This window comes from Telopea speciosissima, chromosome 10 (genome assembly GCF_018873765.1).
Source record: "Telopea speciosissima isolate NSW1024214 ecotype Mountain lineage chromosome 10, Tspe_v1, whole genome shotgun sequence".
In the NCBI taxonomy this organism is placed as follows: domain Eukaryota; kingdom Viridiplantae; phylum Streptophyta; class Magnoliopsida; order Proteales; family Proteaceae; genus Telopea; species Telopea speciosissima.
In genome coordinates this window covers 21122379-21266557 of record NC_057925.1, presented here as the reverse complement: position 1 = coordinate 21266557, position 144179 = coordinate 21122379, and the positions used below count along the sequence as shown (strand labels likewise).

General features: G+C 39.3%; 5 protein-coding genes and 2 long non-coding RNA genes across 9 annotated transcripts; 5 read left to right on the top strand and 2 right to left on the bottom strand.

The window, feature by feature from the left end:
- The first annotated feature begins 6332 nt into the window (after positions 1–6332).
- Positions 6333–22563, top strand: LOC122642805 (phytochromobilin:ferredoxin oxidoreductase, chloroplastic-like). The gene is made up of 5 exons (XM_043836407.1): positions 6333–6390; positions 16930–17052; positions 20121–20212; positions 21738–21828; positions 22281–22563. Exons 2-5 carry the CDS (start codon positions 16957–16959, stop codon positions 22404–22406), a joined length of 405 nt encoding a protein of 134 aa, XP_043692342.1. The 5' UTR covers positions 6333–6390; positions 16930–16956; the 3' UTR covers positions 22407–22563.
- An 11796-nt stretch (positions 22564–34359) lies between these two features.
- LOC122642804 (triacylglycerol lipase SDP1-like) lies at positions 34360–52940 on the bottom strand. 2 transcript variants are annotated; one of them, XM_043836406.1, is made up of 4 exons: positions 51354–52940; positions 50555–50698; positions 49397–50421; positions 34360–34370 (listed from the first exon to the last, which is right to left on the bottom strand). In XM_043836406.1, the coding sequence occupies exons 1-3, from the start codon at positions 52770–52772 to the stop codon at positions 49429–49431; spliced, it is 2556 nt and encodes an 851-aa protein (XP_043692341.1). In that variant the 5' UTR covers positions 52773–52940; the 3' UTR covers positions 34360–34370; positions 49397–49428. The 2 variants fall into 2 exon arrangements, with proteins under 2 accessions (XP_043692341.1, XP_043692340.1); XM_043836405.1 differs by lacking the exon at positions 34360–34370 and having other exon boundaries at positions 49129–50421.
- LOC122642806 lies at positions 35209–35657 on the top strand. Its single transcript, XR_006330103.1, has 2 exons — positions 35209–35458; positions 35552–35657. It is a non-coding gene; the product is annotated as an uncharacterized LOC122642806 (long non-coding RNA).
- A 48225-nt stretch (positions 52941–101165) lies between the features above and the next one.
- On the top strand, positions 101166–105594 carry LOC122643421 (muscle M-line assembly protein unc-89-like). Its single transcript, XM_043837042.1, has 5 exons — positions 101166–103492; positions 103575–103627; positions 103743–104047; positions 104294–105144; positions 105261–105594. The coding sequence occupies exons 1-4, from the start codon at positions 101376–101378 to the stop codon at positions 105128–105130; spliced, it is 3312 nt and encodes a 1103-aa protein (XP_043692977.1). The 5' UTR covers positions 101166–101375; the 3' UTR covers positions 105131–105144; positions 105261–105594.
- A 1455-nt stretch (positions 105595–107049) lies between these two features.
- On the bottom strand, positions 107050–138181 carry LOC122641885. 2 transcript variants are annotated; one of them, XM_043835206.1, is made up of 6 exons: positions 138013–138181; positions 137814–137896; positions 107940–108061; positions 107715–107836; positions 107229–107577; positions 107050–107197 (listed from the first exon to the last, which is right to left on the bottom strand). In XM_043835206.1, the coding sequence occupies exons 2-5, from the start codon at positions 137857–137859 to the stop codon at positions 107256–107258; spliced, it is 612 nt and encodes a 203-aa protein (XP_043691141.1). In that variant the 5' UTR covers positions 137860–137896; positions 138013–138181; the 3' UTR covers positions 107050–107197; positions 107229–107255. The 2 variants fall into 2 exon arrangements, with proteins under 2 accessions (XP_043691141.1, XP_043691140.1); XM_043835205.1 differs by lacking the exon at positions 138013–138181 and having other exon boundaries at positions 137814–137961.
- Positions 137613–137859, top strand: LOC122641886. The gene is made up of 2 exons (XR_006329982.1): positions 137613–137746; positions 137784–137859. It is a non-coding gene; the product is annotated as an uncharacterized LOC122641886 (long non-coding RNA).
- Positions 138182–138528: 347 nt separating the features above from the next.
- On the top strand, positions 138529–141227 carry LOC122641559. The gene is made up of 3 exons (XM_043834833.1): positions 138529–138704; positions 140637–140715; positions 140983–141227. Exons 1-3 carry the CDS (start codon positions 138553–138555, stop codon positions 141049–141051), a joined length of 300 nt encoding a protein of 99 aa, XP_043690768.1. The 5' UTR covers positions 138529–138552; the 3' UTR covers positions 141052–141227.
- Positions 141228–144179: the final 2952 nt, after the last annotated feature.

Sequence of the window (144179 nt, the reverse complement as noted above, 5' to 3'; positions counted from 1 at the left end):
GCGTACGCCGAACCCCCCCAATCGTAGCCCGCGGCCACGTCAAAGTGCTCAAAGAAATGAACATATGCGGCATCGGCTGTCACCGTACCCGTCATATCACTGAAGATCACCTCCGACAGCAAGAAGAGGAGCAAGCATCGAGCCTACTGATCCTGAAGGACGGACGACGACTGGTCTGTAATGACCCTCTCATCCCCGGTACCCCTCAGGACCGATGCGGGGATCTCTCTCCCTGTAATGGCAATCCCCAACTGCTGCCTGTAATACTCCAGAAGCTTTGATGGCTCCGTCGAGGCTATAACCCTCTCCTCCGGAGTCAGTGTCACGGGTACCCCACCAAAAGGTAATCCCGTGATCATGTAGAAATCTAGGGGGGTGACCGTCGCCTCACCAAAGGGAAGGTGAAACGTATGGGTGCTCGGCCACCACCTCTCTATCAGAGCCCTCTCAGTCGGGCTGTCCAACTCGTGAGCTAGGGATGAGGCGATGTGTCCCAGCCCGGTCCGAACTACCAGTGACTGTACCACCGGGCAGAGTGTGCGGTACCACTCTGAAACAGCCTCCAGCCCACAATACTTCTTGGGTGAAGGAAGGGGGCTGCCCTGCAAAGAAAAATAAGGCAAATGGTTAGCCAGAATAATTGGGACAACAATTAAATAAATAGTAAAAAAAAAAGAGAGAGGGAGAGACTGTAAAAAGGGGGCATTACCTCGGTTTGTGCCAAAAGACACTTAGGGTAGTGTCTGATGGCCTCGCTTTGATTTGCATGCCACTAGGTACCTAGGATGGTATCTAGAGACGTTACCTCGATTTGTGTGCTAAAAGATACTTAGGGTAGTATCTGATGGCCTTGCTTTGATTTACATGCCACTAGGTGCCTAGGGTCGTATCTAGAGGTGTTACCTAGGTCTACGTGCCAAAAGATACTTAGGGTAGTGTCTGATGGCCTTGCTTTGATTTATGTGCCACTAGGTGCCTAGGGTGGTATCTAGAGGTGTTACCTAGGTCTACGTGCCAAAAGATACTTAGGGTAGTGTCTGATGGCCTTGCTTTGATTTACGTGCCACTAGGTGCCTAGGAGGGTATCTAGAAGTGTTACCTAGATTTACGTGTCAAAAGATACTTAGGGTAGTGTCTGATGGCCTCGCTTTGATTTGCATGCCACTAGGTGCTTAGGAGGGTATCTAGAGGCGTTACCTAGATTTACGTGTCAAAAGATACTTAGGGTAGTGTCTGATGGCCTCTCTTTGATTTACGTGCTATTAGGTGCCTAGGAGGGTATTTAGAGGCATTACCTAGATTTACATGCTAAAAGACTCTTAGGGTGGTGTCTGATGGCCTTGCTTTGATTTACGTGCCACTAGGTGCTTAGGATGGTATCTAGAGGCATTGCCTTGATTTATGTGCTAAAAGATACTTAGGGTAGTATCTGATGGCCTCGCATTGATTTACGTGCCACTAGGTGCCTAGGAGGGTATCTAGAGACGTTACCTAGATTTGCATGCCAAAAGACACTTAGGGTAGTGTCTGATGGCCTCGCTTTTATTTACGTGCCACTAGGTGCCTAGGATGGTATCTAGAGGCGTTACCTAGATTTGCATGCCATTAGGTGCTTGGGGCAGAATCTAGGGACGTTACCTCGAATCTATGCGATGAGGTATGAAGCTAATATAAATAAAATGCATAAATTGAAAGGGAAAGAGTAAGAGTATTGACCTGGCCCCATATGGAGCGGCAACCACGGCGGGCAGTGTCGGCTAAGGTAACCCCTGAAGGATACCATGCAGCTCGTGCATCGCGAGCGGTAGTACCGAGTAGTAGCTCCTGGTGAGACTGGCGTCCTCGTCGGCGAAAAGACATGATGTGAGTGAATAAAAAGGGAGTGAAGTCTAAAATCAAAAACAGCAGAGCTTCACAGCAGAAATGAGAGTGAAGAAATGAGGGAGGGAGCCCTCTATTTATAAACTGTCCATCGCGCCCACGGCGTCGTCGTGGAGGTTTGCCCACGGAGCCGTGAAGTCTGGCACGGAGCCGTGCACGCAGGGCCATGCAAGCACTGTGCCGCCCATACACAGGGCCGTGCAGACACCCACACGACGCCGTGGACCAAAGAGAAAAAAAAAAATTCCCCAGTGAAATCCCTCAATACTGAATGCTTCGGTTGAGTGGGGCCTTATCACCCTCCAAACTTGATGGTTTCGGTCGAGTGGCACCTTATAACCATCCAAGTTTGACTTTCGGTCGAGTGGCACCTTATAACCATCCAAGTTTGACTTTCGGTCGAGTGGTGCCTTATCACCCTCCAAACTTGATGGTTTTGGTCGAGTGGCACCTTATAACCATCCAAGTTTGACTTTCGGTCGAGTGGTGTCTTATCACCCTCAAATTTGATCTTCGAGCCGAGTGGTGCCTTATCTAGATCTTCGATTGAGTGGTGCCTTAACACCCTCCAAACTTGATGGTTTCGGTCTAGTGGCACCTTATAACCATCCAAGTTTGACTTTCGGTTGAGTGGTGCCTTATCACCCTCAAATTTGATCTTCGGGCCAAGTGGTGCCTTATTTAGATCTTCGGTTGAGTGGTGCCTTATCACCCTCAAAATTCTATCCCAGTGGAGTCCCTCATATTCGATCTTGTGGGCCGAGTAGTGCCTTATCTAGATCTTTGGTCGAGCGGTGCCTTATCACCCTCAAAAATTAAGATAAATATTTGGTTCTTCCGAGTTTTTCTTTTGAGGATTATCGAAAGATTTCATCACGATTAACCGCCTATTTTTAGCAACTCTACCGCCTTTGAGCAAAGCGTCAGCAGTACATGCTCTTGGTGACAAAATTAGTTGGTCTTTTGTCTTTACCCTTTGGCTGTTGGCACAGGCCTCGGCCAAAGAGGGGCAAATTGTAGACATTGATTTTTTGTCACCCCCTAATTGGCGATGATGACAACGGGACATGGACGATGGACGACGCACTCTTCCTCTTTTTAGACCCAAGATACCTGACCCATAAGACCAAGAACCATGCTGAACACAAAATGGTCCATTTTAAGCCCAAAAATAAGGAAAAATGGCACTGCGCTCCTACGGCGCCGTGGACTCTTCCCACGGCACCGTGGGGATGTGTACTAGATTTCCACGGTGCCATGAGGGGGTGTGACATTAGCCTGTTGACGTCACCCACGGCGCCGTGGAGGACTTATCCGGCCAGGAGAGAGAAGGGGTCACTCCCTATAAATAGGAGGGTCCCCTCCCACATTTCCCAAGGGAATTGTGGGTGGAGAGACCCTCCCCAAGTGATTCCTAGCCTCTTTTCCTCCCTTTTCACCCTCATTTCTCCTCCTTCTCTCATGAGAGTGTGAGTGCTTGAAGTTTTCTTGTGGCGGACAGATCCTTCGATTGTCCCTCTGAGTATAGAGCGCTTTTGCTCCTTAGCGTTGTTATCCCGTCTGTGCACGGATAACCATAAAAACTCCTTAATTACAGATGTTATTCTGTCTATTTACCCCCCTCCAAATCACTTGAAAGAGCCGTTACTCTGCCGAGAAAGAATCGACGTCAGTCCATTCGTCTATCTCCCCTGAGCCAGGGGAATACAACCATACAGGTATAATTACTGCATTTTTGTTGATTCAATGTAGTCCTTTCATATTTCATCGTTTTAGCCCGCATTTTTCATATATGTAATGTAGTTTATTATGCTTTAGTTCAATTCATAGCATCTGAATGTAGTCCATAATATCCCCCATCCCCGTAATAAAAGAGAGAGAACATTCGTCCTTATGTAGCATCTAACACAGAGAGACCGGCTTTGGCCGAGCGAGGTGGGTGCCTAACACCTTCCCACACTCGTAACCTGATCCCTTACCCGAACCTTTGGTCGGACCATATGGAGTCACGTAGTCCGATTCCGCTCACAACGGGTAGGGCTACACTTAATGGGTCCCAGGCCCTAACCCTAGGTGGGGACTTGACATTATATTAGCATATTTTAATGCATGATCCCAAACCCCGATTTATCAATATTATACATTGACAATATTATCCATATCCATATACACACACACATACATCTCCCAAAACCCTATGTCGCCATATACCAAAAGGGCTGAGGAACCCTCGTCCCGAGGGACCACGGTACTTACAGGTTTGTTTAATGCCTCTCATCATGTATTATATTTTATCCATTATGTGTCGTGTTGTGTTGGTCCCCGGGTGATAGATGGTATGGGACGTTGATGTGCTTGGAGTATCTCTCGATACGATAGTTTCATATAGCATTTTGCATAATGGGTTTGTATATTGCGATAAAAGGGATACGAGTGGTGGATGGGTTTATTCCTATACCATGATCACCTAAATGTGATAAAAGGGATACGGGTGGTAGATGGGTTAATTCCTACACCGTGATCGCCTTAATTGGTAAACCAGCCCGGGTGTTCGATGGGTGAATTCCGAAAGGCTTATCAGAGGTTTATCGAGACACCGATGTGTATCCATGATCGGTAGGCTTCCACACGTAGTTAGGATCATTATCGCTGGGTGTCTGATGGGTAAATTCCAGAACCAGGGATAATGCCTACTACGTTGTAAATAATACCATGGCATGCATGCCCTGCATCATAATTCATTGCGCATCATATATCATGATTCATATTGCATTTTGAACTGTCGCATATGATGCATGGTTGTAAATTGGATCTGATGTGCGAGTCTTCATTGGTGGTATGGGACGTCAATGATGTTCGTTTATCAGGTTCGGCTTGCAGTCAAACAATTGTTGTTGTATGTGTGGTTCAACTTTCTGCTCGCTGGGCTAGTGGAGCTCACCCCTTGTGAGACCCTTCTTTTAGATTGTTGCAGGTTGTACGATACTAGTGGATGATAGAAGACACGGTGATGTGGATGCGAAAGTTGGTCTACGACCATTGATGCTTATTTTACTTCTTGTTGCTTTTGATATTATATTTTCTTGATGTATGTTTCCTTCCTTTCTCTGTACTTATCAAACGACTTCTATTGTATTAACTTTTAAATTCAAGGATAATCCACCTTATGTATTTATTATCACTGTAGTTATTCCTTAAATGAGGATCAGCAGTATTTATTACAAGTCTTCCGCTATTCTGATATTAGTTTTGATTCTCGTTTGTGTGATTGTGAGGTAAGCCACTGCATCCGTGATCCTGGGGGCGGTTTAGGATGTTGGTAAGCATCCTAGTCATACCAAAACCCTAGGGTCAGGTTTGGGGTGTGACACAAATAAGGACTCTTACCCTAACGAAGAGTCCCCTTCCGAATATGACTCCGCCTAACAGACTCCTACAAAAAATAGCACTCTTCTCCGCCGCCCTATTATCACTCTATAAATACCCAGGAATGAAGCCCAAACAAAAAAATCACTTTTCACTAAGTGGAAACGCTATTGCTTTGGAAACCTAACTTAGGCATCGGAGAGTCCTCGGCTGGAGTCACTCCGGCTCTCTTATTCTAACTCGATTTTTGCAGGCTCATCCATGGACAGACCGAGCGACAAAGGTTTTCAGACGCAACAGTATGCTAGCACTTTGAAATGACTCCCACAATAAGAACAACAACTTTGCCTTATCCCAACTAAATAGGGTCGGCTACATGGATCCTTTCCAAACAACGTAGGGAAAACTGAGGTCCTCGCAAAGGGAAAGAAAGGTAAGAGAAATGAAGAATAAAAATAAAAATAAGAAATGAGATAAGAAAAGAAATGAAGAATGAAAGATGAAAGTAAGAGGAAATAGGGTAGCCCAGGCAGTCAGGAAAATCTCAGTTACATGTTGTCGATAACGTGGATCCTTGCCCTCCAATAAGCTTTGGCTGAGGTCATACTTGGCACAAGACCCAGACTATGTATTTCATTCTTCACAACCTCACTTATGGACATTTTAACCCCTAGCTCTTTTAGCTCCTTTAATCGGAATCAGATCACTCCTCCCTAGTCCCTACTGGTCTTACACTTTGAAATGACTCCCTTACCCCTCAAAGGCAAGAAGAGAGAGATACACATAGGGTGCTAACATGCCCAGCCTTCCCCCACCCCCCCCCCCCCCCCTTTCAATTTGATTTTATGAGATGGGGTTCAGTTTTAGTTCTGAATTGACACTCATAGACTAGGCTGGCAATGTGTACGAACCCAAACTAAGAATTTTGAACCTAGCAAGCTCTAGACGTTGTAGAGGGTTCCATGGGATTCACTCATAATAAGAGTTCAAAATATTGAAAACATTGCAGAGGTTTTTAAGATTTTTTTGAGTTTAATATAAAAGCTCCATTGGGGAAGTGACAAAGATATTCAATGGTAGTCTCTCTGCCTTATTCGTTGAAAGAAACACAAACGTCGAACCCATTTGATTCCCTCACTTTTGTAGATGCAGTTAGATCTTTCTCTTCTTCCCTTTTTGTGCTTCTGCTTTGCTTTTTCTGTAGAAATTATGATGCTTTTCTTATGAATTTTTGGGTAGAGACAATCAACTTGTCTTCCAAATTTCCATTGCATTTACTTCCTCTGTTTATTTATTCCAATGGGATTCTCCTTCACTAAATTACATTATACTTTTTAAAAATGTGGAAACTTCTTCAACTTTCAGTTACTTCACTTGGGTACTTTGAATCCAAAGTTGAATACAAAATTAATGAATGGTTAGATTAATGAATAACTCAATATTGACTTGCAGAAACCAATAAGCTTAGATTCAGAATATAGATAAAATTAAGCAAATTTTGTTAGAATAATTTGATCCAAATAGGGGCAAAACCATAAAAGCCGGCCAGGATCTCCATAGGGCATTCAAGAACACAATCAAACAAATAATAGAGAATTAGAGATTGAACCACTAACCTCATTTCGAATCCATAGTGATGATAATCGCAGCGGAAAATAAAGACCAAAGACCAAGGTGCTTCCCCTCTATTCTCAAAGATAACTAGTTTGATGAGAATACCGTATGTACAGGGATGATGAACACTAAATATCTCCCTCTCTTTCCAGAATGCACTCCTCATTAGAGATTGAGAATAATTGTTGTGATGGGCTAGAGGGGGGACCTAGCTCTCTTTGTATAGTAATTCCTATAGGGTCTCTCTCATCATAGTCCTAGTAGGAATCTACCTGGCCCACACTAAAGCCAGTCCACATAGGACTCCTAATATAACTCAATGACCCCCTTTATTAGACCAAGAATACAATTAGCCCGAGTTTAGGAGACTTAATATTAGTCCATATAAAATATTAGATTTAATAAACCAAGTAATATTAAAACTCTAACATTCTCCCACTTGGACTTATATTAAATCCCTTATTTTTAAAAGATTTAAAAAATAGTTTTGACCAAAACAAATCATAGGCTAACAACCCTTTTAAGAAAACTTTATGTACATATTTTAAAAAAACTGAATTGGCCTAGAGATCCTATTAGAAAGTCAATCCTGTCCCATAGAGTTTTAGACTCCGAATCATGGTGGTAACTGCATCTATCAATCGACACAGAGCCTTCCATGGTCACGAGAGCCCTCAACTCCACTAACATGGATGCAATGTGGTAGTGTGGCAATTATATGACACTCACATAGTGATTCCTTATGTATCATCCATTTGTTAGTCCAAAATTTCTCTCCTTCATGCGGCACAGGCACAGTAGAGAAATAATCTTTATGATTCCTATGAATCTGTATGTCTCATCTTGAATAACTCAATTTATACTTTATGTATCACAAAACATACCTTTAGGCTAATAACTTAATGCCCTAGCCTTTGTTTAAGGTTAACATATTCCTTAAGTCTTTAAAACCAGATATATATACATCATGTCAATAAATAAAACACCCATGTGTTCAAAAGAAATGTGCATGCAAAGACAACTGATATATATATATATATATATATATATATATATATATAAACCAAAGTTTACCATAAGGTAAAAATTATCGATGAAAAGAAACTTTAAATTATAATGAAGCAAAATAAAAATAACTCCCACTAAACAACCGCATCCCATGATGCAACTAAGCCCATGCTCATGACATGTCTCTCAAAAACATAAGGACAGAGACTTTTGGTTAGGGGATCTGCAACCATATCATCTGTACCAATATGCTTCACTGCAATGTCACCTTTCATTACTGTCTCCTTTATGGTCAAATACTTGACCTCCATATGCTTAGACCCTCTGAGTCCTTTATTGTTGTTTATAACCAACACAACAGAGCTGTTGTCATAATATATCTGGATGGGTCTATCCACAAAATCTACAAGGATAAATTACACACCACCCCTAATTTTCAAATGAAACTCAAATCACCCCCTCTACAGTAACGGTGTTAGTCTGCTATTAGTTATTGGTGTGAAAGGACTATTTTACCCTTGTACTAAAACATTAGAATTAAATTTACAATACTACCCTTCCTTCATCTTCAACATTGGTCAAGGGTAGTTTAGGGATTTAAATTTATTTAACTGGCTAACATCATCATTTAACAGCATAAAACTAATGGTAGGGACTAATTTATCATATTGGGGTCTAAACCAGGAGTGATTTGAGTTTTTTCAAAAATCAGGGGGTGACGTGTAATTTACCCAATCTACAATAGTCAACTCTTTTATGAGATTCCTGAGAAAAATAGTCTGAGTAGCAGCCCTATAGCATGCTACAAACTCTGCTTGCATGGTCGAAGTGGTCACCAATATCTGCTTTTTACTCTTCCACAATACTACCCCTCCTACCATCAAGAAAACATAGCCTGATGTGGACCTCCTATCATCCTCACAGCCAGCAAAGTCGGAATCTATATAACCTACTATCTTGAGTTCAGGAACGTGTCTGTATGTCAATATATAATCTCTTATCCCTTTTAAGTACCTCAATACTTTCTTGGCAGCAACCCAGTGGCTAAGACCAGGATCTGACTAGTATCTGCCAAGAAGACCCGTCACAAAGGCAATATTCAGTCTGGTACAAACCTGAGCATACATGATACTACCTAGTGCATTAGCATAGGGCACCTTCTTCATTTCATCCCTCTCAGCTTCATTTTTGAGGCACTGTGTCGAGCTCAACTTGTCATCTTTGAGAACAGGAACATTCCCAGGTTTGCAATCCAGCATACTGAACCTCTCCAGAATATGATCAACATAAGCTCTCTGAGAAAGATTTAATATATGGCGAGAACGATCCCTATAAATCTCAATGCCAAGGACAAAAGAAGCCTCACCAAGGTCCTTCATGTCAAATTCCTTAGATAATAGCTGCTTTGTGTTATGCAACATTCCCTAGGTCACTGCTAGCAAGCAGGATGTCATCCACATAAAGATTAAGAAAATAGAATTTGCTCCCACCGACCTTGTGATATATACACTGACCCACTTTGTTTTCCACAAAACCGAATGAAGTCACAACATTATCGAACTTCAGATACCACTGCCTAAAAGCTTGTTTGAGACCTTAAATAGACATCTTGAGTCTATACACAAGATGATCTAAACCATCCACTACAAAACCCTCAGGCTGAACCATATAGTCCTCCTCATCAAGATTTCCGTTGAGAAATACAGTTTTAACATCCATCTGATGCAGCTCCATATCAAAATGAGCCACCAATGCCATAATCATTCTGAAAGAATCCTTCAAAGAGACTAGAGAAAAGGCTCCATTATAGTCTATTCCCTCTCTCTGAGTGAATCCCTTGGCTACCAGTCTGGCTTTTAACCTCTCAACTTTTCCTTTGGAATCTCTTTTAGTTTTATACACCCATTTGCAACCAATGGGATTACACCCTTTAGGTAATTCAACAAGCTCCCAAACATCATTATGTTTCATCGATTGCATCTCATCTTTCATCGCATCTAACCATAAATCTAACAGAGAACTAAAAACAACGTTCGAATAAGTAACTGGATCAACCACACAACCAATGTCATAGTAATGTTTTCCCAGATAGACTTCATAGATAGATTGTATAGCTGACTTTCTCTCCCTGATGGATCTCCGTAATGGTGCTACTGCCTCACCCTAATTCTAAGGAATCTCAGCTAGAACTGCATTAATGATAGGATCCTGAACCACATCCTAATTAAGAGGAATCTCATCAGGTGCCGCATGAATGTCAAGGACCATATCAATATCAAGCTCCTGAACTCCAGCTGGTGTAGCTAATGGCGTCGTATGCCCCTCATCTGTCTGAATAGGTAGAAGATAAGGTACTGATGTACTAACCATGCCATTATCTTGAACAGTCTGAGAACATTCATTCTTTTCGGCCACATCAAATTCCAAAACTTTGCTGTCTATGACTCCATAATCTTAGTGCTTTCACAGGGATTATAAAATTTATATGCCTTCGAATGATCTGGGTAGCTAACAAAGTAGCAATGAGTAGTCTTGGGATCCAACTTGTTTAAAGTTGAATTATATAACTTCACTTCTGCAGGGCACCCCTAAACTCTAAGATGGTTTAAACTGGGTTTATGGCCGATCCACAACTCAAAAGGGGTAAGAGGAATAGCTTTAGTAGATACACAGTTAAGGATATAAAGAGCAGTTTTCAAAGTCTTTCCCTATAAGAACTTAGGTAAATTTATCCTACTAACTATACTCCTTACCATGTCCATAAGGTTGTGGTTACGCCTTTCGGCGACCCCATTTTGTTCAGGACTTCCTGGCATAGTAAACTGACCAACTATCCTAGAGTCATTTAGGTATTTGGAAAACGGGCCCTTAAGCTGTCCAGCATCGCCATGTCTACCATAATATTCACCTCCACGATCGGATCAACAATTTTAATAACTTTCCCCAACTGTTTCTCAACTTCAGTCCTAAAAATCTTGAACTTGTCAAGAGATTCAGATTTTTCTTTAATTAAAAACAGATAGCCATATCGGGAATAATCATCTATAAAAGTGATGAAATAAAAAATTTTACATAGTGTAACTGAATAAGGACCACTAATGTCAGTATGAATGACCTCCAATAGGTTAGAACTACGAACTGCAGTTTTCTTCTTAATTTTGGTCATCTTTCCCTTACAACAGTCTACACAAGTTTTTAGATCACTTTCGAGAGTAGTTAGGATGTCAGACTTTATCAGCCTTTCCACTCTTGCCTTTGAAATGTGACCTAGCCTCTTATGCCACAATGTGAAAGACTGTTCCTTAGGTAATGGTCTTTTAGAGACAACATTTTCAACATTATAGAAGACGTAGATCTCATTGAGAGATAAACACAGTCTGTATAGTCCATTAGACATAATGTAGGAACCAACTTTATTTGAATTAAAAAATAAATTAACCATACTGTTCTTTATTTCAAAATGGTAACCACTCATATCCAAAACTGAAACCGAAATTAAATTCCTCCTGAAGGTCGGTACATAAAAAGTGTTTTTTAAAGTCAAATTAAAACTAAAATCTAATAATAAAATGACATCTCCCACGAACTCTACATTAGAATTTCCATCGTTTCCTACGATCAGCCTTGATTCATCTTTGTTTGGCCTCCTCCGATTTATGAATCCCTATATAGTAAAAGCAACATAGTTAGTTGTACTGCTATCTAGCCACCAAGAACTGGATGGGGTTTCTGATAGATTGGATTCACAATCAAAAGCCAAAGAATCATTACCTAATGGTTACTTAGGCTTGGACAATCAAGCCTTGTATTTATCGCAGTCCTTCTTTATGTGATTCTTCTTCTTACAAAAGAAGCCGTGATCACTCTCTTTCTTAAAAGAGTCTTTTTTGGGTCCCAAATTCTTAGTTCGATCGGACTGTTTATTGGCAGACTTATGAGTATGCTTTTTAGACTTTTTACTCTTACGGGTTTTGGAAGTAAAAAGGGTAGCATGGATTTTATCTTTCATTAGTTTCTCTTCCTCAGAAACAACCCTAGAAATTAGGTCATTAATACTCCAGACTCCATCTTAGGAAATGTAGTTAGTTTTGATAATGTCAAATTCAGAAGGTAAGGTATTAAGGGCTTGATGGACAATTAGGGGCATCAGGAAGAGGATGTTCAAGGCCTTGAGTTAGGTTTGGTAATCAACCATCCTAATAATATAATCCCTAACACCCCCAGAACCATCATATTCCATATTAAACAGCTACTACAGAAGTATCCCAATGTCAGGATTTGATGAAACTTTATATCTCTTGGAAATTGCATCTAGCAATTCCCTAGTAGTACACTGGTCAGGCAGATCACTTTTTAGGTGTTCCGAAATTGACCTCTTATGGACAGTATACTGAGATGATTACTCTTTTGCCATGCAGCATGTACGGACTTTTCATCCTCAGTACTATCATTAGTAAGGTCCATTGGCTTATCCATAATAAGGGATGTGTGCACATCTGTCATTTCCATGGTAAACATAATGTCCTCTTTCCACTTCTTAAAGTTTGACCCAGTAAGAATCTCAATAGTAACCATATTATTGTTGACAGAAAAGGTAACTGAAAATTTAAACAATGAGCAATATAATAATTAGCATGATGCAAGTATAGTTTAAAACCTTATAAACAAATATATGAGAATTTTACACACATCATTGTGAAAACACCTTTGGGCTGAATTCTCAACATGCAATTGTAAAAATCTCTACATATCAGTGGTCATGGGAATACAACTCAACTTTCAAAATCCACCACCTTGGGGTGTGCAGAATTGTAGGGTCGGCATATTCACATGTATGTTATATATGTACCCCTTCAAGTACCAACACATGATCACCACCTTTGGGTGTATGACCACACATTAGAGTTGAAGGACATCCCATAACTGTATTAGACCGGTGTTTCACAAATCCAACAAAGAAGTTCGCTTTGGCGGCTACATCCTGTTGAACCCATGAAACCCTCTCTGGGATTTACCAAAACTACTCAAATCCTTTTAATAATTAGTGCAAATTTTACAATTTATGAAAAGGGGTTGAATATCTTAAAATTTACATAAAACATGCCAATAATTCTGTTCATCAAGGTAGGTATTCCAGAAAGTCAAAAAATCAGTTCGGTTCCCAATGGATCGAACAGACATATCGCAAAGAGATTGTACATGAATAGAATACCAAAAACATTAAAAATATAAAAATTTGATCATAACAGAAGGTACCACTATGTAAGGCTCACAAAAACAGAACCAATGCAAAAAATGGGAGCCCAAACAAAGCCTCCACGTGTCGACGGAAGTTTGTAGGCAAAGATGGCGCATGGCCGTCACGTGCCCTGGCCAGGCCACATTCGTCCATGCGCAGGTCTAGGCCAGGTCCAAACGAGCTAAGACTGACTGGTTCGGTTCTGGCCTGGGTCTGGCTGGTCTAATTGGTTTGATTCGGTCCAATTCAATTATGGTCCATTTGGTCCGGCTCAACCCGATTCAGGTAAATAAAAAAAGGATTGGCGGGTCGGATTTTTGGGTTAAGAAACGGGTCGACCTGACTCGATGGTACACGTTAGCACACCACATTATAGTTAACGGCGCACGTTAGAAAAACCAAGATTTTTCTTTTTAATTTTCAAATAAAACAGCAAGTGAGATCACCCGCCACTGCCGGCGGCGCGTGAGGGCACGTCTGGTGGCGACTGGCGATGATCCACCCACCAAAATTCTCGGCTTTTCGAGCTCTACCTTCCTGTGCAGTTTATTTCAACTTTCACCGAACCAAAAAATCAGCAGAATGCACAAAGTCCGTACAGGTTTTCCCAAAATTGGAAAAAAACCCCAAATCCTTGATTCGAAACAAAAAAATTTGATTCCCTTAGCATGATTTATTATTTTTGAATCAATATAGGTTCAAGAACGGATCTATGGAGGCTCTGATACCACATGTTAGAATAATTTGATCCAAATGGAGATAACCATAAAAGCCAGGATCTCTATAGGGAGTACAAGAACACAATCAAACAAATAATAGAGAATCAGAGATAGAATCACTAACCTTGTTTCGAATCCATAGTGATGATAATCGCAGCGAAAAATAAAGACAAAAGACCACCGTGCTTCCTCTTTATTCCCAATGATAACTGGCTTGATGAGAATACCGTATGCATAGGGATGATGAACACTAAATATCTCCTTCTCTTTCTAGAATGCACTCCTCAACAGAGATTGAGAATAATTGTTGTGATGGGCTAGAGGGGGGACCTAGCTCGCTTTATATAGTAATTCTTATAGGGCCTCTCTCATCATAGTCCTAGTAGGAATCTACTTGGCCCACACTAAAGCCAGTCCACATAGGACTCCTAATATAACTCAATGACCCCCTTTATTAAACCAATAATACAATTAGCTTGAGTTTAGGAGACTATATTAGTCCATATAAAATATTAGATTTAATATTAAACTAAGTATTAAAACTCTAACAAATTTCACTAAAAAATTGACATCTGACCAGTTTGGGGACTTTGTCGGTTGGTGGGACGGGAATGGCTTCTCTATTTTCTTTTTCTGCTATCATATGTTTTGGGATTGTAGGAGTGGGTTGTTGTTGGCTTCCGTTTGATGGTTGTTGTTTGATTTGTAGGGATGTAAATGGATATTCGAAAATCAGAATTCGATTCGTATCCTTATTCATTTAGGGGTATCCGTATCTATTTAGGGATATTCGGAAAAAAAATTCAAATAATCCGGAAAAAAAATATCCGATCTAAATAGATATCCAACTAATAATAAGAAATGGGTAATTTACATATACCACCCTTAAGGTTTAACGATAATATAATTATACTCCTCAGTTTTGGATAATTCTGCGTACCCCCTGAGGTTTACAAACGTTAACAGATGCTCCCAAACCGTCAATTTATGACTAACAACGTTAAAATTAAGAGGGAAATCGACCAAACTGCCTTCATCTTCCCCAAAAAGTTTCCCTTATTTTTATTCTTGAAGAACCCTAACCTGTAACTGAAACCCTCTTCACCCCTTTCACTACCTCTTCTCCTTCTTCTAAAACCTAATCGAATTTCAAGGCAGACATCAAGAGCTTCCTTCCTCAAATTTCCCTTGGCCTCAATCATATCATAACTAAGTCCCTTCGCTCCTCTTCTAATCAATCATCATCGAATGTTGTTCCCTCCAATATCGGCATTGATAAGAGCAAGGGCACCGACGGTGGTGGCGATGGTGGTCATACCAAATGTGCTCTTCCCCATCACCCTAATCCAACCTTGGAGCTAGGTCTGTAATCTGTTTGATTGGATTTTGATTAATAGATTTGAATAATCTGTTAAAAGTTTTTTTTTAAATTGGGTTATTTACTTGTTGAGAGATCAGTTGTTGGGGAATTCTTGTGGCTAGGAAAAAGATATCAATGGGCTCAATCAAAATCTTTGAGATCACCATATACTGCCAGTCCAGGGCTTGAGGTAATGAATTTGTACTTAGTTGAGATTCTTTTAGGTTGGTTGAGAAATGGAGTTTCTGGCTGGTCATTTCTGTGACATATGTGCTGTAGGCCTTTTGCACAACCAAGGATATCCAATCTCCTCGCTTCCAGGCCGTAATGCGGGTCACAAGTAGCCGGAGGAGGAAAAAACCGGATGTGAAGAGCTTCTCTCATGAACTATGTTCCAAAGGGGGAGTCCGGCCCTTTCCATTCTAGATGCCTCGTGCATTTGAGCGAACAGAGGTAATCATTTAATTCTTCTTGATATGATTTTTGAAATTTATTCTTTTAAGATTTGTATGTTATTTTGTTCAAATATTTCCTTAAATTCGAAAATCAGAATTCGATTCGTATCCTTATTCGTTTAGGGGTATCCGTATCTTTTTAGGGATATCCGGAAAAAAATTCAAATAATCCGGAAAATAAATTATCCGATCTGAATAGATATCCAACTTATAATAAAAAATCAGCTAATGATTTTGAGGATTTTTGAAGATTCAACAACTTCTAAGGAATGAGGAAATGAGAATCATGAGACTACGACAGCTGAGAGACATGGACTCAGGGTGAAATTGTATTTGCTAGGGGAGGAAGGTCTGGGTACACAAGTTTAGGATGTAAACGGATAGTCGAAAATCTGAATTCAATTCGAATCATATCCATTTGGATATCCATATTCGATCATGAAATATCCGGATCCGATGCGTATTCGATCCGTTTGCATCTCTACTGATTTGGGTGCGTCCATTCAGCTCATTCTTGCTTTATTTTGGTGGTAGGAGAGCCAGTCAGATTGGCGTTCAAATCTAGTTTTTCATTTGTGTTGGGACAAAAATTAAGATTTTTTCAGCCTCGATTCAGATAACCTTTGTGGTTGTATATTCTCACTGATTTCTACTTCTTTTTCATCTTAGTATCTAAAGAAGTGAAATTTTTTGGTGACACTTAACTATAATTTAATTATTGTTTGTTTGTTATCTATGAGATTTCAACAAATGTTTTTTGCTCTTATACCTGAGACTTCTTTCCATTGATGAGATTTCCATTTGTAGTGGCTTAAAGAGAAGCTACCAATTTGTGGATATGGTCACTGGAAACTGCATGGAAATTTCCCTGACTATGTTCTCGTGGAAATGTACTCAGGACACTTCAAATTTTCTGCTGTAATAAATCTTTTTTCCAAAATTTTAGTTAAGAAGAGGAGATGAACTAATACTGCAAACTGCGATCTTGGTGTTCGTTTTGTTAAAATCTTTCCCCTTAAATGGAATGGGAATTTAGTCTTTTTTTATAGATTGAAAAAGTGTGAAATATTCTTCAAGGTGTGCTTCTCGCATAACTACTCAGGCGCATGTGGTATATTTAAGTGCTTAATTGTTTTTAGCCCTATTTGTATCTTTACTTTGTCATCTACCCAATGATATGAAATCACAATTTACATCAGTAAATTTGGAAATCCATTGATGTCTGTAGGAGGTTTTATGATTTTCTTTGATTCCTTATTGTATTTCGTATTTTCGTTATTGATTCATCAGGAAAAATTCAGTTCTTTGAAGGCCATGGATGGACAGACAAAGCTTCAGATGCTATCATTCCACGCTCCCAAGATTAGGCTCCTCGGTGGTTTGACCATCGAAGGGAGTGAAGGAATGCAGTTAATAATTTTGATTTTGTGTTTTGATGCTTTTATTTGAACTAAATTCAATGAGATTCAGCACTTCATAAGTTAATATTTCTAAGATTTCTCTTCTACAATTGGTTCTGCTCTGCAGAATAGTCTCTTCAACTTGATGAGATTTCTTCTCTCCCATATTTTCCTATAGTATCAAATCAAACTAAAACTAGATTAGGTGATTGTGGAATCCAGATGCTATTTACTCCTAAATTTCCTATTGGTATCCATGTGGATTTATTTATTTATTTTGAGTTCTAAGATAAATCCGAGAAAACTTCTGAATGTTGATCTAGAGCTTCACAATTGATTGTATAAGATCCTGGAAATACTAAATATAGTTAACTATGCAGAAGTTTCTGACAGACTAGTCTTCTATAATTGGGAGCTGAAAAAGCTTTGTAGTTCTTGACATGTATCATACCCTCATCATCTGGTTCTTCACATAAGCGCGGATTCAAAAGACCCTGTATTTCTGGATGTCCGTTAACTTCATCAAGCCCCAGCATTGGTAGTTGTTAAGGCTGTGCTTCATCACATCTCCTTCATCGTGAATTCCCAATGGACCATGTGGTGGACTTGGTTTGTCCTTGTATAAGACCATCTTCTCAGGTTAATGATTTCTATTAGAAGTTGCAGATGTCAGTAACTATGATACCATTTCTCATGAGTTATGTAAAAAAGTGGGGAATCAACAATGCCTTCTCAATTCTGAGAACATGTTTATTGAGTTAGCCTATACGGAGAGAGAGTTCCATACAAGATGAAGCTCAGCCAAACTGTCCCCAATACTTGTTAATCTAGTATAAAACATCAGCTTTAATTAAAATCGAATGCCCTTTATCACCTATAATCAAATAGTGACACAGTCTAGTTACATCACTTGTTATCTTATGTATGTAGGAGATAGGGATTGGATGTTGCCCCGAGTTTGGTGGCTTTAGAAGGATGGGTTATATTCTCACAACCTCAGACCAAGAATTCAACCTAAGGTGGTAAGCCTCAAATCTAACTTGTCCATAACTGATTTTTTTCTGGGTTTTTTTTTTTTTTTTTTTTTGGGGGTGGGGGTGGGGGTGGGGATGGAGGGTGGAACTCCTCTGTAATTGTCATTTTTCTGTTTTTAAACTCGAGTTGACTCTCATCCTCCCACCCCCTCCTTTTCTCCTCCATGCTCAAATATTTTTTTCAATCTCTACCTTAAAACCCACAACCTGATCTAAGCCACAAGCCCATAATCTTTCTCTATTTCTTTTTTCCCATTCTTTATGGTCTGCCTTATTTGCATCACCTGATGGGACTGAATTAACACTGGATTCCTTTCGGCTGATTGAAATCAGTATTAGTCATTCCATTAAACCTGAACTATTACTATAATCATCCTTAAAAGGGGGAAAACATGGGCCAGGCAGGGCAACCCAAATTGGTTGTTGTTAACCCCATCCCACCCAACAAAAATACAAATTTCAGATTCAGGCTGAGTGGGGTTGGATTGGCTCAATTTAGAATATGCTTCTAGGCTATGATATTTCTGCACTAGATGCTCTAGTTTTTGCATTTATGATTTTTCAGACATACTACATAAGTTACATTCATACAATCTGATATAGAAAATACTAAATCAATGATTGCTATGGTATGATATATCTAGAGTTTTAACAAGATGTATATAAATACCATGTGTTATCACATTACGTTGCATATCTAAACATGTGAGGCAAGCTTTGACCTTAGCTGGGCTGGGCTGGACTGAAGTTGAAGCCTCCATCCTGACCCTGTCTTGCCCAATCTCAGGCTGGAATTTCTTGACCATACCCCAATCCATGGGCTTGAAAGCCAGCCAACCCTGGATATAGTTTCCTTGAAGCTCAATTTATAGTCTTTCCTGTTGGTCTGGATAATAACTAATAAATCTTTTTCTAGGTTTCCCATGTTAATTTAAATATATATTAATGTCCAAAAATTATTAGCATACCTAATGTACCATACCTGCTCATGTCTGAATCTGATATAGAGAGCTTTGAGAACATAATCTAATGTTTTAAATCTCAAGAACACTTGAATCATCTTGGATCATACAATTGTTTTTTGATCACCTAAACAAGTACTATTCCAGGGACACTTGACAAGAGTCAATTCATCTGTTTTCCATGGCCTCCATGGTTTTGGGTTAAGACACTGTTTTTTGGTCAAATTTAGTATTGCTACAAACTTGTTAAATTTAATTGTTGAACTGTTCATTGAGAACACACTCTAAACCCTAAACCCTAAACCCATGGCTAACTTTCTCCTAGAAATTTCATAGTTTGAAACCACAAAACTGGACAGTTGAACCATTTGAACTACAAACTTCTAGTCCTTTTGCATTGCAGTTTTGGCCACTGCTTGAAAGAGTGCATGAGAGAGCTTAGGACCTTTTTCTATCTGCTTGAAAGTATTTCGTTAATTGGCTTATGGCAGAGCTATACAGAAGAATGTTTGTGACATGTGTCTGACACTATGGCAGGTTATTTTTAGTTTTTTATTTTTCCTGATCATTTGGCACTAATGTCTTGAATATTGAAGGTGTTGGCCCTTGGAGATCCAAAGTACCACTCATTTGACCTATTTCACTGTATAGTGTGATCAACTGGAATGGCTGTGCTTCAGTCATTCATTTACAGAGTCCTACTGACAATGCTATTGTTCATCTGCACTTTGACTTTTGAACTAATATTGGTGAGAAATAGTTCATGACTGAGACAAAGAATGGATCTGTAAAGGGGGAAAGCTTTTCCTTTGTTAGCTTTTATCAAGACTCAATTTGTTTCAATGAGAGATATTTTACAGGAATTGTCTTAGAAAACATAAGATTATTGCATAGGAATCAAAAAGAGAAATTATTTTACCAAAATAATCTCTTCTAGCTTATGGGGATTATTTTGAGCTGCATTATGTCTCATTAAGCTTTCACATTTGTATTATGATCTCTTGTGAGTTGCTTAGTCTTAATTCTTTCTCTCCCCACCCCCTTGTTCCTAAGTTCTAAATTTCATTAATTTATTTATGCAAGTTTTGGATTTTTCTGTATTGCCAGAGCCAGAATTTGTCGTGCCTATCTGTGCCAACTTTTTCACCGCTGCTAGCATGAACATAGTAGTCTTGTGAGTTACTGTTTCTCTTTCCTCCGATTTCCACAACCATTTTGAAACTGAAAAATTATTAGATGTTTACAAGAATTATATCTTGATCTATACAAATATTTTCTTATTTGACTTGATTGCATGGAACTCTTATACTGATATTTCAAACTTTACAAAAACCTATAGTTTAAATCCAAATTGAGGTATCCTGCTCACTTGATCTTCAATACCTGAAATATAGGCAAGTGTTACTTTTGCATAAGACCAATCCTTACTTTATATCAAGCTATTGACATTATCGAGTGAGTTGATGATGTCTTCATCTTGTAGCCTTCAGAACTATCCCTTGTACTTTAAAAAGAAAACAGATAATTTTTATTCGACATTGTTGTACTTTGTAATCACAATACTTTGCTGTTTGTAGGGTCAAATAATATACAGAGCACAACACTTAAAGAGGTAGCCATAGCTCCCGACACTCCCCCACACAAATCCTGATATTTTGCAACTTGACAGTTAATTGATGGCATTTCGCTCCTTCAGATATCCTTTCCATTGCCTTCTGCACCAAATGCAATTTCATGTGTTTTTCTGAGAGGTCTACATATCTCTAAAAATACAATGATTCCTCTCCCACCATTGCACCCATGTTTCACAAGTGAGAGTATGCTATTCTCCAATTCGGTTCGTCCCTCCAATGGTACTTTTATTCATGAAAGTGTGATATCCTCTTGCCAACACTAGGATCACCTCGGCTACCTTAAAATAAATAACAACATTGATGTTAAAAATTCCCATATTCTCCACACTGTGCAATGAAACAAATGACTTCCGTGAGCAGTTGTGAGCTTCATCACAATTTGCTACACTTAGCTTTTTCCATTAGCACTTCTCTTCCCACAAAACCTCCAATCCATTTTCCAAATAGTTCTTCATCAATTTTTTTTTAATGGTCTAATGGAAACACTCTACTCCGTTCAGGAGTGCATGCCACAAACCAATGCAGCAAATGGTATTTCCGTTCTCCATCTTTTCCATACTAAAGAATCTCTCTGTAATGTTTCTTTCTTGTTTAACAATGGTAAGCAAACTGGTATATTGGCAATTTCATTTTTCTTTAAAATCAAGATCGGCTCTAGTCCCCCCCCCCCTCTAATAATAGATAATGTTCTTTTCATGTGAACTAGTAAGACATGACCAGAATTCCTTTTGGTCTTGACTTCTTTTGGAAAATTTCTTCATGTTTATCTAGTTTTATAACCTTAAATTTCTTGAAAATAAAAAAAAAAAGCGGAATGACATGCTGAAAATCTAATAGTTGATGATCTATGTTTCAGACACATTCATAAACATGACACTCACAATTTGAACTAGATATTTCCAGTGTGAGTTGCTGCATATTGTCAGTGCTATGAATCTCTTTTGATATCAGATAGCCATTTGATGATTTGAATATTCATGTCATTTTCTCGGAACAGATTTTCATTCCTTGAATTGTTTGGATCTTCAAAGACTCTGGAACTTACCCTTAATTGGTCATTTTTAGGGACCTTAATCCTTTGTATGATGCCATTAACCATGGCGACTACAAGCAGAAGTATTATGAAAGGCTGCGTCTTGCAGCCAAGTACATTGAGGTGAGAAAAATGTTTGAGGAACTGCTACCATAGCCATCCCATATTGTGGATATTTATACTTAATTTTTAACCTCTCTGAAAGTAATGGTATGGAGCCTTAACACACAATTTATGCAGCATTTACATTGGGGAAGCAAGATTACAGCTGATTCTTTGAGATTTTTTTCACCAATTGTTATACGGACAAAGTTTACATCAGGTCAGTACAAGTATAATATTTATATTCTACATTTTCATGGATTATTACAAGGTATAAACTTTTGAAATGTTTCTCTGTAGTCTAATTTGACATATATTGAGGTGCAGTCAATTATTTTCTGGATGATAAATCAGGTTCATTTTTTTATTTTAATGAAACAATTGTTGATTACTATCTAATTTGCCTCAGATGTTGGACTAACAGAAAACTAAAGTCCTTTTGGTATTATGATGCATTTACTAGACATTTATAGGCCTGGCTTGGACTGATGGACCAAGCAGCAGAGGAGACAGATGACTCTCGGATTCTTTGTAATCATAAAGCACAGCATAAATATCTGAATGGAGAGCTGAGAAGGTGTTTCATTTTTTCCTTGTAATCAACTACCCATCTTCATTCCATTGCACTCAGCTAAGATTTTGAAATCCTGAAATTTCTTGCATAATGTTAACAAATCCTCAGTGGTCTTGGTTCTAATGGCCTTACCTAAAACAGTAGAAAAGAAACCATACCTGTAAGCAAGTCCAAATTCCTGTAAGGCTCTGTTTGTTTCGGCATAAAATTTTACTTGAAATTTTTCACTTCAAAAATTTATATGTAAAATTTTAAATGTTAAAAAGTGTTCCAATGTTTGTTTTCTTATGGAAACAAATATTAGAAAATTTTTCAACATGTAAAATTTTACATTTACGAAGTAAAATTTGCCGTGTAAAATTTTCAAGGTAAAACTTTATGCAGAAACAAACAAAGCCAGTAGGAAAAATTGATGCAATGATGTTCAATCACCTGAAATATATTTTGCAAAGACAAATTCGAATGCCATTTCATATTTCTGGTTGACAAACCAAAGGCTTCTGGGGAAACACCATGTTAAATGTAGATGTTATCTTACATGGTCTGCACACAGGCTATGTTTGGTATGCATTCCCATTCTCAAAATGCAGAATGTATTCTTAATTGAGAATGCGAACACTATTTAGATATAGGTTTGGTTAAAATGCGGTCTCTATTTCAAAATGCTTAGACACTTGATCTAACACCTCATGTGAGCCAGACTAAGGAAGATGATAAAAGGAACTAGCGTCGTAAGGGTTTCCATTCCTCATCAAGGTATAGCTCATGAAAGCAGATCTAACTCCGAATTGAAACCAGCAGACGAGAGGAACTACGAAGAACAATTGAGGAAGAGAAAATCCAATTGTTCATATAACATAATACGAACCAGATAGAGAACTACATCTATTTGTTAGAGATATAAGGAATAAAAAAAAGGAGAGAAATAAAGGAAAATAGGAAGACAACAAGTTGAGATGAAGATCGAAAACAAGATAAATCGTCAGGTCACATTTGTGAAGCAAAGGAATGGACTTCTCAAGAAGGCGTGCAAGCTTTCAGTTCTTTGTGATGCTGAGAATGTTCTCATCATATTCTCTAATCGAGGAAAGCTTTATAAGTTTTGTAGCAGCTCTAGGTATGCTATCAGATCGGTCTCTCTCATAATCTCAAATGCTTTGATGCTTAGCAATTAGTTTGTCTTGTGTAAATAAATCACCAGCCATTAGAGTGTTACCTAGACGGAGATGGGAATGCAGTAGAAGGATCTCATACAAATTTTGTTACAAGCTGTACAAACTCGAATGATCTTCTTCAACCTCAAGATATCTTGAAAGGCTTCTCCACAGAGAACTCCACACGACAAATCCTTGGGAACAAATGGAATCCCATAGAGAACACACTAATAACTGGGTGAACAAGATTGAGAGTGAGAGAGAGATCTCAATGGTGCAAGAATGCAATTCAGGTTTTGGGGTGACTTGATTATATTTATATATAATCATTCCCACCTGCTGATAGTGTCCCACTCTAAATAGGAATCACAGAGAGGGAAGAGACCTAATGTCACACCCCAATCCACCCCCTGGGAGGATTTAGGCAAGTGATCGGATATCCTATGACATCCGCCAATCCCCAAGGATCTAGAAGCAGTATTTACACGTCACAAACCACACATTGAGGTTAAAAGATAATAAAAGAATATCAGAGTGCAACGGAAGATCGAATTACCTGCAGATGATTTATATCATCAATAATAAAATCCCAAGTACCTATGTTATACCGTATACATATCCATTTATGTTCAATAAGTACATTGTCTTGGTAATTACACTTCTTGAAAGAAAGAAACTTAAATAATAACAAAATCGTAGCTAAGCAACGAGATGAGGGAGATCTGCAATTCCATCGATAGCTTCCCCGCCCATTAGCAAACCCATACCTACAAAATCAGCTAAAAGAGAATATACAAGAGTGTGAGCTCCACCGAGCCCGTGAATGAAATATAAACCATGCATGTACATGCAAACACAACCAAATGAGTCCTACATGAGGTGCAATTCATTTTATTTATTAGCCACCTAACGTCACAACTAAGGTAGGTTAGTGCTACTATAATCCCCAATACATGTATCCCTGGTACGGGCTTGATTATCCCTTCCAGCGATATACCCATTGAGTTGTCGGAGAAGACCAGTCGGCTCCCGCATTCATTCCTAGGTCAGTCCGACCAGCCCTCTGTGATTAACATGTGGGGTAACCGTTAGTATTTAGCTCAATTCTTTTTCCTTTTTAATTGTGGCATAAAGCCCGGCATATAGCTCCTGACATTAATTGTGGCGTAAAGCCCGGCATATAGCTCCTGACATTAATTGTGGCTCCCACAGGCATCCAATACCTTAACCCCTGTTGGCAAGGGTGCGTAGCACAAGTGATGAAACTCTAGCCCCAAGTCTATATGGCATCGTATGAATCAGGCGGTGTCAACCGTATCCCATAATACGGGCTACCACAAGCCTCATTTTCAAGTCGGCTACGGCATCTAATCTAGCAATTTCACATACAAGCATTATCATACATTTTCAATGTTCATCAGATAAGATTCAAAATTCAAATGAGAATATAAAACAATTTAAAATAATTAAAGACAGTAAATATTGTTGTTGTCATGACCCATCAATCATGTTACACGGTCCCCGTCGGTATCTAACACTGCGCCACGTGTTCAAGGTTATAACCTATGTTAACCGGGCCATTAAAGTATGTCAATCATGGTTTAGAAAAGGTTAATGTCCTAGGGTTGGTCTAGGTTTGATTGGATTCAGATTTGAGAACTTAAACATTAAGTTATAATTCTCTGGGACTTGCACTGGGCCTTTGGGTCAAACTCCCAGTGCATCACCCAGAGATACAGAACCCATGTTCTAATGAATTTTAAGGAAATATTAACTTAATCACAACCCCACCAAGCATGCAAAACAGGGCCAAAGGTTTCAGCTCATGTTTGGCTCAGTCTAGGTGCGTGTACCTAGCTCTGTGGGGCCCACTTGTACACCCAAAGTGTGGATGATAGCAAGGGCAGTTGGGGTAGGATATTTAGGTCATTTATGGGTTATACACACTGTTCTAGGCTTAAGAGTGATGGTCCCAAAAGGCTGATTTCAATTCTGGCCCAAACAGCATCACTGGGCTTTAGGCCCATGTCCCGGTGTATCATCCGAAGAATGTGGCTTAGGGTCAATATGGTATTTTATCACTGTGGTACATGGTTCTAGGTCACAATATCCTTACAACACAGTCCCTAGGTCAGCAGTGCTGTAGGACCAACACAGACTGGGTTTTCAAGCCCTGCGGAGCCCACTTGGGTACCCAAGGTATACATAATTATGGTCAGATGTGAGGAGGGGTATTTTGGTCATTCCACCTCCTTACACTATTTATAGTCCATATGTGGAGGTCCCTAAACTCATATTTACAAAATAATCCACTTTAATTCTCTGGGTGATGTCTCTGGCTGATGTATCGCCCAGTGGCATCGCCCAGTGCCTGTAGAACACGGGTTTTCAGGCTCTAAATCTGGTTTTTGCTGCTGGGTTGGCCCCAAATCGATCATGGATGATCTCAGGGGGTTGTAACACTGAATAAAGCTGAATGGGATGGAATTAAAGGATTTAAGGTTTGGTTAACCATTTAGGTGTTGGATTGAGTTTAGATATCACAAAGATCAATCAAGCATGGCTGAAATTAAGCATGCAACTACCTGGATTGCTGTAATTCATATGGGAACAGATCATAATACCTATTACAACAGCTACCCTAAGCTATAACATCCTAAATTTAGCATGCATGTAGGGATCCAAGTCTCTAGCTCACCATTTATATGGTAAACATACATATTGAGTATGAAACATCTATCTATCATGACTGAAAGCTAAAATAATAGTCTAACAGATTTATATCTAGCCTAGATAATGAACAAAACATGGATTACAGAACATGCATGGATGATCCAAGGCTATACAAAGCTTCTACATGCTAAATCCTAAGCAAACACACAGAGACAAGGCCACAGAGATCAAGTTTCAGAGGTAAAACACAAAATACAGAAGTGAAATAGGTTGAGAGGACTGTTCTAAGTTCAAACCCAGATACCTAAGCTATGGAGAATTCGATCCCAAGCTCCAAGCTCACAATCCCTTCCTCTTACCTCTTCCTTCTCTTCCTTCTCCTTCTTCTTCTCCTTCCTTCTCCCTCTCTTTCTTTCTTTCTCTTTTTCCTCTCTAATGCTAGGAACAGTAGGGAAAAAGAAATTAGGGCTGGGCCCTCCTATTTATAGGCCAGGCTTCACTAAGGCCTGTTTGGTGCTGCTGTCCCAAGCTCAAAATACATTTTTAAGCTAATTCTCCTTCATTCTAGCTACCTAGGTGGGGTCCACATGATTCCAAAGGTATGAGGTGGTCCCTCAGATTTCCCTCAACCTATGGAGGGTGTTCGTGGCCAATAAGGGTGGTCCCCACACATGTGCTGATGAAAAATCGCATTTTCCCACTCTGGGTGATGTGTGCATCGCCCAGTGCCATCGCATAGAGAATTCATTTGCAGAATTGTTTGGATTGAAATGAAATTTTAGTTCATTTAGAGACATAATTGAATCATGGTTCCTTCTAAGAAAATGAAGCTCTATGAATCTAGTTTCTAGAAAAATTAGAATCGAAGGAAATGAAGATTGGATGATGAAGTTATGTTATTTTTATTATGCAAGGGTCAATCTATCAAGACAGCAGAATCCGATTTTGACAGCAACTTGAACTAAACTTTTAACTAACTTAGAGATAGAACTAGGTAACGGTGTCTTCTAATAAAATGCAGCCCTATGAGTCTAGTTTCCAAAAAAATTTGAACCAACACAAATTAAGTTCGGGTGGTGGGGTTATATCACTTTAACTAAGAGAAGGTCAATCCGTAAATTAGCAGAATTTGTCATTTATGTTGGGATTTAAGATGTATGTATGGAATTGGGTTCTCATCATCAAATCAATCATATAAATTGATGTTTGGATTTAAAAATTCTTTATCTAAACATATAAGCTGATGAGGGCCATCATCAGTTTAGCCTAGAACTAGGATTCAGTCCAAGGGTCCTAGAGTCAAGGTATGGCACCTTCCTTAGCCTGTACATTTAGTGGTGAGCTGTACAGTCACAAGGAGTTGGTGTTTGCCTTCTTAATGGTATGTAGGTCCTCACCGATGGGCTACCTCATTAAGTTCAACCACAGGTGCAATGCACCACAGTATACTGGTAGCTTTGACCTCGGATTCTGGGCTTTCAACAAAAATTCCAATTAGCCAGTATTTTTGGGCAGGGGTTTTACACCTAAAGGGTAAAGGCCACCTCCTTAAGTGGTCAACCTGATTGGTCCAATCGGCTGCCCCATGGGTGGGGGTGCCAAACCTGAACCGGTTATGCACCCAGGTTCAGTTAACATCTCCCACTCGTTCACACAGGGCATACTAACTCAATTATTCATCCAATCATCTCTCAAAGGTATAACTCTTCATACAAGAAATGAGGCGTGTGATCTAACGAGATAAAATAGGGTAGGAGTGCTATATCAAGCTTCCATCTAACCAACATAGCACATCTCTCACAAACAATCTTGAAATACCCCAAACGATCCAACTACACCAGATCCAACACTCTTGATCCCTCATGATGATTTGTGCTAACCTTTTGCATGTAATGCACTCATAACTACATCGATAACAAATATGACAAGTCACTCGGGCAATGAGTCACAAAACAAAGATGTAAGGTTGAATGGTTTTTCCTGAGCCCGCACATGTCAATCCGATTATCCTCAATAGCTTTCCCAATTGTGTCCCGTTGGACTGCATCGTCCATGATCCTAAGGATTACGTCAAAGTAGCGTCATTGGGTGTCCTCTTCATGACATTGTCTCAGGTAATAAGGGTACTAAAGGATTAATATAATCCATGTGGCTCACACAATGACGAAGCAGGGATCCATTCAGTCACTCTCACTATTGGTCGGTGCTAGCACATACAATATGTTATATATGCTATAGCGTAACTCCCATTGAAGTAGGCATGTCACTCACAAAAATAAACACCATACGGATCTTAGTCTAGTAGCTGCGCCAAGCGCCTAACCTAATTTTCTAGCCCAATCATTGTTATGGTTTCTACCTGAAACCTCACATCCGGCTTTACACAGGTTACAGAGAAGTGTGGTCTCTTCCACGTTGGACTAGATAAGGTCTCATCTTAGCTCTAACTAAGGCACCATGAAGCACAAATGCTCATAGGATCATCTTGCTCGCTATCCACAAGTGCTAAGGTGAGTCACCCGTGTGAGTGGTTGACTCAATCCCTGGTGACATCTTTACAATAAACAAATGTGTACACACAATATCGCTCAAGCAAATATATCTCATAAATATATGAAAGAGAGATGCAAATAAATGTCCATCTAAAAAAGTGTCCCAAAGTAAATACATATCAAATCCTTCTCAGTCCCAAGTTCATAACATGAACAAAAAACATTTCTAACAATGGGCTTCGTCAAAGGATCAGCCAGTATACTGCTAGTGGAGATATGTTTTAGGACCACTTCACCTTACTTGCAGAACCATGTCCCGAATGTAATGATATCATAGATCAATGTGTTTGACCTTCCCATGAAACTTAGGGTCTTTCGTAAAAGTCAGCACAGTTGTGCTGTCACAATGTATAAGCACAACGTCATCTGAGTGAGCAGAAACATTGAGGCTCTGTATGGTAATGTTCTTTTTTAGTGTTTTTGGTGTTTTTCCGCTTTTTTGAAACAGAAACATGCTAAAAGCTGTATGGCAAGTCTGGTTCATTTTTTTGTTTTTTTTTTTTAAATGAACAGGGCACTTGGCACACTTTTAGTACACATTTGCAAACACCAAATTGGTGTTTCTCACCCGAGAGAAGCACTTCTTCATTTTCGAAGAAACAGCAGTCCAACTTAAGTTAACGAGGGCAATATTAGAATTTGGAAAAAAAAAAACATAACATTTGGGCATTCTAGCCCTAAAATCACAAAACTATCATTCTCACCTTTTTTGCGCAAGAACGACGACCATCTCCATCTTCTCAACTCACCCTCGCCCTCTCTCTCTCTCTCTCTCTCTCTCTCTCTCTCTCTCTCTCCATCTTCTCTCTTGCGCACGACATCTGCTGCACTACAAACTTTGACCTCTGTTGCACTTCGAGACTTTGCTCTTCTGTGAAGACTATGCTCCTCATCCCAAGGTATGAATTAGAAGGGTTAATAATAACCATATTCCTATCCAACCCAACTCAAACCAATCTACGTAACAGAACTGATCTTATCTCTATCCTAACTATCTCTTATCCGTATCATTTATTTGTATCTATCTAAATACCTACAATCATGGAGTTACGAAACCTCCATCCTCTTGTATAAATATGCGACAATACAGCAATACCAATCATCCTTCAATCTATATTTTCTCAAGTATTTTATGGTATCAGAGACTTTTTGACTCACGCCAGTTTTTTTTTTTTTTTTTTTAAGATGTTAACATCTTCCTCGGCAACTTCTTCCATGGCTGCGTCGCTCATTGCCGCATCCTCCTGTTCGCCACTTAATCCACTCTCTAATATCACCAATCTGGTTTCTATTAAGCTTGATTGCCAGAACTACCTTTTATGGCGTTCTCAATTTATTCCCATTCTTCGTGCGACTCAACTACTGGGGTACCTTGATGGGTCGATCCCTTGTCCACCGGCGACTATTCCTTCTGCCATAGAACCAACGACTATGGTTCCCAATCCGGCACGTGATGATTGGATCCTTCGTGACCAGCTTCTTCTGAGTTGGATTAATGCTACTCTAACTGAGCCTGTTATGGCTCAGGTTGTTGGCCTTCATACCGCTGCCGCCGTATGGAGTGCTCTTGAACGGATGTTCTCCTCTCACTCTAGGGCTCGCATAATGCAGCTCCATTATCAGTTGCAGAACGTGAAGAAAGGATCTCTATCTGTCTCTGATTATTACAACCGTATCAAGAATATTGCTGATTCTCTCGCTACTGCCAATCATCCTGTGGATGATAGTGATCTTATCCTTTACATCCTTGGCGGCCTGGGTGCGAGTTATGAGTCCTTCACCACTGCGATCATGACTCGACCAGAGCCTATTACATCTGAAGATCTGCACAGTCTCTTGCTTAGTCACGAGCTGTACCTTGATCAGTTTTGTACAGCACTGGAGCCTTCTTCAATGGCGTTACCTGCGACTGCCTCATCTTCCAACAATAATAAAGGGCAGACCACTACCACCACCACCAATCGTGCTTTTAAAAATAAGCCACATGACTCTCCTAGTCGGGGTCGAGGTCATGGGAGAGGACGGTATACCCAGCAGGGTCGTCGCTACACTAATCAGCATGACAACCGTCCTGTGTGCCAGATCTGCTCCAGTCCAGGACATGTCGCACTTGACTGCTATAATCGGCTGAATCTCGCCAATCAAGGGCGTCAACCATCCAAACAGCTTGCTGCTTACAATACTGATTCTTCTGTGTGGTACCTGGATTCTGGCGCAACGAATCACATTACAAATGCGATCTGATTATTTTGGCACTGATCGGGTTATGGTCAGTGATGGTACAGGTTTGGAAATTTTACATACCTGTTCTCATCAGTTACCAAATTCTTTAATGCTGCATAATGTTTTACATGTTCCTCACATGAAAAAAAAATCTCTTATCCGTTTCTCAGTTTTCTAAGGATAGCAACTGTGTTTTTGAATTTTTTCCTTCTTGTTTTCGTGTTAAGGACCTGACAACAGGGACAATTCTGCTCCAAGGGCCAACCAGTAATGGCTTGTATCCTGTTCGGCTGACTCACAGTTGCTCTCCTTTGTCATCATCTTCTCAATCGGTTCCTCATGCATTTATTGGTGAATGTGTCTCTTCTGTCGTATGGCATCACTGCCTTGGACATCCAGCATCTCCTATCCTTCGTAGTGTTCTTCGTCATCATTAGTTACCTTGCACTAGTAGTAATTCTAATCATGTTTGTTCTTCTTGTCAGTGTGGGAAGAGTAAACGATTACCATTGTTTAATTCCAAGTTTGTAAGCACTAGGCCTTTACAATTGCTTTTTATGGATGTTTGGGGTCCTGCCCCAATAGCTTCTGCTTATGGATTTCGATATTATTTACTTATTTTTGATCATTTTTCCAAGTATACTTGGCTGTTTCCTTTATTCACTAAGGATGAAGTTTTTCCCACATTCATTACCTTCACCAAATTAGTTGAAAATCAATTTGATGCATGCATTAAGAATGTGCAAACTAATGGGGGTACTGAGTTTGTAAATTCCCCACTTCGAACCTTTTTACAATCAAAAGGAATTTTACATCGGGTTGCTTGTCCTCATACTCCTCAACAAGTTGGCCAGGTTGAGCGCAAGCATCGTCATGTTGTAGAAACAGGGCTGTCACTTCTTGCCCATGCTAGTGCACCCAAGGACCTTTGGGTCGATGCTTTTCAGACGGCAGTATTTCAATTCAATCGGCTTCCGTCTCATACCACAAAAATGAAAAGTCCTTATGAGCTCCTGTTTCACCGTGCACCAGACTATGGTTTTCAGCGGGTTTTTGGGTGTGCCTGTTACCCATACTTGCGCCCTTACCAGCAACACAAGTTGGACTTTCGTAGTGCTCAGTGTATATTTATTGGTTATAGCACCCAGCACCATGGCTATCGCTGCTACAATCCGGAAAATGGCAAGGTTTATACCTCACGGCATGTGATTTTCGATGAACACCTATTTCCACTTGCTTCAAATCACAAGGCATTCCACCCACCATCCACCAACACGACTAGGGTCCAGCTTGGGTATACACCAAATCTTCTTCTAGTGCAACCCCCTCTACAGCCTACGGCTTCACCAATATCACCATCTCCTTCTATACCACCACCACCACCAGCCATGCCGTCTCCACCGATATAGCAGGACCTGCCCGTACCAGCTCCCATCGAGCCGACAACACCCGGCCACACAGTGGAATTGCCTCAGCAGATAACTGCCCCAGTGCACCATCACATGATTACACGCTCAAGGGACAGCACACGTAAGCCACAGGTTCTCTATACCACCAGGTACCCTCTCACGGCTTTACATGTGGAATTACCAATAGAACCAAGTTGTTTTACCACTGCCAATAAGTCCCCTGATTGGCATAAAGCAATGTCAGAAGAATTTTTTACTCTTCTTCATAATGGCACGTGGTCACTCATGCCCCGTAAACCCAATCACAATGTCGTCAGATGTAAATGGGTTTACCGTGTCAAGCAAAAATCTGATGGGTCCATCGACCGATTCAAAGCACGATTAGTAGCAAAAGGGTACCATCAACAGGCCGGAATTGACTATGAAGACACCTTCAGTCCAGTGGTGAAGCCCACTATAGTTTGCACAGTCTTATCCATCGCCGTCAATAATCAATGGTCGATACACCAACTCAATTTTACAAATGCATTCCTACATGGTCTTTTGGACGAGGAGGTATATATGGACCAACCCCAGGGATTTGTCAATCCCCAATATCCAGATCATGTTTGCCGGTTGCATAAAGCCATCTATCGCCTCAAACAAGCCCGAAGGGCATGGTTCCATCGGTTTACCACCCATCTTAGGGCCCTTGGTTTTGTGGCATCCACGGCTAACTCTTCCCTATTTGTCTATGCTCATAACGACACTCGGATTTATCTACTCCTTTATGTAGATGACATTATCCTTACAGGGACCTCACCGGCATCTCTTCACACTCTGCTCACGACTTTGAGCAAGGAATTTGCCATGAAGGACCTAGGCGATTTACATTTTTTCCTAGGCGTCCATGCCACTAGAGGGGCCGCAGGTGTACATTTATCTCAATCAAAGTACATTGCTGATTTGCTAAAATGGACAAACATGGATGGTGCCAAACCCTCCTCCTCTCCAGTTGCTTCTGGTGCTAAGTTGTCAGCTCACGCTGGTGATCCTTTAGAGAATGTCACTCTATATCGTAGTACGGTTGGGGCCTTGCAATACCTCTCTCTCACCAGACCTGATGTCACTTATTCAGTCAATTAGGTGTGTCAATACATGCACGCCCCTCGCACGCCTCATTGGGAGCCTGTAAAGCGCATACTCCGATATCTCAAGGGCACCATCAATTATGGCTTGTGCCTCACCAAGAGCAATCTCTCCACACTTACGGCGTACTCTGACGCCGACTGGGCTGGTGATGTTGACGATCGACGATCGATTACTGGTTACTGTATATATTTTGGCCCAAACCTCATTTCCTGGGCTGCCAAGAAGCAACCGGTTGTCTCTCGATCTAGCACCGAATCCGAGTATAGGGCACTTGCAGTCACTGTCGCTGAACTATCCTGGGTGCGCAGCCTTCTGAAGGATCATTGTATCTATATTCCAGATATTTTGACAATCTAGTGTGACAACATTGGTGCCACTAGTCTTGCCGCCAACCCCGTCTTCCATGCATGCACAAAACACATTGAGGTGGATTACCATTTTGTTCGTGATCGGGTCACTCGGAAAGACATGCGGGTTCACTACATCTCCACGGAAGACCAAATTGCCGATCTCTTTACCAAAGGCTTGACCACCCCGAGATTCCAGAAGTTACGGGCCAAACTCACTGTGACTGGCAGTCCCATTGGTTTGCGGGGGGATAATAGCCGTATTCCTATCCAACCCAACTCAAACCAATCTACGTAACATAACTGATCTTATCTCTATCCTAACTATCTCTTATCTTTATCATTTACTTGTATCTATCTAAATACCTACAATCATGGAGTTACGAAGCCTCCATCCTCTTGTATAAATAAACAACACTACAGCAATACAAATCATCCTTCAATCTATATTTTCTCAAGTATTTTAGTTAATTTGTGAAATACGACATGTATATACAGTTCTATTTTGAGATAGGCATACAAACTTCGTTTTCTTCTTCTTCTTCTACAGGTCTACATTGCTTTTGTAAAAACCCTAAATCGAAAGGGCTTTTGGGGTTCTTTAGTCTCATAAATCCACCCTACTTCTCGTTTGAAGACATATAAAGGTAAAAATTTGGTGCCTATTTGGGGGTTTTTTTTTTTAATTTCTTTTTCAATTTTTTTGTGGGTTTGGATGATCTCTATAATGCACTCAAACATACGAAGCTTCATGTTTACTCGATGGCAGATTTCTGATCTCATATATGTCAAATCAAGAGGATGAAATTTTCTGTGATAGTTTGGTTATAATAGTAAAAAATACGATGGGTTTGTTTAGAAGGTTGTGTTGTGTAATTGATGAGGGTAAAGAACAACGTTGAATGAGGTATGCATAACAAACAATTCATACTTAATGCTGGAATCAAATTTATATGTGGTTTATTTTAGATGTTTGCAATTTTCAGATTTGATGAGATATTATATTTGACCATCACCTATATATATAATCTTTGTTGGTCTATGATATTGATATGATTGTGAAATTATAGCCAAATAGGAATCCCTAATTACCAATGGCCATTTGCCTTCCCTAGTTATCTCCCCTTATCTAATAGATCTCTGTCGTTATTAGGTTTTTTTGCCTTTTGCTTCCCACCCCTATATACATGAGAAATCACAGGTCTAAGGTGCCAATATAAGCTACATGTCACTCTTTGTAATGATCAAGACATGCAACTTAGTTAGTCCCATCTTAGAGATTAAGACATGTAATGATCAAGACATGCGAAAATCTGAGGCAAGGGGTTCGTTATGCAGGGGATGAATTTAGCCCTATAGACACAAATTGAGTTGTTCTAAGAAACTGTTAACCTTTACTTACCATGGAACTTCAAAACCAAAGATGAGCTCTTGTAGTACTTATCCAACTCCATTTTTGTAGTAGGCATAGGCAGCAATGACTATATCAACAACTATCTCCTACCAGAAGAGTACAACAGTAGTCATCTATACACCCCCAGAACAATTTGCCAACATTCTCTTAAAAGAACTCAAACAATATTTGTAGGTAAGAGAAACAAGTTAATCCTTCAACTGATTAAACCTTTTAAGTTTGAAAGAGATTTATCTCATTTATGGGTTATACTTGAACAATGGCAAGACATTTATAATCTGGGAGCAAGGAAATTTTTGGTATTCAACATTGCCAAACTTGGGTGTACACCAGGCATAATAATTAGAGATAATATTACAACTGGATGTGCAGAGCATGTAAACCAGTTGGTATACCTTTACAATGAGGGCTTTCCTAGTATGGTACAAGAGCTGAGCACCAGTCTTAAGGGTTCAACCTTTGTCCAGGGAAACATTTATACTTCAAGCCTTGTCTTAGGCCAAAACCCTTTTAAATCTACTATGGCATAGCTCATAGATGGAAACCCATGTTGTAGTGCAAACAATGTAACTTTCTTATGCTTTAAAGATTTACCTCCTTACTCGGATAGTAATATGTATAGATACTGGGATGAAGTTAATCCAACATAATTGACTGCGATTGCTGGCTTCAACTGCTCAACGGTGTGTACAATAAATGTGATGCAGCTTGCACTGAAACAAGAAACTTCTCAGCAGAGTCTTTTTTCATCTTGAAGTATGTTATATATCTTGGAAGATATGAAAGTACTTAATTTTCTGTTTATGTTTTATTTTAACTTTAGATATATTTGTAATATTTGGTTCAAACTTATGGATGTACTACGTAAACAATTTAAGTAGTTTTTCATTTTAAGATTTTGTACTTTTTTTGTTTAAAAACCATAAGTATAAAAATTATGGTGTAGGTGGCATTTTATATAATTTTTGGTAAACAACAGAAACGATTCTGGTAAGTGCGATCCATACAGATTTCTATTTCTTCTTATGTATAGAAACGTTTTCTTTCCACTGTTACCATACAGCATTTCAGGACCCAGAAACACTCAAAAAACATAGAAACACTTAAAACTGTGCCAGATCCAAAAACACTAAAAAAAAAAAAAAAACAGAAGCGTTACCATACAGAGCCTAAGTCTTTGCAGGAATCTCGTAAGCGTAATATGTTACACCCGCACCCGAAATATACCTAAATACCCCGGGGCAAATTAGACCTTACCAAAGGATAATGTCATGGTGGCAATGGTCAACATCTATGACCTTAAACCTAAATTACTATTATACGTGTCCCCTCGAAGTCCTGGAAGTACGGGTCAAAGCCGCACAACTTTCCTTGAAGTTTGGGCCTTGACAGCAGCAACGCAGTCACGAATGGACTCACTTGACTGATTTTGCTCGCAGATTCGCCCATGCTGTTACTTGCCCTTTTGATTTATTTTCTTGTGGGACCCACATCCCCGTGTCCCGAACAGCATAACTAGACCCCCGGACCAAATGGACCGCCACCCTTACCATTAATTGGTTAATTGGGCCATGAAAGTGGACCCACAAGACTTAACATTAAACAATTGGTTTTACTATTCTAACTTAAACCAAACAAACCTTGAGGACTAATAGGTATTATAAGACTTAGGGCTACCCAAACATGTCCTAACTAGATGGACCTAATGGGTTGTGACTTGGGCCAAACAAGCCCTAAGGCCCAATTAAAACTAAAGACCATGTATTTTAGGGGCACCTAAACAAACAAGACCTAAGGCCCTTTTAGCCTTTAAAAGATAAAACAAGCCTCTTATTCCCTTATCTCTCCCCCTCCCAAGCAAATCGTGGAGCAGAAGTGACAAGGAAGAAGAAGAAGTGGAAGTAGGAGAGGAATGAGAGGGGAAGGGAAGAAGATGGAGGCCATGCCAAGATGGCTGGCTGCTCCACATCTCCTCCTCTTGCTGTCCGGACAAGGCTTGAAGAGAAGAAGAAAAAGAAGAGATGGAAAGGAAGGGAGAAAGAAAAAGGAGGTGGATCTTCAAGGCTAGCTAGGGCTGGAATTGGAGCTCCTCTCACCAAGGTATGACCTAAACCCTTGGTATATTCCTCTTTCCATTTCCATTTTGATGGATTCCTTGAGCTTGAGCTAACCTAGGGTTCCATGTGGGACTCAAGGTGTGGCTTGACCCTTAGTGAGAGCTAATGGTGATGACCAAATCCTAGAAGAGGTTTTTATGAGCTACATTGCAGCTATTGCTGCTGGACCCTTGGTTTTAAACCATCAAACCCTACCTTTGGAGCAAATTGGACCAAATCCTTATGAGATCTTAGATCCATGAGGTAAGCCTAGGTTCTAATGACCCTAGGGAGACCTAAGACACCCCCTCCCTGACCCTGAGTGCAAGGTGAACTCTAGGCTTCAAGCTAGAGGAAAAACCCTAAAAAATCTTGGAAAAGAATCCCGATGGATGAACGAATGGATTCACCATCGTGGTTCCATCCATCAATCCATCCAGTGTTATCCCTATGACTTGACCTGAATGGATGAAGGAACGGATTTACTCTGTTGCCTCCATCCGCGGATCCGCTCGCTCTCGGGTGTGTCTCAAAAATCGAACGGATGCAAGTGCGGATTAAGATGGCGCATCCGTCCGTGGATCTGCTCGCTCTCGGGTGTGTCTCAAAAATCAAACAGATGCAGGAACGGATCCATGCAAGGTGTTCCATCCGTGGATCCGCTCCTCGTGTTTTGACCTTTTGGCCTAAACGGAGTTAGGGACAGACTCACCCTATTGCTTCCGTTCGTGAGTCCGCTCGTGCTGTCTTGGTTGAAACTTGATTTGAACCTTGGGGGCATAACATGGAATCCCTCTATACATCTTTTGATGATTGCTTTTGTATTTTTAGGCTACCCAACTCGATGGATTGTTGGTTCACCGATGAGATTCATGTCAACCACATCGAGTGACACCCGAGTTTGGTGAGTGGGTTTTGGGTGATTTTGTTGGGCTTGAATATATATATTAAGCAACCTTGATCATGCTATTATATAAAATATAAGCATTGTACGCATTGCATTATTTATTTCAATGTGAACTACTATGAATGTGATATTGTTCTCACCATTGTACCGGGTGACGATGCGGGGTGTACCGGTACTGGAACCCCAATTTTAATTATAAAATTGATTGATTGTCATCCTGAACTACATGTGCCGTGCCGTACTGGTACTTGGGTACTAGATGGAATGGGACGTTGATGCACTCGGAATACCTCTCGGGACGATAGGACTTGCATATAGTATATCTATGGCTAGGATTCTTGCTCCCTTATGCTACGACCCTTGCCAATAAGGGTTTATGTGTTGGATAGTCTGAGCACCTATTGTCTGTGGAGGTGGGAGAGGCCAGGTCAAGGGTAGTGATGGTTATCGGGTCTACCACTGGGTCGTCTGATGGCTTCTACCAGCGTAGGCTCCCGTGTAATAATTGAGGTTCCCTGGGGTGATAAGTCAAGTGACCCTCAGTGTTATCACAGTAGCATACACCTAACTTATAGAATTGTGTGCTAGGTGAAAAATGAATCTAACATTAGCATGCATCATATTGCTTAAAATTATGTGTTTATGTATATGTACATTTCCCTTTATTCCCTCACTAGCTAGTATAGCTAACCTCGTTGCACAACTCCTTTTTAGTTGATATGCAGATATTCTCTTGATGAGTACTGTTGGATGCGAGTCAAGTGGAGCCGGTGGCTGTGATTTGGATGTCGATGTACACCCAAGAATGGTGCCCTAGTGGCATGATTTATTATTTAATTTCTGTATTCATCCACAATCATGTATAAAGTTTATGTTTAATTATAAGGAGAGAAATGAATGGTTACAAATATTGAAATTGTGTTATGTGTTATCATTAGAGAACCGATGCTCTATAATTCACATGATTTAATTAAACTTCGCTTCCGCTAACTCTGTAATTGGAATGATTTATTCCATTGGATATGTTCCTTACTGCTATCATAACTTGATGACAGGGTGGATGTGGCTCGGGACACTATATCTGTGATCTGGTAGGTATTGGGATGACATGTGTTGTCCCAGTCACCCCCTTTATTGTAAAATATCTCTCATTGGGTTGGGGCGTGATATAATAGCCTCCTAAACTATTGTCGAACATGCAACATACTCCAATTTTATCGTAGATAGGGCGATGTAGGTCTATTTCTTGCTGCTCTAAGTAACAGCCCTGGCTCCTAGGACAAGTGCATATCCTGAGGTGGATTTGCAATCATTTCTGTCACTAACATCACTATAGCCCCTCAGTCTCAAGTCTGAACCACTGTAGATGGGTATGAGATCTGTGGTCTCACTTAGGTATCGAAGTATCCTCCTTACAGTTTGCTCATGAACTAGTTCTGAGTTACTTTGATAATGGCTAATCATGCCAACTGCAAAGCATATGTCTGAATACGTGCACATCATTGCGTACATCATACTGCCTTCTACAGCTACATAGGGTACTTTCAACATTTAGTTTCTTTCTTCATCAATCTTAGGACACTGGTCTTGGCTCAAAGTACATGCCTTGTCCATTGGAGTGTCTATAGGTTTTGAGTTGTTCATATGGAATTGCTCAAGGATTTTCTTTATGTAAGTCTCTTGAGACAAACTAAGAAATCTCCTAGCGCGGTCCCTCACAATCTTCACGTCCAACACAAAGTTGCATCACCCATGTCCATCTCAAAAATAGAAGACAACTACTCTTTAGTGGCCACAATCAACTCAATGTCATTCTCAACCAATATGATGTCATCAACATACAAGGATAGGAAAAGAAAACATTCCTTAGACCATTTTACATACACGCAATGGTCCTCTTCAATCATTTCAAAACCAATAGAGGAAATGGCATGATGAAATCTAATGTACCACTGCCTGGACGATTGCTTAAGGTCATAGATGGAATGTTTGAGTTAGTATAGCTTGCTTTCTTGTCCCTTCGCCTCAAAACCCACTGGTTGAGCCATAAAGATCTCTTCGTCCAGTTCTCCATTGAGAAAATCAGCTTTAACGTTCATTTGGTAGAGTTTCAAATCCATTTTTGTGATAATGGCTAGAATGAGGCGAATAAAGGCCATTCTCACTACAGGGGAGAACGTCTCATCATAGTCTACACCCTCTCTTTAGGTATATCCAACTGATAGCTCATCCTCATCCCTTGGAACACAAATGAGAACATCCCCTTCAATCTCAAAATGACAACAATAGTGTGTCCATGTGTGCTCCTACGTGTAAAATATTTTTGACTTTTGGGTTGTGCATTTTCACTAGGTGGCGCATTCCCATTAGGATAATGATCACTCTCACCCTCTCTGGCGATCACATGATGAGTTATTAATTCCCCACCTTTGCCAAGGGTAAATGAGATGCTTTCATTAGTCTCTATCTAAAAGAGGTTAAGATCTCTACTAGCGTCTTTAATACTAAGGAAATTGGTCTCAAGAAAATCTACATCGTGTGACTCAGAATCTCTCATTCCTCCATCTTGATGTTCACAGTACATGACATGGCCTTTTGAGTTATTAGAATATCTTATAAAGATGTTTTTTTTAGCTCTAGGGCCAAGTTTTCCAAACTTATGAGAGGTTCTATGAATATAACCAACACATCCCCATGGTTGCAAATGCCCTAAAATGGACTTTGCGCCTTTCCACGATTCAAAGGGAGTGGAAGGAAGTGACTGTGATGGCACTTAGCTAAGAATGTAGGAAACAGTCATAAGAGCATCCCCCCAGAAAGATATTGGGAGGTTGGCATGCACCATCATTGACCTAACCATATCTAAGAGGGTCTCATTCCTTTGTTCCGCTACACCACTTTGTTGCAAGGTGTAAGAAAATAGTCAATTGCTTGGTGATTCCTTTTTTTCTCACACGGGTTCTTTAAAGTGATCTGATAGATATTCACATCCTTGGTCAATACGCAGAGTTTTAAACTCTTGCCTTGTTGATTATCAACCTCTGCTACAAAGAGTTTGAAGCAATGTAATGCCTCGTAGCAGTGAGTGATCAAGTAAACATAATCATATCTCGAATAATTGTCAATAAAGGTAAGTAAATAAGAAGTACCATGACATGCTTTCACATTCATTGGTCCGTAGATATCCTAATGGACAAGCTCTAGGTTCTGGGTTGCTTGGATTGCCTTTCCAAAAAGGCTCCGATGGGCCTTACCAGCTAAATAGGACTCACATGTCAGTGGGTTAACTTTAGCGAGTGGGCCAAGTAGACCTAATCTAGCTAACCTAGTCATCATGTCACGACCTATGTGTCCTAGTCTAGCATATCATGCAATTGATTTTGAATTATTATTAGTATTAATCACAAAAGATGAAGAAACAACATGATTTACTAAATCTAATTTAATAAAACCATTCTCAAACAAACACTGTCCAAATAAACTATCATCCCAAATGTATCTCCATCAAACCACCATAAAAAACAAATGAATATCCCAAAAGTAAAAGTGTTATAATTGGAAGTAAATTATGCTGGACTTCCGGTGCATATAGCACATCATAAAGAAGTAAGGTGCACCTAGTGCGCAAGGTGAACTGATAGGTACCAGTTCCTTGAACCACTTTACTTGTGTCACTTCCCATGTAGATGTTTTGGGAATCATTCGAAACCATTCTATAATCAACAAATCTCTTTCGATCATGAGCTATGTGTCTTGTTACTCCTGCATCCACAATCTAATCAGATTGGGTATGGAAAACCAAAACATGAGTACATACAAAAGTACAAGGAGAGTGGGATAGAAATGGTACCTTCTTCGGTTCAGTGCAATCACGAGCGAAGTGCCCCATCTTCTGATCGTTATAGCATTTGGCTTTGGATAGTTCTTTTTTTCTGCTATACTTGCCACATTTGCACTTGGTGGACTTGCCTCCAGTTGACGGTTGGTTCTAAGACTGTCCTTGATTTCCTGTTTTCCTTTGTCTTTTATACTTAGACCTAGATGTCTTGCATTGCCCCGCTTGGATGACAAGGGCTTGAGCATGGGCCGCCTCTTGGTGTTCCACCTCTAGCTCCACATGAGCAGCGATGTCATTAATTAGGTAGTGTCCTGATGACGATTTGAACTTGCTGCTCATTGGTAAGGTTACACCCAACATTCTCTAATTTTTTAATAATGTCATTCACAACCCTAAGGTGTTCAGTCATGGTGTGCTTGGGGTCCTTACGACACATCTCAAACTTCAAGGTCATAGACCTTAACATCGTAGTTTATGTACCGCCATGGTCTAACTTAACTTGGTCCCGTATGGACTTGGCAGTCTCACATTTCTCATATTAGCTGATTAGAACATCGTGCATGCATCTTAATATAACGAAACGTGCACTATGATCCTTTTTAAACCAAGCATCATAGGCTTCCTTGTCTTGACGGTCTCGAATAGTAATACCCTCATCAGGTTTTGCCATTTCAGAGGTCAAGTATTCAAGGCATTCTTGTTCATTCAATAAGAATTTAATCTTCCAATGCCACATGTCATAGTTGATTCCATCCAACTTATTGCTTTGGTTAAGGTGAACAACAACAGTCTTAGTAGCCATAACTACATTTCATAATACGCAAGGAAGATATTTAGTACACATTTAAAATTTTTGTTCAAGAAACCCTAACTAAAATTAATGGTTCCCTACTCCACATGGTGAGACAAAAAATTTCGCTAAGCTCATAATCAAATTTCAGAAGTATGTGGATTTGGGAACGTATAATTTTAACCGATTTTGAACAAAAGAAAATCAAGGAGGAATGAGCATCTCCATACCATAAAAAAATGAGCCATACATCGGGTGTGCAAGGTTCCCACATAAGGGACCCAATTTGGTACTTGAAGTGACACGCCGAGTCGATATAAGAAAGTGATACGCGGTGTAGTGGCTTTCCTTTACATGGTTTCTCAAAAATAAAATTTAAAATTACAACCATCTCTTTACATTTCAAATTCCTACTAAATCACTACTAGTGAGATCACACTTTGCATTACATTCAAATATCAACTCTATCACACATACGTAAAGTGTGTCCCTTACATACATAGCATGGGTTGCATGGGATGGAGTTTGACATCGTATGGTACGAGTCAAAATAAAATCAATACCGTCATGAGAAGGTGTTATTAACATCTTAATTATTTATAAATTTCGCAAAATAATTCTCCATATCATGTGGGGAATATATGAGATGATATGGGATAATTCCCTTTCTCTTATTTTCTTCCCATGGATTTCTTGCTAGTGGGCAACCACATCACAAAAGAGAATAACCTATAAATTAAAATACACCCATAACAAGAAATCTCATAAAAGAGATGCACCCAATAACAAGAAATCTCATAATCTTCTCTTCTTGAATGGGATGGTTTCAAGAATCCCCAAACAAAAAAAGAATTATAGCCCAATTTAGGGAAAGATAAGAATATGGGTGACGAGAGACCATCTTCTTGCCAAAAACCCTAAAACCAAGGTTTAATATAAAACTTCAACCTGCCCTATTTTGTATTAAAATAGTCTAGCACTGGGCATTGATCTTCCTGCCAAAGTCTTAAAATAGATGGTAAAGGCCGACAACCCTTTCCCTCTTCTCCCCTTCCATTTTTTTAGAGCTCTACTGCCAAGGTTTTAACCCAAATTTCATACCAAAGTGCTGTCCTTGGTAGTTGTTCTAACTGAACCCATTGAATAATGAGAATAAGAGATGTGCAAACCGGCTAATTTTTTTTAAGGGAAGCAGTTTTCTACCCGGGAGTGTGGCCTACACCAACACTCCTATGTGTCTATCTCTCTCCTCTTTAAAACAAAGGGGAAGAGGTGTCTTTTCACATGGAGAGGAAAGAGAGACTCATGGGAGTGCTGGCGTAGGCCACACTCCCGGACAGAGATCTTTTCCCCTTTTTTTAATAATAATAATGGGAATACGAGGTCGCGGTAGCAACAACAAAAAAATAAGGCTAGGCACATAAAGGCAGGGGGTTTACGTAGTGGCATAGGTGCAACCGCAGCAACGAGTGTACGCTGGGACCAGCAGTTGCAACAACGCCTGGTGCACACGCGTGTTGGTCTCTGTACAGCTGCATCAGCCAGTTGTGGTGCACGCATACTGCCATGGTAGCATACATCGCCGCTGGTTGCGGATCTAAAGAAACCCCCTTAATAAAAAAAAATCTCTCTACTTAAATTGAAAGTCCAAACCCTAATAGCTATAATACCAATGTAAATAAATCACCACCCGATAGAATGTTACTTGAACGGAGATGGGAACGCAATTGAAGGATCTTGGGCAGATTTGGTTACAAGCTTTACAAACTTGAATGATCTTCTTCAATCTCTAGATATCTTGTAAGGCTTCTCCATAGACAACTCCACACCACAAATCCTTTGGGATAGATGGAATCCCACAGAGAACACATTAGTAACTTGTTGAACAAGATTGAGAGTGAGAGAGAGGGATCTCAATGGTGCAAGAATGCAATTCAGGTTTTGGGGTGACTTGATTATATTTATATATAATCAGTCCCCGCCTCCTCAAAGTGTCCCACTCTAAATAGGAATCACATAGAGGGAAGAGATCTAGAGGGTAAAGCCCACCTCCTTAAGTGGCCAACCTAACTGGTCCAATCGGCTACCCCATGGGTGGGTGTCAAACCCGAACCAGGTATATACCCAGGTTCGGTTAATAATCTGATTTGCTTCCTCGAAGTTGGATTTGATTTCAACTGCAACCACAACAATGGACGAAATCTTTGTCGTTGGAGGGGTTTGCAGCGGTAATGGAGCTACCGTTGCTATGGCCAAGCTTGTTCATAAACATCAACTTCATGTGCTTTTGGTGTTTCGTCATTTCTTAAATACAAACCTTGTTTTTCGTTGTTAGTCACAGGGTGGGTTACCACGAGACCGAGATTGAACATGATGACCAAAATGAGAATGCAGAATGGATAAAAAAACCCATTCTAGAACAGGCCTCGTTCCTATATGCATTCCAGTATTTGAGAATGAGAATGTATACCAAACAATGCTTTTCTCGTTCTAGAACATGTTCTTGGTTCAGAATGTGTTCCGAGAATGCATACCAAACGCAGCCTTAGTTGTACCACAGGGAAGGATGATGTGGCAATTCCAACCTTGGCATATCTAAGGAATATTTATGGATTGGCCACATATCACCGCATGTCAAATTCAATCATTTAGCCTCTCATGTAGTGGTATATTATCTTCCCATGTATGTCCATTCACCCCCTTGCTAGTCCATGCGCCTTTTTTGTGGTCCCATAATTTTGAAGGCTTTACTTTGTGACTCGGAAAATTCCATCTAGGCTAAACTTGACATGTGAGAAAGGAACCTTAGGATCTATAGCGAAATATCATTTGTAGAGCACTTAACTTGATTATGGTGTTTGCATACCGCGAAACCCCAATCCATTATTTTTTTTTTTGTGGCAAAAGTTAGGAGTATCCTATATGAGCCCTGTATGCCAAGACCATACATTTGGTTTTCAATATGAAACTGGGAAAGGTTGAGGGCCTTAGCAAAGCATCATTGGGAAGTCTTTTCAAACTCACCCTTGGGATACAAGAGGAGAATTCATTGCTAATGGTCTTTAGTGAATTTCCTTCTTTTCTTTATTTGTCTGCTCTTTATTTTCATTTTCCTCCTTTCAATGAAGTTTATATATTTATTTTTGTAACTTTGTTGTCCTCTTAGTTTACCTTCGGTAAGCCGTTCCCTTTAAAAATCCAATGAAAGATTCTCTTAAAAATGCATACTTTGGAATGTAAGATAGAAAATGGTTCAGTAATTTGCTGTAATTGGTTTGCTTTTCAGCACTTGTTGATTGTGTACCAATAATGGTGTTTCCTTTGGATTGCTTTGATAGAACCATAGTTTTTTCAAAAGAGAGTGTAGACACTATGGAGCAGCCTTGTGCCAAGGGTAGGATCGAGCAGGGTCAAGGAGGAAGAAGAACACTCAATCACAAGATTGGAACTCACAAGCTCCTCTGAAACTCTCTTATGGAGATCAAATTCAATATTATTCAAAATCTGTCTTTCCTTATTACAGTAGATCCTTTTATAAGATTCCCAAAGCCCAATCTCAATCCCTAAACCTAAGATTGAATTTTACTAAAATAAGAACATACTAAATAAAAACATATTATATTAGGTAAAAAATAATTAAAGATAGGATTAGAAGGCAATCAACTATAAATCAGCCAACCAATCCTTGATTGCAATCAACACCAAATCAGCCAATCAAGCCTTGATTACAATCAACATCAAATCAGTCAATCAATCCTTGATTCCAATCAATACCAAATCAGCCAATCAAGCCTTGATTGTAATCAACACCAAATCAGCCGATCAAAGATCCTTGATTGCAGTCAGAATCCAATTATCCATGTTGGGCTCTTATTCTCTCAGATCTTCTAAGGATCTTTGGGTGGTTGAGCTGGACTTCCACATCCTCCACTGCTGCATCTATGCTTGCATCATTCCATCCTGATTTAGAATAATTCAATCTCAAATTTAAGTCACCATCATCAGATGTTCGCCTTCTACCAGTATCAAATGGAAACCAAACAAAGTCATTGGTGATAGTGATATCTCCAATTGGATATAATAGAATTTGTAGCTCAACTTCAGATTTGATGGCGATAGCAATTAAGATGTTCACAGCTTGAAGAAATGAGGCATTAAAATATGGTTTGTTGATGATGTGTATACCGTGAACAAATTGAAGTACAGACAGGAAGGCCAAATAAGGATCATCATACATATTGATAATGTCGATCCATTGGAACGTGTCTCCATTCGTCTTCTCCGCTACATTGTCAACTAATAAGTAAAGAAAGTTGCAAAGTTGCAACGGCTCCAAATATTGATCCTGATACAGTGCTGTGTTCATCATTTCCTTCACGAAAAAATCTCCAAAAACAGAAACTGATATGCATGATTGAACCAAATCAAAGACTTGAGAGGTGATCTCCTTGATGGGAAGATCGATGGTTGTTGGAACTGCTTCTTTGCAAGGAAAACAATCACTTACATTTAATGATGCTAACTCATCGTGTTGTGCTTCTAAAATAGAATCAGGTTCAAGGCTTTCAAAACCGTCGTGTTCGTCGACGTACTCATCCTGGAACTCGTCAAACTTGGGAGGTTCTCTCCAATCAACCTGGGTGACGAATCGATCGTTGATAGCTTGTTGGCAAAGTTGTCGATTCTCCACTCCGAGGTTGATCTTTTTAGCTAGAGTTGTGTGGTCGTCTTTCAACTTTCGAAACCATTCGACCTCTTGCTCCTCCTGAGCATGTCGTCGTAGTAGTCTCATAGCAAAAGCACGCCTTTCATCTTCCGAGGAGGGTGATTGACTACCTGTGGTGTTATCTGATCTACTGGAATGACAAGATGAGGTTCGTAAACGCTCCATCTCAAGATTCATTGCAGCAATTTGTTGACGTAGTTGAGCATTCTATTCTCTCAATGTAAAGTCCTCTATGTGACAGTGTGATCTCCCCTATGCTTGGGAGCCATACTCGCTACACCCTGCTTTGGCTCTGATACCAGAAATGGAGCACCCTTGTGCCAAGGGTAGGATCGAGCAGGGTCAAGGAGGAAGAAGAACACTCAATCACAAGATTGGAACTCGCAAGCTCCTCTGAAACTCTCCAATGGCGGTTAAATTCAATATTATTCAAAATCTGTCTTTCCTTATTATAGTAGATCCCTTTATAGGATTCCCAAAGCCCAATCTCAATCCCTAAGCCTAAAATTGAGTTTTACTAAAATAAGAACATACTAAATAAAAATATAACATATTAAGTAAAAACTAATTAAGGATAGGATTAGAAGGCAATCAACTGTAAATCAGCCAATCAATCCTTAATTGCAATCAACACCAAATCAGCCAATCAAGCCTTGATTGCAATCAACCCATCAATCCTTGATTCCAATCAATACCAAATCAGCCAATCAAGCCTTGATTGTAATCAACACCAAATTAGCCAATCAAAGATCCTTGATTGCAGTCAGAATCCAATTAGCCATGTTGGGCTCTTATTCTCTCAAGTCTTCTAAGGATATTTGGGTGGTTGAGCTGGACTTCCACATCCTCCACTGCTGCCTCTATGCCTCATCACACTAGACTAAGTATTCATGTGAACAGATCATAGTCATAAAATCCAGAATTGAAAGAGATGACAAAACAATGTTTAAGAGTAAAACAACTACTACTTATTAATGGTTAAAAAGGCTTCCAAAAATAGAATAGACAAGGAAATTTTGAATAATTATGCGTAACAAAGCTATGGCCTCTAAAGTTATTGACTAAACTTGGATTTGAGTAGCAAACCGCAGGGACTGCTGTTTATTCTTTCCCCTTCATTTTGGGGCCTTCTTACCTCTTTAATCTGGAAAAAAAAACCTGCCTCATACAGTTAGAATTCATTTCCCTTCTTAAGTGCAGATTTCAAATCAAAGCATACAAATAAAACCATCTAAAATTTGATAATGTGCGGAAGCTGTCAGTAAATTTACAACAGGATTTTCACAATGATAATACAGTGGGAAGGTAGAATATATCTACTTGAAACAGGACTCTTGGGTTAAACAAATGTCTTTCTACGTTGGTTTATCTTTGGTTCTCTGATGCTGATGTTTTTCTGCAGAATATAGCGGATATAGAGACAGAAAAGTGTGTGTGTCTGTGTGTGTGTGTGTGTGTGAGAGAGAGAGAGAGAGAGAGAGGGATTCCTGTAACATGATCTAATGTTTGGGTTACCTGTACAGGGGCTTTACTTCACAATCAAATACGAATGATAAAATTACAACAAAGCGGTAATCCATGGCAGTGTTAGTTTGCATGTATTAAGCAGCCTCATGTATACTCCATTCAGATTCAAGTAGCTTTACAGTGCCTGAAGCAATACTACAATAGTGCTACCCTACCGTTGACAACTTGAACTTGAACTTTACAGGTGCATGTAACATCATCTTTGGTACAAGTGGGTGCTGGTCTTACCCAAATTGTAGTATTTACAGAAACAGAATCCCTCATCTGTCCAAAACTTCCAATTTACCTTCTTCTGAGACTGAATGATCCTCAGAATCAGGTGGAGCCATATCAGAATGGCAGTTGTAGACAGTCTCATTGTTGTCACCATTTTCGGATGCTGAGCTTTCATACATTTCATTGCATAGACATCCAACTTCCACACACTCAACTGGGATTTGAGATGAATTGTGGAAATATTCAGAGCCATTAACCCCATGAGCTGGAGTTAGTTCTTCCCTCTTCACAACATTGAGTACAATCCCGTTGTGTACACTTTCGGGCTGCAGCAGGTCTCCTTCATTCAGCATGATGCTAGAAGTGGCTGGAAGTCTATGGTTAGTGACATCCCGTTGTTCAACTTCTGTGCTCTCCAAGCTTCTGTCTGGTGTTGTTCCCCTTGAACTGTGATCGTATGGATCGCTGCCTGCTGTCTGAATCACAACAGAGTTGGAATTGATCACCCACCCTTTGGCTTCATCTTCCCTTATCCAGGACTTGCTCAATTCAGCATCAACATCCAAATTTTGGACAAATTCAATGAACTTATTTGCTGAAGTTGTCCTCATCAAGGGTCCACCAGATCTTGTCCAAGAATTGAGGTCTAAACTCTCTGATTCACTATCGCTTCCATCAAGTATGTTATGCCGGAGGTTCCGGCCATAATTGACTCCTGTATGCCCACCAACACCATCTGAAAGGGTGTCTTCATCGAGGGAACCTGTTGAGTTCTCTCGTGCAATGCAATTCCACGAGGGAATCCTTTTAGAACCATTAAACTTAACTGTACTGGCTAACCCATGTGAAGCAGCAGCCCTCTCAGCACTCCTTTTGAGCCTACGCATGTGGTTCAGAATTACAACACATTCATCCAGTGCAAGTTCAATACCACAGTTGGCCTTTATTGCGGAAAGCTTCTCCCAAATGCACCTCATGCCCTGGTTCGCAGCCTTTTGAAGCTCCACATAAGATGGGTTCTGAATAATTTTTGAATACTGATACAGAATACAAATATAGGATCAAAAGAGCTTATTAATCACTGCAAAGATTAGCTAGAATGGATCCAAATACTGCAGTTCATAGAAATACCACTACATATTGCATCAGATAGAATGATCAGGTATCTACCTGAGCAAGGGTCGCAGGCATCACAACCGTGACATGACCCTCCCAATCTTGAGCAAACAATTTGGCAATTCCCCCAAGTGGGAAACCAAGTTCTAGCACCTGGTTGCACCTATGCTTCACCTCCATCTCTGCAAGTTGAGCAAGCTGCATGGAAAATTGAAGAATTGAATGCCCATTTGACACTAAAACAAAGATGTGGATAAAGATTCCTTGATGCCCAGAATCAAATCTAGCTCAGTTGATTCCATTCAAGATATTAGGAAGTAGGATAGAAAAGCATATATCTTATATTTTACATGCAAAGCAAAACTGACACATCCAAGACACAACATAATATGCATGATGAGAATGTCATTCACAGGAAAACTGAAATGGTCAAAATGATACAGGAGTAACAGGACAATGGTCCAAGGGACAAAGATTGTTCAGGCTGCATGATTTTGAGATTGACCTAGACAAAAGCATTGCTCAAGGTTTGGCTTCAAATTGCAACTGATGGGTATTTGTATCAAGTTGGGACATCCTCTAGAACAACCAAAGGAGTTTCTCCATGCATCACAGATTGATTACAGAACCATTCCATGTCACAGATATGGTAAACTCATGATGCACCGCTGTGCAAAGAATACTCCACATACATATGACCTCCAAATCTTTATGAGATAACAGATAAGAAGAGAAAATTTAAATATCAGGTGAACAAGACAAGAATCTCTGAGACACTTTTATATCCTAATTTGAGTAATACGGCTCAGATATATTTTCTCCAAGAAACATCAGTGTTAGTCCATGTGCATACCTTGGCAGCAAAGTTGCCTCCATAAGCTCTCACGATCTCCTTTAGCCTCAATAATGGTGAAATGTGAGGATTTGCCTGACTGACAATAAAATGATTGACATTGAACAGCTCCTTCAGCTGCATCATAGGCAAGTCACTTTCCAAGCTCCCATCCCTCCACCTGCGTGTGTGTGTACCAGAACCTTCTTCAGGGCTAAGGTGGAATGGAGGGTGATAAGGAACAATCTCACCACTTCTATCCTTTGCCATCAACTCCTGAGCTTCAAACAAGCCAGGGAAAGCACAAGAAGCAGTCACAGCACTCCATATAACAACATGAGGCGACGTCAAGTAATTCAGGCATCTAGGGGGCTCATGCTTCCTTGGGGAGCAAACTGTGATCCCCAGAATTCGACCAGTCATGTCGTAAGCCTCTTGGAAGGTTAGGTTACTTGTGAGATGTCTCAATAGCTTCTGCAACTGACTAATATCATGAACAGCCCCTTGTGTCATAACTCTCCTAACAACTGTAAAAATCCCACCCATCTGATCAAAGAACTGTAATGAATGCCAAGGATTCTCAAAGAAACTTTGGAGTTCAGGCCAAGACCTTGTGGCAACAATGGCACACATGATGGAGCCCACACTGGAACCTGCGATTATCCGAGGCAAAAGCTTGTGCTCTACCAGTGTCTTAACCACACCCACATGAAAAGAACCCAGAGATGCACCACCACTCAAGAGCAATGCTGTCCTCCCAAAGGCATGTCTTGTTTCGTGCATGAATGCTAGCTTCTCTTCTAAGAGCAGCTCCTCAGAATCTGAGTCACAGACCATTCTCAACTGAGTTGAAACTTCGTTGATGTACTCCTTTATGAGCTTGGGCACCTGAAGCCTACCCTTGTGAAGCTCCGGGTTGCACATATTACCTAGATTTCTAACCAAATCTGCACGCATACAGAAGATTATATCTCTGAGAGAGCCCTCCTGGCGACGGTGATGAAGTTCTTGGAGCTTATTCCTCACAAGTTCCTCGTCGTAAAGATCTGATTCATTCATTTTTGGGGTCTCCCTATCAAGCATCTTAGCTGCATGAGCCCATTCCTCATATGTCAAGGCAGCTCTCATCATATTCTTCCAAAATTTCCTCCGGTAAGCCAATTCAGCTCTCATTTTAACATTTGTATATCTATTCAACAGAAAAGCTATGAGTGTGACCATTGCCAATATCCCCTGTGGATTTTGGGGATAAAACCAAGAGATCACCGGCAACACAGAGTCCCTCAATCGACAGACAAAATTCAATAGAACATGGAAAATCCGCTGCCTTAGATTTGACATGGATTTGTAAAACAAAATTCTGAAAGCAATAGTCCTACCAATGATTGTGGAAGGACCAATTGAGAATCGATCAAGTCTTGCTTCATTACTGATGTCCATTTTTTCAGGAAAAAGAATAAATGTGGGCAACAGAGGATTCAGCTCAGAACCAATATCTCGCAGCCCTATAAAGAAATCTGGAGAGAAAAGAAAGAACAGTAGCCAAATGCGTTTGAAACCCAAAACTGATACCTAGTGTCCGGCAAACATTAAATTTACAGTACTCCGAATGATCTGGGAGGAGAGGAAATGAGTACTAGTACAAAAATTAAGTTTTTACTCCCCAACCCTAATTTTGCAGTATCGACAAACCAAAAGGGTTTCCTCCTCAGTACTTGATTTGCAGTCTCCCAACAACGACATAGAGAGAAACAGCTAACGGAAACAATTTTCATATTGGCGTGATAAAAGGGGATTTTCGTTTAAACACAATCCCTTTCCAGAATTTGGAGAAAAAAATAAACTGCCCTTGTTTGAACCAGGATCACAGATAATCTTTATAAATTCAGGAGCGAAATTAGTGTTCGGGAAAAAAAATCATAACATCAAAGTTGGTACTATGAATCAGTAAGAAAAAAAAACCGCAATAAATCCCATAATGCAGAAAACTGAACGATTTCGAATCCCAAACCCCAGTTTCGAAAAATCTCTTACCAATTCAAAAGCAAGGAAGCAAAATCCCACACTCAATCCAGGAAGGGTCCTCACCTAATAACGCAAAATCTGAATTCGTGCATTCGACCCAACACAGCTCCTAATTCCCAAAATCATACTCAGAAAAGAAGCTAAAACAGAGGGTTCAAGCAAACAAATAGATGATGCAATTCAAAAAAACAAAAAACCGATAAGAACGCAAAAAGTAAACCAACTGAAAGTCATTGAAGAATAACTGACAGACAGAGACAACGAGAGAGGGGGAAGATAAGAAATTCGTTTTCAAACTTGGGAAAGCTTCCAATGTACGTCCACTGGCGTAAGCTATTCCTTGTTTATTTTTTTATTAAAAAGTAATAGGGAAATTATTATTGACTCGATTGCATATTAGTTTTTCAAATCTTACAAAGCATTTTTGAATCTATTCCAACCGTTGGATAGAGAGCCATGATTTAGATTAATCACTTGTCAAATTTCAAAATTTAATTCAATCATATACTATCATATATCTTTTTGTAATGGCATACATTCCGTGTATTTTCATGTATGTGGTTTTGTACTTTAGAGATTACAGCGAACTCTCCCAACTTTGAGTGGGAATAGATAGTTTAGATTAAAGGAACAAAAAAAATGGATACCTCAATTAGACTTGTGATTTTGAAAACATCACGTTCTATTATTAAATGAATATTTTAAAAGAGGGGGAGAGGGAGAAAGTGTCTTTAAGACTAAGTTGTTTGCTACACTCTTCACATAAGACTTTTTTTTTTTTTTTTTTTTTTTAAATTTTTATTTTTATCATTTAATAAAAAATGAATAAAAATTACATTGTGATTGGGTGTAGGAAATAGTGCACCACCAGCTTGAAATCCTCCCCCTAGTAAATAATAGGAAAATATTTTATGGACGGATTCCTCTATATGAATATTTGGATGGGCACACCAACTTTGGTTATGTGAAAGACTGATCCAGTAATTCCAACTATTAGATATTTAGATGATGGTTTGAATTGCTTGTATGTCAAATTACAAAAACAAATTTAGTAATTAATATTTTAGGGAGGGTTCTTCCCCAAGTAGTAGGAGAGTGCATCAATGAAGGGTGATCGAATGCTCTTGTAAATAGGGAGGCAAAAAGGTCATTTCATGAGAGAGAGGGTGCTAGCATACCCTCCAAGGTCAGAGAATCTTTTTCGCCCAATACTTTCATGTATTGGCATTCCTTCCCATGTACCATCTTGGTAGTTCATCCATCCCTTGGTTTCAAGATTCAAGATTGGAATTGGATTCGGAATGGAATCGGTCAATTTGGATTTGAATCTGCCGAAGTTGATCCCAATTCTCATTGTTTAGGAGCGTTTGATTACCACTGTGGTTTTAGGGTTCAGGCCGATTCTTATTAATTCGGAGCTATTCATGATCGTTTCCAGTTGAATCGAAATTGGAAACAGTTGGACCCAATCTGGATCCCGATTCAAAGTTTAATAATCTTGATACAACATATTTTTAGTCCTTTAAATTTCAATGCTTTATTTTGTCACTAACTCTATTTTAAGCAAAAAAACTTGAAAATGAATAGCCTTGAGGCCTATTCCTCTACAAAATTTCAGTTCTGTCCAACTTGCCATATGACATAATACTCATTCATAAAACACCCATAAAGGTAAGAGAGGCTGGCTGGGTTGCTATAAAATTAGATAGGTCAAAGACTTATATAGGCTTGAGTGAGTTCATTTTGGGGAATTTTTAAATTTTTAGGCTTCTCTAAGAAATTGTGTGACATAATTTCTTATTTAATTTGTTCTTGTACATATTCCATCAAGTTAGAGGGAAGTTGTTTTGATTTTATTGAACCCTTCAGAGGTATTAGACATGGTTGCCATTTAAACCCTTATTTATTTATTATTTCTATGGAGGGTCTTCCAAAACTCCTTGATGTTTATTGAGAGATGAAACTTTTTTGGGTATCAAATTGACTAGATGTTGTCCCAAAATTACACATTTGTTGTTTATTGATGTTAACAATATCAAGCATAGTTCGTAATCTTTTCAAAAGACAAGGGTACAAAGGTTTAAAAAAAAAATCAGATTTTTTATAAAATAAAGAGGGGCAAAGTGTCAAGTTTGGGCGATCCCGATCCGTATTGGCCGATCTGATCCAACAGATACCAAGATTACGAGCCTTGATATCAAGACCTTGCAACCAAATTAGAGAGAAAGAAGAAGAAGAAGAAAACTATCCAAGAGAAGAGGTCAGCCTACAGCTTGGACAGAATGCCTAGTCGCAAGATTGCTCCCTCATATTTATAATAATGAACCACAAAATAAAATAAGTACAAGGGATAAATATACCTTTGAACGGCCACGACTCTACAATAAGGCTAAGAAGTAGAGCCGAAAATACTAGAAAGACAAAATACTTTTAAACTTAACACTTCCCCTCAAGCTGGAGCAAATTTATATCACCCATGCTCAGCTTGTTATAGAAATGACGAAAATTAGAAGCAAACAAGGACTTAGTGAACACATCAGCAAGCTGATCTGACGAAGGGACAAAAGGAGTCTCAATCAGTTTCTTTAATACTGCACTCTGAACAAAGTGACAATCCACTTCAACATGCTTTGTTCTCTCGTGAAAGGCAAGGTTACTAGCAATGTAGACGGCAGCTTGGTTGTCACAGTACATCTTCATAGGTGTTGGCATGGGAAAACCCATCTCAAGGAGTAAAGAGCGAATCCACATCAACTCCGCACTAGTGTGAGCCATGGCTCTGTACTCTGCCTCAACACTGGACTTGGACCTAGCAATGGTTGTCTGTTTCTTGCTACACCACATAGTAAAGTTACCTCCAACAAAGATATACCCCGTAGTAGAATGACGATCACTAGCCGAACCTACCCAATCTGCATCAGAGTATGCCCCCCACTCTATATGACTATTGGGACGATAAACAAGTCTTTTACCAGGAGCACCCTTCAAGTATCGAAGGATCCGAATAGCAGCATCCCAATGAGCCTTACAAGGGGATTGCATGAATTGACTAAGAACACCAACATCAAAGGATATGTCCGGTCTTGTGTGTCAGATATATCAACTTCCCAATCAGGCTTCTATAAGAATACACATCCTTGATAAGTTCACCATCATTAACCCCAAACTTCTGATTAGGGTCCATAGGAACATCCACTGGCTTTGATGCATGCATACCAATATCAAACAAAATATCCAAAACCTATTTCCTTTGAAGATTGATTCCCTTTTTTGCTTCTAATAACTTTAATCCCAAGAAAGTAGTGGAGTTGACCTAAATCTTTGGTCTGAAAATGCTGTTGTAAATACATTTTCACGTCAGCTATACCATCCTCATAACTGCCAGTGACAATGATAACTAACTTCTCTCCTCCACGACGAATAAACATTGAATGATTTGAAAAACACTGAGGAAAGCCAAATTTGGTCACGGTTGTACTAAACTTCTCGAACCAAGCCTGAGGAGACTATTTCAACTCATAAATTACCTTACGCAACCTACAAACACGTCCAACATTCTCCCCCTGAGCAACATATCCTGGAGGTTGTTCCATGTAGACTTCCTCAAGCAAGTCACTATATATGAAGGTTTTTTTAGTGTTCAACTGAAACAAGGGCCAATCAAAATTAACGACTAAAGATATAAGAATACGTACAAGATTCAACTGGGCAACCAAGGAAAAGGTCTCAAAGTAAACAACTCCATAAGTCTGGATATACCCTTTTGCAACCAGACGGGCTTTTAGCTGCTCAACAAAACCATCCGAATAATAGTTAATAGTGTAAACCCACCTACACTTCACCAGGTCCTTACCAGGAGGTAAATCCACTAAACTCCAAGAATTACGAGTCAAGAGTATTTGAAAAACAACGTTCAAAATGGCGATTTTGCAAAAGAAAATGAAGAGAAAGCGAAGAACAACCACACAAGACAAGATTTACGTGGTTCGCCCCCAAGAAGGAAGGCTACATCCACGGTCGAGCGATGGAACAATTCCACTATTTCTATGAATAAAAAATACAAACCTTCACTCTCTCCCATCTCTCAAAGAGATAACAACATCATATAAGAAAACCCTAACCTAGAAAGTAAAAAACTGCCCCTAGAGACCAACCCGATCTGATTCAAACCTGAACCAACATAAGTTGAAATACATATCAAATCGAAGATCTCGACGAACTCTACAGGGGTTAGCACCTATGGCGTTGAGGTATGCACTTTATGGCCATTTTGGAGCATTCCGAAGGTGAAATGGCCAGCCAAAGAATCACCACAACACTTTCTAGACTGAGATCAGGCTTCACCAATAACAAAGAGAGCATCTATTTCCACATCCATGTCATGTTTCCACCCAAGAATAGTAAGAGCCTCAGTATGAGTCCTGGAAATAGTGTAAGTGGACAAAGATAAAGCAAAACGATGATACGAAGCTGGAAGATGGGATAGAGAGACAAATTTGTCAATATGGTCCACAACTAAATGATTTTTGAGTGCATAAGTGTGTACCTTTATGAAGTACAACAGGTAAGTCATGAGTAACAACAGTTAAATAAAAAAGAACATCAAGTAACTCAGTAGGCACAAGAGGTTAAGATTTGCACCAGAGGTTGAAGATGATATATGTAGTGATGGAGATGGAGCAATAACATCTGTATTAGGCTGCCCCAATATCTTCTTGTGCCGATAGACTTGCAGTGGTGGGGTAGGGATAGGTACAATAGAAGGAATGGATGGTGGCGTAGAATCAGCCCATGTGTCCCCAGACAAGGTGGGTTGATTAGAGAATTAGGAGGTGCTCTCAAAGGTCACATCAGCACTAACAAACTGTTTCTAGGTAACTGGGTCATAACATCAGTAACCTTTTTCAGTACGAGAGTAACCCAGAAAAGCACACTTAGTAGACCGAGGTTCCAACTTACTTACCGGGGAATGAAGATTGTGAACAAAACAAACACAACCAAAAACACGAGGAGGTAAGTGGAAAGGTTGTAAACCCAGGAACAAAATAGAAAAAGGGGACTTATCAGTAAGCACAGAAGATGATATGTGTGTAAGTACCGCGGTCCTCGGATGGGGAGTTCCTTAACCTTATGACGACAAGATTTGCCTTTGATGAATAATGGCGTATCCTTCTCATACATCTTCATGTGGTTGCTATCATGCTTCATAAAAAAAATGGAGTAGCCATCTAGGATTAGGGCCTAGGACTCAATGGGTGTAGCCCCATCCAGGATGAGCGGAAAGGGCTACATGATTCCATATGGTCTGGTAAGAGATTATGGGTAAGTGATCAGGTTACAAGCATGGGAAGGTATTAGCACCCCACCTCATTGGGCTAAACCGGTCTTTCTACTAGATGCAAGATTTCAAAAATTCTCCCTTAATAATGTGTCCTATACCAACATGCAAGACTAATAATTACTATGTACACTAAAGTGAACTACTTTAATGGTCTACCTTGTGCCAAAAATAATAAGAAAGAAAGACAGATACCTGTCAGGCAATAAAAGAAATGAATGAAAATATACCAAATGCGAAATATGTGATGTCCCACGGCTCAGGTGGAGACGGATGATCGGCTTGCCTCTCTCTTGTCGGACAGAGTAAGGACTATATGAGATGGGTTTCGTTACTCAGACTTCGGACAGAGCAATGGCTGTATAAAGGATTCTTCATTATTTGTATGCAGATAGAATAACGGCTGAGAGAGGTGATTAGTAGGATCACTTCTTAGGTGGGGTAATCGACGGATCTACCCATCGCCATCGTAGAGTGACCTCCTACTCTCGGAAAATACAAACTGGGGGAAAAGGACCCTTTCTTCCTTTCTTTGGGGTAATCGCAGGATCTGCCCATGGCTTAGGAGAATCCTCACTCAAAAATGGCTTCAAAGAAGGGAAAAGGGCTAAAAACAGGGCTGGGACCCTCTCCCTCACTCTATTTCCTCGTGTTTTTGGGGGAGGGGGACCCTCCTATTTATAAGGGGTACCCATAAAGCGCGGCACCGTGTTTGTCGAACATGGCACCATATAAGCCAAGCGAGACGTTGTGGAGGCCAAGTGCGACGTCATGGACCCTCCTATTTATCGGGGGTACCCAAGGTTTACGTCTGTACTTTTCCAGGCGTCGTGCTTAAGGCATTCCCTCAGCACTCTGGTTTTGGGCTTTTATGGGCTTTTTAGGCTTTTTGTGGGTTTTTTCCTCCCTTTTGACTCTTCATAAAATTTTTTGTCATAGGGCTCCGTCCCCCTTGCATGTCCCCTACAGCCCCCATGGCCCACTAACTAGTTAGCGAGACCGCTGTGGTCGGGGAAGATGAGCAGTACCTCCTTCAGCATTTGGTGAAAGGGTCTTACAAGTCATTGTTAGGGATGTCAGGGTGATTTGGCTTAGATGTAGGGGCAAGAGTCCTTCTAAGAGAGACACCGATGTCCGTCCGTGTCCTGTTGTCATCATCGTTGGGGGTGAAAATTCAGTGTTTATAATGTGATTAATCAAGAAATAGGCACTGAGGACCGCATCACACCAAAAATGCTTAGGAACTTGCATATGAAACATAATGGCATGACATACCTCAAGTTAATGTCTATTTTCCCATTCTGCTACTCCATTTTGTTATGGATTATAGGAACAACTAGTTTGATGAATTAGCCCATGAGTAGCACAAAAAGAAGAGATTTCATTTTGAACAAATTCCTAAGCATTATCATAACAAAAAATTTTAATAGGAACGCTAAATTGAGTCTTTATTTCATTATAAAAATTTTGAAATACAGATCTGAACGATCCTTCAAGAGGTACATACAACCAAGTAAGACAAGAGTGGTCATCCACAAAGGTGACAAAATTCCGAAAGCCATGCCTATTACCTGTACGACAAGGACCCCAAATATCTGAAGGAAAGAGAGATGTCAAGACTAAGAGAAACTGTACTATGACCAGTAACTGGTAGAAGAACCATTCACAAGAATTACAAGTGATGAATGTGAACTAGAAGAAAATGAACTAAATAATGATGACTTACCAATCATATGGGAGGAAGCCCCTAAATCAATAATCCAAGGTGTAGAAGTCATGGTAAAGAAAGCAGGTGTACTTGCCTGAGATAAAGTAGCAGCGGGAGCGGAAGGCCCAAAAGATGTAGAAATAGATGTCTCAAGACTCTATTTTTAGTGCATCAATTGAATCTCATCACGAAGGATGGAAGAAGACTATCTTGAAGGTGGACCATAATTATTATCACTAGAGGTCACAACATCAGACCCATCATTAGGCATTGCATGATTGGCCAAATGTTGAGCCTTTTCGGGTTTTCCATGCTTGGCTAGCAAGTCTCAACCGTATGAGTGGGTTTTCCACAAAAAGAGCATTGTCTATTAGACGACCAATATGTTGCCCACCAAAATCACGACACCTGTCACACCCCTATCCCGATGTAATAAATATTGCCACATAGGGGTATGACTGGCACAATTACACATCATCCCAACACCTATCAGGATCTCGGATACAGTGTCCCGAGCCACAGTCCACCCTGTCATCATATCTTGATAACAGCAGGGAACGTACAAAAAGGAATAAACCGTTCCAGATACAGAGTTAGCGGAAGCAAAATTTAATTAAATCATGCGAAATTATAGAACATCGGTTCTCTAATGATAACTCATATTACAATTCTAATCATAAGTAACCAATCATTACTCTCCCTAAAATAAGCAGACAGTTTATACATAAATGTGGAATGAAGATAGGAAATTAAATAATAAATAATCACCACAAGGGCACCAATCTTGGGTGTACATCTACATCCAAGTCACAGCCGTTGGTCCCACTTGATTCGCATCCAACGGTGCTCATCCAAGTAGTACCTCCTGCATAACAACTAAAAAGGGGTTATGCAACGGGGTTAGCTACACTAGCTAGTGAGGGAGAAAAGGGAAATGCACATACACCATACAATCAATATCAATCAAAATGATGCATGCTAATGTTAGATTCATTTTTCACCTAACACACAATTATATCGGTCAAGTGTATGCTACTGTGATAACTGGGGAAACACTGAGGGTCACTTATCCTATCGCCCCAGTAAGTCCTCAATTATTATGAAGGGACCTGCGTCGGTAGAAGCCATCATGACCACCCAGTGGCAAACCTCGATAGTCATCACTACCCCTGCCCTGGCCTCTCCCACCTTCACAGACTGCAGGTGCTCAAACTATCCAACACATAAACCACTGTTGACAAGGGTCGTAGCATAAGGGAACAAGCATCCTAGCCGTAGATATACTATATGCAGGGTCCTATCGTCCCGAGAGGTATTTCGGGTGCATCAACATCCCATTCCATCTAGTACCCGGGTACCAGCACGGCACGACACATACAGATCAAGATGACATACAACAGTTTTCATAATTAAATAAATTAGGGTCCCGGTACAGGCACACCTGGCACCGTAGCTCGATACAATGGTGGGCATACTATCATATTCACAATAGTTCTCAAATGAATAAAATGCAATGCGCACCATGCTTATAAATATACCATAGCATGCTTAATATTAACAATTATATAATAATCAAACCCAACAAATCACCCAAAACCCACTCACCTAACACGGACGCCTCCGTGTGTAGTTTACATGAATCTCACCTGGGCTCCCCGCCAACCATCGAGTTGGGTAGCCTAGGAATACAAAAACAATCATTAAAGTATGCATAGAAGGGTCAACCCACACTAGGCACATAAGGTTAAAATCATATTTCAACTCAGACAGCACGAATGGACTCACGGGCGGTCTCAGTCATAGGTGAATCTGCCCCTGACTCCATTCAGGCTAAAAGGTGAAAACAGAGCGAGCGGACCCACAAGCGGAACTTCTTGGTTGAATCCGATCATTGATCCGTTCGACACCTGAGGCAGTCATAAAAGGGAGCGGATCCACGGTCAGATGTGCTTCTTGGGTCCGCCCATGCATCCGTTCGATTTCCTGAGACAAACCCGAGAGCAACAGGTCCCGGGCTGAGGCAAACAGAGTAAATCCGTGCCTTCATCCGCTCCGGCCATCACACAGGGTTTACACTGGGCGGACTGACGGGTGGTACCAAGATAGATGGATCCGATCATTCGTCCACCGACAGTCTCTTTCAAGATTGCAGAGGGCTTCAGCTCCCACTTGAAGCTTGGAATGCCCTAAGCTCTCAGGGATAAGGGAGAGGTATCTAAGCCCTCCTAGGGTCACTAGGTCCTAGGCTCACCTCAAGGATCCATGATCCTACAAGGTTGGGTCTCAATTGGGGTCCAAGGGTTGGGTTTCAAGTTCAAAACCAGGGTTCATTGGCCATGGCTGCAATTATAGCACTTAGAGGCCTAGGTCAACATCCATTAGAGCTCCCAACTAGGGCCGAGCTTCACCTTGAGTCCCAAATGGAACCCTAGGTTAGCCTTAGCTCATGAAAATCAAAGAGAAATGGGGGAGAGCTAAGTTTGGGGAACTTACCTTGGTGAGCTTCCTTCTTCCAGCCACTCTCTCCATCTCTTCTCCTCCTCTTTCTCTTCTCCCTTGGGTCCGGCCAGCTTGGGAGGAGGTGTGGGGATGCCAGCCCTCTTTACATGGCTTCCATCCTCTTCCCTTCCCCTCCTATTCCTCTTCTATTTCACCTTCTTCTTCCTTCCTCTTCCTCCTTCTCTTTTCTCTTGTCTCTTCTCCTCCACAGTTTATGGGGGAGGAGGAGAGATAAGTGAATGAGAGGGGTTTAGGTTTTCTGTAAGGGGTTAGATGGGCTTTAGGGTGTGTTTGATTTAGGTACCCCCAATCACTTAGTGGCCCTAGGTCTTAAATGGGTATTAGTTTAGGTCTTAGGGCTTATTTGGCTTTAGCCATACCCATTAGGTCCATTAGGTCAGGTTTGGGGTGTACCCTAACTCCATAGGACTCAATTGTCCACTAGGGTCTGTTTGGTTTAGGCTAGGGTGTCTAAAACCTATTATTCACCCAAGTTAAGCCTTGTGGGCCCACTTTCATGGTCCACTTAACCAAGAAATGGTGAGGGCAGGGGTCCATATGGTCCAAAGGTTCAATTAGGGTGTCCAGGACACGGGGATGTGGGTCCCACAGGAAAATAATCCAAAAAGGCTAATGACAGCATGGGCGAATCCTCGAGCGGATTTAGCAAGAGTGAGTCCATTCGTAACTCCGGTGCTGCTGTCATGGCCCAAACTTCAAAGAAAATGGCGGGGCTTTGGCCCACACTTCCAAGTCTTCGAGGGGATTCTTTCTACGGTATTTCCAGTTCAAGGTCATCAGTGTTGACCATAGCCATAGGGCATTACCCATTGGGTAAAGGTCCAAACTACCCCAGGTATAAGGGGATATCTGGGGTGTGGGTGTAACAACACCAGAACCATGGCCTCCCTTTGAACCACGATCTCTATCATGACCTCGACCAATAATGAATGCAGAATTTTCTTTATAGTTGGAATCAAGCTTGGAAGGAGAAGCAATACACTGAAGTCGGGAATAGATGTCATTGAGAGTAGGATCTGACTCACCAGAAAACAATTGACCCTTTACAGCCTTCTGATTAGGGTTCAAACCATCAAGAAATTTAGAGACAAAAAATTCATTCTGTTGGCCTTTTAGCTTCTCAATGTCTGTAGTTAGTGGCTGAAACATATTCAACTCTTCAACCATTCCTTTGAACGTATTTTAGTATTCCTGTAGAGACTTGTCAGACTGTTGAAAGTGTAACAACTTCTCATACAGATCATAGATGCGAGTCATACTCTTTTCTTGAGAATATATCTCCTTTAAATTATCCCATACTCCCTTTGCAATAATGTGGAACATGACATTGGCAGCAATATTGGGCTCCATACTAGTTAGTAACTAGTTGAGAATAATCGTATTGTCCTTGACCCATTCATTATAATCCTTAGAATCAGATGTAGGAGGACTTGAAGTAATATAACATATCTTATCCTTAGCCATGATGTAAACCTGAACAGCTTGAGCCCAAAGCAGGTAATTGGAGTTCCCTGTGAGCTTGATAGAAGTAATCTGGACATTAACATTGTCCATAGTATTCTTGGTCTTAGCCATGTCACAAGAAAAAAAATAAATCCAAAAAATCGATAAGAAGCAAGGTTATGACAACCCAACAATCGATTTGGATTGAAGAAGAGTAGGAGCAGCCCAAATCACCAGAAAAGGGAGGCTAAAATACACAACTAGCAATAGGGAAGGCTTCACCACTTAGAGCAATGCCAGAAAATAAACCAGGAAGAAACCGATGTACCAGGTTTTGGTGAAGAAGCCAAAATTGATGTCAAAAGTAGTGGAGAACCATGAAAAACAAAATAGCATCAACAACTGCAGGAACCAGGAGTCACGAACCTATAAGCTTCATAAAAAAAAACACCAAAACCAGTAGCACAAGAGAGATCAATTTTATCAGGTTTTTTTTTTTGAGATCGATACATCAAGATTGGATAAGAATTCGATGTAGACTTCAATCAGCAGCAGAATACTCGAGCAAAAACAAGTACAATGCACTCTATATGTAAAAGAAAGAATGATTACTTTATAATAACTGCAGCATTAGGTGGTTGCACACTACAAGGTGAGAATAGAAAAAAAAAAAAAAAAAAAAAAAAGAACTAGTGGAGAATGATTATAAAAAAAAATCTTAGATCTGATTACAAGTGCTCTGATACCATGTTGCAATATCAAGACCTTGCAATCAGATTAGAGAGAGAGAGAGAGAGAGAGAAGAAGAGAAGAAGAGAAGAAGCAAACTATCCAAGAGAAGAGGACAACCTAGAGCTTGGACAGAATACCTAGTTGCAAGACTGCTCCTTTATATTAATAATAATGAATCACGAAATAAAATAAGTACAAGGGATAAATATACCTCTAAACCCCACGAATCTACAGTAACGCTAAGAAATAGAGCCAAAAATACTAGAAAGACAAAAATATCCTTAAACTTAACAACTGATGACATCTTTATTTTCTGTAGAACAAGTAAAAAAGATATGTTGATCCTGAAGGTTATTCTTGGTCTTTTGCATGACCTTTCGAGTCAACAAATCAATTTTGATAAAAGGAATGTCGTATTCAGTAAATCTACGCCATTAGAGTTTCGAAACTTTATTTATATTCTATTACATGTTTGTGATATAAAAACATGAATCCTTTTACCCCATGTACTCCCATTTTTATTCCAAAATCTAAGGTTAATTGTATTTCTTTTGTTGTAAATAAGGTTAAGAATAGGTTAGCTTCTTGGAAGATGCCATTTTTTTTATCACAAGTTGAAAGGAATGTTTGTTGCGGGTGTGACCCATGTGCCACATCAAATCATCATTATACTACTTTGGAGTGATTATCTTTAGTCAATTGCTACTTATGGTTCGGATAGTCATGGGACAAGTGGCATAAGGAAGGTGTAGCTACGAAATTACCAAGTCTCTTCTTTGTTAAAGAGAGCAATAGTAAATAGTTACATAAAATTATTATTTTTTTATTAGAGAGCATAATGTGACTATTTAGATAGAGTAATGGTGACTATTAAGTTATTCTCTTTTGTTTTTGGTTGAATGAGTGATTGTAAACTATTGAATTACTCTCCTTAATAGGAGGGAGTAATGGGATGGCTGTAAGAGACCTGGTTTGGGCTATATATATGAAGAAGAATCCTATCAAACTCTATCATTGTCTAAGAGACCAAAAAACCAAAAAAATCTCGTGTTTAAGGTTTCCAAGGTTGATCAGTGAGATGTTGAGACTGGGAGCAAGCTATACAGGTAGGTCCAATTGAAATTTTGCATACAGGTTCAATTTAATAATACCCTATTACTTGTTTGTCTTACATTATGGTATCTGAATGTTGGAAAAAGAATTTGATTATGAATGAGATTTTGATTTCCACTAGGAAAGACCAGGGATAATTTAGTAATTATTCCATCATTTATTATTAGGCTTTTTTTTTTTGTGAAGATTTATTATTATTAGGCTTTTGCATTATATATATATATGGTGTGAAAACCTTTCTACTAGTCTGTGATCAGGGTTTTGATAAAAACCCAATTGATTGTGGAGGAGCTTGCATTCAAGGGAACGAAAAGATTTATGTCGCATTTGGTAACACTTCTGTTTCATTTTTGGGTGTTTTTCTGTGCTACTAAAATAGAATAATGGAATATTGCGTTTGGTATGTCTGGTCTACCTTTTCGTTTTTAAAAAAAAAAAAAAAAAAAAAAAGGTTAAAAAAAAAACCAAAACATCAAATTGAGTAACAACTAAAACCTTGTTTTTACAATTTTAAAAGGTTTTCATTTGAAATTCCAAAACACTTGTGGCTGATAAATTGGTCCTCTACTCTCCAAAACTCCTCATCGCCAAAAGCTCCATCATTGCTACACCTTGCTTCAAGTCATTCTTCCCAATCGAAACCCTAGCAAAGGCATCGAGGGAGTAGAACGAAGCTCCATCATTGCTACACCTTGTTTCTGTGAGATCCTTCAGTGCACTCTGGTAAACCCTTGTCTTCTTCGTCTACTTCTTGTGTTCAATTTCTTCTTCTTCTTCTTCCTCTGCTCAACTTCTTCTTCTTCTTCCTCTGTTTATTATTTTGCTTGCGATTTAAACATTACACTCTGATTTTTGCAGGAACCCCAAAAATCCAAGACATTAAGTCTCTTCCCCAATGATCGAAGCTCAAGTTATAGCTTCTTACCTCTCACATACCGATCCAAGCTCCATAGGAAAAAGCCCTCTTTGCTTCCTCATATTCTTCTAAAAAAATCCTCTTTTTTTCCTTTCGATCTGGGTCTCTGGTTGTATTGGATGAATATACTTTTCAGTTTGGAACTAAGTTATCTTTTCGGTTGAATGGTTCATATGTTACTACTGGCTTCCTTGATAACGGGTTATAATTCTTAAAATTGATTCTTAATGTAAATCAAATCTCCAATATTACTTCTAAAAGAAAACCAGTCCAAGACAATTCAACTTATACTTGGCACTTGAGATAAGGTCATATAGGAGTAGACAAGATAAATAGATTGGTAAAGGACGATCCTTTAGATAGTCTAAAAGTATATCCTTATCTGACCTATGAATCATACCTACAAAGAAAAATGACCAAGAAGTCCTTTCCCAATAAGGGCAAGAGTGCCAAAGATTTGTTAGAATTTATACATTCGAATGTATGTGGACCCATTAGTGGTCAAGAAAGGTATGGCTACGAGTATTTCGTAACCTATACTGATGATTACTCTTTATATGGATACATGTACCTAATGCACCACAAATCAGAAACCTTTGAAAAGTTCAAAGAGTTATGAGCTGAGGTTGAAAAACAATTGGATAAGTGTGTCAAATGCCTTAGATAATATCGAGGAGGAGAGTACTTATCAAATGAGTTCAGGGATTATATGAAAGATGCTGGGATTATATATCAGTTGACGGCCCCAAGAACATCTTAACGGAATCTTGTTTCAGAGAGATGAAACCGAACCCTATTGGATATGGTTCGGTCTATGTTGAGTTATTAAAAATTTCATTTATCATTATGGGGTTTCGCCTGGGAGACTACAATCTATACATTGAACAAAGTGCCAACAAAATCTGTGCCCAAAATAGGCTTTGAGTTGTCGTATGGGCAAAAGCCCAGTCTACAACATATTAGGGTATGAGGCTGCATTCACTACAAGAAACTAGGCCTACGGCGGCGTTTAAATAGGTCAAAAATGCCTCCGTAGGATATAGTGGCATTTATATTTTGTGTAGTAGATACGCCGTCAAAGGTACCGCCGTTTATGTACAACAACGTTTTTTTAATTTGTCTATGTATGTACCTTTATTGCGACGTTTCTTAATAAACACCGACACAAATATGCTAAAACGGCGTTTATAAAGTTGATGCGATAGGTACTGAATTTCTATTTTTGCAGCTTTTTCAATGAATGCCAGGAAAAGTATACAAAAACAGCGTTTATAAAAGTGCTGCTATAGGTACTGACTTTTTTATTTTTTTCGGCGCTTGTCAATAAACGCTTGTGAATTGGTCCTACAATGACGTTTAAATTGCGACCTTTTTAAAAAACGCTTCTAAATGTGGTGTTTTTTTTTCAAGTTGTTCCTATATCTAATCCGTTAACCTGTTTCAAATATAATAGATTCATCCTATCACCTATTTCATATACAATACATTTATCCATTTTAATCCTTTCGATCACCTATTTCATACATAACACATTAATCCTTTAAAATAATGCCTTTACTAAGCACAAAAAATCAAATTAGAACCTTTGGAAACTATCAAAATGTTGAATAACAAAACAACTTAGACCCAAAACAATTGATAATTATAGCAATTACAAAAAAAGAAAATAAGATTCCATAAACAACCCTATGATTGTACCGCTAATTAGGCAAACACATAAATTAAGGTTGGGTTCCGGTTATAATTAGTATTATATATGGCAGTATTGAAAACTTCCAAGAAAATGTCTTTCTTTGCCAAGACTAACATTTTCACCAACTTCTTTATTTGTTTTACTCTATCACTGGCAGAACATAATCGGGTGATTAGACCTTTCCCAAGTTTCAAACCGCACCTAGCCAAGGCATGCATCACATGACACCCTATTGGAATAACTTGAAACTTCCTTAAAGAGTCACCTGCAGGCCATGGTAGACATCATTACATAGCATTAAGCAAGAGATCAATTTATTCCAAGAAAAGCACCTTAAAAAAAATACAAAAAAACAGAGGAGAGAAAGAGATCCTACAATATCATGTCAATACCTCCTATTATATACTAGTTTTCACCACTTTGTACCATAAAAGGAGGATTGCACCAACCACCGTTGTCATTGAACTCATTGTAACTCGGCATCCCATTATATACTAGTTTTCCCTCCCATCTGGCTTTTGCTTCATTCTTCATCCACACAATCAATGATCTGATCCTCATTGGAAGGAAAGCTTAGTATTTACAATATAGAAAATTTTAGCGAAAATTGTTCATATGCACCCACTATTTTTTTTTTCTCTTACTTGAACAGCTGATGTGGTAATTCCAACTATTTAGTAGAGAGATCATATTTTGAAATAGGCACAGATCAAATCCATTGGCACTAAAGTCTCATAAAGTATTACTCCAACCTGATCCTTGGTTCACTTAATGCCAACTCATTAATCCAATTCATAAAAATTTCAATATGATCAAACTATCCTTTGCCATTCAATATATTGAATACTACTTGATTTTTTTATTATTTACATTAATTTATAACATATCTAATAATTTTTTATTACATGATAAAGTTTAACACTAGCACCTGCCACATTTGTCACACTCAGACACTATAAGTTCAATATTCCTAAATCTAATTTTAAAAAAAACCCTAACCGGTGTAATGGTCCCCAATATGCTTCAATGATGTTACCTGAGAAATTATAAACCTAATCCAAAGTTGACTGATCCCCAATTACCCAATGAGCATCCACCAAAGGAATTTAAGTAGCCTTACATCTACTCCTTTGGAAAAATTATTTCTCCAGCTCTTCCTATAAACCCAGATATCAACAGACCAGAAAGGTCAAAATCTGAATTTGGCTACCAAATTACCCATCTCTAGTTCATATTTTTCCAGTTAATACCTGGTTTTTAATGAAAACCAGTGGTCTAACCTGAGCCAAAAGAATCCATTCATGTTTAAATGAAGCCTGTCACCAATACTGGGAGGGACCAGTGCTCTTGATAATTGTTCTAATCAAATTGCATTGTAGAGAGGTCCTTCCTTCCTTTTTACCCATGGACCACCAGCCCACTCTTAATGGGAGAAGGCAATAAATATTAGGCTAGGCTGGTCCATAGGTAGACACTCTTCAATTCTAACCCTCCATGTACCGCCGATTAGGTAGACAAATAATTTAAGGTTGTGTTTAGGTTCTAATTAGTATTATATTTGGCAGCATTGACAACTTCTAGGGAAATATCTTTCTTAGCCAAGACAATATTTTCACTCTAACTTCTTTTTATTTTATTTTTTAAATCCAACAGCTCCTTTACCAGCCGCCAAAACCTTTCCAAGCATTAACTTGAGAATTTACGATCAACATTTTTATCATCCCAAAACCAATGCTGATTGTATTCTCGTTAGCTGCCATTCATAAGAACGGCACAAACATCAACAACAATTTTCCATAAGAAAGAACTCTGACCTTTACCTAGAGAATGTTAGTTCAGTGTAAAAGACTACCAACCCCATTTAAGATGGGTACAAGCGTCTAAAGATGAGATTATTATAGCACAGCTTGGGCCTGTTTAGTTAATCCAACTCTCACTACACATTTGATATAATTCTACAACCAAATTAGATTCCACCAACCCAAAATAATTACCTATTATCCTTCTAGTACAGTCCTTGAGTTGTCCAAACTCAAGGCTGTCCTACATCAACAAGTTGTTAGCTTTTTATTTTGAAAGTTTGAATTTTATTACAATTATTTTAACTGTATCATAATTTCAAGAATCAAAACTTCAACTTAGCATGATTTTGGTGCCATCTGAAAGGTTAATCAAACATCTACCAACAAACCCAATATCTTGAACATTCAACTTGATTTGCCCAAAGTTATTAGAGCAGAATCTCGCTTGAAAATATTGAGGTGGAATCATGAAATACAATAATTTATAGATTATAAAAATATAAGTATATTTTAGAAGTGCAATTTTTATTTTCTCTCAGCCTTCCTTAGGGGAGTTCAAGATCACCAACCTATCACAATACCTAATCACTACACTATCAATAACTTGCTTGATTATTTCATCACTCTTTACTATTAGTCTAGCAATCTTAGACAAATTTCACCGTACCCTATCCATCTTATAGCATGCCTCAAAATTATTTTCCCTATAATCATTCCTACAATTACTTAAATCTAGCACCCCCCCCTCAGTCCTTGATCAAAGTCTGTGAAGAAAGATCAAAAACCCTAAAAACCAATATCCCTAGGCTTCAAAACTAGTGTAAACCCTATACAAAACTTCATACCGACTGTATGATAACACATTATGAAAGAAACTCTAATCCCACAATCGGCCCAAATATTTACTTCACAACCATAACTAAGTTCCAATTATCGACTACTATTGAAGTTGTGTCACAAATTTGAAATCAACTGCAAATAATACAAAGTTATCTAAGTAAACCTAATTCCATCAGCAGTCCAAAATTTTGCTTTGCTTCCCAGAAGAAAACATTACACAAAGATGGTGAGTTCATCAGATTAAGTTGTAGAAGGAAAAATTTCCATACAAACCCACACACACATACACACATACACAAAAACACAAAGAGAAAGGTTGTAGCGGCAGAGGGGACAGCTAGAACCAATGAGAGAGGAAATCAAAGTGGCAAAGAGGTGTGCCGGAGCAGTGAAAAAGGAGACCATAGCGGCAGATAAGTCACAAGGCAGAGAGGTCGGCCAGTAGTAGTGAGATAGGAGATCCCAGAGGCAGAGTAGTCACAATAGGTAGAGAGGTCACAACGGTATTCTCAGCCCAGGAGTAGTGAGAGAGAAGATTGGAAAAAAATTGAGAGGAGGGTTGAGAGAGGAATAGTTAGCTCGCAGGCAAAGAACGGGAAATGAAATACGTTTTGGGATTTTTCTGTGGGAAACCTAATATTTTCAGCGGCATTTTTATACTGAGACCTATAATGACATTTCATAACAAACACCGTTAATATAAACACTATATCTGTAAATATGCTATGGAGTAATTAAATAATCATTGTTAAATAGTTATATGTAGCGACACTTATAGGAAAAACACCCTAAAACAGATATGTTTAATGGTCTGTCTTCATATATGACGGTGTTAGTAAACAAAATGCCATGGAAGATTTAAATATGACGACGTTTGTATAAAATTGTTGTACAATCTTCATATATGATGGGGTTTTAATTTAGCGCCGACATATCTCTACTTAAAGTGTCATCGTTGCACCAATTTCTTATAGTGATTGTACATGTACATAAGTAACAGACAGACAAGTTGGAATCTCGTACTGATAAATGCTATTTTCTTAGATACCCTAAAACTATTATTGGATATTACTTTTATGACCCTATTGGACAAAAGGTTATAGTAAGTAAACACACAACATTCTTGGAGGATGATATGGTTTCTTGTAAATCTAATCTAGTAGTTATTAAAGAAGTAACTAATGACCAAGAATCTTTTGCACCTATAGTACCTTCAGTCAACATACCCACTGAGGAACAACAACCTTAAGAACCTCAACATAGTGGGAGATCTATCAGACTTCCAACTCGTTTGAATCTTCTTACTAAAGAAGATAAAAAAGTGGAAGAGTTCCACATGGTGGCTGATGCTTCGGACACAGATCCCTATACTTACTCTGAGGCTCTAAAGGATGTTGATTTTGTAAAATAGTTAGAAGCAATACGCTCTGAAATGGACTCCATGAACTTCAACCACGTCTGGACTCTTGAGGATCCATTTCAAAGCGTAAAGCCCATTGGATGTAAGTGGATCTTCAAGAGGAAGAGAGGTGTGGATGGAAGAGTGGAACGTTTTAAAATAAGACTGGTGGCAAAGGGATACGCTTAGGATGAGGGTATTAATTATGATGAAACTTTCTCACCAGTGGCGATGATTAAATCCATCAGGATTCTATTATTGATCACTGCACACTATGATTATGCGATATGACAGACGGATGTACAAACTACTTTTCTTAATCGACATTTAGATAAGGTCATATACATAGATTAACCAGAAGGTTTTTATTCCTCATTAGAACAAAACAAGGTGTGCAGATTGTTAAGACCATTTATGGACTAAAACATGCTTGTAGGAGCTGGAAAATCCGTTTTGATCAAACTGTCAAAGAGTTTGAGTTTAAACAAAACATTGATGAGCCATGCGTTTATAAGAAAATCAGTGGGAGTGGCGTGTGTTTTCAATACATTCTCAATGAAAGATTTGGGTGAAGCCAGTTACATCCTAAGGATAAAGCTTGTAAGAGATCACAAGAATATGATGTTAGACTTATCACAGTCCACTTATATTAACAAAGTGCTGAATAGGTTCAACATGCAGAATTTCAATAGAGAAAATGTTCCTCTCAAGTATGGAATTGGTCTTTCTAAGCCACAGTGTCCTCAATCTATTGAGGATATTGAGGCTATTAAGAGAATCCCTTATGCTTTTAGTATAAGGAGTCTCATGTATGCCATGTTGTGCACCAGGACAGGCATTTGTCATGCGATAGGGATTGTAAGCCATTATCAATCTAATCCAGGATAAGAGCATTGGATTGTTGTCAAAGGGATCCTCAAGTATTTAAGGAAGACCAAGGATTACTTCCTAGTTTATGGTTGTGATCAGCTGTCAGTTATGAGTTATACAAACTCAAATTTTCAAATTGATAAAGATGATAGAAAATCTACATCAGGGATGATCGTTATGATGGGTGTGGAGCCATAATTTGGAGGAGTGCCAAATAAAAGTCAACAACCGACTCCACAACTGAAGCTGGATGAATACCTGGCAGCTAGTGAAGCAGCTAAAGGAGTCTGACTCAAGAAATTCTTGATCAATCTAGGGATGGTTCTTGAGCTAGTCGAGTGTCCCATTGCATTGTTATGTGATAATAGAGGAGTTCATGCAAAGGAACCTAGAGCTCATCAGAGGAACAACACACGTGGAGTAGAAGTATCACGTGATTCGTGAGATCATGCAACGTGGTGATATAGCCATAGCTAAGGTTGACTCTACAAATAATATTTTTGATCCCTTGACAAAGGTTTTGTCACCCATTGTATTTGACAAACATGTTAAAAACATGGACATTAGGTTTATGGAAGATTGGCTTTGATGTACAAACTTAATTATTTAAATTAAAGTGTTTAATTTATTTTGAGTAACATGATGATATATTGAGTTCAGTTTTTCCATAGGTTTGTTTACCTACAATTGTTCACCACTATGGACGAGACTGGACACTTTGTCTTATATGGTGGTCACACTGTGTGTTCTTAGGAATGTTGATTCCAAGGCGCAAGTGTGAGTGTAGATACAATTTGTACATTGAACTGGATCACTTGAGAATTTCACATGTGGTGATACTATTAGTTTAAAAAGAAAATGAAATTCTCTTAAGTAGATCACGATTAGTCCCTAGACCTGAGGGCTCCTTATCGATGTAGTGACACACTATGCGTTTTGGTGTACCAAAGGTTGATGTCTCTCTGACTATTTCGGTGCGCTGGATTCATAGTTTTTGGTTATAGTCGAAAGAGATGCCCAATGGAATCCACTGCCCATTCTTTTGGGAGAATATTGAAGAGAGAGAGATAGTCTAAAACAGATTGGACGCAAACCCGAATCCAATGGCATTTTCTTGTGGTTTGAAATGTTTTTATAATTATGTATATAAAATTTTTATCTATTTTCTCAAGCCTTTTGAAAATGTTTTTCTCTGTCCAATCAAGGTTAGGAATCTCTGACGTGACATTTTGGTTCATTGGAGGTTTGACAGTATTTTATACATGCCCTATATTGAACCATGCGATATTGCTCAGTGGGGGATTGATGCATGCATTTACTACTTTCTTTGGGTATTGATTGTTACATTTACTTGACACCATTTGTGTTGGTTAACCTTGTGTTTGGAATGCAGTTTAGTTAAAACATATGGCATGCTAGGTGGAATCCCAATGGAATCCTACCCCTTTCCTTTAAGTCCAGCTCATATGTACAACACTTGGATCATGATTTCTTTTCGTGATGGATCTTCATTTGAGATAAGATCTCATATTAGGATGGAGGAAATTGTTAACATACTAAAATCTTATATTATAGTTGTGATGACAAAGGTGTAGACACTAAAATTTTACCACCACCACTGGCGATGATGACAACATGACACAGATGGAAGATATCACACCCATAACCCTTTAAAAAGCCCAAAAAACCCATTAGGGAGCCCAAAAGTGGAGGATGAGGTCATGCCTCAAACATGGTGTCATACAAGGTCACGCAGCGCCGCAGAAAGGCTTCTATGGCGTTGCATAAAATAAACATGGCACCATGAAAAAGTATAGACGTCAACCTACTGACGTCATCCATGGTGCTACGATGATTTACTCCACGGCGCCGCGCTTGGCTTACATGGTGCCGCATTCAACAAACATGGCACCACACTTTATGGGTACCCCTTATAAATAGGAGGGTCCCCCTCCCCCAAAAATAGGAAGAAATAGAGTGAGGGAGAGGGTTCCAGTCCCGTTTTCAGCCCTTTTCCTTCTTTGAAGCCATTTTTGAGTGATGTTGAGTGAGGATTCTCCTAAGCCACGGGTAGATCTTTCGATTATCCCAAAGCAAGGAAGAAAGGGTCCTTTTCCCCCAGTTCATATTTTCTGAGAGTAGGAGGTCACTCTGGCGATGGCGATGGGTAGATCAGTCGATTACCCCGCCTAAGAAGTGATCTTACTAATCACCTCTCCCAGCCATTATTTTATCTGCATACAAATAACGAAGAATCCTTTATACAACCTTGTTCTGCCTGAAGTATGAGTAATGAAACCCATCTCATATAGTCCTTACTCTGTCCGACAAGAGAGAGGCACGTCGATCATCCGTCTCCACCTGAATCGTGGGACATCACATATTTCACATTTGGTACATTTTTATTCATTTCTTTTATTGCTTGATAGGTATCTGTCTTTCCTTCTTATTATTTTTGGCACAATGTAGACCATTAAAGTAATTCACTTTAGTGTACATAGTAATTATTAGTCTTCCATGTTGGTATAGGACACATTATTAAGGAAGAATTTTCAAAATCTTACATCTAGTAGAAAGAACGGTCTAGCTGGGCGAGGTGGGGTGGTAATATCTTCTCACGCTCGTAACTTGACCCCTTACCCATAATCTCTGACTAGACCATATGGAATCATGTAGTCCTTCCGCTCATCCCGGATGGGGCTACACCCGTTGGGTCTGAGGCCCTAATCCTGGGTGGGCACTCCATTTTTTTTATGAAGCATGATCCCAACCCCATGAAGATGTATGAGAATGATACGCCGTTATTCATTAAAGGCAAATCCTGTCACCATAAGGTCGAGGAACTCCCCATCCGAGGACCGCTATACTTACAAAAGGATTGTAGGCTTCTTTCTCCCAACACACAAAAAAGTGTAACTAAGACACTTCTGCTTTTACATTTTATTTTATAAAATATATAGTGTAAAATCCTAGGTCTAAACCAACTAGTTTTGAAAGGGGAATTCAATATCACCATTTTTAAAAAAGCATAAGTAATAATAACCTTCATACAAAAAAAAAACTAATAATAACCTTATATATATAAATCTGTAATAAGTGTAGGTAATGCCCTTGTGCACTCATGTACAAAAAGAAAAGGAACATACTAAAGTCGTATATTATAGTTGTGGTGACAAAGGATTGTAGGCTTCTTTCCCCCAACACAAAAAAAAAAAAAAGTGTAACTAAGAAACTTAAGCTTTTACATTTTATTTTATAAAATATATAGTGTAAAATGATAAAATTGTTGCTATGGGAACTCGAAGTAAGGACTAATCAGTTGGGAACAAGAACATTAACCATCAGAGCAAAGTATTGAAAATATATTTTAGTGCCTTAATTAAATACTTCATCATAAAGTTGTTGCTGATTTGAAATCTTTGATTTCCTCAATTTAGATTTTTCTTATTTATATAGGTGGGTTGTATGTTTTTTGGTCATAGATCATCTCCCAAATGCGTGGATATTGTAGGATTAATGGAAGAAAATTTATTGAAAATCCTTTCCAAGAAAGTTATAAAATAGAATTTGAGGCACAAAAAGAGGGTATTTTTCTTTTTTGAAAATTTGGAGGGGCAATCTTCCCAAGGGGGATTGGGCTTCCTTCCTTGAGACGAGCTACCAAGAAAAAAATGTGCCCCAATCTGACATCCTAGCGCAAAGTTATGATCTCATCCAGAATTGTTTGCGTATAAATTCATTTTTATTTTGCAATACGGGTCACATATCCAACCGTAACCAATTCCATCTTGTAGATCTCAAAAAGTAGACACAAAACAAGTGTTCGCATATCCCGAATTGACAAAACATCACAAAGTTATGCCTTTCCAAAGTTATTGATAAAGTCATCGACTTGTTGGACATGGTAGGGATCTTTAAAAAAATTAATTTGTGATAGTTTTTATAAAACCGTCGCTATTGATACAAAGTTGAATTCTTCAAAAGGTAGGTCCCACTCTTCTAATCTTTTATATTGGGGGGGTGGGTTGGATAGGAATTTCAGAGAAGGGAAAGGAGGTAGGAATTAGAAGGAGAAGAAGAAGGGAATGAAGAAGAGGAGTAGAAGATGGAGGAGAAATAACAGTAAGAGGGGGGAGGGGCTGGCTGCTGCCAGCATAGGCTGCAAGACTAGCCGTCTCGCGTAGGCTGGCCGGCAGCAAAACCCCCTTGTGCTTGTGTGTGTTTGTAGCCTTAATGGCTACTGTGGTGAACCTCTTAGTAAGGGTGTCAATTTGGAACCGATACCATATACCGAAACCAAAACTGACCACCATAAAATGATACCAAATTGGACCGTTACAAATTCAGTACTGTACGGTATGAGAAAATGTTATTGGTCTCGATATGGTATAGTATTCCGTTGTATGTACTGATACTGTACAAAATTACATATCGAATAGAGGTAAATTTGTAAATTTGATATTATAACTAAATTATTAATAAACTAAAAACGCAAAACAAACTGAAAAGTGAAAACCCTAATCTCCCTTTCGGCATTCTCTAGTTCTCTCAACTCTCAAGACTCAAGTTTTATGTGGCTGACAGGTGACAACTATGGTTCTGGCCTTCTGCAATCCATTCATCGGTTTCAACTTCCATCCTCTTGTTGTATCTTGTCACAATGTAGCATTCGCTTGGTCGTTTTGATACTTTGTGATTGAGAAATATAGAAAGAAACTGTAGCACGATTTGCCTTCCAGATTGTGCAAGTTGTGTATATGGATTTTGGTTTAAATTTTCCCTCTTTGTATGGTTTTATTAAAAATCACTTTTTACTTTTTTCATTTGAGTAAATTTTACCTTTGCTGAAAGTCCTTGTTTGTCACCTGCTTCAATTTTACTTGGTTTTGTTTTTAGAAGGTTTGGGTTGAGCCACATTGGATGGTGTGATCCTATCAGTGGGTGTGGTTCTACCTGTCTGTCTCTTCTCTCTTAAATTGATTGGGTTTCCTGAAATTCCATAATTGAAGTTTTGTTTTTAAAAATGTTTTGTATTGAATTCATACCAGTTTCTATACCGTAGATAAACCGTATCGAAACCGATCAAATTGGTATGATTTTTTTTATCAAGTAAATTGGTATGATATTAGTATTAGAAATATACATCTTATGTGGTACGGTACGGCATAGATAGTTTGGGTACAGGGGTAAGAGTCTTTTTTGTGTCTGTTCGTGTCCTATTGTCGTCATCGTCGATGGATGACAAATTCAGCGTCTACAAAATGTGGAGTTCTCAGGGTTTCAATAGGGGTCATGGCTGTGATGCAGGTATGAGTGATTGGTAATCTGTACAGACTTGTAGGGAGTATTGAAACAAGTGGAGTTATTGTTGGAACTTAAGCAAGAGGTACAGGCAGAGGACAAAGACTGCAAATAATTTAGGTGATGAATAAGTGCAAGTCTGGAAAGAAGCAGGTGGCATTCGCTTTGGATTTGGTGAGTGGCAGTGATCTCTCGAAGTGATTTGCAGTGGTAGGAGAGGTGGAGCCACGTCACATTGTGCGACAGCGGTGAGCTGTACGTGACAGGGAGTGGGGCCCATGTCAGTTTGGGTATAGTGAATAGGAAAGGACATCCGGGTAGGATGTAAGCCATTCTGGTTCTAGTATAGTGGATAGACAAAGACAACGAAGAAATTTGTAGAAACGATAGCAACATTGGTCTACTTCAGGGTGGCTTGCCGAATCCAAGTTAAGGTGGAAATTGTTGGTGTTGGGTATGTCTTGTATTTTGTAGGTCCATATAATTATAATCGGGTTTGGATTTGTAATTGGGATGGGCTTTGGGTCCATTACATGTATAGGGCTAGAATTGTAAATATGTAGGGATTATGGTTTTGAGGTTCCCTATATGTTGCTCCGTGTGGAAAACCCTGATTACAAGCAAAGGGAAGCAATTTGTGATGTGGAGAGCGGTGTAGATAGTTTTTCATGAAATAATGAAAAAAATCTTTAGTTCTCTCGGGTGGATGTAGGAAATCTTGTCGAACCACGGTAAATTCCTTGCGTTGTGTGTGATTGTTTGTTTGGGTTCTTCCTCGTGGTTGCGCATTTATCCCCAACAGAATGGGTTGTGAGATTGGGTGTTACCGTCTTCGCAGAAAAAGAAAAAGAAGTGTGTGAATCCTGTTGGCGGCAGCGGAAATAGTACGACACCAAATACATAATAAAATTATAGAGACAGGATCTCAATGAACACATGTGATAAAGAATTAATCACTAGGATGAGTAGGTTACCTAGAACGCACTAAACATAATAAAATTATAGAGACAGGATCTCAATGAATACATGTAATAAAGAATTAATCACTAGGATAAGTAGGTTATTTGGAATGCACTGATGGCACATTCCTCCAAAGGAATATAGCACAAGAGTATGATCACCAAAGCTTTACCCCTACTCCAATGGTAGAAACCCTAGTTTGAGGAAGAAGAAGACTTTCTTTTCTCTCTCAAGAACTCTTTCTCAACTGTTGAGAATAATTATATTGCCACATTAGGGTTTGAACCAAGCCTCTCTTTAAATAGAAAAGCCTTACTTAGGAGATTACAAATGAATGGTTGAGATCATATCAAGTGGTGTGATCCTAAAGGGTTGCCCTTTAAGTTGTCCATAATTATATAAAAGAAAATCTCTACACTTTAATTACACAAAAGAACATCTCTATAAAAGGCGTAACCTAAAAACCCCTATGGTAGAAACTTTTATTATACTTTCTCCCCACACTACCAACATCCACAATGCACCCTCACAAATATGGAAACAAAGCGTCCCACCAAAATTGCAAGTGTACTGCATAATTAACCGTGAGTATTAGGACCAATGATCAACCAAAATTATTTGAAACTTCTTTCAAATAATAATATCTAATATTACCGAGGCTCCGGATTCTAATCAATCATTATCCAATAACTCATATACTTTGATGTTCACCCTGTCGGGGTGTGAAGCCTTATTTAAAAACACTCCCATTCACACATATAAATCATACAACAAGTGTCCGGTGTGTAGTCAATCCTATTGATAGACATCAACCATTGGATAACCACAATTGCATGAAATATAAATACAATAGTAAGTGCCTCTCAGGTATGAAAAAAAAGTAACTACCGAAAATTCCCCTTACGAATACAATGGCAATAAACTAAGTCAAAAATTTCAATGGATCAATGTTCAACACAATTAAGTGCCCACATTTATATTTCCATACTAATCTCCATTAGGGAAATATACAATATGGCAACCTTAGGACAGAGTGCCCAAGTCTATCCATAGTTGTGAACTAATAATGGTAAAAGAGGGCAATTTCATAGTATCAAAATAATTACAATAAGCACATGAATATAAAAATGTATTAATTAATTTTATCATATTAAACTGGATTTGATGGATACATATGTCAAATGCAATTAATCCAAAAATCTCCCACTTGTACATCAAATGCAATTAGTAACTAGCTTTACACCCATGTTCTCTACATGCCTGTTGAAAATTACTGGTGTAAGTCCCTTTGTCATAGGATCAGATAGGTTATATGTAGTGTCAACTTTGGCAACAGATATGTCACCGCGCTGTATGATCTCCCGAATGAGATGATATTTACGCTCCACGTGCTTGTTCTTTTGATGTGCTCTAGGTTTCTTAGCTTGAGCAATGAATCCTCTGTTATCACATAACAGGCAAATAGGGTGACTAATAAGGTCAAGTACAAGTTATAAATCGGTCAAGAATTTTCTCAATCACACACCCTCCTTGGCTGCCTCACATGCTGCCAAGTACTCAGCCTCCGCCGTGAAATCTGTGGTTGACTTTTGCTTTGCACTTTTCCATATGACCGCACCTCCTCTCATCATAAACAACATCTCTGATGTAGACTTCCTATCATCTTTATCTGACTAGAAATCTGAATCAGTATATCCTACTACTGACAAGTCACTTGCACCATAAATAAGGCAATAATCCTTTATTCTTCTCAAGTACTTCGTGATGCACTTGACAGCAGTCCAGTGTTCCTGTCCAGGATTAGATTGGAACCTGCTAACCATCCCAACTGCATGACAAATGTCTGGTCTGGTACAGAGTATTACATACATTAAACTTCCCACTGCAAATGCATAGGGAATCCCTTTCATGGTTTCAATATCTTCAAGCCTCTATGGACATTGAGACTTAGAAAGTGTAATGCCATGCTAAAAGGAACATTTCCTTTCTTAGAATCTTTCATTCTAAATTTGTCCAACACTTTGTCAATGTAGTCGACTTGAGACAACCCCAACATTCTATGCTTCCGATCCCTCATGACCTTGATCCCAGTATGTAACTGGCATTTCCTAAGTCTTTCATTGAGAAGTTTGTGGAAAGCCATTTCCTTACAGAAGTCAGCAATCCTATATCATTCCCAATAAGTAGTATGTAATCCACATATAGGACTAGGAAACAGACAAACCTCTCATTGAACTTCTTGTAGACACAAGGTTCATCAAGGTTCTGCTTAAAACCAAAATCTTTTATGGTTTGATCAAACCTGATGTTCCAGCTTCTAGATGTTTGTTTCAGTCCATAGATGGACTTCAACGACTTGCACACTTTATTCTCTTCTCCCGGAGAAGTGAACCCCTCTAGCTGGGACATATAGATGTCCTCTTCAAGATATCCGATCAAAAAAGTTGTCTGAACATCCATCTGCCAGATTTCATAATCATAGTGTGTTGCTATGGATAGTAAAATCTTAATGGATTTCAACGTCGCTACTGGTGAAAGGGTCTCATCATAATCAACACCCTCACATTGGGTGTAACCTTTTGCAACCAGTCTAGCCTTGAATCGTTCCACATTTCCATCCGCGCCTCTCTTCCTCTTGTAAATCCATTTACAATCAATGGGCTTGACACCCTCTGGTGGATCTACTAGAGTCCAAACTTCATTGGTATACATGGAATTCATCTCAGCTTTCATAGCATCATGCCATCTATCAACGTCTACATCCTGTATAGCATCTGTGAACGTATTGGGATCCGAATCTAAAGAGTTGGTGACCATTTAGAACTCTTCTACTTTATCTGAATCTTCGCTGAAGAAGACAAGGCAGTCCGGAGGTCTAACCATCCTCCCACTACATCATGGCTCTACAGGAGTTTGTACTGGTGGTAGTAAGTCATTAGCAGGTTGTATTGGGATATTTTGAGTATCCTGGTTATTCAACTCTTGGATAACTATAGGATCAACTCTGGGAGTAATCTGATCCTCCTCAAGGAAGGTGGCATGTTTGCTAATAAACACTTTCTGTTCCACAGGATTATAGAAATAATATCCCATAGTCCCTTTGGGATATCCTATGAAATGGCATCTATCAGTCTTGGACCCTAGTTTGTCTGTCAGCTGCTTTTTTATGTTTGCAATGCAGCCCCATACCTTTAGATGTGGTAGACTAGGCTTTCGTCCATCCCACAACTCATAAGGAGTTTTAGGTATAGACTTAATAGGGACCCTGTTTAGAATATAAACAGTCGTTTCTAAGGCATATCCCCAGACGGATAAAGGAAGCTGAGAGTACGCAAGCATGAAACGAACCATATCCAATAGAGTTCGATTCCTTCTTTCTGAAACATCATTTTATTGTGGTGTTCCTGGTGCAGTCATCTATGATAAGATACCCTTTTCTCGTAAGTGGACAACAAACTCATCTGATAAGTATTCACCATCTCGATCTGATCTGAGGCATTTGATACATCTACCTAACTGGTTTTCAACATCGGCTTGGAACTCTTTGTACTTTTCAAAGGTTTTCGATTTTTGATGCAATAGGTAAATGTATCCATAATGTGAATAGTCATCAGTGAACGTGATGAAATAATAATATCCATTCCTAGCTTGGACATTTAATGGTCCACATACATCTGAGTGGATGAGATCCAATGTACCTTTAGCTCTAGTTCCCTTGTTCGGGAATGGTTTCCTAGCCATTTTTCCTTGTAGACAGGATTCACAAGTTGAATATGGTTGTACTTCAAGACTTTCAAGAGGTTCATCTCCTACCAATCTATTAATCCTATCCACACCAATGTAGTCTAACCTAAAATGCCAAAGATAGGTATGATTCTTAAGAGATCGCTTTTGTTTCGTTACATTAACGGTCATACTGGAATTATTGAATTCATTCAAGACAGATTTAACGAAATATAAACCATTCATTCTATATCCAGCGACAAAAAGTTTGCCTTTATAAAAAATATTTAAACCATCATCAAATTTCATAGTATATCCCTCATCAACGAGTCTTGAAACAGAAATCAAATTCCTACTAAATCTAGTTATGTAATAAAAATTATTTAATTTTAAAAGTGCAGTATGACTAAAATGAATAGTACAATTTCCAATTGAGACAACATCGACCTCATCTCTAGTTCCAACTCTCAAGGTGATCTCATTTCTTCTTGTCCTTCTAGTCTCCTGAAACTCCTGCAACATATTGCAAACATGTGCATTGGACCCAGAGTCCATACACCACAAGTTAGTTGGTCGTACCAACAAATGAGATTTAATTAACACAAAGAAATAAAAATACATGATTCTGTCTTGCCTTCCTTGTCATCCTTGTCCTTCTTTACAGAGGCAAGGTATTCATGGCAGTTCCGCTTCCAGTGACCTGTCTTACCATAAAAGAAATAGTTTCCTTTAGCAGCTTTGCCTTTCTTTTTCTGAACAGCTCCCTCTTTACTCACTGGGATCTTACTGTTACCCTTGTTCTTCTTGTTCTTCCTCTTCTTCTTAAGTTTGGAAGACTGAGAACTCTTCTCAGTGACAAGAGCAATTGCCTTACTTTTCTTGAGTGCCCCTTCTACTTTTGTAAGCATATTGGTCAACTCAGAAATGGTGTTCACTGTGACCCTATTCATGTGAAAGTTCACTATAAACGAAATGTAACAGTCTGGCAGTGTAGCAAAAATAATCTCAATCTTGAAGTCCAATTCAAAGACTAATCCATAACCCTCTAATTCCTAGAAATATTTATTCATTCTCATCATATGATCCAAGATAGATGTGGAATTAGCCATTTTAGCAGAGAACAATGCAGAGGAGATTTTCTGACAAGCAAGACGATATTGCTTTTCGAATGTCTCCTCCAAGTGTTTCATGATCTCTTTTGTCGTTTCAAAGTCAGCGCATATACTTTGAATGTTCTTGTCAACAAAACTAAGGATATACCCAGTGGACAGAGCATCCTTTTCCTTAAAAGTTTTTGAGGCTTTATAATCCTCACCATCAATAGTGTGAGGCAGAGGGGGTCCAGTAGTCTCAATAACTGACAGAATCTTTTTTGCTCTCAACACAAGTAGAAGCCTTTTCTTCCATTCAAGGTAGTTGTTGGGTCCGGTTAGCTTATTATCATTAAGTGAAGCGAGGGTAGTGTTGTGTGTCATATTGGAAACAGTGATGGTATCTACATTAGATGTACAAGTAATTAATACAATACTCACCACCATTGAAATAAACAATAAGGAACATGTGCAATAATTCAATGGTTCCACACTTTTCCAACATCCTTCTTAGTTGGAGAAGTGTATCAAAGTCATCTAAGCCCATGATGTGTATAGATTAGCCTGTCAGAGTTCACTTAACACATCCCTAACTGTCAAATCCCTAGTAGAGAATTGACCTCCGATATGCTTCGGCCACCTAAGTGCCAGCTTAGCTTGTTGGAGTTCACTGCACTCAAGTCAAGCACTTATCTATCACTAGAAATAGATCATAGCTTTGGGACAGTACCCACATGCCCTACCTACCGTGTCCATCTCATATCTCACAGGAGAAGGAATCAAGCAACTCACTTATTCAATCCTAGGGTTAGCCTGTCGGAGTTCCCCTAGAATCTACAAAGTAGTCCTTATCCCATCATGATAGGAGGCCACGAGATCCTTACCGTTAAAGGTTCCCATTATGCACTTGGTTTTAATGTCTAGGGCAATGTAGGTATTTAACATATTAAACGCATTACTTAAAGTTGCTCCTAACCATCATACATCTAATGTATCAAGTAAAACGCATAAAGTAAACAACTACATACGATATAGCATGCATCCACATAAAATATGTTATGGTCATGGGATCCTCCATTGAGTCTTGTTTAACTTGATCGTATCATCCAAGCTCCCACTGAATGCGACCATGCTCCAATGTAAGCACATCGCATGTGCTTCTTACTTATTACATCTCAAAAAATTCTATCCTAAGTTACATCATATGAAACTTAAAGGAATGAAATAAAATTAATTACAACCTTTGAGAAAACCAATCCTCTCCATTTAGGATTGCCCAAGAGGAGATACATGTCTTCGAATGGAAGTTTTAGAGGGGGAAAGAACAACGCAATAAACACACATCACATTCAATCCCATGACCATTCCATGCTGCAACACAAAGTGTTAGGCACAAAACACAATATTGTCTAATAATTAACAATTAATATATTAAGCAAATTATTAATTTTATTATCATATTCATGTACATACCAAATTAGGGTTTCAAAGGGTACTTTGGTCATTTCAACAACTTGAAATGATTCTCATGTTTAAACACTTTGAACAATATTAATATGATGTATTTTAGATTCTATTTAGTCAATATGGACATTTACGTCATTTAGATCCATCAAAATATCCCTTAGGGCAAGTAAGGGTAATATGGTTATTCTAAATTATCAATTAAAATTTTAATTCCATTGATCAGATCTGGAATTTTAAATCTGAAATTGACATGTCATAATCCAAAACTAATTTTGGTTCATGAGGGTCCGATCCGTTCAGAACAGTTCTTTTGTTCTAAAAGAACAAAAAAACATCAAAATGTATTTGGTTGTGTGGTTCATTTTTCGTTCTTTTAGAACGAACCAGAGGTTATTATCACCAAAAGAACATTCTTTACAGACCGTCTCAGATACGGTCTGCAAAGAACAAGAACAAATTGAGACAAACAAAACCCATGATTTTCTGAGACAAAACCCATGAGGAGTGAAGGCTGCAAGAGGTCTCTTGCCCGTGGAAGTTTGGAGACGACGAAGAAGCAGATCTTGCTCTGCAACTCTAAGGTGAGATCTCTCTCTCTCTCTCTCTCTCTCTCTCTCTCTCTCTCTCTCTCTCTCTCTCTCTCTATCTCTCGCTGTCTCTACATCTCTCTCTCGTTGTTTCCCTCTCTTTGTTTCTCTCTCTCTCTCCCTCTCTATCTCTCGCAGTCTCTACATCTCTCTCGTTGTTTCCCTCTCTCTGTTTCTCTCTCTCTCTCCCTCTCTATCTCTCGCACTCTCTGCATCTCTCTCTCGCTCTTTCCCTCTCTTTGTCTCTCTCTGTCTCTATCTCTCCCTCTCATACTCTCCCTCACTATCTCTCTGTCGTTTTCTCGCTCTTTCCCTCTCTCTGTCTCTCTCTCTCCCTCTCACTATCTCTGTGTCGATCTCTCTGACGATTTATGCAATTTGTTTCCTATTTTGTCTTAGGAATTGGATCAGTACCCCTCAACCAAAAAGGTATGGGCTTTTATTCTCTATTGTAGGTACTAATTTTTTGTGCTGTCTTTTGTTTCTGGATTCAGTGTTTGTGGGTGAGTTCAAGCTGGGATTGCTAATTGGATTCTCATTCTCAGTTCTGGGCAAGTATGTTCCTTTGCAAGGATTTTTGTCAAATTATTTTGAGCGAGTAAATGTCTAGGTTAATATTATATCTCAAATCTAAAACTCAAAAGGCACCAGTGGAAGGTGTAATCCTCAATAACATTGAAACAGGGGATGGGTGAAAATTGTTGTGTCTGAATCAAGAATGTTCTAATTTAGCAGAACTTTAGTAGGTAGGTTCTATAGACTCTATGCACCATGTGGCAGTAGAAAAATTGACTTTATTTATTTTAGGAGGCTGTGATAAGTGATAATCCATTTCCCAATTCCCAATTAAACCATCAGAGTGTATGAACAGTTTTTGCTCAAGGTAATTGAGTAACAATCACTTGGAAAATCAGAACTGAAAATTCGATTATAAAGCCCCCCAAATTAGTCTGGTTTGTGCTAGAATGCCAATAACAACAGAATACAATTTAGAACCCTGAAACAGTGACTTATCTGTGACTAATGGAAGAGAAATCTGAAACAAGCCTCAAGCATCCTCTACATGGGGTACATTGCAGAGGACTAGGAAGGAATGAGTTAAAGCAAGACTTAAAGCCAAATCGACTGAGGTACATTTGGTATGGTTGGATCTTGAGTTACAGGTGGGAATGTTGGGATTATGCCAGGACTGGTAATGGTGGCAATGGTGGAAGACTGGGGAGTATAGGAAGAGGAGATAAATATGGAGTTGTGGGTGTGAGAGAGGGTACATTTGGTATGATTGGATCCTGAGTTACAGGTGGGAATGTTGGGATTATGCCAAAACTGGGAAGGAATGAGTTTTTGAATACTGTTTGGTATGGTTGGTCTTTTCATTATCCAAATCTTAATATGTGGATTAAATTATCTTCTCGGTCATTGTTTTAACCTTTCTTTTGGATCAAATATATAACTTATAATAGAGAAATGGTAAGGTTGAAATTAAGAATATTCTTTTGGTTGTGGCCTGAGGGCATATCGGTTGTGCATTGTGAATGGTTTTACTTTGATCTTCTCCCAGATTGCTACTCGTCATTTAATCTGTCTTTGCTATAACCCCAATAGGGTAGGTCACTTGGCAAGGACTAACACCTCACAATTAAGAGATAATGAGAGTTCAACACTTTTTGGGGCCTAACTATCAATTCAGGCCCCAAAAAGATATTGAGAGTTCAACATACACACATATATTCTTTCTTTCTTTGCTATCATTTGTGGTCTTCAAATCTGGTTATTTTACTTCTTATTTATCCAAATTATATACCATCTATTGAGGTTGAACTGGTATTACTCTGCTTGCCTATAGTTCTTGGTTGAGGAAGGTGTGGTTGATTCTCCCTCATCCCTCATTGTTTTCACCTCAGTTTTGAAGGACTGTTAACTTCCCATTAGACAAATCAGTCTAACCTAGTTCCTTGTCATTATTAGCAGATTCAGTTATCATAATTCTAGTTCTAAGGTTATGGTTTTACTGCATACATAATGTTATGGTTTGAACCAGTTTACTGATACTTTGCCTGTGATACTAGCAGAAAAAGTAGTTTTGTAGAAATCAGATGTAAGAAAGTGGTAGATAATTTCAAGAAATAGGAATCATATTTAGGGAAGGAAAAAAATCTGATTGCACTCATTGAATGATCCAAATGCCACAAAACTGAGGTTAAATGTTTCTTTGATGATATCTAACACTTGGACCTAGATATACAACTTTCTTTAACAATTATGAGGGTGTGAATCTATTGAACCAGGATTGATAGAAAAAGAAAAGTCATCTATGAATTCTTTAAAATCCTCATTAGGACCAAGCCAATTGGGGTCATTTGAATCATTTTCTTTGGTAATGAATCTGACTGTATATTTTCTTTGGTAATGGATATTTTTATTTCATATTGTTTGTTACATATAATGTATGTGCTATTCAGATATTATGGCTACTTCATCAAGGTCAAAAGGAAAATCAAAAGTTGGTCCTGTCTCTTGGTCCACAAGTGAGGTTGCTTTACTAGTTAGGTTGATGGTAGATAATGTAAGGGCTAGCAACAAGACTGAGGCAACCTTCAGCAAGAATAGATGGGATGACATTCATACCTGGTTAGAAGCCAGTCTTGGTAGGGTATTCGATGGAGAACAGATAAGGAACAAGTTCAACAAGATGATGATAGATTATGGAAGTTTCAAATCATTGCTTCAAACTACGGGGTTTGGATGAAACTCAATCACCCACACAGTTACTGTTGATGATGACAGTGTTTGGGATAAAGCTATAGTGGTAAATACCATACTAATATATTCTTTGGTTTGATATAAACTATTATATTTGGTCTTATGTTGATAATTGTGTAGTAAATGTCTAATAATTTATTTGATATTGTATATAGGCAAATTCAAGATGGAAAAAGTTTAGGCATCAAGGCTTGGCACATTGGTCTGAATTCAAAATTATATTTGGAGATTTTTATGCCCGTGGAGATGGTCAGTTAGATAACACGCAAGACTGGGTGACAACTAGGATTGATGATCTAGAGGTTGATGAGGAGATCCTTACACCAACCCACATCACTCCAACAGGTCTAGATGACTTTCAAGTCAATGAGGTTAAGGAAGAGACTACAGTCCATAAACAAGATAGAACTCCAACAGCTAAACAGAAGCGAAGTATGAGTGGTAGTATCACAACTGCTTTGGGATATGTTGGAAAGTTATGTCAGATAAAAATAAAGAGGGCAACTGCAAGTACAGAGGTTACTTCTGAAGTTTCTGGCTTTGGCACATCAGTGACTCCTATCGACACTAGTGTTTTAACATGTACACGTGTCCTTGACGAAATACCTGATATAAGTAAGGACATGTATCTGAAGGCCTTAAAACAAATTAGGGAGTTAGGACTGTGGAGGGAGTCATTCATTGGTTGTAAGCCTGACAGGAGGATGTGGCTGTTGGAGGAGTTATAGTGTGCTATTATTTAATTCTATGTGGTTGTTTGAAATAATTTTGTTATTTTATGTTTAATTTGGATGGTATGATGATACAATCTTATATTTTATTTAATTCTATTTGAATGTTTGAAACAATTTGATGATTATGTGGATCTATGTTGAATAATATGTATTTGTGTTTTAGGTTTATTAACGTATTATGTTTAAAGTTTAAGTATTCTTGTGTATATTTAGCAGTCATGGCAACAATACACCAGTTCAGTAATGACTCTTCAAGTGATGAGGATGACTTGATAATGATAGCTACAACTTTAGTTGCCACATAATCTCTATACACAAGAGAACCTTGTAGGGATGATAGACATCCAGGATCAATTATGGTCCATGAGGTTTTGAGTGGTCATGCAGACCGTTGCTTTCAGAAGTTCAGTATAGAAAGACATGTCTTCCAAAATCTATGTACACTGATGGTTTCTAGAAAGTGGTCAAAAGACAGTCAATATTTAAAGGTAGATGAGCAAATAGCCATGTTTGTGATGATGGTGGAAAAGGGTTTCTCTAATCGGGACATTCAAGAGGAGTTTCAATATTCTGGGAGACCATTAGCCATACATTCAAGAGTGTGTTAATGACTATGGAAAAATTGGCAAAAGAAAGGATCACACCACCTAACATCCAGAAAATTCAATTAGACATGCAATCAAAACCAAAATACTATCCTTTCTTTAAAGTAATATGCAATCAATACAAGCATGGAAATTCAATTATTTTAATTTTTCTTGTTTTAATGTGACAAGTTTATTTTATGAAATCTGTTTTAAGGATTGTATTGGAGCAATCGATGATAGTCATATTAGTGCCATAGTGCCTCAACAAGACGTTACTCGCTACAGAAACCGAAAGGGCATTACCACATAAAATGTGATGTGTATATGTTCTTTTGATATGCGATTCACGTATGTTTATGTGGGTTGGGAGGGCAACACTAATGATTGTCGTATATTTGAACACGCAAAGAAAGATCCCACATTATAGTTCCCACATCCACTTCAAGGTAAAACCCATTTAATTCTACTGATATATGAAGTACTTTATTCGTAAAGTTGGGTTTTTCGTTACAATGGTTTGTATGTGTACGAAAATATTATGTTGTAGACTCTGGGTATGCAAGTCAAGTTGGGTACTTGACCCCATTTCGAGGTGAGAGGTACCATATTCCAGACTACCAGGGAGCTGGGAGAAATCCAAAGACTGCTAAAGAGTTGTTCAACTACAGACATTCCTCACTTAGGAATGTAATTGAGCTTACATTTGAAGTTCTAAAAAATAGGTTTAAAATATTAAGATATATACCTAGTTATTCAATCAGAGACCAGACTTACATTGCGATGGCCTGTTGTGGATTGCATAATTTTATTCGTGACGAACAAGAGGCAGACAAAGTATTTGCTGATTTAAGTGCTAACGACAAAGTAGTCGTAGATGAACTGAATCTTGTACACTTATCGTATGATACATCTATGTCTACTCTCAATCAGAGAAAGTACAAGAATGATGAATGGATTATGGAGAGACATTGCAAATGAATTGGCCATAAATTGTAGGATGACACAATTTACATAAGTTTCTTTTGTATGTGTTTGACCAAACTAGGTATTCAATTAGACAGACAGTGCAAGAATGTGACTTAAATGAGTTTCTTTTGTATGTGTTGACCAAACTATGGCTTGTTTATATGACTTATGTTGGATTTGATATGACAAAAAATATTTTAGGTTCATGGATGGTTATTTTAAATTTATTTTTTTCATTAATTTGTTATATTTGTTAAATCTGACTATCATATAAACTAGGTATATTCATCCAGATATTGCAATTTAAGAACATTCATATTCAATATGCAGTGTTTACTAATATGAATTTACAATCTATTACAAAATGCAACAAATGTGGAAGAGAATGTATGATATGGACATCTAGGTCCGATAATTCTAGAGGCATGGATTATTTCAAATGTCCTAGAGGATGTTCTTTTTTTCTTTGGGTTAATTAACTGAAATGATGTACATGTGCACAAGGACAAAGTAAAGTTAGGACAGCGAAAACAAAAAGAAACAGTGGTCGCTCATTTTGGTGTTGTCCCAAATCGACTAGGGTATGATAACCCTCTCAATCATTTTATTTAATTTATTTTATATATTTTTCCAATGATTTATATATTATTGTTGATACCCGTAACTTACATGAATTTACAGAGTGATAATCGCGGCTGTGAATTTTTCAATGGATAGAAGAAGGCACGACCTTATCTTCTAACCAACAGACTAATGCATCAACGGTTTGTCCCTCAGGCTCAACAGCTATATCCGCTCCGCCTTCTTTGGAATTTCTGAAAGGTTATTGCAAGAGTGCAATTACATCCTCAGAGAATCATGCGAAGATGTTCAAAGACATCCTTGAAGGTCTTACCAAGTTAGACTTGAAGAAAGAAGAAGATTAAATCATGTTATAGGTTGTTAAAATTATAATTTAATGACTTAATTAACTATAAGTTGACATATTTTAATTAACTGTAAAATGATATATTTTAATTTATGTTAAGGTTAGTAATTTATTACATATTTTAATTTATGTTAAATATGAAACTTTATGAGATATTTTTAATTTATGTTTGTAATGTAAGAAAGACATGTATTTTGAGGTAAGGATGGCATTATTGTAATTAATATCAAATAGGGAAGAACAGATTTTACCAAACACCATTTTCGTTCTAAATAGCTAGCGTTCTTGAGAACGTTATCAAACGGTCATCTTCGGTCTCTGAACGCTGTTCCAGACCAGAAACGCAAAAGAACGTTTCTAGTCAAGAACGGACGTTCTTTGTTCAGACCGTTACCAAACGCAGCCTAATTTGGGTTTGGGTTGCCTAATATCCCCAATCGAATTGGATTTCTCAGAATTCCATGTCAATTATTATTATCATTAACAATTAATAATGCCACATGGAATATTGGGTTTGACTATCCTAATTAAACTCTACTTCTAAAGTCCAAGTTTTAATAAACAAGAAAACGAAATAAGATTTGCAAGCAATTATGAATCTTAATCAAATTTAAACTCCTTTTCAATCTTATTAAAATCAAGTTAGGAATAATAATGCCAATAAGAATCATGACTCTCACATTCTTAAAACACGTTCAACTCCATAAACAAAGCTTTGTATACTCCATTAATGAAGGATGAAGAATATCAATATTAAAAACAAATTGCAGAAAAGTGAAGTTGGTAAAGAAGATGGAGCCTCCACACAAGGTGGGACCCCATAAAATGATCACGACAGTTACTGACACTGTCCAACCTCTCAAAATTAACCGTTAGTATTAGGACCAATGATCAATCAAAATTATTTGAAACTTCTTTTAAATAATAATATCTAATATTACCGAGGCCCCGGATTTTGATCGATCATTATCCAATAACTCACATACTTTGATGTTCACCCTGTCGGGGTGTGAAACCTTATTGAGGAACACCCTCATTCACGCATATAAATTGTACAACGAGCGCATGGTGTGTAGTCAGTCCTGTCGGTAGACATCAACCATTGGATTATCACAATTGCCTGAAATGTAAATGCAACAGTAAGTACCTCTCACGTATGAAAAAAAATAATTACCGAAAATCACCTAGCGAATACAATGATGATAAATCAAATCAGGAATTCCACTGGATCAATGTTCAACACAATTAAGTGCCCACATTTATATTTCCATACTAATCTCCATTAAGGAAATATATAGTATGGCAACCTTAGAACAAAGTGTCTAAGTTTGTCCATAATTGTGAACTAATAACGATAAAAGAGGACAATTGCCCATTACCAAAATAATCATAATAAACACATGAATATGAAAATGTATTAATTAATTTAATCATATTAAATTAGGTTTAATGAACACATACGTTAAATACAATTAATCCAACAAATCCTACTTAGATATATGGCTAAAAAATGACTAAAGAGACAAAAGGTTGTCGGTCTATCTCACTTCTACCGTGTGTCAGTTCTCCAACGTATTCTCTGGTTTCAAATCCTCTATTTCCGAGCTGCCCCTACTGTCTTGTGCCCCAGACACAGCAAGGCGGTAAAGACCGCCTTAACCCCTCTCGGGCAAGATGTACGGACAGGGGTAGGGCGATCTTTTCATTGCTTTGCTATGTCTAAGGCGCCCATGACAATAGGGGCAGCTCAGCAGTAGAGGACCCGACGCATTCCTGATTTCCTGGGAGATGATACGGACTCATTTATTGCGCCCGTGCCCACCTGCTTTCCTTAAAACCCAAAAAAAATAGAGAAATCAAAAGCTAATCAATGGAACTTTAAGCATTTAGAGATTTGGGAAACAACCCATCATTGCCAATTAGATTCATATTAGGGATTCCTGCACTAATAACTATTAAAAAGTAAACATGTTGTGAATACGAGTGTGCTTTTTCATAGCCTTCCACGAGTTAGTGTGTACATTTTTTTATTTTTTTTTTTGTTTTGGTAAAGTTAGTGTGCACATAATGATCAATGGTTTCAATAATGGAGGGGAGATGGGCCAAACTTTTGTCACGTCAATTTCAATTTTCTTAGCTTTTAAGTAAAGTAGGTTAAACGTCCAATGAAAACTCTCTAACTATTCATTACCAAATAAAGAAGAAAACTTTCTAAATCTGAAGTGAAAGGAAGAAATGGACAATCAAGACTTTCTAAGTTTGTTGCATTTCTATTGATCATAAACCACTTTACTATTGTTCGGTATGGTTGAATGAGTCTTGTGACGATTATATGATACAGCTTAATTGTAAATTAAATTCCCATTACGTTAACCAATTTTCCACCACAAAACAAACTCCACAACATAAGGTGGAAGTCTAAATGACTAATGGCTAATGGCTTATGGCGGAGTTTGCAGCATTTTTTATTGATCTTCATTATTACTCTGAAATGCGGACGGATAGATTATGGATCAAAAGTGATTTCCAATTAGTGGTGAGTTGTATTAAAAGCCAAATAATTTCATGGTGCTATAAGCAGAAAGTGGTTGTTCTTCAAGGGGTTATTTGGATAGTATCTCATGGTCTATCTCATATTGTTATCATGAAATAAATTGTGTAGTGGATAAATTGGCAAAGCACGCAGCTACATCTAGATATTCATGTACTGGGGATAGTGTTCTGCCTTTCGTTACTAATGATATTAGTTGGGATTTTCAGCATAGACCCAGATACTGTTTTATGTAATTGTTCCTTTATGTTTTGATTGGGTTGGTTTTCTGTATTTGTATTCTCTCATTTTTCTGATTTTCATCTAATACAATACACTTGCTGACTCTTAGCAAAAAAGAACCACAAAGATCAAAGATGCAGTCAATCCCCTTAGATGCCCAGCAAGTTTATCGGCATCGAATTCAAAACAAATCAGCTGGGCGATTATTCAGGCTGTTTGAATTCCTGCAATCCAAAGAAAGCCATATATGTTTGTTTGATCATCTCAATTCGGATCCTCTGCTGCCACCTACCCGTGCGGCTGGCATGCAGTCTCACACAGACAGAGGCAAAATGATCCCCATACCCACTACCTGAGCAACCCGGTAGGGTACACACTCTGCCTGTGTGAGGCTGCACACCAACCGCATGGGCAGGCGGCAGTAGAGGATCCTAGGGAGGTTTATATGGTTGGTCTTATTCCAATATTCCTTCATGCATGCATGCCAATTTGTCAATAAGGTGGCTGGCAACTTGTGCAAGTAAATACTGTGGGCTTCTAATTGTTTGACTGAAGTTTGAACCATACTTACTAGATTACCGATTTCTTCAAAGTCTTTCATCTGAACTGATTCTAGAAGCTGAGCATCTATAATACTTGCAATAGTTGATGGTCCCTTTTCTCTTTATATGAATATAGAACTAATCGATAAACTTGAATTCATGTATTTCAAAGATGAGAGTCCTTAAACACCTCTCCCCCCCCCCCCCCTCCAAAAAAGAAAAAGGTATAATTGATTTCTGAAAACTTAGCTGATTTGACCATCCAACCTACAAATAACAAGTTGTGAAATTGATCGATGATTGAATCGAATTATACATATAGGTACATCTCGTTATTACCTAAATGGTGAAATGAGAAGTTATAACTTTCTTTTTATTGATCCTTATCTTATTTCAAAAAATTATTTAATGTAAACGTAAAAAATGGTTTTTAAAATAATTTGAAAATGACTTGTTGCTCTGTCATTATTAAAGCAGTACATTTTTTGGGCTAGCATGTGAAACGGTCAGATTTACCCTCATTGGAAAAAAAAATGTGTTATACGTAGGGGATAGTTTTCATACACGGCTGTGTAAGTCATGCATGTGAGAGGGTGAAAGTTTCGAGGCTTTGAATAGGGGAGGAGGATTTATGACTTTTCCAACTCAATGTGAGAGGTGACATGACCGTGCATGCTTGCAAACCCATGTATTAAATCTTTGGCCTATACTTGAAGAAAAAAAAAAAAGGTTACGTTTTTTATTTCACCAAACTTTATTTATTACAATACGATTTTCCATATATAAAATGGGTTAGTGGATTGTTTATTAACTAATTTGGAAAAAAGGCTGAGCACACCACCTGTGTACCACAGACTAGCAAGAGCTGTGTCAATCTCTCTCTTCCCCCTTTGAAATGACCCTCTATCCCTCCAGTTTGATGCCTTGTCCCGCGCCTCAATTGGTATAGCTCGGTAGTTTAGTGCAAATGGTTTTCCTCCTTTCTATTAAAATCTACAAATTATGTTGTTAAAGGTTACTTCTAACTGATATTAACTGTTTTCCTATTAAAACCTTAATTAAATACTAATGAAACCTGCCTTATCGTTAGAACTGATACATTGCACAGAGTTGCATTTGTTAGACTGTGCATCGATCATTCAACGTTATTAGTCAATGGTGAATCCATAGTGTAGCCATTAGTGTATCCAAGGCATATGATTCACAAACCTTGTTGATGGAGTGAAATGATCGAAGTCGTCTGATGGGTGGACTTGCAAACACCAAGAAAGACACAATCGAGGACCGAAGCTGACTCCAGGGGATCCTCCGATGCCTAAGTCAGTTCTCAGAGTACCCAGTCAAAAGTGAAAGACTCAGAGTAAGTGAAAGAGAATAAGAGAGTTCTTGATTAGGTTATGGATCCGAATCTCTATACCTGGGGCCTTTGCTCTATATTTATAGAGGGATCTATGAATTGGTCTGACTTGGCATAGTGGCGGGGCACTTGAGTGTTCTGACGTGGGTAGGGATGGCCCGATCAAATCGGCATTAAATGTTGTCGTATTGAGTCATAGAATTCAGCCCTATTTTCGCATAGACAGGATGTATATGGGACGTGAACGGAGTGACTTTGCCCCTAAGTCATTTAGCCATAATACACATGCAGGTCTCTTCTAAGCTTTTCCTGCAGATATAGGTCTATGCGAGTTAGGATGATAGCTCCGTAACGATGAGAAGGTAACCCTGTAAACTCCAGGAGGGGGTTATAAATATCGTGACTTGCTTTATCCTTGCGACATATATATCAGTCATATACAGTTATTTTTGGTATATCACTTGTTATTGACTAATAATCTAAAAAAGTAATGGTAGATCCGATGCTCCAATAGAAAAGAAATATTACTGGGGATTATTTTTTTTTTTTCACTCTTTCCGTGGTAGACTAATGAGATAGATTGTCCAAATACTTGGCAAAATTGGAGAATGGTGGTTATAATTTCAGTACAACCATTGAAAATATATTAATAATTATCATCAATATAAATATTTCTATTAATAAAAATGGAAAAATAGAGAATAATATAAAAATAATACTTTCCATGAAAAACTGGCCAAGGTAAAAAGAACTGAGAAATTTTTATACCTTTAAAAATATGTAACCTTTGAAAAACATGATATTCAATACATAGTTTCTACTCCCAAAAATAAAAATACGTAGTTTCCAAAATTACGAATAATACATGGATAATTCGTTTCCAAAAAATTACGATTGATAGTTTGATACATGAATCCTTCACAAATAGTACACAGATTTACTTATTATGATCCCATTCACAAATAAATACACAGATATACTAATTCTGATCCCGCCCATTTCAACATCTAAAAATTTCATATTAGAGTAACCTTTATTTTAGAAAAATCATTAGCATATCAGGATTACATGAGAGATCCTTCTTCTCACACTTGCCTAATCTTAAAAATTTGACATTACTTTGTTGGATGAAACTTAGTACTTGGCAGTTCTAATAAGTGAGTTTTGACATTTTATTAGTTATTAGAAGGAAAACCTTAGTAGGATACATGATTTGATCGGTTCTTGTTGATTGTCACTCTACTAGGTGTCTATGCACTGTATCCATTTCTTTATTTATTTTTTTATTTTAAAATTTTCATTTAGTTAATTAAGTGTAGCCAACCGCTCCAACAATACAACAATAACAACAAAGCCTTATACCAATTAAATGGGGTCGGTTACAAGAATCCTTACCCTCTAGTCAACTTTGTTTGGATTAAGAACCGAGCATCTCCCTAGTCCTTCACTCACTCATCTCTGTGTTTCAATCTTCTCTTCTCAAGTTTTCGATAAACAATCTTTGATCTGGTTTTTTTCTATTTTAATGATTACTAGTTATTTTATTCGGTAGGTAAGAAATAAAGTTATTTTAGGGGCTTCCAAGGCCGACCCAATGTTGGTTCTCAATGAGGTTTTCAGATGGATTCAAGATATGAATATTCACCCTCCTCTCATTTTACCATCTAACCCATTTTCACCACCTAGCACACATCCAAAATATTTCTCCAATGATTGCTAATCTGGATATACAATTTTCTGGCTTAATCTGCACAGGCATATATGAACCAAGTATTAGAATAACATTCACCCTCCTCTCATTTTACCATCTAACCCATTTTCACCACCTAGCACACATCCAAAATATTTCTCCAATGATTGCTAATCTGGATATACAATTTTCTGGCTTAATCTGCACAGGCATATATGAACTAAGTATTAGAATAACAAGTTGGACTATTTCATAGCTGGCCAGGATGTTCTAACAGATGCAGGTAAATTACCTACATTAGATGCAAAAGAAGCAGAGCTTTTTGAAATTGTACAAGGATGGAGATTCGCACAGCCACAGAACCTAAAAATTAAAGAAATCATATGTACAAGCATGAGATTTTTTATTTATTTTATCGTATTCCTAGAACTCGCATTCCCTAGAACTTAATTAAATTTTATTTTGAACTAACTGAAGAAATGGATAATTTCACTAGTATAGCTTTCAAATGCTGTAATTATATGGATCTATGGCCTGTCTAGAACTCTGCAAATCTTTTATCCTAGTACTATAAGTTTATTATTTCCATCAAAAAAATAAAAACTTTGTTCGAGGTCATACTTGATACAAGGCCTAACCTGTGCATGTCTTTCCTCACCATTTCTCCTAGAATCATTTTAGGTCTATCATGTCTCTTTTAGTTCCTTTAATCTGAATCAAATCAACCTTCATACTAAGACATCATAAGGCCTCCGTTGAACCACCTCAAATGACTTTTCTCGTTGCGTGATAAAGACTGAATATTTTGAAATTAGTTAAAACACACTCTAAAAGGACTTTTTGACTAATAAGTAAATAATATACCTAAAAAACTACTTAATTCTATTTTGTGGGAAATTAAAAACCAATATGTAATACCTCTAAAAATTAATAAATTTGCACTTTATAATTTTTAGATATTAGAGATTGATTCAAAAATAGGATTTGGTTCGCTTTACAATTCTTGGATATAAAATATTGGTTTAGAGATATAATTTTTTTTATATAAATTATTGATTCCCATAATTTCCTAGATATCCATGCAGTATGTATACGAATTTTTATCCTCTTCTGTTACAGCACGGTGCTGTACTGTATTGCATCGTGCGACAACTACAGAGGCCATGTGCACCATATGGGGTCTGCTATGCCACATGGCCGTTGCAACGCTGCACGATGCAGTACAGCACTATGTTGTAACAGGAGAGGATAACAATTCGTATGTATACACCTTTTCTTCTTTTTTTCGTTTGCTGTAGCACTTTGTATCAACCGGTTGTTGCAGCAATTTGTTGCATTTTTGTAGTGAAATGCATTTTCACCCACCAACCAGGCCAAATCCAATCCAACCCAATGACCCATTGATACCCCTATCTTAGAGGGTAGGACCACAGTATCCGACCATATCTATGGTGGGGAAAATATGGACTGCGTCACCTGCACCATTACAGGGGAAAAGCGAAGAAGCTAGCAGGTTAAAACATTTCTAATTCTTTTGAAACACAACGGCATGAGTGGAGCGTCTGTGTTCTTGAAAAGGGTCCCACCACCACCGGCATAAGCCGACCACTTTTCCTCAGCCAATTCCCACTCCCTCACGCTCCATTCTTCTTCCCACACATTTCTGGTCGGTGCCCAATCTACATTTACATTCCTCACCTTGACTTGCAACATTACCCATAATACCCTCAAAATTGAATGGAGAGATGACAATTATTATATTATATCCACTAGAGTCAAGACGGCACATTTCTGTAATTTCAATGACAGATCATGGGCGTTTCTGGAATTTGAAACAAACAAGATAATTCAGAATCAAGAATCAAAAACCACGTAAACAGGGCCCCATTAGTCCATTAACTCTTCCAAATTGCAGGTCAGCATCAAATACCTTTCTCAGCCTTATTCAAATTTCAGATGCCCAATCGCTGCTGAAAGAGATTAAAATAAAGTTGAATAAAGAAGCCACCCTTCTTCGAAGAGTTTTCTTCCTCCTTAGAACTTCCTCTCAGACTATAACAAGAAGACTACTTTGCTTTGAAGAGCTCCAACTCTCACCTCCATCACAAAACCAGCCCAAGAAAACCTTTGTTTCTCATCTGATATGATTCTCTGATTCAAAGCTTTTCTTTGCAGATGGTCCAGAGAAAGGATCCCAACAAGCTTGGAATCCAAGCTGATTCCAAGGATGATGTTAAATCTGATAAGTGGTCGTTGGCCCTTAAATCATCTGCTCAGTATCAGGATATCCAAGACAAGGGTGGAACACAGTTGAAGAAGGAAATGAAGAAGTCAAGATCGATCAAGCTCTTGGACTTGGAGAACTTGGAACATACTCCTACAAGACGGGCAAAATCACGGTTCGACAGACCACCTACCAGTGCATCCACTGCTGTTGCCACTCCACAAAGGCCATCCAAGTTCAACAAGCGAGATCCCTCACCGAATTATATGAAGCCTACAAGCAGTTCTGATTCAAAGAAGGATCTTTCACAGGTGAATCCTCATGGTTATCTAGCTAGTTGTTCACGTATGAGTCTGAGTCCTAGCCCAACTGGAAGAAATTCCCATTGCAAGAGCCCGAGCCCTAGTCCCAGTGGAAGGAATTCCAGTCGAATGGGCCCGAGTCCTTACCCAAATGGAAGGAATTCCAATCAAGAGAGCCCGATTCCTAATCCTAGTGGAAGGAATTCCCATGGCACCAGCCTGAGTCCTAGCCCGAGTGGAAGGAATTCCCATCAGAAGAGCCCGAGTCCTAGCTCCAGTGGAAGGAATTCCAGTAGAATTAGCCTGAGTCCTAGTCCAAGTGGAAGGAATTCCCATGGCACCAGCCTGAGTCCTAGCCCGAGTGGAAGGAAATCCAATCGGAACAGCGTGAGTCCTAGTCGTGGAAGGAATTCCCATTGCCAGAGCCCAAGTGCTTGCCCAAGTGGAAGGAATTCAAATCATATGAGTCCCAGTCCAAACCCAAGCGGAAGGAATTCCGCTCAGAACAGCCCCCGTCCCAGCCCAGACGGAAGGAATTCCGATTCTCTGAGTTCCAGTCCCAGCTTGAGGGGAAGTTATTCCAATACAAAGCCTTGCTCTGCTTCTGATCACAAACCTGTAAAAACTTCAACAAAGACACATAGTTTGAAACCAGTAAGGACTCTAACAAAGACACCTAGTCTCAAGGGAGGAGCAGAGTTGAAGAAGCAGATTAAGAAGTCAAGAGCCATCAAGCTCTTGGGTTTGGAGACCTTAGAATCATCTCCAATGGAACAGACAAACTCCGGCTTTGATGAATCACCTGGCATCATATCCAGTGCTGCTGTTACCCCAGGGAACCAATACCTCATGAGAACACCAGATTTGTTGCCCAATTATATGAAGCCCACAAGCAGTTCCGATGCAAGGAAGGAGCAATCACAGGTAAGCACCCAAGGTTCTCAAACTAGTCCTAGAAAGAGTCCAAATGAAAGTAATTTAATTCGTATAAAACCTTCATCTGCTTCTGATCACAAACCAGCAAGGACTCTAACAAGGACATCTAGTTTGAAACCAGTAAGGACTTTAACAAAGACATCTAGTTTGAAACTACAGAGGCCTTCAATGAATATTGCTCCTTGTTCCAGCCTGATCGCTGGTAGGGCTACTTGTTCATCAACACTCAAGGATTCAAAGTTCCCCACCTTTTTGACACTTAGTCCAGGTGCAACTGAATCTGAAGGAACTTCAGCTATGAAGGTCTGCCCCTACACTTACTGCTCTCTTAATGGCCATCATCATGCACCATTGCCACTGCTGAAACCTTTCTTGTCAGCAAGAAGGTGCCTACTGAAGACACAGAAAAGCCTGAGAATGAAAAATCTATCTCCTCTTCAAAAATATCCTCCTGGCAAAAGAAAAGGGGAAATTGATATGAACAGGGTGGCCTTAAATGAGGATTCTACAGCACAAGCAGCAGATTTGGCTTCCGCAGCAATATCACATGTAATAAAGGAAGATTGCATAGATTTCTTTGTAGAAATTTATGCTAAACCAAGGGAAGACACTGCCACATCAATGGGAAGAAGCATTTATGATGGTCATGATGAAGCAACTACCAATTGTGCTGTAAATTCCAATATTTCAGTTGGCATCACATCATCAGTCATATATGGCACCGAAATAGAAACAGAATATGCTGGGAAGGTTCATGAGAGCACGCCAAATGAATTATCCTACTCTGACAAAGCCTTGAAGACAACATTGACCAAAACAGCAACCTGGTAGCAGAAATGGATATTCCAACTTCTCAACAAGATCAGTTCATCCGAATTGCATACACTGATTATCAATCCTGCTTGATTATAGCAGAAACAGGTATAGAATATTGCATTGGGAAGGAATTGGAAGGAGAAAGCACTGTAGGCACTGAACTGGAGGAATTTTCTCTTGAACCCACTGACATGAATTGTGAGGAGGGAAAATTTGCTGCCCCTCCATCTGATGAGTCAGATCTAATGACCATGCACTTACCAGTGTTCAAGAGTCCAGCACTGCAGGAGGAGCTAGTCTCCAAGCCAGACGAAACTATCAATAAGGACTGTAAAGAATTTCCACTGGAGGGACTTGCACAGGTCCAGGTCCACGCAGAAAATGCTGAAAGTTTCACTCTGGAATATGGTTATGATGATTCAGGGACAGATGTTGAAGATCAGAGTTCTGGGAGAGGCATACCAATTAATTTCAGTGGTGAAAGGTCTGATATCTATGACTTGTCAGATCCGAGCTTATTTTCCTCCACTGAAGTTGCATGTAAGGAGCCAGCAACAATTACAGAAGAGGCAGATGGAGTTCCCAAGCCACTGGAGGGATTTGCACAGGACCAGGTCCACGCAGAAAATGCTGAAAATTTCACTCTGGAATATGGATATGATGATTCAGGGACAGATGTTGAAGATCAGAGTTCTTGGAGAGGCATTCCCATTAATTTCAGTGGTGAAAGGTCTGATATCTCTGACTTGTCAGATCCGAGCTTATTTTCCTCCACTGAAGTTGCATGCAAGGAGCCAGCAACAATTACAGAAGAGGCAGATGGAGTTCCCAAGCCAGACGAGGCCTTCAACAGCATGGTCTACTCAGCTTCTATTGAGGAGCAATTGGATGATCTCACAGCATCCAGCTATGAGAAGAATGAAGTACCTGAATCAGAAAACTTACTTCAGGAGCATCAACTAATTGGAGTTGATGAGCTCATTCCCATCACTGAGGTAATTGATGGGATCCTAGTGAATGAACAGGAAAGCTCTCTCGCATTTAGCAATAATCTTGTGGGTGTTGATGTTGGAGGTGATGCAGAAGGAAAAGAACAAGCTGAAGATGCTGTGGAACTTGACGGCTACGGGGGAGAATCGAGTCATGCTGAGAACAGCATTGGAGAAGAGACTATGCTAGTTGAAGATAATATGGAATCAGATGCAACAGAAAAAATCAACAGTGAAGACAATATCACAAGCTCCAAAAAGAATGAAAAAATTGTCAACAGAGGAAATGACTCCAACCAACTGCACATGACCTCTGTTAATTTGAAGAGAACAACTAGATGCAGGAGGCCCATCAACGAGCAGGAGGACGAGAGAAAATTCAACCCCAAAGAGCCACAATTTCTGGACATTGAACCTGAACCTGAACCAGAAAAGGTTGATCTAAGGCATCAAATGATGGACGGAAGGAAAAATGCAGAGGAATGGATGCTTGATTATGCACTTCAACAAGCAGTCACTCAACTTGCTCCAGCTCGCAAGCGGAGAGTGTCACTGCTGGTTGAAGCCTTTGAAGCAGTTATACCATCACCCAAATGTGAAACCCGCCTGCCAAATACCTCAACAGCTTTTGCTCATGCAAGATCCATTCAAGCTTGTAACTAATGGTGGCAATTGAGGTAAGAAAAATCTCAGTTGGAAAAACTATGCTATTAGTTAACTAATCAAATGAATAGCATAATCAATTAATCACAAGGTATTTAAAGGTGTATCTCATTCCTTTTTTACTGTGCAGGTGGTAACCTCAAGCAGCAGCTTAGGTTGATATAGTGGGATCAATAACTGCAATTTCAGCACAGGGTCAGGGCTTAAATCTTTACTAATAAGCCATGGGTGCATAGAAGAACTGACTTTTTGTACACCAATGACATTATGGATGAGTGGAGATACAACTGTACATATAGTACTGAAACTCCTCTTCAAGTCCAAGCTTATTCGGAAGGAATGTCCAACTCATGTGGAAGTTAAATTGTAGATGGTGGTAGAACCAATAGGGATGGTAGATGTTGTGTGTACTAAGAGGAAGTGTGTTATTTTTCATTCAATAAAAAAAAAAAACAAAAAAAATGTGTGGTTTGTCATCTTATTGAGAGGATACTTATGCTCAGTTGTACAGGTTATAATTTATGATGTAATTTACAATGGCATTTCTATGTTTGAATATTATTTTTATTACATTTTAAACTTAAATTTCAGTTACTAGCAATGGAAACATGTCACACCTTCTCAAGGATATCTCAATCCACTCTAGTATGTATGAGAAAATAGAAAAAGTACCATGCATCCTAAGAATGTTGATATTCTTTTTCCTTCTACCAGTCAGAATTCAGCAGGCAGGACACCATCCGATATTAAAGAAATGGTAACTGTTTCAGTTTAGATTCTAGATTACATGAATTTCCAATTGAAAGGATCAGCCAGCTTGATAAATCCAGCAAGGATATACCATGCATTCATCGATGATATTGGCATTTGACAGGCATTTGAATGTCTACATGCAAGCTACAACCGCTGGTTAGAGGTTGGAGACAACCTCTATTGCGAGCTATTCTAATCCCTGTTATTTCCACTTTGCAATTTTACTCTCCCCTATTATCTTTAATCCTTTGTGCCCTTTAATTTGTTTATTTCCATGTTTTCCCCTTCTCTTTACTTAATAATCCCTTCCTTGTCCTTTCTCTTTTGTCTACCAAACTACCCCTTTAAGATTCCATCTATTTAACAAGTTGACGTGCTCTTAGAAGTTGAAGACAACCTCTATTGCGAGTTTTTCTAATCCCTATTATTTCCACTTTGCAATTTTACTCTCCCCTATTATCTTTAATCCTTTGTGCCCTTTAATTTGTTTATTTCCATGTTTTCCCCTTCTCTTTACTTAATAAACCCTTCCTTACCCTTTCTCTTTTGTCTACTAAACTACCCCTTTAAGATTCCATCTATTTAACAAGTTGACATGCTCTTATACACTTCAAATTAGTTACTGTTTTGCCACTAAGCTCTCGATTTGAGTCCTCTATTACTTGGGTGGACCCATAGTGAAACAAAAAGGATTTTCGAACCCTGGGATTGCATCCCCCCCACCCCAACCCACCCACCGACCCAACTTTATTTTCGAATGTTAAAGATACTTCAATTAAAACCAGAAAACCAAGGAAACAACATAAAACCTATGTTGAGACTCCACAAACACCTGGTGCAAGCCAAAACCATTAACAATTGTCAAAGACCCTATTAAACTCGATGGTTACCACTAGTTACAGAAATAAGCAGAACATATTACAAAAAAAAAATCATTTTTTGGTAAATTATGTTATTGAGAGTTCTCGCCGAGTTATTGAAACATAATTGCAAGACCCCATACAAGAAAGAACAGAAACTATAAAGGAGAACAGAAGGTCAAGCTAAACTAACAGTTTGCTGGGGAAAAAAAGTTGTTTAAACATCAAATGTCACTCCAAGACATTGCTTTAAAAAGTTATAGTTAACCCAAACATTTACAATATGCAATATTGTACATAAAAGAGTGAACAAATATTGCTTTATGCATAAATTTCTGCGGGTTACAAAGTAGTAATATTCATCACTTCATTGTATGCCACATTTTCTTCCATGTAAATGGAACTTAACATTAGTCACTATTGTGACGGAATTCCTGATTATATTTATAGGCAGTGAAGTTTCTAGGATGTGTTCATCTATTTCAACAAAAAAACCTATTCACGAAAAGTATTTATTCCACCATCTTCTCATCCACTGTCCAATGCACCTTGATTGCAGGATATTCAAGAAGTAAGGATTTAAGCTCCTTGTAGTGGCTTCCCAATTGACTGTTGCCTAAAATTTCATTTGGCACAACAGCTGAATCGAAGTGTCCCTCCAAATGGATACCATATTCAACGGAACTTCCGCCTAGGATGTCTTTATGGAATATATTAAGTGCATCTCTTGATGAAAAAGACTTCACAGACTCATTCAAACTTTGAAGCTTCTCTCTCTTCTCTACTGATTCAACCAAGTTTCCTTTCTGATCATCATGAAGACATGCCAGCGCACTTTGTAGGGGATGAGACACCAAAATACTCATTTAGATCAGAGAACCAAGAACAGATTGTGTTCTCTACCGAACAAAGAAACTTGAAACTATAATGCAGTTGTAGAAAGCAGTAACAAGAACTAACCCATTCTTTACCTTGTAATGCCTCTAACAAGGCCCCAGCTATATCCAACAAGCACAGATTGCTTAAACCCAACATTGAAACCCTCTTGAGCCGAAGCTTCTTTTCCAGCTGTCAGGCCATCACGATAGCCAATCTAAAGATCCATCAAGAATCAACCAAAATCTAGTAACTAATTTGTGGAAGTAGAAAACAGGAGTATAGAATCATTGTAACTCACTTCATAAAAATAAGGATACCGTATGGAACTGATCATGCCTCCTCTGCCACTCTCTGTCCAAGTCAGATGCCCTATCTTGTCCATTTTCCAAACTATCAAATAGAGACCCATCTTCACACCATGAATCGTTGTCATGAAAATCTGAAAGAATGTTTTCTAATTAATTCTCAAGTAAAAGGAACCAACAGCCAGGGGATCAAAGAAACAACAATAAAAATAAAACACAAAGAAACTCCGAATCCACAAATATTCAAACACAAACTGCCAAATGAAGAACTTCAGGAAATATTTTTATGCTAAATTGGGCGAATCTCCTATTCCCACCTTTCAGGCAGTGCCTCAAGTTCCCAAAAGCAAGAAGCTATACTCTCAAAATAAAAGACTTATTGTTTAGCAGTCAAAAGATTTCCTATCACCCACCAAGTAGGCGCAACATGAAAAATTAAAATTTCATATTCAGTTCCTAAAGTTGAGGACAATAGTTAGGTCCATCTAATGAAATTAAGTTCTGAAAATTAGAAAACAGAACATGGTCCTCAGTTCATACACTCAAGTGCATTCTGTTCCATCCAAATGACTTCCAAAAGGATGATACAAGAAAACCTGTAGTCTATGCTAAAGATATACACATATTCACACCTAATGAACAACTTTGTAGGCTAAGTAAAATAAATATGTGGTATGGAACTCATTTCAATATTTCCCTAGTGAAAGGTTCGCTTGAAGAGTAAAGATTTTGAAAGACCAAGTTCAATCCCAATATAGAAACTTAAACAAGTTGAGCATGGTCCAAACTCCTAAAAGGCAAGCCTGACAGAGTAATACAAACACAAGAGTAAGAAATAGACAAGTCTCACAAGGAAACAAAAAAATATGTTAATTATATACTAAGGGGTATATTATGTAACTCGATAGAAGGGATATTCCTTCTAATCTAGATATAAGTTTGGGGTTCATATTACAATTAGCATTAGACCTAGGTAGGTTTCCGAGTTGTATTATTACTTATTTCTAATTTCTAGTTCTGATTCCTAGTAGGATTAGGAATCTATCTTTGTAATTCCTTTTTTACTATAAATAAAGCTATGGGGGCAACAGCTTAGGCTATCTTTGGTATAGTTTAAATTTATGTTTATCTGACACATAAACATAAATAGATGTGTTTGATCCCTATTTCTCATTAAAATAAATCAATATAAGCATAAATTCATAAACAGCTCTAGAGTTGTTTATGACTTATCACCATAAACTGTTAATGTTTGTTTATGCGGGTACCATTAATGAACATGTGTAGAATTGCTACTTAAGTGAGGGTAAATTGGTAAAATTAACAAAAATTAGAACAAAGCCTCTCTCTCTCTCTCCAACCCCACTCTGCCCCCACCATAATACATAATATATTCTTCACTTAAGCATACCAAACCTATTTTTCATTATATAGTCTATTATGTCTAGTAGTAACCAAATTATTATTGTTTATACCCATAACCTATTATCATAATTGATTATTCTTAAATAGGTCATAAATATAAATATAAACTACGCCAAAGAGAGCCTTAGATATCGACTTTTGTTTCTAAGTTGTTCCCCTTCCTCCCCCATCTCTTCTCTTCTTCTTCAGATCCTGGTTAGTATTCTCTTTCGTTACATGGTATCAAAGCGATGAAGAGGAAGAAGAAGAAGCAAAAAAACATCTTGATGTGAAGTTTTAGTTCTGTATTGAAAAAAAAAACTACATACACCGTGTTCTCTGGTTTGTCCATTGACGGAGTGTTCTTCTTGAGTGCTGCTGCTATCGATTGATTCAAGAAAAAGATCCAACTTATTGCTATTTGCTGCTGGTGTGTTATACACTTACACTGTTGCTGCCTGGAATTTGCTGTCAAACTCTCCAATAAGCAGAACATTGAGGCTGAAACTTATGGCAAAGGTGGCCTTTCCTTATGCAACCCAAGCTTGAGGAACCTTTCCACCTGAATCATCTTCTGCAGTGGGGTTCCCTTAACCCAGATCCGGATTTTTTTACTTTACCGCTAGACCTAGTTTCAGCATACTCATTTACTTGATACTTTGTTGTTTTTGCCGGATTGTGGATTGCCGTCCATAGCTCTCGGGGAGAGTAACTGATGCAGTTAGACGTTGGATTAAATAGGAAATTTTTGTAATTCTTCTTTTTCTTCTTTTATTCATATTAGAATCGTAGGAAGGTAAGAGTCCAAGTTTATTTGAGAATTGTTAGAAATCAGTACTAACCAGCAGAAGAAGAAGAGAAAGAAAGAAGGAGCACACTATTGTGAGAAGGAAGACAGCAGCCTGCGATAGAAGATAGATTTTATCGCAGGCCTTGGGTTCTATTAATAATAAAGTCAAAGTAAAATAAGGTAAGTAGGTTAGGGGTTTATTAGGAAATTACCTCTAAGCCCTTACCTATTACACCTTAACAAATAAAGACATAAAATAAAGAAACTTACATAGAACCCCAAAAACCCAAAATAACAATGACAAAACTACCCCTAATTCTTAACACTCCCCCTCAAGCTAGAGCATCTAGGTCTCCCATGCTCAGCTTGTTACAACAGGTACGAAAATTAGGAGCAAACAAGGATTTGGTGAAGACATCAGCTAGCTGATTCAAAGATGAAACAAACAGAGTCTCAACTAGCTTTTTCAAGACGGCATCGCAAACTAAGTGACAATCTACTTCAATATGTTTAGTCCGCTCATGGTAAACAGGGTTACTAGCAATATATATAGCTTCCTGGTTATCACAGTAAATCTTCATCGGTGTAGGCACAGGAAATCTCATCTCAAGTAGAAGAGACTTGAGCCACATCAACTCAGCTGTAGTGTGGGCTATAGCCCAGTACTCTGCCTTTGCACTCGACCGCGCAATAGTAGTCTACTTCTTACTACGCCACGAGACAAGATTACCCCCAACAAAAGTACAATAACCTATAGTGGAATGACGCTCATTTGCCGATCTTGCCCAGTCTGCATCAAAATACGCAACCAGATCCATATGCCGATTAGGACAATAAATCAGCCCTTTACCAGGGGCACCCTTCAAATAATGAAGGATTCGAATGGCAGCATCCCAGTGAGCTTTCTGAGGAGTATGCATAAACTGGCTCAGAACACCAACAGCAAAAGAGATGTTTGGTCTCGTGACAGTAAGATAAATCAACTTTCCAACTAAACTCCTGTATTGAAGATCCATGGGAATATCCACTAGCTTGGATGCAAGCATGCCAATATCAGACAAAATATCTAACACATATTTCCTCTGGGAAAGACTAATACCCTTCTTGTTTCTCACAACCTCAATGCCAAGAAAGTAGTGAAGGTCACCTAAGTCCTTGGTCTGAAAAATTTGTTGTAAGTAAGCTTTTATCTCAGCAATGCCTGACACATCATCACCAAAAACAATAATATCATCAACGTACACAACTAGAACCACCAACTTGCCACCATAACGATGAACAAACACAGAATGATCAAAGTAACACTGCGAAAAACAGCACGATACAACTGTGGCATTGAACTTCTCAAACCATGCTCTAGGTGATTGTTTGAAGCCATAGATTGCTTTTGCAATTTGCACACCCAAGTACTACTCTCCCTAAGCAACATACCCTCCATACGCCTCCTGGAGATCACCATATAAGAAGGCGTTTTAATATCCAACTAAACAAAGGCCAATCAAAATTAATCATAGAAATAAGGAGATGGACATAATTCAGCCGAACAACAAGAGAGAAGGTCTCAAAGTAGTCAACAGCATAAGTCTATGTATATCCTTTGGTAACCAGACGGGCTTTAAGCTGCTCAACAAAACCATCCCAAGGTATTTAATTGTGTAAACCTAGCGACACTTAACAATTTCCTTTCCAGAGGCATATCTACCAAACTCCAAGTGTGACGAGACAAGAGAGCATCCATTTCAAATTCACCATGGCCTTCTTCCAATAAGGAAGATGAAGAGCCTCGATCGAAGTTTTGGGGAATAGGATTGGAAGACAAGTATAAGGCAAAGTTATGAACAGAGGGTAAGTGAGCAAGAGACACATACTTATCAATAGAATATAAAGCACTGGACTTTTGAGTGCAAGAGCGAGTACCTTTACGAAAAACAATCGCTAAGTCATCAGTGGAAGATGAAAAGGTAGAGCTTCACTAGACGAAGGAGCTGGCAGAGGTGGTGAGTCAGGTGATAAACCTTTCCGGAAGTGACTCATTGTGACAAAACTGGTTACACTGTTGATTTTTGTCGGGAAACAAGTGGAACCGGTAGGACCTCTTGTTGTGGTACGGACTTGTCATGTCACCGATAAACCTGTAATAGTGGTGTAGAGAAAGGGACAAGAGCAGGGACAAGAGGGGCATCAACATGCCACTCATCATCAGAGATAGAGGACGATGAAGAAAAATAAGGATGGTCCTCAATGAAGGTGACACCAACACTCACAAAATACCTATGGGCAACAGGGTTATAACACTTGTACCCTTTCTGGGTACAAAAATATCCAAGAAAAACACACTTAGTGGACCTGGAAGAGAGTATATCAAAATGAGTATGTAGCTTGTGAACAAAACAAATACACCCAAAAACACGAGGTAAATGAAAACTTGGTTAACCAGGAAAAACAATGGAAAAAAAAGACTTGTCGGCAAAAACAGAAGAAGGCATTCGATTAATTAGGTAACATGCAGTAAGTACCCCTTCACACCAAAATTGCTTGGGAACATGCATATGGAACATTCTAGTGCGGGCAACCTCAAGTAAACGTCTATTCGTTCCGCCACCCGATTTTGTTGTGGAGTGTAGGAGCAGCTAGTTTGGTGAATCATTCCATGAGAAACATAAAAGTCAGAAATATCACATTGAACATACTCCAAAGCATTATCAGAACGAAAATTTTGATAGATAAACCAAATTGAGTTTTTATTTCATTATAAAAATTTTGGAATACAGAGAGAAATTCGGAAAGATCCTTCAAGAGATACAACCATGTGAGATGAGAATGGTCATCAATAAAAGTAACAAAAGATATGAACCCACTCCGATTCTTAACAATGACAAGGACCCCAAATATCCGAATGAACTAAAGAAAATAAAGATGCACTATAATCCATAGGACGAGAAGGGAAAGAGGCACGATGATGTTTTCCCAACTCATAGGCTTCACACTCTAACCAAGACACAGACTTAAAAGAAGGAAATAACAATTTTAACCTAACTAAAGACAAATAGCCTAAACGACAGTGCCACTGGAATGGAGACACCCCACCAACAGAGACAGCAGCGGCAGACGAGGAAGGAGCACCATGGTCAAGGTAGTAAAGCCCATCTTTTTCACACCCTCCACCAATCTTCTTCCTCGTGTGAAGATCCTATAAAACACAATAAGAGGAAAGAAGGTCACAGAATAATGTAAAGCTTTAGTTAGTTGACTGACAGAAAGAAGATTCAATGGTAACTGAGGAATATGCAACACAAATGAGAGACTCATGGAGGGAGTGGGTGAGATGGTACCATGCCCAGAAACAGGAGTAGAAGAACCATTTACCAGAATAACAAGTGAAGATGAATGATTATGTGAATTTGAGTGGTAAATAATGATGACTCACCAATCATATGAGCAGAAGCCCCGGAGTCAATTTTTAAGGATGGAGTAGTAGTAGTAAGAAGAGCAGGTGTACCTGGCTACCTGCATGAGCTAGAGTTGCAAAAGAAGATGACGGCCTGGTGAGTGTTGTAAACGCCGTAATATCTGGGAGAGATCATCACGGTGAGGAGTTGTAGTAGAACCACTACCTGGTAGGGAAACTTGTGGAGAATCATTATGGGAAGCACAATCACTACCTCCTTCAGACGCTGCATGATTGGCAGATTGAGTTGCCCAATCGGGTTTGCCATGCTTGTCCCGACAAAAATCAACAGTGTGACCAGTTTTGCCACAATGAGTACACTTCCGAAAAGGTTTATCACCCGACTGACCACCAGTGGCACGATCACCACCACCACGTCCTCCCCCTGAGTTACGTCCACGACCACATCCACGTCCACGTCCAACCACAAAGGCAGAATTCTCCTTGGGAGTAGAGTCGGTCTTTCTAGGAGAAGAGATACGTTGTTGGAGAGAGAACGTGTCAACAAGAGTAGGTTTCTCCATCAAGAATATGTCCCTTGGCAGACTTCAAATCAGAATTTAGCCCAGCCATAAATTTAGACAGAAAAAATTCATTCCACTGCGTCTTTAATTTATCAATATCGGTGGTGAGGGGCTGAAAAACATTTAATTCCTCAACAAGGCCTTTAAAAGTGTTGTAGTAGTCTTGGAGAGGCTTGTTGGACTGCCGGAGCTGAAAAATTTTCTCATATAAGTCATAGACTCGTTTCATGTTTTTATCCTGTGAATAGGTGTCCTTCAAATCATCCCACATACCTTTAGCAGTGGTGTGAAACATCACATTTGCAGCATTCTCTGGTTCCATGCTATTCCATAACAAAATCAAAATAATGGCATTGTCTTGCATCCAATCCTCATAATCTTTTGAATCGGAGGCAGGTGGATCAGAGATAAGATACTTGAGTTTCTTCTTGGCCATAATGTAAACCTTCACAGCTTGAGCCCATATCAAATAATTCGAACTCTCTTTCAGCTTGATAGAGGTAATAGTGACATTCACAGTGTCAGTTTCAGATGTAACCATAGGATTAGTTTATTCTCTCCCATAGCACCAATAGAGAAAAATAAAACCAGTAAAAAAAATATCACAAGGGTACAGCCAGCCAACGATAGGACAGCAACCACACACAAACAAGACCCCAACTATTGCAGAATTCCAAGTGCAGCAGAAAAAATAAGGAATGATCCAGAAGAGTAAGAATCCAGGAACCAGAAAAAGAGAACCAAAAAAAACAGAGCACTTCCGACTGTAATAAAGGAGTTTTTACAGAAATTACAACCAGCAGGGTGAGAGATCCTGAAACAGGGATCGAAGCTAGTACCCGTAGGGGGGAATGAAACCCCAAAATAACAGCCTAAGCAAACAAGTGGGGCTGAAACTGTGAAGCCATCTGTGGGGCTCAAAAGTGCTCTGAAAACAGAGCATCTGCAGGTGTAAAGAACAAATCCAGAAGTACTCGATCAGCTCAGCAGAATAGGATAAGGATCAGGTCGAGTCTTCCTCCAGGCTGGTCCAAAGAGTCTTCAAAAACTCAGAACCAGAAGATGGAGAAATCTCGAAGAACTTCACTTGTTTCTATTTTCTGAAAATAGAAACTTAACTGTATCGATTCCAGAAATTAGAAACTTTCCATCCTCCAAAGGCAACTTCAAAGGATGGTGTGTATATCACCAATTATTATCACACCAAAATACTCCATTCATGTATATATGGAGTCTTCAATCCATCACAGAAAACAGGAGCAGCAATAGGTGGCTGCACACCAGAAAACCAAAACCGAGTGAAAGATCAGTAGAAAGACATGAGAGAAGATCCTTTAGCTGATTAGTATTGCACTATTGCTCTGATACCATGTTAGAAATCAGAACTAACCAGCAGAAGAGGAGAAGCACACTGCCGTGAGAAGGAAGACAGCAGCCTGCGATAGAAGATAGATTCTATTGCAGGCCTTGGGTTCTATTAATAATAAAGTCAAAGTAAAATAAGGTAAGTTGGTTAGGGGTTTATTAGGAAATTACCCCTAAGCCCTTACCTATTACACCTTAACAAATACAACAACAAACTCAGCCTTATCCCAACTTAATGGGGTCGGCTACATGGCTCCAAACAAAACAAAGCAAGGAAAACTGAGTTTTAACCAAAAAGGGAAGAAAAGATGGAAAAAGCCGGGTGGGAGAACAGAAGAACAGTGAAAAAGGAAAACGCAAAATGAAAAAAGGAAATAGATAGTAAGAGGGAAGAGGCACAACCCAACACGTCAGGAGAATTAGCTAAATGGGATCTGGTACATGTATCCTTGCCCTCCAATAGGCTCTACCTGAGGTCATACTTGGTACAAGGCCTAGACTATGCATGTCTTTCCTCACCACTTCTCCTATGGTCATTTTAGGCTTGCCCCTAGTTTTTTTAGTTCCTTCAATCGGAATCATATCACTCCTTACTGGGGCGTCTCTAGGCCTCCGTTGAATATGACCATACCACCTTAACCAACTCTCTCGGAGCTTGTCACTAATCGAGGCGACTCCCAGGTCCACTCTAATATGATCATTCTGTACTTTATCCTTCCTTGTTTTTCCATACATCCACATTAACATCCTCATCTCTGCTACACAAAGTTTATTAATATGACATTTCTTAAATGCCCAACATTCTACCCCGTACATCATAGCTGGTCGTACAATAGTCCAATAAAACTTTCCTTTGAGCTTTAAAGGAATACGTCAATCACACAACACTCCAGATGCAACCAATCCACTTTAATTCTTTGTGAAACGTCATCCTCTATGTCACCTTCTTTACTTATAACTGAACCTAGATATCTAATATAGTCACTTTGCGGTATCTCTCTTTCCTCAATTTGCACCATATCAATATCCCTCATAGTGTGACTAAAGTTACACATCATATACTCCTTCTTCATTCTACTAATCTTAGAGCCTCTTATTTCCCTAAAAATAAAGAAAATTACATAGAACCCCAAAAACCCAAAATAGCAATGACAAAACTACCCCTAATTCTCAACAAAAATGTTTTCTGTTTTAGATTAGATAGAGACATAGAGTTGGGTAAAGTTATGATTTCAGTTTCAGATAGGATTAGGACTTTTATTTTATAAAAGGGCATTTAACCCACGATGGAGCATAGTACTATATTCATGATATATCGGTATCTCTATCCTACCGAGATATCCGAAATATCCGAGATATCGCTGAATATGACCGAAATATTGCATTTTTTCTGCAATATTTCTGGGGTCCATCTCGGGGTATTTGGCCATATCTAGGCCCTCGAAACTTCATGGACAGCCTTATTTAAGCTTAATAAACACATTTAAACCATAAAATTGTAAAAATGTGAATTCAAATTGGTGTTTTGGGCTTGCACCTTGATTGACATACGGTGCCGACCCTAATGTATAAATAGTTAAATACACATAGATTAATGAAACCACAACGAAGTTACAAATTACAAGTGCTAAATCGCTAATAGTAGTTGTTGTGCCTCCCTGATCAATCCCACTCATGCCTCGCCGAGTCGACGCTCTTTGTTTGAAGGACATATGGACCACGGTATAGAATCGGAGAAGAAACGAGTGTAGTCATCCACAAGTGTCACGTAAATGGAATCATCAACATACTCGTAGGTAACCTATCCTAGGATATAAACTAGGTTTACCAATCGATCCAATCCGTGAAGAAGATGATCCACTGTGATATGATGTTGGCGCCAAGGCAAGAGGCGATGGTATGGGTCGCATGTATGGCAGAGGTTGGTAGCTAGTCCGCTAGGGTATGCAAAGATCTTATCTACAAAGATGATCCAAGATGTCCTCGGGATCGGGACTGTAGTCATCCCCTACCCCACTAAATCCGCCATACGATGATGATCCATATCCATATCCACCGTAAGGTTGTGATGCACCATAATCCGATGCCAATGGAGCGGCATGTGCGCAAAAGATGGGGCACGCCAATGTCCAGCCGGTCCTCCCTCCCTATCACCCATACTCAAACCACCAACAGAGCTAGATAGGTTATTAATGTCCATGCGATCAGGTTGAATCAGTGTTACGACCCCCACGCTCGTCCGTATGATGTAGGGGCCTCTCAAGGGGGGGTGCGGGGCACGGCTCGTGGGTCCGTATCTCAGCGGCATGATCAAACCGCGTCTCCAGCTGAATCGGAGCGGCTCTACAGTACCCGTGATCCTGGGCCTCATAACCTACCACATAACGCCTTCGCATGCCGTCAAATTCTTCACCAAAGATCACCACCACCAAAGATTACCACCACCAAAGATCACCATCACCACTACCAAAGATCACCATCATCACCATCATCATCATTCGAGGACTTGACTCGCTTCATCATCGCAACATTGCCACCAGCTGGGCTAGAATGGTACGTGAGGCTTCCCTTGCATGTATCTCACCATATACTCGCCCACATAAGCACCAATCTCGTGGTTATCTACGGGGTCGGGCCTACCTCCCTCCTCATCCAACACCGGCTCACCTCTATCCTCACCCAATCCACAACAGGGTCCTCATCGTCCGAGTCAACTTGAAAGATGTCGCCTAGATCAATGGTGCCTCCTCGTCCTCATGTCCTACGCGTATGTGTTGCGCTTTGACCTCAAGTCAGCGCAAATACACCAGTACGCCGATAACGTTGAGACCCCAATTGCTGCGCTTTGGAGCGGATGAGCGCAAGGTACTCCAGCCTCTCACAACCGGATGCGTAACATATTTGGGCAAGGACTTTAATTGCTATTCTTCTTAAGTTTTCACCGATTCCCCATACAACACCCGCCATTCAACGCATTACAAGTTTACAACAAAAAACATGTGTCAAATGTTGTTTCAACTTTCAACTTTCAAATTTCAATACATATGTAATTTAAAACTTAAAAGAATTACCAAAGATCACCACGTGCTCTCGCTCAGATCGCAGACCTCGCGCTCCAAAACTTCCCATGCATCCCTAAATACCTTGATCTACACCTACGTGGAAAATTAGTAAGTACTTCTTCACTACTTATTTGAAAGCATCAATAAGTCGAAGTTTCCAAATGAACTCACTTCATTGTTGCAAATTGCTAGAGTCGCACCATCCGGCTCCAACTTCTTCACTACTTGTTTCACAAAGATCAATAAATTGAGTTTCCAACCCAAGCCTATTGTTATATCGATACTTAGGGTTCAAGTAGTATGCAAATATGAAATATAAAATAGAGGTATTGTCATTGAATGCATAGTAATTAGTAAATAATAAAACTATGAATTAGTAAACATAAAACAAATTTACTCACGACCTTATGCATGGTGGATGCATAAGTTGATTCTCCCACGAGCATTTATGATATCTAAGAAGTGTTACTCGAGGAGCCACACTATAGACACTATCTTTCATCAAGTCTATTGCAAAGATATAGGACTGGCATGGTTGGGCCCTTCAGAGCGAGTCGCAACATGTAGAACTTTAACTACGGCTCTAAAACTTTCACCACTTTGCTTAGTTTGGTCCGTAAGTCCTCGGATGACATCGTTGTTCGCGCTTCCCTCCCATTTGCGCCTTGGAACCCTTCCATTCAAACCACTCCTCGAAGCAAACATGCTTCTCGGCCGACCTTCTTTATCTCAATGCTTTTGAGAGCAATGTAGTTGGTGGCAAATCTTGTGATGCCAGGCTAACCAAGTCACCCCACATTTTCCCTCAATAAATTGAGCGCATAAGAGTGGTTGTATACAAAGTTGGTGACTTGCTCGCACTTTCAACCACAGTCTTCACCAACTTTAACTTTCCCATATCTTTTAGCATTAAGTCAACAATGGGCTACACAAGGAGTCTGAGGAAAAGCCGGTACTTTACTATTGTTCATCATCTTCTCACCGCCACTGAAGTTACTTCCATCAGTCTGCATAATCTGGACAACATTCTCAATACCTACATCTTTTTCCACTACTTCCTTTAACAATGCAGTAAATATATTTTGCATCCTTTATCTCTTTGATGCATCCACAGATTGAGGAACACCGTCCCTCCCATCACAATAAACCATGAAATTGATGATGGACTTTCTTATAGGCCTAGTCCATCCATCTGCCATTATAGTCACCCCATATGTCTCCCACATATTCCTCATCTCACTAATGTACTCATCAATCTCACTCTTTTGTTGAGGTAGATAAACATTCATTACCTCATATGGGGTGGGGCCCTTGAATCCTGGGCGCCTCTGCAATGGTATCCATCACGATATCATAATGGGGGCCTTATGCAAAGAGTTTCACTTGGATGGTATAGTATAGCATCCACTTAGCTATCGATTCTTTAACCAATCCCTTCATCCCCTTCCACGCTCCTTCGATTCTCGGGGTCGATCGCTTCCTTTCTTCTTATGCAATTTAGGATCGATGTTGATGGTGTACGGTACTAGTAGAGGTGCTGGGGCTGCCTCACACTTTGGATCTTTTAAAAGGATTCAAAGTTCTAGGACCTCCAAACCCGCCACCCTCCACTACCCCCTACTTTTTGTCTATTGATCATCTTGAAAACTTACTCTACTCTTGAAACAAATCACTAAAATCCCTCCTCCTCTGCTTTTGTATGTCATCGTGCATCGTAATGTCATCATCATCATCGTGAGGAGTCATCATCATCATCATCATCATCATCATTGTATCGCCTTCCTCCTCCCATCGAACTCCTCACTGTATCCTCAAGTTATTCTCTTATCCTTTGCTTGTCACCTTCCTCTTCTTTCTTCCCCTCAAACTATCACCAATCTCCCAGCTACTTCGTAGGGACCATATGACAACCTACAACATCTTTAGATCCTCCAAATGATGTTGTTTAAGTCTACGGACCCACCTCCCATAAATTGCATGACATATAGTTACATATAGATTTTCTCTTATCCCCATCAATAGAGTACCATAACCATGCAATGTCACCCCCATCGGCTTGGTGGTCTCTCTTGTTCCCTCTCTCTCTTTGTTCCCTCCGCCCCTTTGTTGACTACTTTCCCCACCTTTTGCTTGCCCTTCGCACGTTGTCTATCACAATCCACCATAATGATACTTGTTTATCGTAATGTAAGTAACACAAATAATTAAAAAACTTAATGTAGATGCACTTCAATTGACACTTTTAGATTACTAATACATTTGTATAGTTATTTAATATTTTTCCCTAACCCTTATATTTTTCACATAATTAAAACCAATTTTTATATATAATGTTAATATAAGTATGACCTAACACAACAAAACCAAAAATTAGTAAACATAATATACATGTAATGCATCTCAAAACATATAGAAATAACTTTCATATTTTTCATTATTTTTAAACTTAAAACTCATATTTTTCCTTATTTATTTCTATTTTTTAATTTTTATATATTTTTCTTAATTTTCGAAAATTAAAAGAATTATTTAAGAACAGAAAAATAAATCCGACATCGTGAAGCCGTAGATCGGCCATTGGTGTCTAACATATATTTAATTCATTACCATCTAAGTCATATTACCCCTAATTATTTCCTATTTTAGTTGTAGGAAAATGAATTTTTAAAACAAAAAATAAAAAAATACATATGGGAAAAATTTTCGACAACGTGAGGTCAGATCGATCTCTCGGTGTCTAACATATATTAATATCATCAACATCCAACAACATTTGTACAAAGTTTTTTTAAAAAATAGTTTTAGAGAAATAGAATTTACCTTAAATAATGAAAATAGGCTTGGATGATGAGCTTAGATGACCCTCCGACGTCTTCCCTGCGACAAGGAGCTTCAACAATGCTTGGATGAAGCTTGGAAGGGAGGAAGAAAAGCAAAAATGAGGAAGAAGAGAGAAAAATTGATTTCACAGCTCTCGTGAAATATCGACCAAGAGCTCGAAATATGGTATAAAAGGGGCCTTAGTGTGACACTATTTGTCACTTTTTCAATATCTCGCGATATATCGTGAGATCTTGCGATATATCGTGAGATCCACGATATATCGACGAGATATTGTATTTTTTTGTTTCGAAAGTGTTTCGTATCTCGGACATGTCGAGATTTAAGAAATATGGCGATATATCGCCGATATATCGCGAGATTTTATACCATGCGATGGAGAATAGAGTTTTGGAATGAAAATTTAGATTTGGTTGGAGCATTACCTGCATCTATGACTGTGGCACTCTCTCTCTCTCTCTCTCTCTCTCTCATAGTTTGAAACCTTCTAATGCAGATTTAATAACAGATTGACACCTGTCAAAGAATTGGTCAACAACCAATCTCTAAGAAACCCCTAACGCCTCTACCTTGTGATTATCTTGTATACACTGGTTTCCTTAACTAAAGGAACCACTCACCCATAACTTCCCTGACGTCTCTCACTTGTGTTTATCTTGTAAATCACTCAGCAATTCTGGTGGAGTTCAAACTCTCCACTCTGCTCTTGTATAAATCTATACGGATACCTCAATGAAAAGGCAACACTTTTGAATCTCAAAATCCTTTGGTCTTTTATGGTATCAAAGCCCGTTTGGTGGCGAAAGGCTATCATCAACATGCCAGAGTTGATTATGAAGATACCTTCAGTCCTGTGGTCAAGCCCACCACAGTTCGTACCGTATTATCCATTGCAGTAAGCAGAAATTGGCAAATCAAACAATTAGATGTGGACAATGCCTTCCTACATGGTTATCTAAATGAAGAGGTGTTTATGGCCCAGCCACAGGGATTCGTTGATTCTCAATATCCCAATCAAGTCTGCCGCTTACACAAAGCTATATATGGCCTTAAACAAGCACCCCAAGCTTGGTTCAATAGGTTCACCACATTTCTCCTTGGAATCGGTTTCACAGCCTCCACTGCTGACTCATCTCTCTTCATTTACAATCATAATGACATTTTGATATATCTTCTACTATATGTAGATGATATACTGGTCACCGGCAATTCGGCAACAACAATGCAGTCCCTTCTTCAACAACTTGGTACCCAATTTGCAATGAAAGATCTCGGTAAATTACACTATTTTTTGAGTATTCATGCTCATCAAGATCATACGGGTATTTATCTCAATCAATCCAAATTTATTTCTGATATTCTACATCGCACAAAAATGGCCAACGCAAAGCCCATGGCCTCACCAGTTGCAACAGGTGCAAAATTATCAGCACATGATGGTGATCCTATGCCCGATGTGACTCTGTTTCGTAGTACAATGGGTTCACTATAGTACTTGTCGTTTACCAGGCCAGATATCACTTACTCTGTAAATCAGGTATGCCAACACATGCACAAACCTCGTACTACCCATTGGGAAGCAGTCAAAAGAATTTTAAGATATCTGAAGGGCACAATCAACCATGGTTTGTTCATACCTAAGGGAATACTTTCACCACTTACAGCTTATTCAGATGCCGATTGGGCCGGCGATGTAGATGACAAACGCTCCATCACGGGTTATTGTATCTATTTGGGTCAAAACCTAATCTCCTGGGCTGCAAAGAAACAACCAGTGGTGTCTCGTTCAAGTACAAAATCTGAATACCGAGCTCTTGCTATTACTGCAGCTGAACTTTCATGGATCCGTACTCTGCTCAAAGACTTATGTATCTGTATTGATACACCACCAACGCTTTGGTGCGATAACATCGGTGCAACGAGCCTTGCTTCCAATCCTGTCTTCCATGCACGCACAAAGCACATAGAGGTGGACTACCATTCTGTACGTGATCGTGTCACTCGAAAGGACATGCAAGTTCGGTATATCTCCACATTGGATCAGGTTGCAGACCTTTTTACAAAGGGTCTCACAACTCCCAGATTAAAATTCTTAAGAGACCAACTCACCGTGATTGAAAATCCCATTGGTTTGAGGGGGGGTAATAACAGATTGACACCTGTCAAAGAATTGGTCAACAACCAATCTCTAAGAAACCCCTAACGCCTCTACCTTGTGATTATCTTGTATACACTGGTTTCCATAACTAAAGGAACCACTCACCCATAACTTCCCTGACGTCTCTCACTTGTGTTTATCTTGTAAATCACTCAGCAATTCTGGTGGAGTTCAAACTCTCCACTCAGCTCTTGTATAAATCTATACGGATACCTTAATGAAAAGGCAACACTTTTGAATCTCAAAATCCTTTGGTCTTTTAAGATTTATCACCAAACTGGGCTTCTTTGCTTAGTAATAAGTCTAGAGTTGGGTTATGTACATGTTGGGGCTTTAAAACCATCGGTTTCCAATGTAATAGGTCACTTTTATGTTCCTAAAGTATGGGTAATTAGGTTACAGTTGCTTTGTAGGTTAACAATGTAAGTAGAAGGAGAATAGGTTGAAGAAGGAAGAAGAAGACAGGAGAGGAAGGAGGAGTCAAGAGAGAAGAAGAGAGAGTATTTCGATTCTAATGACTTGTATGTGAGAGTAATCTCTGCACCAATATTACTTCATTAATAGGAATGAGAGAATTACATACACCTCCCTAGGGAGGTAAAAGGTAAAAAGGATAAAAAAATAGAAAATACACAATAGGGCAACTAGACAAAAGGCTAGTTCCCAAACTACCCTTATCACATAACTTCTAACACTCCCCCTCAAGCCGGAGAATAAATGTCATGCATTCCCAGCTTGCATAGGAAAGTGCCAAACTGAATAGAGGAAAGAGCCTTGGTGAAGATATGCGTCAGTTGATCACCAGTCTTCACAAAAGGAGTACAAATGCAACCAGAGTCATTCTTTTCCTTGATAAAGTGTCGATCCACTTCAACGTGCTTGGTCCGGTCATGTTGCAATGGATTGTGGGCAATAGTGATGGCTGCCTTGTTATCACAGTAGAGTCTCATTGGGCCTTCAGTGTCAAATCCTAGATCTTGAACAAGTCTTTTCAAACATATAAGCTCACACACTCCATGAGCCATAGCTCTAAATTTTGCCTCTGCGCTGGATCTAGCTACAACATGCTATTTTTTGCTTCTGCATGTAACCAAATTACCTCCTACAAAGGTACAACAGCCGGAGGTAGATCTCCTGTCTGTAATGGATCCAACCCAATTGGCATCAGTGAAACCTTCCACTCTCAGGTGATTGTGCTATGCATACAACAGTCATTTCCCTGGAGAAGACTTCAAATATCTGAGAATGCGATACACAGCATCCAAGTGGCCACTCTTGGGGGCATGCATGAATTGACTCACAACTCCCACTGCATAAGAGATATCTGGGCGTGTCATAGAGAGAGATAGATAAGCTTCCCCACTAGCCTTTGGTACTTTCCTGCATCAACAAGAGAAGGACCACAATCTTCTCCTAGTTTGTGATTTTGCTCAATAGGAGAATTTGCTGGTTTGCAGCCTAGCATCCCTGTCTCTGTCAACAAATCAAGAGCAAACTTTCGTTGACATATGTTGATTCTTCTCTTGGTCCTCGATACTTCAATTCCTAAGAAATATTTCAAGGGACCCAAATCTTTGATTTCAAACTGTTGAGCTAAGTAAATCTCAGTTAGATCATCTCTAGTGACCACAATATCATCAACATAGACAATAAGGGCTATGATGGTATCATTGCCCCACTTGGTAAAGAGAGTATGATCCGCTTGGCTCTGGGAATATCCATTCTTCAGAATAGCCTGCCGGAAGCGCTCAAACCATGCCTTTGGTGACTGTTTGAGGCCATACAGTGCCTTCTTGAGGAGGCACACTTTCCCTTCAACTGAAGATACTTTGAAGCCTGGTGGGTTTGCATGTACACTTCCTCTTCCAAGTCTCCATGAAGAAAGGCATTCTTCACATCTAACTGATATAATGGCCAATCTTTATTGGCAACCAATGATAAAAAGACTCTTATAGAGTTGTACTTAGCCACAGGAGCAAATGTCTCTTGATAGTCAATTCCTTAAACTTGATTGTACCCCTTGGCCACCAACCTTGCTTTGTATCTGTCAACAGTACCATCAGATTTATACTTGATTGTGTAGACCCATCTGCATCCAACTGGGACACGTCCCCTAGGAAGATCCACCAATTGCCAAGTACCATTCTTCTCAAGTGCCATCATCTCCTCCATAGTTATTAAGGCGTCACCATGGCGTCCAGGCTCCATAGTTATTAAGGCGTCACCATGGCGTCCAGGCTCCTTGGTCGCCTTGGACGCCATGGCGGTGTTGCCTTGAATTTTGACCCTCTAAAATGCCATGGTTGCTTTCCCGCCTTGATAACTATGATCTCCTCAGACATAGCTTGTCTCCACTTTGGGTCAGACATAGCATCAGTAACATTCCTGGGAATAGAAGCAGTAGAGAGAGCGGCAATAAAGGCAAGACCTGTAGGAGAAAGAGAATCATAGGAAACAAACTAGGCTATAGGATTAGTACAAGCTCTTTTCCCTTTTCTAACAGCAATAGGAAGGTCTAAGACAAATGGAGGAGAAGGGATGTCACCTGATTGAGGAGAATGAGTCTCAGGATGTGGATCTGGATCCAAAGATGACTCTTGGTAGGTCTTCTTTCCTCACCTCTTTTATATTTAATGTGGTAATCCTTCTTACCAAAACCACTTTCAACAACCAATTCTGTATTCACATCCACATCCACAGTCCTGTGCTTTCCAATATCAAGCATAAAGGGAGAGATAGGTAGAGGATAATGAAGGAAATCAACAGCCTGTTCACTTCCACAATTCTCTCCCTGAAGAGGATGCTGAGAAGGTGCAAAGAAAGGGACAGACTCAAGGAAGGTGACATCTTTGGAGATTAGGCACCTGCGAGAAGAGGGGTGATAGCACTTGTAACCTTTGGTAGTAGAAGAGTACCCAAGAAAGAGACACTTGAGAGCTTTGGGATCAAGTTTAGTGAAATGGAATTTGTTAACATGCACATAACAAAAATAGCCAAAGACTTTAGGAGGGAGAGAGAAAGCAAAAACCTGTAGAAATAAGATTTCTAAGGGAGATTTGAAATCAAGAAGTTTGGTAGGCATGCGATTAATGAGAAAGAAAGTAGTGAGAAGAGTTGTAGACCAAAAGGTCTTGGGAACATGCATACCAAACAAGAGACTACGGGTGACCTCCAATAAATGGCGATTTTTCCTCTCAGCAACCCTATTTTGTTGGGGTGTGTCAATACATGCTAGCTGATGGATAATGCCATTATTAGAGGATCATCTGATAAAAATTCTGAAATGCATCACAAACATCACTTTTATGCTTCATAAGAACAGTCTAAGTAGCTCGAGAAAAATCATCAACAAATGACACAAAGTAACGATAGTCAAATAAAGTAGTAGGGGAAGGTCCCTAAACATCAATATGCACAATATGGAAAGGAGCAGAAGTTCTATTACCATGATATGGATAAGAAGAATGATAGTGTTTGGCAAACATACATGGTTCACATTGAAAAACATGAGAATAAGCAATAGAAGAAAATAAGTGAGGTAATTGTTTCCTTATTACAACAAAAGATGGATGGCCAAGACGACGATGCCATAACATAACAGACACCACAGAACTATTATCATTACGTCCACACACATAGGACTGAGCTGTGGGCAAAAAAGGTTCAAAAAAGTAAAGGCCTTTCTCCTCACGTCCACTACCAATAATCCTCTTCGACACCAAATCCTAAAAAAAGACAATAAGAAGGAAAAAAGGTGACACAACAGTTCAGAGATTTAGTCAAATGACTCACAGATAGAAGATTAAGGGTAAGGTTAGGGACATGAAGAACAGAAGTAAGAGAAATAGATGATGTAACAGGGATACTGCCCTTACCAGAGATGGAGGAAAGGGAGCCATCAGCTACCCTAACCTTATCCTTACCAGAGCAAATGGTATAGGAATCATAATTATAGGATGTACCAGTCATGTGGTCAGTGACACCAGAGTTATGTTAGAGTTTATAGTAGAAATGTAACAGGGGTGGTTTAGGAACTAGACTTTTGACTAGTTGCCTTTTTATGTATTTTATCTTTTTATGTCTTTTTACCTTTTACCTCCCCAAGGAGGTGGATGTAATACTTTTAGTAGTTCTATTGAAGTAATATAGAAGTGTTGAAGAAGTCTCTCCAACACACAACATTCCACCGAAATACACTCTCCTTCCCTCTCTTGTCTCCTCCTTCCTCCTTTTTCTCCAACATCTTCCTCCTTTCTCCCTTACATCCTTAACCTAAATCTCAACTTGGTATCAGAGCAGTTGGTTTGAGAGTCGTATTTAGCCTCTTTCTTCTATTCTTTTTCTTCTCTTGGGAATCCTAGGGTTCAAAGGGTTTCAAGCAGAAGTCACCAATGTAAAAAATCTGGTATAAGAGCATGAAATAGGTTGGAAATAACCTACTCAGATGTTTGAAGATGCTCTTTGAGCTTTGTTAAAGCTCTTGTGAAGTTTTAAGCCATTCCACTACTCTAACAATTACCGCCGACTTCCGACTTGAAGTTCTGGTTCTCTCTCTCTGGCCTGAGTTTCACCTTGAATGGCTCAATAGGATCGCCTAAGGGTGCTCTTTTCATCCCATCTGGTCCCTTTGCAGCTTGACAACCCTGTTTGAGCAGTGCTCCTTTTTGTGGGGTCTCTTTTCCTGCCCAGGTAATATCGAGACTGCAGTTTGTCTGTTCCTCTTGCATTTGGACTGCCAAGTGTTGCTGTCTTGGTTGAGAAATGCTTAGAATCAGCTTGTGTGAGGTGCTTAAGCTTGTTTCAATTGATGTTATCCCTTGGTGGATGCTAGGGTGAAGCTCTTTCCTTTGTTTTACTTGCTAGATTTTTTCTGCTTTTGTTGCAATCCCTATTTGGGTAGAGTGTGGAGTCCCCACTTGAATCGATATCCTAAGGTATTGTTAAGATGGCTGAATCTGAGACTTCTGGGCTTGGTGCGGCTGATTCACAGCCTATTCCTTCCCAACCTTCTCCCACAGCCCCTTAGTTGGTCTATAAAAGCACACCTTTACCGATTTCCTTTGTGAAACTTGATGGCACTAATTACTTGGACTGGTCACATTCGGTGAAGCTTTCCCTTAGGAGCAAAAGGAAACTTGGGTACATTACAGGTGCTATTAAAGCCCCAAAGCCTAGTGCGCCTACTTATGAGAAATGGGAGACCAAAAACTCTACAGTCATGACATGATTGATCTTCTCCATAAAGCCCGAGATTGGGAGAAGATTTATAAGAAAGGAGACTGCCAAGGCCATCGGGACAGTGTCTCTCAGACCTTTGACAGAGTGGGTGACTCTGCCAAGGTCTATCAGCTTCACCAAAAGATTCACTCCATGAGGCAAGGGGACAGAACTACCTCTGAGTACTACAATGTCTTTCTTTGTCTTTTGGAGGAGTATGACCACTACAGAGATCTCCATTTGACCAACCCAGAGGATGAAGAAAATGTGTATCAGACCCTTGAATAGGAGCGGGACTTCTCTTTACTTGGTGGTCTGAACCTTGACTATGAGCCCACCAGACTCCAACTTTCAGGCCGGTCTCCTCTTCCATCTCTTAGTGAGGTCTGCAATTACTTACAGAGTGAGGAGACTCGGCGTGTTACTATGGACCCAACACCAGCATCATCTCATGAGAGGTCAACCCTCAATTCCAATTCTTTCCGAGACACCCGTGGAGGTGGTAGAGGCCAAGGGCCTAACTGTGAGGCAGCCAGTGCAGTGGAGACAGTTGGTGCTAGTGGAGTTGGGAGAGACAGGTTTAAATGTGATCACTGTGGGAGAACTGGGTACACCAAGGATGGGTATTGGTCTCTTCATGGTCGTCCTCCTAGCACACGTGGTCGTGGTGGTCGTAGAGGGGGAGCTCGGGCTCACTCCGTGATGACTGAGGCAGATGCTACACAAGATGATCCCGCTTTGGTAAATACAGTCCGTCGGATTATATCCCAGTTGAGCACATCTCCTACACCTACTGTGGCCAGCTCATCATCGTCCTCAGCCTTGCAGGTCTCTACCACAGCTTCTACTGCAGCTCAGTCTTGGGTCATTGACTCTGGTGCCACTGACCACATGACTGGTACATCCTATAATTATGATTCCTATACCATTTGCTCTGGTAAGGATAAAGTTAGGATAGCTGATGGCTCCCTTTCCTCCATATCTGGTAAAGGTAGTATACCTGTTACCTCATCTATTTCCCTTACTTCAGTTCTTCATGTTCCTAACCTTACAGTTAACCTTTTATCTGTGAGTCACTTGACTAAATCTCAAAATTGTTGTGTCACCTTTTTTCCTTCTCACTGTCTTTTTCAGGATTTGGTGACGAAGAGGATTATTGGTAGTGGACGTGAGGAGAAAGGCCTTTACTTTTTTTACCCTGTTTTACCCACAGCTCAGTCCTATGTGTGTGGACGTGATGATAGTAGTTCTGTGGAGTCTGTTATGTTATGGCATCGGCGTCTTGGCCATCCATCTTTTGTTGTAATAAGGAAACATTTGCCTCACTTATTTTCTTCTGTTGCTTCTTCTCATGTCTTTCAATGTGAACCATATATGTTTGCCAAACATTTTCGTTCCTCTTATTCATATCATGGTAATAGAACTGCTGCTCCTTTCCATATTATACATACTGATGTTTGGGGACCTTCCCCCACTACCTCTTTATTTGGCTTTCGTTACTTTGTGTCTTTTGTTGATGATTTTTCTCGTGCTACTTGGACTGTTCTTATGAAACAAAAGAGTGATGTTTGTGAGGCATTTCAGAATTTTTATCAAATGATTCTTACTCAATTTGATACTCGTATCAAAATTGTTCGGTCTGATAAAGGGGGAGAATATATGTTTAGTGGCCTCCAAGCCTTCTTTACTAATAATGGAATTCTCCATCAACTAGCGTGTGTTGACACACCCCAACAAAATGGGGTTGTTGAGAGGAAAAATCGCCATTTATTGGAGGTCACCCGTAGTCTCTTGTTTGGCATGCATGTTCCCAAGACCTTCTGGTCTGCTGCTCTCTCACTGCTTTTTTTCTCATCAATCGCATGCCAACCAAACTTCTTGCTTTCAAATCTCCCTTAGAAGTCTTATCTCCATAGGTTTCTGCTTTCACTCTTCCTCCTAAAATCTTTGGTTGTGTTTGTTATGTGCACGTTAACAAATCACATCACACTAAACTTGATCCCAAAGCCCTCAAGTGCCTTTTTCTTGGCTACCTTCCTACTACCAAAGGTTACAGGTGTTATCACCCATCTTCTCGCAGGTGCTTCATCTCTAAAGATGTCACCTTCCTTGAGTCTGTACCTTTCTTTGCCCCATCTCAGTATCCTCTTCAAAGGGAGAATTGTGGAAATGAACAGGCTGCTGATTTTCTTCATTACCTCTACCTATCTCTCCCTTTATGCTTGACATTGGAAAGTCTGTTGATAGGACTGACAGTGGTCCTAGTAAGGAGAAGGATTACCACATTACATACAAAAGAGGTGAAGGCTTGCATAATGAAGGAAAGAAGACCTACCAAGAGTCCTCTTTGGATCCAGATCCACATCCTGAGATTCACCCTTCTCAATCAGGTGATATCCCTCTTTCTCCTCCATGTGATTTAGACCTTCCTATTGCTGTTTGAAAAGGGAAAAGAACTTGTACTAATCCTATAGCCCAGTTTGTTTCCTATGATGCTCTTTCTCCTACAGGTCTTGCCTTTATTGCTGCCCTCTCTACTGCTTCTATTCCCAAGAATGTTATTGATGCTATATCTGATCCAAAGTGGAGACAAGCTATGTCTGAGGAAATGATGGCACTTGAGAAGAATGGTACTTGGCAACTGGTGGATCTTCCCAAGGGACGTGTCCCGGTTGGATGCAGATGGGTCTACACAATCAAGTACAAATCTGATGGCAAGGTTGAGAGATACAAAGCAAGGTTGGTGGCCAAGGGATACAGTCAAGTCTATGGAATTGACTATCAGTAGACATTTGCTCTTGTGGCCAAACACAACTCAATCAGAGTTCTTTTGTCATTAGCTGCCAATATAGATTGGCCATTATATCAGTTGGATGTGAAGAATGCCTTTCTTCATGGCAACTTGGAAGAGGAAGTATATATGCAAACCCCACCAGGCTTCAAAATGCCTTCAGCTGAAGGGAAAGTGTGCCTCCTCAAGAAGGCACTATATGGTCTCAAACAGTCACCAAAGGCATGGTTTAAGCGCTTTTGGCAGGCTATTCTGAAGAATGGATATTCCTAGAGCTAAGCTGATCACACTCTCTTTACCAAGCGGGGCAATGGTACCATTATAGCCCTCATTGTCTATGTTGATGATATTGTAGTCACAGGAGATGATATAGCTAAGATAAGTAACCTGAAGAGCTACTTGGCACAACAGTTTGAGATTAAACATTTGGGCCCCTTGAAGTACTTCATAGGAATTAAAGTATCAAGGACCAAGAAAGGAATCAACATATGCCAACGGAAGTTTGTTCTTAATTTGTTAACAGAGACAGGAATGTTGGGCTGCAAACCAGCCAATTCCCCTATTGAGCAAAATCATAAACTAGGAGAAGATTGTAGTCCTTCTCTTGTTGATGCGGGAAAGTACCAAAGGCTAGTGGGGAAGCTTATCTATCTTGCTATGACACACCCAGATATCTCCTATGCAGTGGGAGTAGTGAGCCAATTCATGCATACTCCCAAGAGTGGCCACTTGGACGCCGTGTATCGCATTCTCAGGTATTTGAAGTCTTCCCCAAGGAAAGGACTATTGTATGCCAGACACAACCACTTGAAAGTGGAAGGTTTCACTGATGCAGATTGGGCTGGCTCCATTCCAGACAGGAGATCTACCTCCGGCTATTGTACCTTTATGGGGGGTAATTTGGCATGAAGGAGCAAAAAGCAGCATGTTGTAGCAAGATCCAGCGTAGAGGCAGAATTTAGAGTTATGGTTAATGGAGTATGTGAACTCATATGGTTGAAAAGACTTGTTCAGGAACTGGGATTTGACACTGAAGGCCCTATGAGACTCTATTGTGACAACAAGGCTGCCATCAGTATTGCCCACAATCCTGTTCAACATTACCAAACTAAGCACATAGAGGTTGATAGACACTTCATCAAGGAGAAGATAGACTCTGGCTGCATTTGTACTCCTTTTGTGAAGACTGGTGATCAGTTGGCGGATATCCTCACCAAAGCCCTTGCCTCTCCTTAGTTTAGTACCCTTTTAAGCAAGCTGGGAATGCATGATATATATTCTCCAGGTAGAGGGGGAGTGTTAGAGTTGATAGTAGATATGTAACAGGGGTAGTTTAGGAACTAGACTTTGGACTAGTTGCCAATTTATGTATGTTATCTTTTTATGTCTCCTTCCCTCTCTTGTCTCCTCCTTCTTCCTCCTTCCTCCTTCTCCAACATCTTCCTCATTTCTCCCTTGCTTCCTTAACCTAAATCTCAACTAGTTAATGACCCAAGACTGGGCTATAGTAGAAGCTGAGGTGGAGACCTGCAAAGTTGAAGATGAAGAGGAGCTGGCTACTGTAGGTGTAGATGAAATGCTCAACTGTGACATGACTCGGCGAACCACTGCATCTACTAGAGTAGAGTCATCTTGTGTAGTACCCGCCTCAGTCATTACAGAGTGTGCTCAAGCTCCCCCTCTATGACCACCACGAGTACCACGTCGTGTACCAGGGAGACTACCATGAAGAGTCCAGTACCTATCCTTAGTATGTCCAGATCGCCCACAATGATCACATTTGAACCTATCTCTGCCTACTCCACTAGTACCACTGGTCTCCACTACTTCGTCTTCCCCACAATTAGGCCCCTACTACCACCACGGGTGTCATGGAAAGAACTGAGAGCTGATCTCTCAAGGGATGATGCTAGTGGTGGATCCATAGCAACACGCCGAGTCTCCTCACTCTGTAAGTAACTACAAACCTCATCAAGGGATGGAAGAGGGGACCAGCCTAAAATTTAGAGTCTGATTGGTTCATAATCTTGGTTCAGGCCACCAAGTAAGGTGAAGATACGCTCCTTTTCAAAAATGTGATATACCTTTACCTCATCCTCTGGATTGGTCAACTAAAGGTCCCTGTAGTGGTCATACTCCTCCAAGAGACTAATATAAGCATTGTAGTACTCAGAAATGGTTCTGTCACCCTGCCCCCATCGAATTAATTTTTTGGTGAAGCTGATAGACCTTGACAAAGTTACCTATCCTATCAAATGTCTGGGAGACACTATCCCAAATTGCCTTGGTAGTTTCTTTCTGCATAAATCTTCTCCCAATCTCGGGCTTCATAGAAAAGATTAGCCAAGTCATCACTGTGGAATTTTCGGTCTCCCATTTATCATAGCCAGGAGAACCAACCTCTGGGGCTTTAATAGCACCTGTAATATACCCAAGCTTCCCTTTCCTCCTAAGGGAAAGCTTCACTGAGTGTGACCAGTCCAAGTAATTGGTACTATCAAGCTTCACAATAGAGATCTGGAGGTGAGAGCTCTCATAAACAAGTTGAGGAATTGGGGTAGGCTGTGAATCAGCCGAACCAAGTTCAGATGTGATTGAATCAGCCATATGGTAAGGAGAATAACACTTGACCATAAACAAGACTGGCAAAGACAAATGGGGAGTACACACTCAACCCAAATATAGAACCCAACACCAGATTCGAATTTCAGCAAGGTAGAAAACACATATAACTTGAGGAAAAACTTCAATAGAACACTTTCAAGGAAGAAATATCAGCTCAAACAAGCTCAAGGACTTCACACAAGCTGCTCATAACCATTCTTCAACAAGAGAATCCACATATTGCATTTCAAATGCAAGAAAAAAAGAGACCAACCATTCTCAGCTGTACCTGGACAGAAACAGAGGTTCCACGAAAAAGAGTTGTGCTCTCAAATGGAGGTCTATCAACAAGGGAAGGCATATGAGGCAAGAGAGACACCTTTAGGCAATTCTAGTAACCCAGTCCAAGATCCAAATACATGCCGAGAGAGAGAGATAGAGAACCTGCAACTTAAGCCTGGCGGTAATCCTTGCAGCAGCTTGGTAAGTAGTTGTCACGGCGTCACGGCGATCCAAGTCGGTGGAGGGGTGTCACGCCGATATATCGACATGTCGCCCGCCATGGCAACGCCATGGCGAGCATGTCGACTCATGTTTTATTTTTTATTTTCTCTATTTTTAATGTGTTAATAGATGTATACTCAAGCCATGTTTTATTTTTTCTATTGTTTCTCAAGTTTTAAGAAGAAAATTCAGAAATCGAAGAAGAAATCGAAGAGGGAAAGAAGAAATCGAAAGAAATCGAAGAGGGAAAGAAGACAGGAAGAAGAAATCAAGAGGGAAAGAAGACAGAAGAAGAAATCAAGAAGAAATCGAAAGAAATTGAAGAGGGAAAGAAGAAATCAAAGAGGGAAGAAGAAATCGAAGACAGAAGAAGAAATCGAAGAGGGAAAGAGAGTCAGGAGGAAGAAATCAAAGAGGGTCGCCATGGCGTAGGTCGCCATGCAGCCCTCTCCAGCGCCAGGACGCCATGACAACTATGGCTTGGTAAGTGTCAAATCTTCAACAGACCTTCAATACATCTCAAGTAGCAACTTCAAATGACTAGATAGGCTATATACGGCCTATTTCATGCTTCTCCAACAAATGGTTTTACATAGAAGTCTCCTCCTTGAAATCCTAGGGCACAAGGATTTCAAAGAGAAGAAAAATAGGAACAAGGGACTGAACACAACTCTCAAACCTAAAGCTCTGATACCAAGTTGATTTTTAGGTTAAGAATGTAAGTAGAAGAAGGAGAATCGGTTGAAGAAGGAAGAAGAAGAGAGAGTATTTCGATTCTAATGACTTGTATGTGAGAGTAATCTCTCCACACCTATATTACTTCATTAATAGGAATGAGAGAATTACATACACCTCCCTAGGGAGGGGAGGTAAAAGGTAAAAAGGATAAAAAATAGAAAATACACAATAGGGCAATTAGACAAAAGGCTAGTTCCCAAACTACCCTAATCACATAACTTCTAACAGTTACATACGGGATTAGCTTATACATTTAGTTTATTTTCATGTTTCAGTGTTTTAAATTGAACTGGTCCAGAACAAGTTCAAATTAATTGACTTGAGTCACCTACCTTTTAATTACTTGTAAAGTATATTTGGGACCACAACTCTCCACGATTTTGAAAGAGGTTGTGATTTGTAATTAGAGTCAGCTAGGAGCTTTTAGACTCCTAGGCTGATTAGGACAGCAGGCGTTCTGGCCATTATAAATAATAAAAAATCGTGGGGACTCTCTTCAGACCTCACTTTTTGAAAATTTATTCTAAGCTGCCGCTGCAACTTGTCTCTTCCATTGGAGTTTTGTCTTGTGTCTGATCAAGGCTAGTGGGATTGGTGTTTGCTCCAATCGACAACTGGCGGTGTGAAGCCCGGGTGGTTCTTTGAAGCTCTCCTTCAAGTTCTGATCTTTTATTAAAGTTTTCATCTTCAAACAAGCTGCTGCCAAGGGATCTCTGCAACAACAGTGAGTTTGAATCATCTCCATCCACAACAATTCTTCTTCTAATCCTCTCACAGCCCAACCCTAAGTTTCTTTTTGTTTTCAATTTTCCCAAGACCTAAACATCACCCAGCCGTATTTAACCATCAATTCTGCCCTGCACTTCTGGGTTGAGGAAGGTAAGTAAATCAACCCCCCCCCCAGGTTAGAACCAGGGATTTTCCACTCAATGAAAGCCAAAAGGGAGACAAAAACTATCCGGAAAAATAGAGGATAAACCAAGAAGGAGAAAAGATCAACTTAACGGAAGGAAGCTCACTGTCTCACAACCCATATTTGGATCTAATTCTCCTCTCACCTATTGAGAAACTCGATCAAAGTTTGGTCCTCATCTGACCATCCTAACCCTACAACTCAGCAATTTCTCTCTTTTCAAAAACCCAAACCCTAAACCTAACTTTGCTGTCAATTCATTCCAGCACACTTCCAACCATTAAAACTTAATGTAACCTTCACTGATAGACTCCCCTACATAAAGTTGACCTAAACCTACCATCAAACCCTAACCCTAATTTCACAATTTTTACCTATTTTGAAATAACTTGAGAAACTCTCTCTCTCTCTACACACACCCACACACAAGCAATGAACCCTATTGCAAAATTCTTATTTTGGAATCTCATATGAACTCCTATTTCCAATCTTCTTTTGTAGAGCTATGAAAGAAAACGCACTAATTTGGGCGGGATGGATACTTCTACTTTGTTTGACCCCTCTAGTATAATGTGTAAAATTGGTTTTTATAATAATAGTATCTAATAGTATATCTAAAAATATATTTTAAAAATCTGTAACAGTCCATGTCCTGTACCTGCATTTTGGAATCATAGTTAAACTGTAAATAGTGTGTTTCGCATGAAATCCTGGATTCTCAATCTTGCATTAAAATCCAAGCTTCAATTTCTAAAATATAGATGGATGTATTGAATCCTGGATTGCAATGCAAAGATTTGGATTCAGATTGTTTTTAGTTGCTATTTTCATGGTTTCATCACATAGAACCATATATCTTCCATACCATCAATCAAATACGGACCTCGAGAATGCAAAGCTTATGTATGTCTCTTAAGTAATGTCAATTGCCAAGTGAAAAAAAATTATTAGAAAATGCATATCCTAAAGCAATGCCATTATTAGTTCCCACGTTAAACGATAACAACAGGGACTCAACTTTGGTATGCATTTTAAACTTCCCAAGTGTGGCTCTATTAGGTGCCCAGGCTAAGATAGCAGATTTAGGTGAACCAGTCTATAAAGAAAATTAAATTAATGAAATATACAGGAAATTTAAAACTAAAGACCTAGGGACATTGGAAGAACTAATTTCTTTCTCCTAATGGTAAAAAATTATTATTGAGATAATCTTCTGAGAACTCCTAAATAGAATAATAAACTTATTAAAATGGTATACTTCCTATCAAAAATGATGTTAGACACCAAGAACCCAGAGGAAACGCATAAGCCAAAACCATTGTCTAGTTTAAGGTGCTCATGAAAAAATAAATTGCCGGTATTGAAAGCTTCAAGAGCAATTTCTCTTCCAGCACAAACAGCCAGATAAAATTACTTAAGGTAATTAATGCATTCAAGAGAATTTAATTTTAGCATCCACAGTCTTCTTCTTGGTCAAGCAAGAGCGAGGAGCAGAAGATACAATTTCTAAACAAGAGCAACCAGCACCTGAGTCGGGTTCTCCAGAGGAATGATTTGAAGCAGCCAATGCCATGAAAAAACAATTCAAGATCCCCCCAAAAGCAGTTGATCTACAACATCCTCGCAATGAAAATAGCGCAGAAGATATTAGTCAATTTAATCCTACAGCACAGACAGGGTGTGTCTTAACCTTAATCGCAGACTAAAAAACGCAGATGAAGCATACCTTTATTGCCAGATATTAGAGTAGTCGTCTCCCACGTCGGCCGTAACCCTAGCGTCGAATTAGAAGAACTCCAATTGCCTTCAAACTCGATCTTAGAACGCAGATTCACGAACTGACAAAGAGGGCGGAGTCGATTGGCGGATTGAAAATGAAGGAAACCTCAATTGTGATTCCAAGCTCAAAATTTCAACAGAATGTAGCAGAGATCAGCAGGAGATAACCCTACAATTGATGATCAATGTCACCTCCACCTACCCTCTCTCTCTCTCTCTCTCTCTCTCTCTCTCTAGTCTCATTAAGATAGAGACCTCAGGGAAAAAAAGAAAAAAAAAATAGTCACCGTCTTTCAAAATCAAGTTTCCTTTTTTCACCCTTCTCAATATCCTAAATCCTACTGTTTCGCCGCTTCCTACATGATGTTAAATAAAGGGTAGATTGGGAATTTAAATTAGCGGAAAATAAGAGCCGAATTGCTTTGGATAAAGAAGACGCTAGTTTGTTTGCAGAGGATTGCGCACCCGCAGACGCGAGAGAAAGAAAATGGAGAGGTTTTTTGGCAGCGCTTACCGAGGAGACCCAGGGGTTCCACATACCGATCCAGAACGATTCCTGAATATATGGATCGGATCGGCTGCTTTCTCTGCTCTCACCTTTTTCGATCCCTACATGTGGCAGCTCTCCAATCAGCAAAAGTAAGCTCCTCACTCATTCCCTCAACTTCTCCTCCAATCCAGAATCCGGCTGAATCCTAGGGTTCATCTTTCTGCAATTATTTTTCTTTATCTATTTAATTAATTACTTTGAAAGGTTTCCGGGACTTTTAAATCCCTTTCGTTTTGTGAGTGCTGGATTCAAACAACATTGCAGAGATGGGTAGAAGTTTTCATTTGTTGTCTAGATAAGTACTTGTTTAGTATGCAAAATTTTGATACTGGACTAGGGTGTTGTAATTGTTAAGAAACTCTTGATTGTTTGAAATCCTACCAGCCAGAGGTATATTAATCAATAATAGTAAGAAATACTGTACGGTAAAGAATTAGAAGTTGTCTTGTTGTCTATGGTGTCTTTTTTACTAACATTGAAATTGTTAAAGTGGTTAGGATTTCTAGTGAGGCCAGTTTTTCACTTGGAGATGCCTTAGTGGGAGTCAACAATTCAAGAATGTCTACAATGTTACATAACTGTTATGGAAAGTTCTCACAGTGTTGTTATTATTTGAATGTAATGTTGTGTATTATCCCACTATTTTATAATGCTGAGAGATGAGGTAATATGGCATCTAACCACTGGTTTAGACCATAAGAGTCTAGAGAGAGAATGTAGTTTGTGTCACTCACAGGCAAAAATGAGTTTCGGATATCTTGCATTCAAGTAGTTTATCGTGGTACCCTTGATTCTGTCAGTGATTGACATACCTACAGGCTTCTACCAGCAGTAAAACCTTTTGAAGGGCATTCTACCTTGTGCTTGGAGTAGGTCCAGTAAGAGTTTATGGATTTTATTCCTTTGGGTATTTGGGTATGGCAGGGAAGGATATAACATTGACAGATGGTTCTTTAGTTAGATCTTCAAAATCTTTTTCTAAGTATGGTTCCACATTGCGATACTTGGATTTACCTATATTCATGAATTTCATTTCACCAACAAATGCTTGAACTCATGGCAACAAGCCTTAAGAGTCTATACCCTTTGGATGGACCCCTTTTTATGTGGATAGTTATTCTCACTACTTTAGGAAACCAGAAGTATTCTGAGTGTCTGACTAACTTCTGCAGTACATCAAGTTTTCCTTTTCCTCATCACACTTTTGGATGTGGTTTAAAAATAAATCACATGTTCTTGAACTATCCCTATATGAGCCATTTAATGCAACAAACTGCGTAATGGAAGGACGATTCATTTAACCATGGATGCAGGGAGCTTTTTCATATGCATAATTGCTTGATGCGCATGCATCCTTTTGTTTATGAAGTCATTGATGCAATGGGTACAATTATATTTTGGATGGTTAAAAACATTAGGTTAACCTTCAGGCTTCATATCCTCGTGACCTTATATCTCATGATTCTCTATACATACTGTTCGCCAATTTGACTTCCATTAAGATGTGTGAAGATTTGAAAAGTAATCTCATTTTCTTTCCTGTTTTTTAACAGTATTTTCATAAGACCACTTGAGGGAAGTGATTGTATGTTTTATTATTTTGGTTCATAACAGTGTTTCTGTTATATGCCAATGCCAATGCATTCATTTGCCTAATACATGGTCTTAATGTCATTATGACACCCTATTTCCATTGGTGCACCTAGGCATGTAACTAGATGCTCTTAAGTGGAACTGTATCAATGAATACACTTCTTAATAGTAAGTGATATGTTTGTATTTAATCTGTTTAAGATGAACTTTGTTTGAAAATAGACGGATAAGCTTAACCTATATACTATTTACTAGGAACTGATTTGAAAACATTCCTTTTCTTCCAAAACTAACATCTATATACACATACATGCATTCATGTGTCCATCTTGTTCCCTTGTGTCTTATCATTATGACCGTGCCAAATACCACCAGCCGCTATTCACTTTTTCTCCTCTTCTTGCCTTACACAATGCTTCTGTCTTCAGCTGGCATGATAAGGCAATGTTGTTTGAGCAGCACCACTGGAAGAAAGCACTGGAGAAAAGAGAGCCCTATAAGTTCAAGGTAAGTGCTCCCAACTGATAATCCTCTCATCATTTGGGTTGTGAGATCGAAGGTTCTAGTTTCCCATTATTGATTGTTTTACTTGGGCCTGTAGATCCACTGCTCAGTAATTTCTCATGATGAGTTTCTTAACAATAACATACTGAAATGTCTAATAAGTTTGTAGGTTTCGTCTCTTGTATTTGGGAGTTGTAGCTTTCTCACTAGTTGGCTGTTTCTACTGAGTGGTTGATTATTGATCCATAAATAATGTTTTTCTTGTTGCAGTGGAACCAATACATGGACAAGGACCTGCGCGAATCTTACTATTTCAATTGGCCCGTCTACTTTCCATAGATATTCTCATCTCACATGTCTTGTTTCTTTGTTATGTTGTTATAGATTGTTAATGGACATACTCTTCATCGCATGGATAGATCCTATGGTTTTTTTCTTTTCTTGTCATTAGGTTCTCATAACAATGAGTCTACTGTTTCCTCAAAAGTGGTGTATATTCTTGCATGGATGGTTAAGCTCAAATTAAACAGCATTGCTGTCAGTGAGGGTCTTTCCATAAACCAATTGTGTTACAATGCTTATGACAAACATGGCTTCTTCCCCCCCCCCCCCAGCCAAAAAAAAAACTTGGGAGTGTGGCACCCTGCTTAACAAGCGAGCCCGCACAGTATTGGGTACATATGCATCACAGAAACCTTGACCGAATCCGAGTTTGATTCTGTGTGATCAAATTTGGGAAACCATTATCATTATTCATATGGATTATCTTTGTCATCCCACTTAACCAAATGATTGCCATGTCTTGCAGTTATGTTAGGAAGGATTCTCATCTTATGTTTTTTTAGGAACACATGTGGCTGTGCCCAGGGACCTCTACAACTTAACCCCCCCCCCCCCCTCTCTCTCTCTCCCTCAACATCAATCTCAAAATCATTCCTTCCCCAGTGCCCTCAAAAGCTCTGAACTTTCTAGATGTGCTTATTGATGATGAATTCAGGATTCAGAAGTTCCTAGTAATTGTTAATACGTGCAATGTGACATTACCCTAATGAAGTGGAACAGTTTCTGAAAACCTGAATCACCCAACCATGAACTTGCTGTTTAACAAAAGGTAAAAAATGTGGTTTGCTCCTATTTTCCTTACACTTTTGCAAGAAGGGATTCTCTGTTGTCAAAATGAAATATTCCTATGGACACAGCACAAATGCCCCCGGAGAGCCTGGTGTGTCCTGGATGACCAATTTTTATTTATTAAATATCAGTCTCTTTCTCCAGATTTTCCAAAGCCATATGCAAATCTGGCAGGAAATGAAACTGGCAGAACCCTTTCCCTTTTAGACCACATTCTGCAACAAATCTGAAACAATGGAATGAGCTTGATCTATAGAAAGTGTTTCCGGTTTCTGGTGCAAGCCCTCATGAAACCATCTTTTGGGAACCTTAAATATGAGCTTTCGGATTGACCATTAATTGGATAATTTCAATTTGAGTTTTGTTGGCAGGTGGTTAGACCCTCGTATATCACCATCCATGGTAGGTTGGCCATCAGAAACCATAAAATAGAGGTGAAGAAAGCACCTACTTTGCATATAGGGAGGATGTTTGGAAAACCCAAAATAGATCAAGTACATGTGTAGTAATAATTTTACTAAAAGATAAATTCATGAACCTTAACATACACTACATTAGATGTCCTAGTCCTAAATAGTCTTAGAAGCAACTCTGCAAGCTACAAAAAGTTACAGAAGGGTCTTTACAAATTACAATAACATATCTTCAGAGTCAAAGAGGAGATAGATAATAATTAGACCTGGAAAAAATCCCAAGGCCAACCAACCTTCATTCCCAGCAGAATCCACCTCACAATCTCAGCACTATCCACACAAGTACTCAATTCTCTGGAATCCTTTTACTAATGCCAGCTGCAACACCAAGCAAAGCCAAAGGGGATGGAGTAATCTTTTGGAAAACACACTTATTTCAAACATTGCAGAATAAATACATTGTAATTGCAGTAATATTGAGAAATCTAGACTTGGCGATGGGAGGGAAGGAAGGAAGGAGCATATACCATGGATTCAAAAAGATTAGTAAGAGAAGAAGCCGAAAGGGAATCTGTATGCAAACCCAACGGCCGCGCCATCCTCACATGTTTTGACAAGATGCAAGAGAGAAATAAAAGCCATAAAGTCTCCTCTAATTTAAATAGTGGACAAACAAGAACAATTCCATCAACAAAACCTCCCAACTTATCATTGGTGGAAATACCATCAATCAAAACCTTCCACAAAAATATCTTAAACCTAGGATGAATTAGCAATTTCTATACAAGTTTCCATATTCTCCTATAAGCAAATCGAGTCCGGGTACTATGATTATTCTTGACACGATAATCCACAACTAAATGAGTAGATAACTTACCATTCCTAGTATAGGGACAAAACGACTCCCCTCTAAGATCATTAGACTGCACAATTGGAACTTTCTCAACAGCCAAACATTGGGAGGGAACGACCAACTCAGGAGATCATGGCACCAATGGTCTCCACTAATCAAAGAACTAATAGAACTACTGTCACACCTTCATCCCAACCAGGGAAATAATACTAATAATAAACATGGGGTATGACTAGGACGACACATGTCATCCTACAAAACCATCAGGACCTCGATGCAGTAGCTCAGATCACAATCTATTCAATACAAATATCACATATCGGAGTGCAGAAGGGAAAAACATTACAATTCATAATGTAAATTAAAAGAGGGCGAAAGCGTTTATCATAGTTACAAGATGTTCATTCGATTGATGATAAATATTACAGTACTTAACAGTTTATCCAAATGATCGTCACATAACTAACAAAAGTATAACTATATAAAGTTTATACAAATCATGGTGGAAACAAAAAAGAATAAAAAAGAATAAGATTCCTCAATCAATGTGCCCCATAGGCACAGTCATCACACGGACATCCGTCGTCGTAATCCTCGGTCACCGACTCCAGGTCCTCGGCACCAATGAAGTCATACTCAGAAGCATGAGCCTCGGAGCTCGCCGCAAAACCATCATCTGCAATTTTATTTAACCATCTAGCAATCATGTCTAAGTCACTAGGTACATGCTACTACAACAACTTGGGAAACATCATGGAGCCCGCTTAGATAATGGCATCGCAAACCACCCATCTGGCAAACCTCGAAAACCAATGATCAACCCTAGTCTGGCCTCTCTCACCTCCACAAGCAAGCAGGAAAGCCCTAATTACCCAATACCTAAACCCCTATTGATAAGGTTGTAGCCAGGGGAACATAACCCTAACCGCAAGATACTATATGGTACTATAGTGTCGAGAGGTATTCCGTGTGTATCACATCCCATACCATCTAGTACCCAAATACCAGCACAACACGGCACATGATAGACCAATTATAGTACACGATAGCAATATTCAATATCTCACATG

What these genes read in the sequence shown, in the direction of transcription:
- LOC122642805 (XM_043836407.1), top strand. Translation starts at nt 16,957, where the DNA reads ATGGATGGACAGACAAAGCTTCAGATGCTATCATTCCACGCTCCCAAG. An exon ending in AAGGGAGTGAAGGAATGCAG is followed by an intron (nt 17,053 to 20,120) that starts TTAATAATTTTG and finishes TTATTTATGCAA; the next exon opens with GTTTTGGATTTTTCTGTATT. An exon ending in AGCATGAACATAGTAGTCTT is followed by an intron (nt 20,213 to 21,737) that starts GTGAGTTACTGT and finishes GGTCATTTTTAG; the next exon opens with GGACCTTAATCCTTTGTATG.
- LOC122642804 (XM_043836406.1), bottom strand. Translation starts at nt 52,772, where the DNA reads ATGGACATCAGTAATGAAGCAAGACTTGATCGATTCTCAATTGGTCCT. An exon ending in GAGGCAACTTTGCTGCCAAG is followed by an intron (nt 50,699 to 51,353) that starts GTATGCACATGG and finishes TTTTCCATGCAG; the next exon opens with CTTGCTCAACTTGCAGAGAT. An exon ending in TGCCTGCGACCCTTGCTCAG is followed by an intron (nt 50,422 to 50,554) that starts GTAGATACCTGA and finishes ATTCTGTATCAG; the next exon opens with TATTCAAAAATTATTCAGAA.
- LOC122643421 (XM_043837042.1), top strand. Translation starts at nt 101,376, where the DNA reads ATGGTCCAGAGAAAGGATCCCAACAAGCTTGGAATCCAAGCTGATTCC. An exon ending in ACCAAAACAGCAACCTGGTA is followed by an intron (nt 103,493 to 103,574) that starts GCAGAAATGGAT and finishes GCTTGATTATAG; the next exon opens with CAGAAACAGGTATAGAATAT. An exon ending in AATTGGAAGGAGAAAGCACT is followed by an intron (nt 103,628 to 103,742) that starts GTAGGCACTGAA and finishes TGCACTTACCAG; the next exon opens with TGTTCAAGAGTCCAGCACTG.
- LOC122641885 (XM_043835206.1), bottom strand. Translation starts at nt 137,859, where the DNA reads ATGGCATTGGCTGCTTCAAATCATTCCTCTGGAGAACCCGACTCAG. An exon ending in CTCTGGAGAACCCGACTCAG is followed by an intron (nt 108,062 to 137,813) that starts GTGCTGGTTGCT and finishes ACATTCTTTCAG; the next exon opens with ATTTTCATGACAACGATTCA. An exon ending in GGCATGATCAGTTCCATACG is followed by an intron (nt 107,837 to 107,939) that starts GTATCCTTATTT and finishes ATGGATCTTTAG; the next exon opens with ATTGGCTATCGTGATGGCCT.
- LOC122641559 (XM_043834833.1), top strand. Translation starts at nt 138,553, where the DNA reads ATGGAGAGGTTTTTTGGCAGCGCTTACCGAGGAGACCCAGGGGTTCCA. An exon ending in CAGCTCTCCAATCAGCAAAA is followed by an intron (nt 138,705 to 140,636) that starts GTAAGCTCCTCA and finishes TTCTGTCTTCAG; the next exon opens with CTGGCATGATAAGGCAATGT. An exon ending in GAGAGCCCTATAAGTTCAAG is followed by an intron (nt 140,716 to 140,982) that starts GTAAGTGCTCCC and finishes TTCTTGTTGCAG; the next exon opens with TGGAACCAATACATGGACAA.